Source organism: Alnus glutinosa, chromosome 4 (genome assembly GCF_958979055.1).
Source record: "Alnus glutinosa chromosome 4, dhAlnGlut1.1, whole genome shotgun sequence".
Classification (NCBI taxonomy): Eukaryota; Viridiplantae; Streptophyta; class Magnoliopsida; order Fagales; family Betulaceae; genus Alnus; species Alnus glutinosa.
Genome location: NC_084889.1, coordinates 2,455,252 through 2,597,149, shown reverse-complemented (window position 1 = coordinate 2,597,149; position 141,898 = coordinate 2,455,252). Strand labels below are relative to the sequence as shown.

Sequence of the window (141,898 nt, the reverse complement as noted above, 5' to 3'; positions counted from 1 at the left end):
TCTTTAATGACAATGAGCACAAGATGCAATTCAGGGAAAAGGATCGAAGCATCTGAACATTCCCACATGAGATTGAGGGGAATGGGCCAGGGAGAGCAAAAATGAAAGCAAAAAATAGATAGTAAAAGTACAAATGAAAAAAGTTAATTTGGAAAGGAGGTGGCATCTAGACGGTAGATTCTTTCCAAAATCTGGCTGGGAGTCCATACATGGGCACTGGGAATGGGGAATACTGAATCCCACTTTGGGATTCCACCAGTTCCCACCTGCAAAATAACCAACAAAAATGCCCTTGTCAGATAATTCTATATATGTGTTAACCACTCACCAAGATCCTCTCAAGTTGACCAAATTAAAGATCTTTTATCACTTTCTTAGTATACCCTACATACAATTGCGTGTTTGAATTGCATTGTAATTCAGGCAGCTTATTGAAAAGAATGTATAAACCACCTATTTCGAATAACCTGACATAAAGTATGAGGCTCACTTGTTTGGATGCCTGAATTGCAATAGAAAGGAGATACAAAGTTTAGCCACCTACTTTAAGCAGTTTAGAATGTGTGACTCACCAGTTTGGGGTAGGTGGGCCTTGCAGCCCCCTTTATGTGAGTCGTCCGAATTGTATGCAATTTAGACACTCAAATTGTATGAAATCCGGATCCAACGCAACATGACTTGTACATTAGACTTATGGATTAGATTAAAAAATTTATAGGATAATTAAGTGCATGTTGGAGGGGATCATCATATAATTAAGCCTATCTGATTATTATTTTAATTTATGTATTTTTCCTTTGTAAAAATATATACCTGAATTTGGTGACCAAATGGTGGATCATAATCAGCATCTCCAGTTTCGCGAGCTCATTTCCTGGGCAGGCATGCACTCCGCTGCCAAAAGGCATAAATGTATTGGGTTTCGGGGCAACCTAGAAAAACAATGAACAAAAAACATGAAGAAGTGACTGATCCCTCTTGAAACTCAAGCAGCTTTAGCCTTATGCCGGGCGTTATTCAATTCCTACCTCAAATCTTGAAGGATCAAATCTTTGAGGATCAGAGAAGAACTCTGGGTTTTGGTGAATGTTCCTGAACAAAGGCATCACTTTCCAACCTTTTGGAATTAGGTACCCTGTGACATTCTGGTGTCAGTCATTTACTTATTGTCATTAGTCTTTATATATAGTATGTTATTATCACATTAGTCTTTATAGTACAATATTGACCACCCCATCTGAATTGCATTTCTTTTGGCTAAAAGGCCCGGCCCCCATTCTTTTATTTTTTTGTTGAGTTTTAGCTTCTTCTCTTACCTTTATATTCCACATCAGCCACTGCTTCTCTGAAGGTGAAAGATATAATGCTTGCCATTCTCAAGCTTTCTAGTACTACCTGAGTAAGACCATAGTTACCTCTGTTAGTCACTCATTTCGAACTTTATCTTCGTCATTCACTTCTTATTTCACTTTGATATTTTATACTTAAACTTTTAGGATAAAGAATAATTTGGCTTGCGAATGGCACTGCATATATATATATATATATATATATATATATATATATATATATGTATATATATATATATATATACCTTGTAACTTATTGGCATGTTTCTTGTCTGACTCCAGCTCAATGGCTGATTACCTTCATCATTTGATTTACGAACAGCCTTCTGTTCAGCCTGAAAAGAGAGCATTTTCATAAATCAATAGAAAAAGATGAAAAAAGAAGAAGACAAGAAGTGGCCGGGATGACAGAGACGTGTCCTAGACCCCCTCCCTCCCTCCCCCGGCCCGGATGGTAAAGATGCTTACTGATCATACCTTTACAACCTCTAGAAGTTTCGGGTTATCATGGAGGTACTTGACAATCCATGTCATGACACTAGCTGTAGTGTCTTGAGCTGCAAACAGCACTCCAATAATGTTGTCCGCGATTTGATCTTCGCTTAAGGTCTCTCCTCTTTCGTCTTTGGAGTTCAATAGACAACCCAAAAGATCCTTATCATCTAATTTCTTCTCCTTCCTCTCACAAATAATAACACTCAGAATCTTAGTGAGCCTTTTTCTTGCCTGCAGAGTACCCAACAAAACAGAGAAAGAGAGAAGACAGTCAATTGGAATGTCACTTTTGCCAATACTACTACGTACATACTCTCGCAGATCAAACGGACGAGGATTTTCTGTTATATATGAGGCTGCGAGTCCACCTACGTACCAGACAACCTAAAATACGTGACCCATAGAAATTCGAAAAGCCTAATAACATAGGATCAGAAATTCAGAATCTTTACCAAATATGTCATATAATTATTGAATCAGAGTGGACCAGCGGAGTTTTACTTTTCTGCTTACCAGTAGGGCCTTTTTGTAGGGAGTTCCTGGAATGTTCGTAGGAAAGGAATTGTAGCCATTGTCTACTAAACAGTAATTCTTCTTTAGCTCCTCGCTATAGCGGGCGTCCAAATGGCCAAAAATTGCAAGTATACCAACCTCGAAAGAAAACTGCAAAAAGTTTTGAAATATCATATCATAATATAAATTAAATTATTAAATTCATTATTTTCTTATAAGCTTAAATATATAAGTCCTAAGTTCAATTAAATATTCCATCGTATTTTAAAGTTACCAGACTTACCCTTTTCAGTTCATGGAAAGTGTTGACGAAATGGCCGCCACCCCATGAGTCCAAGGTAGAGGCTGCAATGGCGTCGATATCCTTCACCAAGTTCCGGAGTGTGTCAAGGGACAAGGATCCTTGGACCAGCTTTCTTAGACGAGTATGGTAGTCCCCTTGGTGAAAAAACAGCGCTGACGGGCCAATCAGCCGCTCTTTGCTCTTCGGGTAGGTGGGTTTGAACAACTGAGCCTCTGTCACCAACACAAACCGAGACGCCTCAGGGCTAGCCAGCATGACACAAGGGCACCCAAGAATATGGGTCTTGAAAATTTCTCCATACCTGGAGGTCAAACACCATCTCCACCACGTTCAAACTCGTGTTTAAAAGTAATTAAATAACGAAAAGAAAGAAAGAAAGAAAAAAAGAAAAAGAAAAAGAAAAAAAAGCGACCTTTTCTGTTTGGCTGCAAAGAAAACACTTGGGTCTTGGGTGTAGAGTTGGAGAGTCTCTCCTACGTATGGCCAACCCATTGAACCTGGTGGAAGCGTAGCTCTTCTCTGGGGTTCTCTTCTGCCCCTTGATAGAAAAATATATGTGAGTAGAGTAAGGAAAAAGATAAAAACACAGACAAACACTCCACCCATCTCTCCCTCTATCTGAGTCAGATGAGTTAGCTCGTCTCGCTAACTGCAGAATATGATGATCTGGTAAGCTTTGAGTCACTCACAGAGGGAGAATGAGGACGTTTATATAGAAGGGAGAGACCGACAGGGACAAATATTCCACGATTTTAGTCCCACGTATGTATGGCGAAATTGGATAGGGAGATAGCTGCCCGTACAAATACGGGCAGCTATGACACCTGCGCTCCACCTGCTTCTGCTACTAGAACTGTAGAACACCTGTCCGACCATGTGGTTTACTGTCTGACCATATTTTATAGAGGAATGCTAGGCATCCACATACTTATTTTTAGAATTTAGTTTTAAATTGATGTATCATAATCCCATGAAATCTATCATTTTGAGAAGTGTGCCACAATCCTATTGGATTGTGACACATCAGTTTGGAACCAAATTCTGAAAAAAAGTGTTGGGATATCTAGCATTTATCTATTTTATAAGCTATTGTAAGAAACACGTGCTTTTATAATAACATTAATAAAAGGCTAAAGTATTTTTGTACAATATAATTGTATAATATTTATACAATACAAGATACATAGTGGAATTTATGTGAAGAAGACCCATCATATGGATCCTATCCGATGTATCTTATGTTGTGCAATTATATTGTGCACCAATCATAATTCTAAAAAAAAATAAAACACATATATTTTAAAAATACTTGTTATTTTATCAAATTGATTTATAAAAATTGATTACAAACTGAATATAAAAAGTACATATTTTTTTTTAATAGTTTTTCAACATTTATTAGGATGATAATTCAGAGGAACGCTAGATATCTAATTTTTTTTTTTTTTTAAAATTTAGTTTCAATTTGATGTGTCATAATTTTATGAGATTTATTATTTTGAGAAATGTATTACAATTTCATATGATTGTGACACATAATGTTATAATCAAATTCTTAAAAAAAAAATAAATAAAAAATGTTAAAATGTTAAGCATTTTTCACCCATTAATTTAATGTACAATCCAACTCATGTCTTTTCAAGATTAATCTATTTTTATTTCCTCACAGATTTGTTTAAGATTCTCCATTAATGATCAGTATCACACGTGTCCAATATTGGACACACAAATACCTTCATTTATTTTCTTTCTGTTTTGTCAAATTCACTAGTCCAGTCCAGAATGACAGATTGACTTTCCTATTATGTCGCACAAATTCCTTTGGGGATGCCAAAATTAAGCACAGAATTAACTTTGTGTATGTGGACTATACATCGGACCTCTAGATTTTCAGGATAATTCTATGAAAAATTTCTTAAACTTAATCATTATTTCAGATTAATGATAAGCCGGAAAATTATTGTCAACTACTAATGGGATATGCAAGAACGTTTTAAATTAATTCATTCTAGGTAATCATGATCAATATATCGCAACTCTCACCAGAAAAAAGAGAAATATATAGGCATGACTACTCAAGTAATTAGTTAGCTAGGGTTTATTCTATCTTGCCAAGTGGCATTTATGTCACATCTAAATATAGAAGCATATATAGCATCTAAGGTAAATAATTTTAGCAAATAATTAGAGTTTACTACAATATATAAATGTATATATAAATTATATGTCCTAGTGCCCGACATATTTATACATTAGTCACATGTTATACACTGTTAAATGCAACAAAATAAAATATTATTTATAAAATAAATGTATCTGCATTTGTCACGTCTTGACTTATTTGTTGAATTTAGGTGCATGCATGCTTAATACGGGGTTTATGTCCTTATTGAGAATCTCTTGGAAGTGAAATAAACTATGTGTTGTTGATTTTATGGGAGATGGCGACAGTGTACGTGGATTGTTATAGGAACTAGAAATTGTTTGTACTAGCTAGTTGAATTATGAAAATCAAATAAGGGAGGAAATTTCGGCCTCAAAAAGATTGGACATTCTAGGAGTGAAAATGATATGTTAATCAACCTTGATATGTATTGTTGTAATTGGGACAGGTAACCAAAAAGACAACACCCGCGGGACCTCCTTAATTAATTACGAAGAAATTAACAACTAGCTACCAATTTCTATTGACTTGGACAGTATTGTCATAACTAGGCAGAAGACAGGAGGCTTGTAATAATCGAAACACTGTTAAAAAAATAGATATTACATCATAAGATTGCTTCTAGATTTAGTCATTGTGGATAACGATGATTAGAAGAATGGAAAAAGCCTATTGCACAATAAGGTTATACAACACATAAGTCTCACTCCATATATCAAGTACTGTTGTGCATGTGTATACTTACGTTGGACAAAAAGGAAGGCACAAAAGATAAGCTTTTAGGGCTAAAAAATTGTAGAAGCAATTTTTTTTCTCTCTGTTTTTGGGATGAATATTCATTGAAAAGCAAATATCTCCATTAGTTGTAGGAGAAAATCCTTTGATTTCTCAATCATACACGAAACATTAATACAAAAGAAAATAGTCTATGTTCCTCCTCAAGGAGTCTAGCTAATCTCGATAGCGTGAAATTAGACATATCTTTTGAAGAGTCCAATTCGTATAGGACTAGCATTCAATTGAGTTCACAGTTATCTTATCTCATATTTTGTAGGAAAAAAGCTTATCCCGACAAATCTGGAATAGAGTCCTTCTGTGATGTTTTAGGGAGTTATGGATGGAGCTTATCCCATAAATCTCGCATGTAATATCAGGATAAGAATCCAGTATACTCTATCTATATCACCTTATGGCAGTCCTGAGAAATCCATTTCCGGGACCAACTGGATATGGACATTTCCTAAGAAATCCATTACTACCACATGTAATTGATGATTTTATAAAGTCTATCAAAGCAATTAACTAAATGCGAAAATTAAATGCATGATAAGAAAATAACATCAATTGAGAAATGTCATTTAATGCAGAAAGTTTGGTAAAAAAATAGTTCTAAATTGTTTGACAATCATTAAAGATTCACATTTATAATTAACCTTTCTTGTGCAATTAATTGCACTTTTTTTCTTTTTATTTATTGATGTACTTTTTGAAAAAAGAGTTTCATGTTGAACTCTACTGAATGCCTGTCCCTTTTTTTTTTTTTCTTTTTTTTTTTTTCTTCTTTTATATATATATATATATTCAAAAAAAAAAAAAAAAAAAAAAAAAAAATCTTTTTATATGGCTTATGTACACCATTACGCCACGTGTGCTAGTATTGCGTACGTGGTCGGTCCTTATGACTAAGGCAATACTTGTGGGCTTGAATTGGCAACGTAATTAATCGAGGTGCACTTAGTGTAACAAAATTTATTAACGAGCCACAAAGTTGCTTAGTTTGGCACACTCGAATCCATACACATGCACTCATCTTATAAACAACAATTTTCTCTTCTCTTTACTTCTTTTGAAAACTCTTATCTAGGCATTGTGTAGGAGGGGGTTATTTTTTTCTTTTTTTCTTTTTTTTTTTTATAAATTTCTCTCTTCCAACTTGTCTTAAAAAATGGTTCTCAACTCGAGAACTTTCTAAAAATATAAACTTACTGAAAACATTGTCTAATTAGAATGGAACTTTTGGGACTTATAACTTTGTCTTATCTTAAAACCTTCCTTGCTTAAATAATTCCATAAAAGGAAACTTACCTTAAGAGATCGAATAGTTCCCAAATCGAGAAATTTTTTAAAATAGAAACTTACTTCACATAATTAATTAGATTTGCTACTCTGTATCCTAGTTAGAATGAACACAAAGAGTCTTTTTCGGACCTTCCACTTTTTAGAAGTCTTGCTCTTTTCTTTTTTTTAATCCGAAAAATAATAATGTTTTCCAAAAACTATCATTAGTACAAACTCTAATTTATATTAGCTACCTATTTTCACAAAAGATCTCTTATAAATGTGTCTTATTTTGCATAAAACTTAAAAAAATATATATAAAATAAAAATTGAATTCAAGTTTTTAAAATATTATTTCTCATTAAGGAATATCGTTTCCCTCGTATGGACCTTGCAGATCTAATAGTAATTTTAAAAAATGAGAGGATGAGAAAAGACATGATGATGATGATGTACGGGCGTATATCACATCTCATGTTCAAAATAGTCTAATTGGCCATGGACTCTTTCTAACTAGTGTACTACTATTAAGGCCTACAACACTCTAAACAAGTCAAATTCACAGTATGCTACTAAAATGATTTGGGCTTAATTACTAAAACAACTTTTAAGCCTAAAAACTAAATTATATATATGGATCAAAGTGTACGTGTTCTAATCATGTTCTTAACAAAGATTTCCCAAAACCTATAATTTTCCTCAAACGGTTTAATTATTATATATATGTAAACTATATATGCAATTTTTACACTAAATGTTAAGAATTATTATAATTAAAAATATATATGAAATTTTTCATGTTTGGTATGATTTTGTACGTGTGCAAATAGAACTCCAAAATTTCTAATATATTTGCAAAATAATGATGTGGGTTGCACGCGTTGCCGCCCCCTTAGCTCTTTAACGGCAGATTTGTGCTTAATAATTACCTAGTACTCTATAAAAGGTGCCCCATTTTGGCTTTATAGAGATTTTTAGATCCGATCGATGTCGATCTACTATACATCCACCACCAGCCACATTTAAATCTGACAGGCATCGCAATGTTGCTCCGATCCTTAATTTCCGACGGCTCTGTAGGTCCAGTCATTTACATTAATGCATGTTGTCCTCCTTGCTGTGACTCTCCCGTCTTCTTCGAGTTCTAATTAATGAGAATCTATATTGTATTATTGTGGCAGTTCATCTATTGCTCTATCTCACAAACCGCCACTTTTGACGGCCCTTTAATATTGAACCGGGCTACTCGATCATGTGCCAATATCAAATTAATTTTTTAGCTTTATTTGTACATTAATTATAATATTTGCATGTAGAGGTACCCCCACCCCTCGATCTTCTTGCAACTTCTTTCTCTGTTTTAATGTAATCTCACTTAAATTAACTAATTAAAAATTATTATTATTATTATTATTTTTTTAAAAAAACATATATGTTTTGAAATCTTGGTGCTGGGGTACGTCAATGTAGACTGTAGAGGTACCCCACCTCTCTTCTTGCATCTTCTTTTTCTGTTTTGGTGTAATTAATCTCACTTAAATAAATAATTTTCTTAAAATAAATAAATAAATAATGTTGAGGAATCTTGGTGTCGGGGGACGCTCGGGGGTAGGGGCGGCCAGTGGCGTCCAGCTCAGTCGTGGGGGTTCTTAAGATCTTGACCATTTGGGATGGAATTAGCCCTTGATTCTTGAAGGCCCCATATATATATGTCGATACGTACGGAAGAACAAGGGCACACTCAGAACTTTCCCGAGCCTGGGGACCCCACCTCAGTGGCAGACTGTCACCATTAAGGCTAGCTGGATTTTAAACTTGTCAAGATCCTGGTGGTCCACGTAAGAGGCAGACTTGATACTTGTCGTGATCCTGGTTGGCCATTTCGAGAGTCTTCCGATACGAGAAGGCCCGCGAATTCCCTTCCTAATTCACCAATCACAATGCACCCTCTTATTACAACCAAGTGAATGGAAGATGTAACTCGAATCTTTGGTGTGTATATATATATATATGTACGTAGTAGGCTTAGTTTTACTATATCCCGCTAATTTCTTTCTGCTTCTCCGGCCTTAATTAATTGGTTTCTTCTATATATATATATTCTTTTTCTACCTTAATTTATCTTTTATTTTAGTTACAAGATGAAGAAAATAATTAAAAATCTTTGCTGTCATTGAGAATCTGAGATGGTAAGGAAAGATGAGAAGGAAGAAAATATTAGATCGTGAATTCCGTGGCCATGCATGAGGATATATAGGAGGCAAAATAATGTCAATCAAAGAAATTAGAGAAAAAATTTCTTGATGTTTCTTTAATCATATTAACATTACAATTCTATCGAATGTTGATGAGTGTCTTAAAACGATTAAATTAACTATTTTTTATCTGTTTAAATTTTTAGAATAGTTAATTAGTGATTTAATTAACATGGTTCCAAGTTTAAATTTTGCAATATTTGTCATTCAACTTTCAGTTCAATTAAATATTTTTAATGTTTAGTCTCAATTATTAAACTTTTAGAATAAGCATTAACGTACAAAGTGCACCATGCATGCATTGACGAAGAGTAATTCTCCATAGAAAAGAAATTCGACCAGGCTCACACACTATATGTATTTCAACGTTTTGGGGATATATCGTAACCTGGCCTGTTCTGTATATATGTTGTAAACCCTTACCCAATCATGTGGTGTTATTTATCCACAGGATGATCGAGAAAACAATATCACAATTCAGTCCCATAATTAATTAAGAAATTGATCAATATATATATATATATATAGAGAGAGAGAGAGAGAGAGACGCGCGAACGGAAGTCTGTGTCAAAAATATATGTGACAACGAGAATATATCTCATACGGAATTTAATTGCTGGTCATCGTCTGCATCATTCTCCACTTTCCTCATGGCTCTCCTCACATAGTCACATGCTACCATTCCAGAAAAGCTTGCTTGCTGCGAGGCTTTAGCGTACTTCAACGTCCAAAATCATGCATGGGAGGAATGAAAAGTAAGTACTGCGAGTTTGCGAACGTGTTACGTGTCGAGTATTCAACGTTCCTCGTACAAAGTTCGACACATCCCTGGTATCACTTGCTTCGGAGGTGTCAATCAATCACAGGAAGATATCTTTTGAAGATATTCGGATTATCAATTATTTGGGGGCAGGTGTCCGCCTCCTACATGCTCATGTGTACTATCATTTTATAATCTTCTAATCGATCTTTTATATATATAATGCCTTCGGTAATGCTAAAATTACTACAAATACATTGTAAATGTATAACTCCAAGATATATTGTAGAGAACCCACATGTATAAGTTTTACTTCATTGTGTCTTAGAGTTGTACACTTGTAGTATATTTGTAGTGCATGTATCACTTCCATGTAGCCTTTAACTATTACATTATTAATTAAGTGATAGTATGTTATGTTATTGTTAATTAGTTTACATTTTTAAAAAAAATAATAATTAATTAAGTAAAAAATTATCATGACATGCACTGGATCGATCATATGAATTCGAATCTTATCTTACATTTAAATTTTATTAAAATTAAAAATTTGACGTGCATTATATATATATATATCATATTCAAGAGAGATCTTAGTAAATAAATCCACACATGCATGAGAAGGATTATTAAAATATTAATTAAGTAGTTAAATTTATCTTATTTAAAGCATTTCCAGTAATAATAGTCAAAGTAGCTATTGAAAAAGTATAACTCTCTATTTTAGCTATTATTTTTTCTATAATCTCTCCAACAGATTCTCTATCCTACCCTTTACTTGCATTTAAATAATATTTTATGTGGAAAGAAGTGTGAAAGAAATAGAGAGAGAGAGAGAGAGAGAAAGTAGGAAAGAGAGGGAGAAAATAATAAAAAAAAATGTTTATAGTGTAAATAGTGAATAGGCACAAGAGCTTATTTAGAGCATCTCCACAGGCTAGTCAAATGCCTCAAAATAGTCAAGTTTGACTATTATGAGCGATTTTTTGCCTCCACCAGAATAGGCCGAATAGATTATTTTCCTTCTAGTATGAATAGTGAATAAGCAATTTTTTTATTATTATCTTTATCCCTTTCCTTCTCCCCCTCTCTCTCTCTTTCCCTCTCTTTCTTTCACATTGTTAGAGTGTGTATAGAAGAGAGTAGTACTTTTTCAATAGCTATTTTGGCTATTATTGCTAGAGATGCTTTTACTATTCATACTAAAAGGAGAAAAAAAAATAATAATAATCTATTTTGCCTATTCTACTGGAGAAGAAAAAATGGCTCATAATAGTCAAATTTGACTATTATGAACCGTTTTCCTATTTTGTTGGAGATGCTCTTAATCAGATTAAATTTGTTGATGGGATAAATAAGAGTTTTTTAATATTTCTAAATGATTGATTAATTATAGATAAATGCTATTTACTATTCTCTCATCCTCCCTAACTTTTTTTTTTTAAAAAAAATATGTGCTATACATCATTCTTCTATATATCCTTCTTCCATCCTCCCACTCTTCAAAATCACAATTGGATTTGTGGGGGCCTAATGTGGGATACACATGATCTCCACATATCTAATGGCGATTTAGAAAAAATGAAAAAATGAATCATTTTTCTTTTTAAAATTAATCATTGATTGGATCTGTAAAATTAACTCACACCGGCCTTCACTTATGTAGGTCCTAAAATTTTATGGTTGATATTCAAAATATGAGGATGAAGAAGGATGCATGGGAGATTGATAAATAAATAGGATTTATGTTAATTTATTGATTATATATGTCCACTTCTAATTAAGTATATGCTTGTGAGCAGCGCGGACACCACAATATATGGTTTTTGTTTATTTGGTTTCTAGTATTTGAACCTTCTTTTTCTTCCTAAAGAATCATTATAATATAAAATTGCACTTTCAATGCATATATTTGATCACTAAAGAGTCCGCTTTCTAATGCTTAATTATGAGTGGAGAGCAACTGTTGGTTTCCTAAATATATAATGCTCTCCCCATTTACCAGAGCTTTAGTGCTGTTATCATGCACATCACGAATTATGGCTTCTGCCTTGGATTTATGATAAGGACAAGGTTTTCTTTCAAATTTTGTTAAAATATCTTATTCTTCTTTTTTTTTTTTTTACAAAAAAAAAAAAAAAAAAAAAAAAAAAAAAAAAAAATTCAATCTACTAAACTTATATATGTCAAAAATACATGCGATTCTCACATTAAATTTCTTAAAATTAGGGCTAAAAAAGCTGGCAATTAACGCTTACTTCTAACCGCCTTTAAAAGCATTTTTGAAAAGGCATTTAGCGGTTATAATCGCAAAATGACAAGGCATCAATCATGAATTTACTTGGGCATAGTCATTAAGGCTCAAATCTGGTATTAAAAAAATAAAAAAAAAGCAATTAGTGTTGGTGGTTATTATTTTTAATAACCGCCCTAGATGATTGTGATTAATTAGTGGTTTAAGCCAATAACTACTAACTACTAACCGCAACAACCTTTTCATCCATACTTAAAATGCATGCATATAATTGATCTACATGCCTAGCTAGTAGCTAATAATTAACCCAAACCTCTTCAATCTTGAATTTGATTTCATACAGCATGGTTATCTTCAAGAAAGACTAGATACAATGAAAGAAATACACCACCCATTCCCATTTTTCAGAAGATCAGACTTTGATATGTCGGAGTAGGCCACAGGCTAGCTAGGACGTAAGCCTAGAAGACATATGCAAGATGGGTCGATATTATTTCTGAAATTCATTGCAGGAATTATGCATGGTCTATATATATACACTAGCAAATTATTAAATTGTCACTTATTTTAAAAGTTTAAGCAGATAGAAATATGTAAATTTAATCATTTAATCAACACTTTAACACAAAGTTGATCGAAGCTATAAATTTGCAATATATATCATTTCACGCAAGAGAGAAGGAAACAGAGATGATCGAGTAATGCTAGAGGTATTAAATTTTTTACTTAAGAGATGAATACTAAGATAATGATGTAGAGCTTATTTATCAATACTAATAACATTTATTTTTATTAATTGTATTCATCATCTCTAATGAATAAACTTAGCACCAATATCTGGATCCATCTGACTGGTCAATATATTCATGGCACCAATGATCACTTCCTGGCATGTGACATAAACCAGAAGAGAGAGAGAGAGGTGGCAGTAGCAGTAGCAGCTATGGTGGTGTCATACTGTCATTGGAAGCCCTAGCTAGGACCATGCACGCCCACTGCCCATAGTACGCGCGCTTTTTACCGCGCAACTCGCATGGCGCGTAGTTTACGACGACATATATGCAGTCTGCGCGCGGGAAGATAATTATAAGAATGCCCTCTTGAATGTTCTCTTCTTTTTCGGCTTTTATTATAATATAATTGTCGCACAGTCTTTGATAAGGATGACTTAAATAGAATATAATTGAACATACTCGCGATGAAATGAAAATTAAATAGAAAAGTCTATAAAAAATAAAAAAAAAAAAAAAAATTAAATAGAAAAGTGGTAGGAAAAGAGAAAACATAAATAAAGATTAAAAAATGGTTCGATATTATATATATATATATATATATATATATACGTTCATTACAAGAGAAGAGTACTTTAAAACGACTGTAATTTGTTTTTATTTTACTTAATATTTATAGAGCTTAATTACAAATTAATTGAATTTATTCAAATATAATCTAATCCCTATTCAAACCTTTTATTTAGGTAATCTAATCCTCTATGATAAAATATCTATTAATATCATATAATCCAACAATAATCATATTATAAGAGCATATAATTAAAGAGATGAACAAGATTATATTCCTAGTCGCATGAGCTTTTTCTTTTTTGGTGTTTTTTTATTGGTCTAATTAATTAAGCACAAATTTGTCAGCTAAAAGTAAAGCAAATTTGGGTGAGGCTATTTCTTAGTGTCACAATTAGGGTTTCTTAAAATCTCAAAAAGACTAGAAGACGTTATAATTAGGGTTCTTAAAATCATTTATATAGCCTAAATTCCGTGTCTGAATAATCCACTCGATCACTACCAATATATATATATATATATATATAAAGACAAAAAAGAATAATCCACTCACTTTCCTTATCTAAAATATCACGCCTTGCCTAACATATAAAAGGCAAAAATATTGAAAAATCATTCTCCTCCCAACCTCTCCAAAGTAGATTCTTAGTTGTGTCCCTACCTTTATTTATTGCCATGAAGAGGCAAAATATCTTTCAAGAAGAATCTTGCTTGCCTTTTTTAGAAAAAGAAAGATAATGTAGAAAATGTTCAAAAGTTATATATTTTGTTATTGAAAATTAGTCAAATTTCAAGTTCGTCATTTAAAAATTTCACCAAATTGGTCTTTGTTTTTTCAAAAATATATTTTTCATTTTATTTTTCTTCTCATCGATCCGTCTATTGGAATACTGACAGGGACAAAACTAGGGGAGGCCGGTAGGGGCCATGGTCCCCCCACCCCTCCCCCCTCAATTTTTCCAAAAAAAAAAGTAAAAAAAGTAAAAAAATTTATAAGGTAAAAAAAAAATTAGCCTACTCGCTCCTACTAACAAACTTTTTTGGCCTCTGCCCATAAGAGCTTCAGACTTCGTCCCAGTTAACTGATGGCATGCACATACTTATGTGAGTAGTTTTTTGATTATATGACACGGTTTCAAAACTGGGCCTAATCAGCTACGTACTAATTAACTGAGGGTAAACATGCATTAGACAATTGCCAAATATATGAGTTAATTTTCTTAATATATACCTGAAAGACTATCAAATGTGGCTCATTAATCCTCTCACATTTGATCCGGAAGTTGATTATCCTTTTCTAGTTTGAAAATTAAACAATTTCGTACATAAAAAAAAAAAAGAGAGAAAGAAAGAAAAATGATCACCTCAAGCAACTCCTTCATTACTCCATTCCTATAGGTGATCGGAATACGAGAAAAAAGAAACAAAATTTGGTTTTTTAAAATATCTTGAAGAGTATTATCTTTACTCGATCTTCACGCCAGTTGAGGAAACTAACATTCTCAAATTCAAGTGGGCCCACAACAGAGCCTTGGGCCCAGTCGGCCTAACAACGCCTGCTCGGTCGTTAAGGTCTCGAATATCGAATATTCTTAAAAGCGTCTCATGAACATCCTCGATCACTAGAATTGGGGATGAGCACGGCCGAACGGTCTCATAAAACCATTGTCTTGGGAACACTAGAAGAACACACCGTATGCCCATATTTAGTTGGTCCCGATAACGACTTTTTCGTGATCACTACGAAACGATATGGATGAAACATACTTCAATGTTTATCTTGAAATTACGGTCAGGATCCATGGAATAAGGTTTGATTTCATGAATTATTAGCAAGTTGCAGAAGGACTCCATCTCGTGTTTTCCGGGATAAGCTCTTATCCCACAAAATATGGGATAAGATACATGATTCCTATATGAAATCAGCTGATAGGAAGTCCTACCCAAACTGGACTTTTAGAAAGATAAGTCCGATCCCATATGATCTAGGAATCAGACTCTTAATAGAATTGTATTAGAACACTCCAATTATCTTAGAATTGTGTGCTTATAAATAGGTTTCGACTCCATGTACGAATTTACTTTGATCTCTCTGAATTTACTCTACTCTCAATACTCTTTGAAATTGTCTATTAGAATCTGATTTAGGCATTAGAAGCTGTTTAATAGGTTTTCATATCAACTACTTAAAACAATTCACGTAATACATGTAAAATTAGTTTGATAAATGGATATAAAGAGTAGCGTTACTATAAACTAATTTGGCACAAAATTTTCAATACATTTGAAATTCGGGTGATTTTGAAGGACTAAGCATATAATTTAACTTTTAGAAAATTAAATTAATAAAAAAATTCACTTTGAAAAGTAGACATGTATCTTGAGACATCCCCAAAAGGAAAATATTATCTTTAAATTGAAACAAAAGAAGTTTCAATGTAATTTTAGTTTGTTGCTTAGGTAGCTGCTTTAAGCTAGGATTTGTTCCTAGTTTAGTGGTTAGGGATTCTGTATCTCTAGTCACTATCTCAGGCCTATGGCCGTGTTCTATAGTTTCTGGACTGGATGTCTGCCTTCGGGCTGTTGTAGTTGCCTTCGGGCTTGGTTTTATATTTTAATTGAAAGTTTCAGTTTTGTTAAAAAAAAAAAAAAAAAAAAAAAAAAAAAGAAGTTTCAATGTAATAAATAAAAAGGACGACTCAATCTCATATGTTTGCTCAGGATAAAAGCCCGCCCCCTAAATGTTTGGGAAAAAAAAAATTATGTAATTTTTTAATCTTTTTTTTTTTTTTTGTCCTAACAATAATGTCTTTACAAAATTACAAATTCCTATAAATTAAATCAAAACATTCATTTCCTTGTAATTGCTCAAAAAAAAAAAAAAAAAAAAAAATTTAAGACAGCTTAACCTAGCCTCAGCCCAAGAAGTTACCCTCAAATTTGGACTGATATTGAACTAAAAAAATTCAACCCAAAACCAAAATTAGACACTATAAATGATAAAAATATAGTATATAAAAAAATAAAAAAATAAAATTATTTATTATTATACTTTATTATTTTAATTTCACCCCTACTAAAATAGATTTCTAGCTCCGTCATTGTCCAGGATATTGAGACAATGGACAAAACTCAAAACGTTATAGAAGTCAAAATTTTAAATTGTAATTTCGTTATAACAAAAAATATCATTCACTAATATATCCAAATAAGGAAATCTAACTAATTAATTTGAAGGATAATTACGATAAACTCTCCTTAACAGTTAACATAAGCTGTTCCTGTGACACCTTATCTAAGCATGCATGCATGTTGTTCACATACACGTACGGATCTTTTATCCGAAATTTCATGTCTAAATTTATTGTACATTTGATCCGACAACTTAGATTATAGAGTGTGTATAATAAAGAGAAATGTTAGAGCTCTTTTTATTGTTTTTTTTATTGTCATTTTGAATGATATGGATTTAATAAAATAAATAAATAAATATATATATATATATATATATATATATATATATATATATATATATCTCAAAAGCTAGGTAACCTACGGAATGCAACTTTTTAAGCAAAAAAAAATTAAATTCACGTCATTTAAAATAATACCAAAAGGACGCTGGAAAGAGTTTAAACATTTTTTTATAATAAATATTGGAGAAGATGTAAATTCTTATTTGACAAGCAAGTGGAATACATACACACACATGCACCTCGTGAAAAATATATTTTTTGGCACTCTTTTTCCATAACATGGCTAATATGTCAACAAATTGGAAACACTAAAGACATTCTACATTCTAGACGGAAGATCCAAGTAGTTTCGGTTCCCATTCCGGTTGCTCATTTTGAGCCGAGTTACCGGCTGGACGGAACGGTGTGTCGAGAGCATTTGTATTGACCCTTGGAAAAGGGCTAGTCACATATATATTATTATTTTAAAAAGACTAATTAAGTTACAATAGAACTTCTTAATTAGAATAACTTATAAAACTCAATCTTATCTAGTAAGTAATCAATATGAGACTTAACACTCATGATCACGTTTATTGTTAACTATATATATTTTTTGAGTCTAAAACTTATCACATGATTGGCTGATTGAAAAAAAAAAAAAACTATCAAAATTAGACTTGAATTCATAATTTGACCTCTTGATCGATGAAAAATTCTGATTAAACCCTTGCGAATTACCAAATATTTTAGACATGATTTGGTCCATGCAAGTTCGAGTGAACAATTAATCTCTGGAGGGCCATACTATTGACGGATCTACAATACAAATTTCCATGAATGACTATCAGCCCAACTCATTCAAGAGAATTGGGAGACTACAGAGGGCCTAACTTCCGACAGACTCTCGGGAGGCTGCCCACCAAATTGCTAGGAGGCTGACGACCCAAGTACAGCTAGGGCCTAAAGGGCTCGGCGGCTTGCAGCCTAAACGGCTCAGCAAGGACCCTAACACATCCTCACTTAGGAAATGAATCGATCTTTACGTTAGTTAAAGACTACTGGCCGGCAAGAATTTCCGAAACCCTAGATCAGAGGCAAAGGACAAAGGCCTATAAAAGGAAAACTAGGGCATTCATTCAAGTATGCCTAATTGACCCAACAGTCAAAACTCTCTCTTGCCTCACAAAAACAGACTTGAGCGTAGGAGTAGTTGATTCCTCCAAAAAAAAAAAAAAAAAAAAAATTCCCCTTGCAGATCCTCCTTCTAGCTAGTTGCGTACGGTCACAGTACTAGATACTAACAATCTATATATATATATATATATATATATATATATATATATATATATATATATCTTCCAACCCGTCAGCAGGCCAGGGGGTATGGTTACGTAGCCCATGGAGGCCGTACCACGGTAAAGTTGCGGAACTTGAGTTTAGTAGCTAAACAAACAAGTGCATACGAGGTACGTACAAAAAAGCGAAACCAAATCAAATTAAAAGTAGAATCGAATAATTAATATTCACGCTTTCCTTTTTGACGTTTTTGCTAATGCCTAATGCATGCATATCATGATGCTTACTTTTATGTTCCCATCCAATATGCTTATCGCCTTAACTTGATCTTATCCAATCTCCTCATCTTCATATATTCTTTAACAACACATATACATATGTGTGTGTGTGAAAAGCTTCCACAGCTTCGTAGCAGCATGCCAGCATTGCAACTTGGTTTACTTTCTCTCAGCCGCAGCTTTTTAAAAGCAGAGCAAAAATATACTAATGGAATCTTCAAGTGACCATGAACATGATGATGATATAATATATTTAATTACCATGCATACATGATACAACACATGTTTTACTTACTCCTCGATCCTTGAATACACGCACATCGATCGATCAAGAAAGATGTTTGACCATGAAAAGGCAGGAGGTGAAAAGTTGGGGGAAAAGAGCAGATAAGAAAATAAAGATTACTTTTTTTGTTTGCTCGGAGCACCTTAAAGGCTTAAACTCGACCAATCAACAAAAAGATAAAGATGTGCTATAGCTGTTTCACATTACCAGCCAAGAAATTGTGGCTGTGAGCGCAGAAAGAGTGTAATATATCCATATCAATCAACGCCATTCAGCCAATGAGAGGTGATCTTCAAAGGAACCGATGCAAATGATCATTCTGCTATTTCACCGTTCCAGCTGGAGGATCTCCGAAAGTGTATGAATTATTGGTTTGTGTTGAAGTATTTTGGAATCTAATTTAACAAAGAGACAAAAGCCAAGACAGTGACAGATTAATTGCACCCACAGTTTTATTCCGATCAATGCATGGGTGGATAGATTACATAGGGGGCGGTCAAAATGCACTCATAATTACTGTTGATACACCGACTATACACGTTAAAAAAAAAATCTGCACAAAAGGACAAAGAAAGTTAGAGAGACTAGCTCGAAAACTAGCCAAGATCACTTTCAATGCTTAAGTCAGTAATTAGGGAAGAGAGGCAAATTAAGGGCCGAATGAACTTACTTCCTTTCTATTTATAGGCCACAAGGCTTTACAAAGTCTGATTCATCTTCCCGCTCACTCGTTTTAAACGCGGGCGGTTTCTCTCACGGGTATCGGAGGAGGTTATAATACAACATGGTCCATAGCAGCTAAATCGAGCAAAGAGGATCTCAAATGGTTGTTTCAAGTGGATGTGTGTAGCCCGTCGTGACATAGAGGTAGCCCAACACTTTCAGCCTTGCGTGCGCTCGCTTCTCAAACTTGGCTAGTTATGTGTCAGATCCCATCAGCCTTTTGTGACCTTATGGGCTTTGGGCCAACAGATGGTAACGGATGGTATGAGCTTCGTTGCTGCCCAAGCCCAAAAGAGTCATTACTGACTGGGCCCAAAGGGCCAATTGCTCCACAATTCTTGTGAGTGACTTAGGGTGCGTTTGGAATTGCGATTTCGTAGAGAAAAAGTGCGATTTTAAACCAAATCGCAGAAAGTAAACCGTTTGAAAACTGCGTTTTTACAAAATTGCGATTTGAAAACGCAGAAAAGTGCTTATTCAAATCGCAGGCAATAAGGTACTTTTTTGAAAACGCAGTATTTTAAAAGGCTAAACTGCGATTTTGCCAGACGCTTAATTGCGTTTTTAAAAATCAATTTTTTAAATCGCACTTTTTGAAATCGCAAACCCAAACGGACCCTCAATAGTGTGTTTGGTTTGAATAAAATGTAGAATAATATTCTACCTTTTTTTAAAAAAAATAAATTATATTTTATTCAAATTTTTTTAAATTTTATCTTACAAAGTTAAAATTTGTAATTCGTGCAGTAATATTCTAATTCAAAAAAATTTAACACCCAAATTAATGGACCATTAATCATTAAGTGAGATTATGAGAATTCTGGTAAAGGCAGTGTGATCCCTTGTCATCCTTTGTTGACTAGGCTGTCCGGGTTCTTCTTTTGTCGAGTGGGTTAAGGTTTTCCCTCAAACTTCTATATCAATTCTCCACTACGCAAAAGGCTAAGGTGAGGCCACGTGTGTCTAGTACTCCTCAGGTGGGGGCATCTAGGCACGTTGGAGAATTCTCGACATTTGTTGGGACATTTTTTCACCATCTCCTCAGAATCTTTTTGCATGGTGGGCTAGTAATAGCTTGTCAGGAATGTTTTTGCGAGCTACAAATTCGAGCTCCTGATCGAGTGTTCCCACATACACCTTTATGGATCTCTATCTCTAGGCTCATTTCACAGGTAAATGATCCGAATGGTTTATCACAACTCTCTTCATCTATAAGAGGTAAATAGATATTTCTCTTTCCTCTAGCTTTGATTTGAATGAATATTTAAATGGTATAAATAAAAGAAAATGAAAGTTATTGTATAGTATATTTGAATAGAGAATAAAAAAAATAGCTTTAGTTCTCTAAATTTAAAAAAAATTTAAACAATAATGCATTCCCATTTCGTCCCACCTATTATTATTCCTCATAATGATACCAAACCCCTAGACCTGGTTTTTCACCCTTTTCCCTGCTTTATTGGTTGTTTTATTTTCCCAAAAACAAGAAGAAAAAAAAAGAAAAAAGAAAAAAAAAGTGAAGATGTCACTTTATTTAATAAAACTAATATTCTTGATTCGCATAACTAATTAACAGTCACTTTATTTTATTTGTATTTGGTTTAGCGTTAAAAGTTAATATGTGATGATGAGCTACAATTATTTGGAGTCTTTCACTGTGCATAGAGTAACTGATGATGATGTGGCAAGTATCATGTGGACCGTTGCGTCAATTTGTAAAGGACATGTAGTAGAAGTTGTAGTACTCCTAACGATACTCTTTCAATTTCCATATCTAAACTGTCAACAGAGGCGAAATGGGACTAAAAATTAATCTGCTGTGATGTGTGATATTGTATCAAACACATCCCGGGGCTGCCATATCTTAAGAGACAGCACTGTAAAATTGGGCTCTAATCTAAGGCATGTGTAAAAATGACATAATGAAATACAAAAAAGAATATATAAGTAATTAAATGATATTTAACTTGAGATGCTGCTTGAGTTGAATTGTAATCAACAAAGATCAATGAGCCCACCGGGCAGCAGGCAAAACAAAATATCACCCAGTTGCTGGTGGAACAGTAAACTTAAATCTCTAAATGTGATCTAACTGCAGTCCTCGGATGTTTCATTTGGCACTACACCCGGTTAAATGCAAACTGAACTCTTATTATGCCTTTTGACCAAATGAATTTTCAAGAATTGGGACCCCCGGTCCATATATCAAACGGCAGCGCTCGCTGAATGAACCTACCAGGCGAGAGACCACTTCCTTGAAGAACATGGACGCAACCTAACAAACAGAAAGGCCGTCAGAATTAGAATAATTCTAGATGGTCTTCATCACAATATAGAAGTCCTGTTCAAAAGTCTTTCCAATATATATATACTAGATAAAGTGGAGAATTGCATTTAAAACATTAAACAACTGGTGTATACTGATAAACCCACAAAGAAATGAAGAAATGAAAAACTCTTGATTGAATTGAAATTGAGAAAAAAACTCATAGGACGAGGTGCAGAACCACAGTGCAAAGAGAACTGATTTTCTTCCACCCACACAGACCAACTCTCATTATTTTTAAAGACAATCATCACACCCCACGACTTAGTTTCCTAGCCACAAAATTTTCCACAAACCAACAAGCTCACCACGTCACTCACACTTACATGCAAGACAACCACCATCCTACTCACTCAAAAACACCCATTAAACCCACTCTAGCCATTACAAGTTTTCACACCCCACGGCACTATACCACCCATGTGGCACAATACATACACGACACTCTTCCACACTCCAAAAATAACCGCCTACATCCCTTTTTTTCCCCAGAACAAACAAATCCTCGCCCTAGTGCTCTATTCTCCCATGTTTTTCCAGAGTGCAAAGAAGAGCACTCCCCCTTTCCTATTTTTCCAGGCCAAACATTAACCTAAAAAATTAAAAGGGAAAGCTTTTTAGATGACTATAGCACCCACAATGCAACAAGTCATACAAAGATTATGGCCAAATAAGCCAAAAAAAAAAAAAAAAAAAGAAAAAAAAAAAAAAAAAAGAAAGAAAGACCGAGAAGTAGCTGTAATTAAAGTTCATAGTTAATAGAGGAAACTAATTGGTACAAGCAACTGGAACTTAAGTAACAGACTTAGACAGAACCAAGCATTGGAACAGCCAAACCCAGGTTTCAATGTCAGGATCATGTTTGACATGTCTAAAACTTTTTCTAAGTTTTGGAGGAGGGGGAAGTTATGTCCAGATAAAGAGTATAGGGTCTGGAATGGGGGGAAAAGGAAGGAAAATTGTAGAACCTCAAGGTTGTTGCACAAATAGAGGTCATAAGATGAGAGCGATGGCAACTGAAGATAGTTATGGGGTTTCTCAGTAATCTCCCTTGCCAACTTGATATTAGGTCTCATATTCCTCAAACCATAGAATTTTTTAGACAAACACCCCCTAAATCTCAATTAAACCCATGAACATGCAAAGACAAAAAACAAAAAGACAAAATTCTCAAAGAACCAAACATCCAAACCTTGGGCCAAGTTGGGGGTGGAGACAGTCCAACCACACGTGGTAAGTTCATCTTCAAGAATTATTAAAGCTCTAATCACAGTTGTTGCTGTTGCTGTTCCTTAGTATGGCTGAGACAGTCCACCAGATGACAGTCTGCCGAACACCATTTTGGATGAATCCATGGCCAGAAGAGGCATTGAGAATGAAATGTGAGATTGTCACTGGGAATTCTAAAGGGAGTTATGGCTTAGGCTGCGTACAGGTGGTGACACTCTGGTTGTCAGGTTGTGGGTTGTGACAGGTGAGTGATTGGAGGTATGGGTATTTGATGGTCAGATCAGCAGATTGAGTGGGTGTGGGGATCTTTGGACTACAACCACCCCACACCCAAAAGAAAAGAAAAAAAAGGAAGGTAGTTAGCTACAACTATCATCTCAATGTTATTTCCTCCTTGAAGATGTCAATTTCCAAAGGGTACATAAAAAAAAAAACGACAACTAAAGTCCTCAATAAACATGATATTAATGTTGACAAAGCTAGGAAGATGATATATTCCAGAATGGACTAGAGGAAAATCACCTGTCGGTAAAGTGGTGACTGGAACTTAAAATCCACCAGAAAATGAAGGCTGCAAGTTCCTGGAACTGGTCCCGGATTGAACTCCCATATGTTTATCAGGTGGTCAAACAGGGTACTATCCTTTGCAGTAGTCTGAAAAAACATAAAATAAATAAAAAGTTCATCAACAGGCCCACTGGAAAAAACACCATATGAAATTAAAAATCAGTTTCACAACCAAGGATGTAAAGAAACTAAATCTTGTTAAGCATCCAATTAAACAAATGCAAATATAAAGAACTAACCAACGTATTTTTAACACTCCAATACACCACCTAAAGGCTCACAGACATGGCAGCCAACAACTACTCCTTTTATAACTGATACAAAGAGTAAACAAAAGCTCTAATAAGTATTGACGTAGTCAGCAGGTCATAACAACTAGTAGTGTAAACCCAAAGCACAGAACGCATAAGATGCTGATGCTCGACACATATTTGCACGCTGAGTCGCTGCTTGAATTAATTTGTGTCAACTAGAAATTTGGTGTTTTTTTATTTCAGCTCACGACTCCAAAAGCCAACAAGTCATTACTTAACCGAAACAAATAGAGCTCTTAAAGTAGAGCTCTTCAAGTAGAGATCTTCTAGCATTTTCTAATTTGTAATTAGTATGATTCTCAACATAACACCAAGATTTCATCCAAATCTGCCTCAAGTCAGCCTAAGATAATTGCTATACTCATTTTGAGCCATTTTGTCTACCCTCAATCATGCCCATCACATTATTCAACAGTATAAAAGTGTCATATAAGTCGCAAAGATATTCTTTCTCACAAACTCTCAGATCATAAAAAAACTATACTACTAATTGTTATACAATATATTTTCCATCAAAAGGGAAGGGAAAAGACAATTTTTATAACCACCACAAAAACAGAAAGGAAGTCGGCTACCTTTAGAGACTTTGGCCTGTTCAATTCTACATGGGAAGTGTAACTTTCAACAAGAAATTTGAAACCAATCTCCAGCTCAGCGTCAAAAGATCCATCTGGATAGTGTTTAAGTATCTCAGACCGCTGACACCATGGGACAAAACCATGATACAAGTCAACAGCTGCAACTACATCAAACAACTGCTCTGGCGAATACCTAAATGAAAATATTTCAATCAGCTGAAGTCTCCATCACTAGAAATCAGAAGGGTCCAAATAACAATGTAATGCAACCATGAGACATCATATTCAATGAATATGTTCCTCCATGACCAAGGATGAAATTCGGCTAATAAGCCAACCAAAATCTAACGTTCATTATGTGACACTGAAACTTGCAAATGAAATGCGCTTGTGTGACTAAGGATCAAGGGTTAATATGTCATGAGTGACTATGCATCTCGTTGGGGAGATTAATTAATACCTTGGGAAACCTTCCCGACGTTCCCGTAAGGCCTTAACATAATAGGTTTGATCACCACTTAACCTAAAAGCTTAAGCCTATGAAATTTGGGTCCAATTATATTTTATTAATCGCTTACGCTCTTTGATTATTATCCAATGTGAAACTTAAAATCTCACACCCGCACATGTATTCTCCAACACATCTCAACTAACAAAAAAATTAGTAACATACTAAACTAAGTATGGCAGCTATGATTAACCAAGAAACTACGAGTTTGTTTGGCAACGCTTTTTGCCCAAGCATTTTTGCTTTCCACCCAAAAAGCAAAAACATTAACAAACAACTCAAAACACTCACAAAATACTCAAAACTGCTTTCACTTTTATATCAAATCAAAAACATTTTAAAAAAAAAAAAACCCTTCCAAAAAGTTTTGCCAAAACTACTTTCAACTTTATGCCAAATCAAAACACTTTTTCAAAAAAAGAAAAAGAAAAAAGCACTCTAAAAAAATTTGCCAATCGAACTTGTATCTTTTACTAGCAACTATTCCCCCCACCCCAACCCGAAAATATTTGAAAGCAATAAGACACACAGCATAGAATATCCAATCACGATCCTCTCCATTTCAAGTAGAGGAACATTTTATGATTCATATTAGGTAGAATGGTGTACATGTTGCAATAAAACAAAATAACTGGCAATCATGCACACAGGTAGATGGACCAACTCGTCCATTCAAAATGTGATGCTAGAAAGAGGCTTTAAATCCTTAAAATTGCATCACATTGGCACACAACCGATTGTTAAATCCTTCAAACAAAATTGCATCACATTGGCACAAAACCGACAAAACAGAAAGGCATTCAACGAAATTACCCCAACACAAGCTTCTCCTCGTAAACCTTGGACAGAACTCCGCCCTCGTCACCATCTCCGCAACCGAGAAACCGCCTCGTTTGAACAGTGTGAGCATTATCAAACAACCTCCGCGACCAAAGATTAAGATGCTTGTCCGAATATTGAGCCGACGGGGCAATTCCGCTAAAGCAACGAATTTGATCAAGTCTCTGCACCTCCCTAGTGTTCTTCACGGACCCAATCAAACGTACGATGCCGTTTTTACGGGTTGTTACGGACCGGACCGCCTTCGAGGTGCTCGAAATGAATGACGGCATCGAAAATTTTGAAAATTAGGAACCCTATCTTGAACTGAATCAACCCAAGATCTTGGGAAGCCCCGAAGAAACCTACAAAAAAAAAAAAAAAAGATCAGAATAGTAATTAATAATATAAAGCAGTGAAGAAACACAAACAACCTACCTGAAATTGCGTATCCAAGGCTCTGACAGTGAAGCGAAATCGGAGGATATTCGTGTTGCCCTTCTTAAACACGACTTTACTGCCTAGTATTTTTTTCAAAACTGCCTATTCCAGAGTGTGTGAATCCATTCGAACCAAAATACCTTTGGGTCTCCTCCGTCTCCGTGGAATATTAATCATTTCAAGTAAAGAAAGTAATTAGATGTGATGTAAAAGAGAAGAGGAGAGGAGAGGTGGGATATATATACAGGGGATGGGAGAGGTGACCGGCTGAGTAGGTGAGGATTGGGAGAGTGAGGCAAAGACGTTAGGGATTTCTGCACCGCTTATACTAGCCAAGCGGTCGTGAAAGTCACAACATCAATGATATTTCCTATTTTGTCATGACTAATGAAGAGTTGGTCGTGGCACGTGGCAGGATCATATCAATTTTGCCTCCAACACTTGACAATCCATTTTAGAGTATTATTAGTATTATTGATAAAAGATTTTACACTAAAAAAGGAGCAAAAAAGAAAGCAGTTTTTGTCATAAGAGAAATGCTAGATTTCATAATTTGAATTTAAATTGATTTGAAATTTGAAATGTGTCTCGACTTTATTAGATTTGTTCTAAACTGCCAGCTGTTTTGAAGTAGCCCCACGAACTACCAACGCTTGGACTTTCGTCCTTCAAACTACCAACAAAATTAATAAACACTAAGAACTCGTTTGGCAAATCGATTTTTATTTTTGTGTTTGAAAATTGTTTTCGAGAATAGAAATAAAAAACCATGTTCTGTTGTTTTTTCGTTGAAAAAGTGTTTGGCAAACTACTTTTAAAAACAGTTTTTAAAATAGAAAACAATATCCAAAGCGTTTGGACAATTGTTTTCAAAACAGTTTTCACTTAATAAAAAAATAGAAAATTGTTTGACGTTTCTATATATTTTTTGTTTTTTTCATTTATTAGGTGATTTTCAAACAGAATTTTGTCAAATTTATGTCATTAGACTTATAGTGTGTCCCATTTTTTTGAATAAACTTGTCCAATAAAATTAAATTGATCAACTATGACCCATTGTTCAACATGCATCTAATAATAACATTAAAAATTCCTTGTACAGTCATGATAGATACAAGATTGTAGAAGAATTGGAGCCGAAATCCCCAATCAAATATACTTCTCAAACCAGGTTTGATACGAAGACTCATTTGTCTTTCAATAATAGCAATAATCCATTTATCTAAATACTACAAAAGTTGAGGGAATAAAGATTACAAATAATACAAAATATTAATCCTTCCATAGCCTCAATACTTGGTACTAATAATGTCAAGTAGTGTCGTTTACATTACATTAGCTGCACATGATAGCTAATAACTAGTTAAATATAACCGATTTCAAAAGTTATACACATCTAATCATTTCCGAAGGTCATTTGCATTGCACTATTGAGAACGCAGATAACATTGTAACTCTATCAGGTCGTGGTCCCTGTTGCAGCACCTCACCAAAGACAGAAAGAGCTTCTCTCACCAGCCCCAGGCGCACATAATTTGACATCACATTTCTCTTATTTATGGTGTGTAGATTTCTCTCATACAATCATTACAAAATGGAGGAGGCTTTTCCCCTTATTTACCCAATGAGTTCTACTGTCACTACCCAAGAGACCCAAGCCAGCCACGGAGAAAACCTCAAGAATTGTATTTTTTTTTAGATGAATCAAATCTCTTATGACCAAACAATGAGACAACATACACTTCCCAACAAAAAATTGGAAAAACAGAGCTACTCACAATAGCTACAAACTACAGCAAAGCCAGCAACGTGCTGAACAAGTTGATGTAACCCACCAAGCAATAGAAACTACAACAAAGCTTCAACAACAAAGCATCACAAAAAATCTGTAACCCCTGAGCCAACTAAACAGAAAGCAAGGGATGTAAACTCCATTTCTGAACCAGAAGGAAACTATTCACTATCTTCATGGCCGAGCACCTAGAATTGTTTGATCCAACTGATTGACAAAAAATGATGCAAAAATGAAACATCAGCCAATGCTAAAATCAATTCTCAGGAGCTTCCTCCGGACAACCCCTCCCAGCATAACCACAAATCAAACTATTCCACGACACAACATTTCTTTCAAGCATTCCATCAAACATCTTCCAATAAAAATGAACCAAAGAATTCCCGATAAATACATCTCCCTCTAAACCCATCTTAACAACTACTCCATGAGCTTGAATTCCCTCACAAAACCCTACAACCTTCGTGCATGTGCTCAGCAAAAACGGAAACGTGAATTCACCAGGCACAATGCTCGCAACCACCATCTCAATATAAAGCAAGATAGCATCACCACCTGTCCAGCAGAAGAGTAACCTCCAATCAAAGAATTGAACATGAACAACAACCCAGTAGTTCTCTCATCTCCATTGTAGCCTTCAAAATAATTGTCAAAGAGAAGAGGGATTAACAGGAACAAAGGCTTTGCTTTGGACCTTTGGTAAAAACAATCAAATAGCATCTGAGATTACATACCCATTCCTTCACAAACCATACAGAATACATAAATGCATTCATTGACTCAAAACAAGCCATGTAGAAATTTACCGTATGGCTTGTTCAATTTCATCAAAATTAACTCAAATTAGCCCATAACAGATGCAATATCACATTGACCCAAAACATCCAAAAGCCACAGAATTACCAAAAGTGCGATAAAAAACTTACAAAGAAGTTATCCAAACAAATGCACAGGAATCGAATCAAACAAGCAAACCCATAGAAATAAAAAAAAAAAAAACCCACAGAACCTACGAACAAGTGCACTAATTGGAGCCGCCGCAACAGAGGAGTTGATCATTCACACAAAGTTTTCTTCGATCCTCTGGAACACGAGCTGCTAATCAATGGGTTCCTTAAAAATAGAACCAAAACTTGCAATCGATTCCCGGCTCATAGGGTAGATGAAGGCAAATAGGAGGAGAGTGATGGCACTGAGATGCACTTGGGGAATGATTTTTGTCTGAGATTATAGGTGGGGAATGAATGCGAGCAAGCCGAGCAGGATAAAGAAGGCAAAGAAAAATGGATTTGTGGAGATTAGAACCATGGATCACGGGTATCGTGCGACACTGTGCACTTAAGTTGGAAATAGGTTCCGCGCGTGTTCTGAGCGTATTTGGTTAGAAAACACAAACCTGTTTTTAGAAACAACTCTAAATTGTTTTCATATTTCATGTTTTATGCGTTTTTGTTTTCTTACGTTTTTGTTTTTAAAACCGGTTGCCAAACGCATGCAGACAATTTTCAGACACGGTTTTCTGTTTTGGAAACAGCTTACCAAACAGGCTCCAATTTTGCAGGTAACCCTACGAGCTACCCACATGCATGGGTTCCACCATTGTGTCTTGAATTGTGTAAGAATTGTGCAACAAACACATCCCAAAAATCTAACTCGGTAACTTATCATTAGAAGCCGACCCAATTGGATGAGAACTGGTTCGTATGCTGGTTGGATTTCCAAATTTTGGGCTTTTGAACAGCCCTACTGAGACAACCTTGGGCCAGATGCATCATGCTCATGCCTATGAAAGCTCTCCAATAGAACCCTGTGTAGTATTGAAGCTAAAATCACACTTGCCCTATTTTGGTAGCCAACACATTGGACTTGGACGGACCATCTTATCCTCGAAGCCCAACCAATAGAATGAGAAATCCTAGGCATTTTCGCTCGAAAAATGTTACATGTACTTAAACTTTTATAAATAGAGCCTTACTAAGATGATTTTGTGCTTATTCATTGGTACTCGTAGCATTTCTTTTTATTAATTGTTTTAATTATCTTCGATGAATAAGCTCCACATAAATTAGTAAGGCTCCCTTTGTAAAAAATTGAAGTACTTGTAACATTTTTCTTCTCGCTTGTAATTGAAGTATCTCTTTTATTTGAGAACCGCACTACCATCTGAATATATTACATTGCAATGTTCTCTTTTTTTTTTTCTTTTTTTTTTTTTTTTTTTTTTTTTTTTTTTTTTTTTTTTTACAATGACTGATCCAATGGTAGATTGACAATACCACATGTCGCTATTGTTATTAGTTTTGATGTTACGCCTATATGTCACAATTTTTGTTAAAAATAAAGATAAATTTTACTTAACCAATTGAATTGTTGGCAGTTTTGCAATTACCCTCATAAATTTAAAAAACTCTCATTTGAGTGTATCCATTATCCAATTTTTTCAATTTCACTCATTTGTTATAATTTTTCGTTAAATCCTGTCAAAATTTTCAAAATACTTGTTTTTTCTTTTAAATAATAATAAAAAAAAGTGGCAAAGATTCAAGCTTGAGTATTTTTGTAAATTCTGTTAAATCCTGACCAATACTTAAATCCTTGCAATTATTTTCAAGAAAAAAATAATTAGTATTTTGAAAATTTTTACACCCCTCTGTTAAGATTTTTAGTTAAATCCTAACGAATTAGTGAAATAAAAAAAAAAAGATAAATAAACTAAATTAAGAGTTTTTTTAAATTTATTAAATAATTATAAATGTGAAGAAAGTCCAAGAAGTTAAGTGATTTTTCCCTTAAAAAAAAAAAAAAAAAACAATTTGGTAACAAAGCTGCAAAACGTATTTTAAAAAGTAATTTGATTAATTTTAAATTAAGAATGCTAGGGGTAGTCATGAAGTTAGTCTCGTGGCACTGCTCCCTGATGTCGCAATTCCATATCAGCAAACAATATATATATATATATATATATATATATATAGCTACTTCTTTCTTTATTTTTTATTTCTTTTTCCGTTCATTGACGTGACAATGCGACATGACATCGTCACGTCAAGGAGTATAATTTATAAATGTGTGAGTAACTTAATTTGGGAGAAGCCTTATTCCCTAACATTTCTGTTTTCAATTTGATAACGGAAAAGAAATACAACATGATTTTTGTTAATTTGATGCATCCAAAGTTTTGAACACATGAATTATTTAGCCATGTTAGCCTTTACAATTTTATTTTATTTTATTTTATTTTTTAAGAAAATTGTACGGATGCAAATCCGAATTAGGTTGATGTTTGGTTTAAGGACCCGTTTAGGAAGATGTCCCAATCTTTTAGGCTACCCGTTTACAAAAGGTAGAGGAGACGTGATTAGTTTGACTTTCAAATACCAACCAATGTGGGCAAAACCACGTGATTTTTTATCTAAAGAAAAAGAAATTCCCCACGTGACTAATATAATATTCTTCCTTTACGTTTTGAACTTGTTGAGAATCTTTTCATTGGCCATTTGTCTTTAAAGTAGGATGAAAGTTCGGATCGGCTCCGTTTGTTAAAATTTGTTTTTTTTTTTGTTTTTTGTTTTTTTTCTCAAAACAAAAACAATACAAACTTGTAGGCATTCACAAATTATAGCATCCCCCGTCGCGTGGACATGAGAATGTGTATATATTTATATGTATATTTGCTCCCATCTTGAATAATCATCTTGACACAATGCGTTTTAAAGCCGTGATGATTATGAATTTATTAGAACTCGACAGTTAAGCATGTTTTTGCGAAAGTAGTATCAGGATGGGTGACATCCTAAAAATTCTGGTTCGGAAGAGTTAAATGCGAACAATATTGTGTCATTGGGAGTGGGTTGTTACAAATGATATTAGAATCACTGCCTAGCCTGAGATTGGGAGCATGTACAAGCTCATAAAGGTCGTTAGCGAGCATTCATTGGGACGCCAAGAATAGAGAAATCTCATGAGAGTCGCCAGTAGGGACGCTGAGTCCCAATAAGTGATGATTAATGTGACGTCTTACATCGTCTGAATATAAGAATGAGTAACCTCTTAAGAAATATGATTAAAAAAACCAAAAATAGATAATATTGTATCGTTAAAAGTAGGCCGTTACACAAGCTAAAGTTTTTATCACTCATCAATAATAAGCAGGCCGGGTTATCGTATTTAATCAGGTTCTGTGCAATGAAGTCCCCACCAGCCATACGTGATAAGCTACCCATTACAGTGCATGTAAATAGAACAATTTTATTACATGGGATTCCGGTTCACTTGACTTCACAGTTGCTGATTTGAATAGGCAACTCGACTTGTATTGATGATATATATGATTGGGAAGGTTTATCTGAAAATCTCTCGATGCTAAATCAACACATACAAATATTTTTCCATAGATTCAACAGAAATTCATTACAGAACATCCGAAAGAAACATGGAAAACATCTCTCAGCAGATCATCAGTACTCCCATTTCCAGCACGGCCAAAGTCGTAGAATAGTTGCAGAATGGCAATAGTACTATCGATGACATGGAGGGGAAAAAAAAATACAAAAATAAAAGATATATACAACATTATCCATATCTGTATGTAGCAGCAGTAATAACCACTTACAACAAATTAATGGCAGGGAATCCTCAATGCCTCTCTCTCTCTCTCTCTCTCTCTCTCTCATACACACACAGAGAATATAAAACCTTCTGATTAGGTGGTAGTCACACTTGTTAGTCTTGTTATCTGTCTGCCAGTCACCGGTGAAGTACTCCTTTATCTAGCCGCAGAAATGCAGTTCTTGGTAACATCTGCTGCTGCTGCGGAAGATTCATTGTGTGGAACAACCTTGAAGAGCATGAGAGAGATGGACAACATCATTGAGATATCAATGCCCACGTAATGTTTTCATGATCCTGAAAATGATGCAATCGATAATATGCATTACCTGATCATTGCTAGAAGCATCGGTTATAAAAGAATTCGTCCTTTTCGCATTGCAAATTTGGCTTTCCTTTTCTCCTTCAACTTCTTCATCAACAAAGTTTTGATCCGAAACCTCTGCAAAAGCTATAGTAGTTTGAATAATTTTTGCATAGAAATCTATCTTGTATGAAAAACATTCCCTTTATCTTTCCCTCCAATTGTTAGCAGTCGATCAGGTTGTGGCATTCATTAGCGCATGAAACAATGGGTGTGAATTTAAATACCATCCACGCACGCCAACACAATTATCAAGCAAACAGCAAGCTAAGAGATTCTCTATAATTATTTGTATGAATTTGAGAAAATTCAGACATGTGATTATAAGAGACCACTTACAAGATCCATTGACCGAATAAGTGGTTATCCAATCTAATTTTTATTTGGTCAGATGAATCCCATAAGTGATCTCTTACAATTACTTACCCGAATTCTCTCGAATTCAGAGAAATAATTGTAAAGAATCATCGTCCAAGCATATAGCACCACCTGTGTCGCTGCCAACCAAATTGTGATGGCACAGATGAGAGTCACTCGCATGAATCTGCTTCGAATAACAAGCAGCCTTATTCCCAATCAAATCCAATGCTTGACTTGTGGATGCACCATTTTTTCGGAGATCTGCTGATGCTACAACGTGGGGTACGCATCTAGTTCGATAGTGTTGGATCCAAGGATTTTCCAGAAAAACATCAGACCCATCTGCTTTCTTTAGCTGAAGATTAGCAGCTCTTTCAAAATTAATCCTCTGCCAGTTGCCATTTCGATGAACCTTAAACTGGGAAAAAAAAAAAAGAAAAAGAAAGATTGAAAAAAGCAGTGCAGTAAATAAAAGTAATAATATCACATACTTATTAAGCACCCACACACACACAATTAATATGGAAGAATTCACGTAAAAGAGCCTTAAATCACGGGTTATATCAAAAGTTTAAATTAATGAGACATGATAAATTTGATAATTTAATTAATATTCTATCAAAGAGAAGAGACAAAGTGGAACCTGGCCAGAAGGGGTAAGGGTGCTGAAATGCTTTTTCCTGGAATACGTTGGATCTGACGAGCGGCAAAAACCTAGCAGATCCATGGATTCATATAACTGGTTTACAAATGATGCTTCCATGGAGTTGAGGTACAAGCTGTGCTTCTCATCTGTCCATTCTGTAGAAAGAGATTCCGTCACCAGATTGCCCTGATATATACAGTAACACTATGATCAAAGATCCTTGAAAAAAAGCTAATTAACCCAAGTGTTTTTTTCTCTAAAGATATTTTGGGAAGTTATTAAGAAAAAACATAGCTTAATATAATGGCAAAAAAAAAAAAAAACAAACAAAAACAAAAACAAAACGAAACTCAGCAACTATCTCATATGATTTCAGACCTACATGCCTATATATATATATATCTTTCTACGAACCCCAAATTAAATTAATCATGAGCAATAAAATAAACCCTGAAGATATATTTAAAAATCTGCTTACTTTGAAAGCTAAGAACACAGACTCTAAATCCAGTTATAAGAAGAAATACTAAGAAACAAGAAAAATACCAAGCTCGCAGGGTCCTTGGTGTCGCATGAGACGGTCGCGGTTGCTGTAGAAGAAGTTGGACGACTCCTCCGAGTCGCTCTTGCTCTGGAATCCTCCATGTTCACCGTAGAATTGGTAGAAATAATTCAGATTTCGGAGAGAGAGAGAGAGAGAGAGAGAATTGGAAGATAAAAAGATGGATGGGAAGATGGAAGGAATTTGGAGGCAGTGTTACAGTTGTCGCTCGCTTTTACACGTGTAATGGGCCATGAAGTTGCCACGTCAGTGCTGATTAGCTCTGGAGAGGAAGATATTTTTTGTTTAGGAGACATCGAAAATATCTCCTTGTCTCTTAGTGGTGCTGTGGGGTCCACAAACTGGTGGCGATGCGCTTTTAACTGCTTTTACTGTTCCTATCTCTTTTCCTTTGTCTTTTCGGCCTGAATAGTCGGATTTTTTTTATTATATCTTTTTACCGATTTTGGGCAGTAAATGGAGAGACGTCTCGCATCACGTGGGGACTCTGCCTAAATGCCTAAATGGGCGTTACACAAAAGATTTTTACCTTTGCGGCTTCTAAAATGTTTATTTGTTTGAAGAATTGAAGGCTGAACTCTGAAGGAATGTTTTTTTTTTTTTTAACCTTTGAAATTGTACAGCAGTAAAAATACAACCGTGGTTAACACTTTAGTTGAAGAGACAAATTGAACGTTGAAAAATATCTGGGCAGAATAAAGCTAAATGAATGTTGAAATGGGGCCCACTTAATTAATTAATGATAATTACTGAACTGCTGCTTTAATTTCATAAGTCAGACCAACTGATTATCTATATAATATTTGTGGCAAACGTGTTTCCACGAACAGCCTGTGGATGATTTACAACACCGCACCAGTTGACTAAACATTTTTTACTTTCTCATTGCGTCCAAAATACACTGAAAAATCAACTACTTTGTCAATAGACTGAGTACATGCATTGAATACATGCCAGCTCTGTTTAGATTTGTCATTTTTTAAAACGTGGGTCTTTAAAATAACGATTTCAAAATATTTGATTTTTAAAAATATAAGTAAGCGTATGATAAAATTATAATTTAATTTTTTAAATTGTAGTTTAACCTTTTAAAAAAATATACCCGTTTACCTGCAATTTGAAAATACATTTTTAACATTTTTAAATTATAATTTTTAAAAAAACACACTCCCAAACGATACATTATCTGAGATTTAGTTTAAAATTGCACTTTTGATATGCAAAATTGCAGTGTTAAACACACTCTGAGTTAGACAAAATTCTTCAAACGTAATTTGGAATAAAACTTTGTTCTTTCACATATTCCTTTTTTTTTTCTTCTTTATCTTAAAATGAAAATTCCAACTAATTGATAAATCAACCCTCTAATGAATATTTTGGGAGTTTCTATCCCTAATTCTATGAAAGTGACAAAAGATAACATAGTAACGTTATACATCACACTTTTATCTCATTTTGTTGATGCGTCATTGCCTTGGTTTTTTATTTTTTATTTTTTTACAAGGGATAATCTAAAGAATATATGACTGGCATTGCCACATCAACAAAGTGGGATACAAATGTTGCGTATAGCATTTATCAAGATGACAATATAAAAATTGTGTTTTCTTTCTGTAAAGAGAAATGTGTTTCCAATTATTAATTACATGCAAGCCCTTAATAAGAGTGCTCTTGAATCTTGATATTAATGTGACTGTCCAAATCATTCATAAAACAAAAAATAATACAAAAGTACAAAGATATATCCCCTTCAAGAGACAAAATTGAATGAGCTGATCTGATGTTTACATTGGATGTACAGAGAATTATAATTTAGGTTTTGGGCCTTTTGGCTATCAAGCAGGACATTTTGAACTGATGTTGGCTTTATGGTGGCACTTATACTGTTATACATTACAAAATATAAGGAGGGAGAAACAAAGAATTGTGCCCGAGACAAGACCTTATTCATGTTTTCACATGGCAATAATTCTCGACAAAACCAGACTCGTGTAATAGCTTCTGGTTTTGGTGTAATAGCTTCTTTGTTTTTGAAGTAAATTATACCTAATCTGGTTGAAGGAGAACGGAAAGACGTTTAAACTCAACTTTCCTGCTTCTGCTCCCCCTCTGATATCACAGTTTCTTGCAAGTCAATCCGACCTGTGTCGACAGCTTCTTGTTAAAAAACAACAAAACCAGAAACAGTGAAAATAAACATTATTTGGATAATCAGCAGTACTCGTAAATGATATTCTAGGATGTGAGTTTTTGTTCTGCTCAATTATTATCAAAAGCAAAAGGGCAATCAGAATCTGATGGATAATCTGCAATTACCACTCGTGGAATATAAGAAACGAAAAAAAAGAAAAAGTCCTTTGCTCTGAAAAACTACAGGATTTGTCACAAACAGAATTGTAGAGTAGGGTTTACCTTGACACCAAAAGGAGCTTAATATCAAAAATAAAAACTAATCATACCTAATAAGGAAATTAGTGATGGAGCCTTTGAAGATCCATTTGATCTCATATCCGTACCTGGAATCCACACCAAAATTGTTGAGTCTGGCTCCATTATTTAGAAGTAGTAAGGACAGTAAAGAAAATTAATGCTCATGCAATACACGCTGGGATACAGTAAGATTAACAGGATTTTTGGTAAACAAAGACTAGCTCATTTTTAAAATTTTTGAGCTTCTTAACAAAGAAAATTATCCACATTTATAACTCGTTTTATCAATCAGAAGACAGGATATAAAGAAATATTGGCAATACAGTAAAGCCAAAAGGTAGGGGTGTAAACGAGCTGAGCTACTCGTGAGCTTACTCGAGATCGGCTCGAATAAACTCGACTCGTGCTCGAATCGATTATTAAATGAGCTACTCGTGAACACGAAAATCAAACTCGATTATTAAACGATGCAAACTCGTATAAACTCGACTCGACTCGACTAAAGCTCGTGAACCCGCTCGTATAAGGATCGACTCGTATATATATATATAACTAGTTTTATAATATAGTATATTAATAAATAATATACTATACGTAAGCATAAATTAAGTAATAAATAACAATAGTTATTAGTTAGTATATATTAATTGGTTATAGGTATATAAAATAATAAAAGTGAATAATATCAATAATTAATTATTAGTCATATGATATAATGACAATTTGTATACTTAATCATATTATTCATGTTATATAATAAGATTATATGGCTATATGATCATATAATAATATAACATTGTGCCATATGACATGTAAATATAAAATATGCAATCACTTTATTATATGTTATGAGTTTATCATTAAATACTTAATAATCATTACATCACGTGATCTAAGATTTAAGATCATACGAGTTGTTAAATCATTAAATATGCTATCATATGATAATACTTAGATCGTATGATCATATAATATTAGTATTATTAGTAGGTAGTTATAAATTATGATTTATGACTCATAAATTCATAATGATCAATTTGACCATATTTAATTACTTATTATAGATTCATAGATAATTGTAATTCAGATTCTAGATTCATTGGCAATTGCCTTATTGTTTGCTTTTATTGCAAAATTCTAATACGTGCAAGTGCACATTATTTTGAAAATTTGTGGTTTAATTTTTAATTTTTAATTTTTTTTGCTAAAGTCAATAATTTAAATTATGATACGAGCCGAGTACTCGAGCTCGGGATCGACCAAAATGGCCGAGCTCGAGCTCGAGCTCGGACAATAGTTTTTCTTACGCGAGCCGAGCTCGCACAAGATTTTTCAGCTCGTGTCGAGCTCGAGCTCGAGCTCGAGCTTTACTGTTTGTTAAACGAGCCGAGCCCGAACAGGCAATACCCGCTCAGGATCGGCTCGTTTACACCCCTACCAAAAGGGCTTCTAACCAAACAAAATGCATGTCCAACGCCACAAACTAAATTTAATATTCATGAAACCTGCTTCTTTCTTTCTTTTCTTTTTTTTCTGTTTTTTTTTTTTTTTTTTTTTTGGGGGGGGGGGGGGGGGGGGGGGGGGGGGGTGAGTAAAGCCTGCACATTGTTCAAGGAAAATCATCATGTGATACATGAACCCAAACAGGGGCATACTTTGATGAAATATTATTTATAGGAGGAAAATATTTGTTAAATTCAGTTGTTAAAAGCTAATGAACTACCACATTCATGATGGGACATCCGATGCAACATGACTGCAGATATAAATGATAGGTGTCATTCTACATCATCAAAATGCACATGCAACAGGCTATGACTAGCAATTTATAATCGCCTTTCCTGGATGGAAGATCCTTTTGAAACTAGATCTCCAATTAGACCTGTGATTTTCTCAAGATAAAAATGAGTGGTGTGAGGAAGACTGACGAGCATCCAGCATAAGTGGATAAAAATTACAGCTGCTATAACTCTTACAGTTAATCCAAATACAACATTCATTTACAATTTTGTCATGACCCACAAATATCAGTACTTATCCTCATATAACAATTCCCAGTGAGTAAGAAAATTGGTAAACTCAAATTATATTTCCAGCCATTAAAGAACACAATGTGCATATAAGTAAAATTTATTTTGATCTTCATGCATAAGAACAAAATTTGGATCACTTTCTTGCAAGCTCTTCCAGAAATTCAGCTAATAAGACAAAATTATAAGTTCATTTGTGTAGGTTTTTGGCTTTAAAGGAGTTTGGATTCCTTAGAGTGAAGGATAAGATTTTGGTGCACATTGGCATTTAACGTCGAAACATTGGAAACTTCCATTATTAACTATTCTCATATTATGCTTTTTTCATACTATTTTAGGATGGCTACTCAAGTCCTATCCTTCAGACCTATCACCAAAGCCAAGCATAATTACCATGTCTCCCTCCACCTCATCTAGGTTAAATAAAGTCATCCTTTATTTCTATAGACCCCTAAAACTGCATGCCTTCCTCACCCAGTTCAATGTCCTCACAAAACCGGAGTTTGGATTCCTTAGAGTGAAGGATAAAGATTTTGGTGCACATTGGCATTTAACGTCGAAACATTGGAAACTTCCATAATTAACTATCCTCATAATATGCTTTTTTCATACTATTTTAGGATGGCTACTCAAGTCCTACCCTTCAGACCTATCACCAAAGCCAAGCATAATTACCATGTCTCACTCCACCTCATCTAGGTTAAATAAAGTCATCCTTTATTTCTATAGACCCCTAAAACTGCATGCCTTCCTCACCCAGTTCAATGTCCTCACAAAACCAAATTCAATTGACTCTGAAATTTAGTTCCTTTCATATTAACAGTAAAAAATGCCTCCTTTAAGTATGTTCACATTAAGTTGGATCAGCATTCTTCACTCATAGAGTCAAAAGTTGAGATAATACACCAAATTGATCTGAAATTAAAAAGGAAAGAAAAAAAGAATCTTATATAAGGGAATCTAACAAATGGCAATTGCAGCAGACCTGAACTTTCAAGTGATTTAAGGACATCCGACTTCTTGAAAGTAAATCCTATGAAATTGGTATCTTTTGATGTCAGCATCTGCAACATCAAACAAGCAAAATCTAATTTAGGAATTATTCTGCCAAATCTATCACAGAGCAATAGTACAAAAGCTAATATCCTGCAAGGAATGTGGTCAGTCACTCTACATAATTTAAGAAGTATGAAGAAAGTGACTATTAAGGACAATAAGAGTAAATTAATGGGGCTTACAAGTCGTATATCACATAACCCATTGAAATAAGGAATTAGTATCTAATACCATTTCACAAATACTGAACTTATAATTATTGAATTATTATGATTAAACCTCAATTTTCAGCACAATGTCCCCCCACCCCCAAATTCCAACCCTCATAGAGGAGGAATATACTTTTAAATTATTGCTATTCTTAAAGCTCTTTCAAGTTCACTAATCTCCGAACCTCCAGTTATAAAAAGCAGGCATAATTAAATAGGTCGCTGAAATGAGAACCTGGATGACAACTAGTTTTTTTCTTTTGAGAGAGGGGGGGGGGGGGGGGGGGGGCGGGCGAGAAAGAAAAATGACAACAACATGCACCTATGTTCAACTCCAATGCTTAGCAGCTCATTTAAGAATAAAACATTAAAACAAAACATTTTATCAAAAAATGATAGAAATGACTAAGCAGAGAGGTTTTATTTACATAGTTTTTTGAGCAAGCTTTAATCAGACATTTCCAATAAAATGGAGAAAGTAAAAAGTCATTACCTTCCGCCAGGGTCCCACTGTTGGTATTGTGCATGGTGGACCTTCTACCTATTTAAAAACAGGAAAAAATGCAAAGGCTTGTTAGAAATCTGTTTTCTTTCTTTTTCCAAGAAAGAAAAAGAGAGATGTAAAGGATTAATTCTCAATTGAACAAGTCAAACCCTCTATAGTATGGTTTAAAATCTTGCATATCATTTCAAAGAATAAAATGAAAAGGCTAAATGAAGAGAGAGAGCAACTTCTACCTCTACAAAATTTCAATCACTGGGAGAGTAACTAATTTTCAAAGAATTTCAATATTTAATCATATTTTGAAGGAAACCACCCATTTAAAAATCCGTCTCCAGCAGATAGCAAAAAACATTATTTATTACTTTTTTAAGTATTATTTATTTCTTTATAGTATAAAATAGTTTGTTGTAATCTTTGGAAGGGTGTAAAAGAAAAATGTCTGAGATGGCCAGGCGATATTCTACGGAAACCAATGCCACTCCATTCATAATGGAATTAAAACAAGAACAAGGTGAAGACCATAAAGGGCACAGGTTAGAAATATTTTGCCAACTTAACAAACATTTTACTTTGAATAGTGCACTTATGTACAGGGTCCATTTTCCGGACCCAGAAGTGGGAACCAAGGCTTGAGCTTCAGACCAGAAGCATATAAAGCATTTTTTTTTTCTAATATTCTTTTCCCCTCTGCTGATTTTCCCTTTCACTCTCTCACTGACTTCAAGCCCTTCTCTCCCTTTCTCTCGCTCATTAACCGTCTTTTTTTCTTTCTCGTATTCTTTCTATCATTAAATAATTATAAAAAATAATTAAGATGGTGCAAAAAAGAGGTAAATGTTTTAACACGTGGCATTATAGTCCATAACACGTGATGTTAATGGCTGTTTCCAATACATGAATGGAAGAACCTGATTCAAAAAAATAGGAATCATAAGGTGTGAATAGAAAAATTAAAAACCCCACAGTCTCGATAGAACACCATTAAACCACAAGACTATAAGTATCAAAGCATCTACTCAGCATACTCACTTCAGGAAACTTCTCAAAATTCTGAGTGTCTAAGTCTCCATTCACAGTAGGTTTATATGCAGCTTCCATTTCATACAGCATGTCCCACTGAATGCATTTGAACCATGGATGTGCCTGAGAAAACGCTAACTTTTATGAGAACAGTAATTCACTCAAACATGAAAGTGTAAATGTGATGATAGAATTTTGGAATAGTCCCACGAATATGTGGTGAAAAGCATTTTAAGAAGCTAAGAATGACTGGTGTGGTGAACAAATATTACAACTGGACCATTTAAAAAATTGAATTTGCTTTGTGGTTCATGTACAATAGCAAACTCTTCTGTAACCCATCTGCACCATAAAATTTAAAAAAGAAAAAGAAAAATACTTTCCTAAAATTTAATCTGATACTTGTTAAGAATTTGCTTTTATCTTGGATAGGTGTTACCTTTATTTCTTCCACTCCTCGGGTACCCAACCTTGTTTCAACATCACATAATAAATGACATATCAGATCCTTAGCATCCTTTGATATTTTTGGTTCCTCAGGGAATTTCAAGCATGTTTTCCAATTGATTATCTGATATCAGATAAAAGTGTTGTCTATTCAGAAAATATAAAGGATACTTATGAAAGATAAGGGTTACAAAGTAGTATACCTTGCGGCATGTGATCCTTGGATCATCAGAACAGAAGGGAGGATAGCCAATAAGCATCTCATACATGATTGCCCCCAGCGACCACCAATCACACTCAATTCCATAACCCTTCTTGAGCAAAACTTCAGGTGCCATATAATCAAGAGTTCCAACAGTTGAATAGGCCTGTAGAACATAGATGAAATTGATAATATGAAGCATGTAGAAATATTGATCAAGAAGTAGGACATACAAAAAAAGAGCCAACAATCTTTTCTTAACAGAAAGTCACTGCTATGCTTGACATTGCACATGAGCTATAAGACTGGAATTCGCCATGAAATTAGAAAGAGAGAGAGAGAGAGAGAAAAAGAGTTTAGATAAATACCAATGCACGGCGATTACGTTTCCATTGTTGCAATTTTTCCTTTGGCATCAACCAAGGTGCTTTATCGTAAGCAGAATGTCCTTCAGTTTCAGGAGTGGATTCCTGGGTCGTAAAATCATCATCTTCCAATAATATTGATGAATACTTATCATCTAGAGGCTTGCACAAGCCAAAATCTGAAAGCTTCAAATGGCCATTTCTATCCAGTATCAGGTTATCTGGTTTTATGTCCCTACAAGCAGTACACTGCCAGAGTAAGCATACACTTCTATGTCGAACTTGAAAATAACTGGATACTTGTACTTTTGTAAGAAAGTATATTTAAAACTTCATCTTGATCTCTGACTCAAATCGACAGAAGTTGAGAAAGAGTAAAAAGGCCTTCACTGAAATACAAGTATTTTTTTTTTCTGTCCAACTCAAGTGTTCAGCCAAGGGAAAAGCAAGAAACCTGAGACAGGTATTAAAAATTTTATAGAACGAGAATGTCATCACTTATTGTTGGGTGACATGACAATGACAATGTGAAAAGATCACATTACAATAGCCAATAAGAGGGTAATACTTTATGAATCTTATGAATATCTCACCTGTTCTGTCAGTTAAGAATCTGGAAAAATCAAAGGTTTCATTTTCTCCGCAGAAAGGATTTCAAATAGATCATGAAGGAAAGAATACAACAGCAAGTATGGCATACTCAAAAATTAAAGTCAGCAAGAGGAAGATGTTGGCCGGCAGTTCGTTATAACAATAAACATTTCATAAAGGTTAAACTATCATCTAGAAATTTTTCTGAGTATAATGTTTTGATAGATAAAATAAAATTAAAAAAAAAATTAATTAATTTCTAACTGTAAGGAGTCGAGTGCAAATTGCTGAGCCAGGCTCAGGCCAGATTTGGTCTCATTGTAGCACTACTTATGACAAACTTGGCAGCCTGCTGAGACTATCCTTGACCAATATTCAGTCTCCAATGTGTTCTCAGGCCAAGCCAGGGTCTGTTAATCTGTAACATATCTTTTTCTATGTCCTTCACAAGCCAGTATACTGAGCCCTATCCTGCTCTCAGACTGGGCAGGCTAGGATTATCAGAGAAGCAGGGCCTACGATTTCCACTCATATCGAAACATTTACATGCACAAGTCTAATAACTTTGATGTCTAACTAATAGTTAGTATCAAAAGAGCATGCAGTGATAAAATATCATACCTATGAATATATTTGTGTTGATGAATTGAGTAAATAGCTAGAACGCTCTCTGCTATGTAAAAACGTGCAACATCTTCGGAAAGAATATCTTCTCTCATCAGTAATGTCATAATGTCCCCACCAGGTAGATACTCCATGATAAGGTACAAGAAATCAGAATCTTGGAAAGAATAAAAGAGTTTTACAATGCACCGACTATCAACCTCTGCAAGCAAGTTCCTCTCAGATCGAACATGCTCAACCTAAATTATGGAAAGAAATAGAATAATTAATATATAACCTGATGCACAGAGTACACGAGAATTACTCAATTCCAGACATACATCACACTAAAGCATCAGATAGCATATTATAACTAATCTCATCAAATTTCTCCTTTAGTAGGGCCTTATCTTTGTATACATCCTATGTACCAAGGTTGTGTCCTTTTGCGCTTTTCATTGAAATGAATTATTTATCAAAAAAAAAACTAATCTCATCAAATTTCTCAATGTAAACTTTGGTTTTTATTTTCAAATATTTCTGCGGTTTTATAGGAATTTTAGTTTTTGAGAGTCCAGTTAACATTTCATTCTTAATTTCCTTTATATTTTCTTTTGAATTTAATTGCAACAATTTTAACCACTCCCCCTTAACCTAGTACCACATGCACCACCACTCAAGGTAACTTCTCACTGACTGTTAAGGGATGCAGACTAATACACATAAAGATCAACAAAATGATTATGACATTTAATGCTAAGAACAGACATTTTCAAACTTCTTTAGAATACAGCTCCAAACAATTATGATCAGTTTTTTTTTTTTTTTTAAATAAGTAAATTTAGTCTTGTTGAAAGTGTAAGGCACCCCTAAGTACACTGTAAGTATATAAAAGGAAACACCTAACTAAGAATAGAAAAACGAACAAGGAAATCAGTAGAGCTAATCAACGGTGGAGACAAAAAAACCACCATCCAAAGATCACTGTATGAAAAAATGAAGTTAAAATATCCTCCGTGGAACTCTCCAAATCCTCGAAACACCTAAGATTTCTTTCCTTCCAAACACACCAAAAAATGCAGATTGACACCATCTTCCAAATCGCAGCACTCCTTGGCCTTCCAAACTTTCACCAACAGGCAAATAAGTTGATAACTCTTCTAGGCATAACCCAACACATACCAAAATGAGTAAAAATGTTATTCCATAGAGCGGAAGTCACGTCACAGTGAGGATATTTTAAATCATTAAACTACAAAATACACCAACTCAAACCAATATTCAAAACATTAACAAGAATGCAATAGTGCCTAAGGAGACAAAGAAGAATGCCTCAACAAAAGCATCCATGTATATATACTATGAGTTAGATAAACTGTTAACAAAGATACCACTTCACCTGTCCACGGCTAAGCATCTCTGATTTCTTCAATTTCTTCATGGCAAAAATATCTCCTGTATCTTTAGCACGACATAGCCTAACCTGCATTTATTGGATAAGTACTGGGTGAGTGTGGTGCTACCTAAAATTTATTCCTATATATGCAGTCCAAGGAACTTACACAATTAAATGGAGCATTTAATAAAGTCTGCAAAATAAAAGGAAAATCTGAGAAATTCCCAAATATTGTCATCTTATAAAGTTTTCATGTACCTCACCAAAGGCACCTTTACCGATTATGGCTAATTGCTCAAAGTCATCAATTCCGACTTTACGTCTTTGCAGCCTCATATATTCAGTTTCTCTTCGCTCCAAATTCCTCATCATCTCCTCCTGCTCCTCAATTGGTACCTGAGCTTCTTGTGCTCTCCTTTGAAGTGTTCTACGTCTAAAACAGAGTAATATGAACTAAATTACCATATATTTAAACATAAACAATAGTCTGCATGTCCTAATTAAATATCCATATAGAGAAAGAGATAGAGAGGTTTCCACAGCAACCCTCAATAATCACTAAGCATACATGTAATAAATTCTTTAAGAAACGAAAAGGAACTTGATTCTCACAGGCACAATTGAACTTTTTATATACAAATGATACAAACTGGCTTTGGTCTCCCGGTAAAAAGCAGGGAAAGGAAGGTAAAAGGTTAAACCAGAAATAATGTCATAACCTTCTTTTCTCTTTTAATAAATCCCAGTTCTCAAATACCAATTCATGGCTTTAATAAAAATTTACAAGACAAAGACATAAGCAATCATATCCTAATCTAGTGCCATAAAAGTACATGTCCAACATAAATATGCCAAAGCTGTGCGGCAAACCCATATACGGAAAAAGTAAAAGAAGTACTTCAAATGCATATCTTAACAAGTGTAGCCATATAGAATCGTACAGAACCAGCCCCACAAGCACTAAACACCAATTTCGAATCACAATTATATCAAATCAAACAACAAGAATACGACCAATAACCCCCAAATTTCTCAACCCGAACAAAAATCATGTATTAAATAAACAGTAGACGAAAATAAAAATCAACGAATCTGAACCTGTCTTTGCGATCTTGCAGTCCCTGGAGATAATTCTTGTAATGATTCTCTATGAACTGTTTGGCCGCAGCGGCCTTCTGCCTCGTCACCGGAGACGAAACGGAGACATCCGGACCCGAATCGAGGCCAGCCCGATCCGGCCTCAAGTTCACAGCCCCCAACCTTACCGTCCCATCGCCACCTTCCATTTTCCCTCCAACACAATCTACTGAGAGAACCCTTCGTGCGAGCAATTTGAAGTGAGCCTAAAGTCACAGACTCGCATATTTCCTCAGATAGATCTCAAAGTGTTTGTGAAAATGACTGAGAGAGACACACAAAGAAATACAACCAAATGAACTGTCATACATACACATATATATATTTTTATATTATACACAAACGCAACTCGCAACTCGCAACTCGCAAGCTGTCTTATCTACGATCTTTTGTTGTTAGCTTTTTTGGGAATGAGTGTGCGGAACGCCATTATTTTCCTCTACATGAACTGGAATCTTGGAAGCACTTTGTTGCTGACTTCCAAAGTGTCGGTGCGTACAATCGAGGCGTGAAACTCTCGTAAGGGATTATGGGGTTCGTGGTTGGATGGTGTTGATCACGCGTTGAAGTGGAGACTGGGGTTTACGCATTTTTCCGATTTTAAAACAGTGGATCTAGCACTCGTACTGTCGTACTGGTCTGCGTTATGTTTGATGATACCGCCGTGAGAGTCACGAACCACGACGACTGTTCATCTAACTCGTCGGTAATCCCAAAAAAATAAACTTGTCGGTTTCTTTTTTAATATATATTTTTTTAGAGCATATATAATTCTTTTTATTTTCAATCATTGTTAATATATTAATCTTTATCACTCCTAAAAAATAATACATTACGAGATAAATAAATGTTTTTTTTTTCTATTCAAATAAGGAAAAAGGGTTACAGGAAATTAAACCGTGAAAAAAAAAAAAAAAAACCACAACGGGAAAAGCAGCAAAATACAAACATAAACAGTAAATAGTGCGTAAAAATAGTAAGATTCGTTTAAATTAGGGTTTGCAGTTTCAGAACATACGATTAATAGATCTCAATTTTAAAACGTGTGATTTAAAAATGCAGTTAAATATTCAGTAAAATCACAATTTGGCCTTTAAAAATCATAATTTAACTTTAAAAATCGTGAGTTTTTTAAAACACACCTCTTTATTTACGATTTGTAAATTCAGATTTTTCAATATTTTCTAACCGTATTTTTAAAAAATAAAAAATACACTTCCAAATAATACAGTTATTTTTTTAAAATACCAACTTGACAAAATATTAGAGAAATTTTAATATCAGTATTTTCAACTAATTGTTACTCATAGTCAATCGGAAAACTTTATACACTATATTTTCAACAGGGGGGGTAAAGTTAAGTGGAGAATTAAATTTAATTAAGCTAATCTTCTTCTGCTCACCGGCACCGACAAGACCTCCACCGCGCTTTCCATTGTGTCATATCCTGTCCCAACACATTATAATAAAAAACAAATCAAAATATCTTAACAATTATAAGAAGTAAAATTAGGGCAAGAAAAAGTGTAAGGTCAATGATTAGGCAAGGACTAGACTAGATGAGATTAGAACCTAAGAGGACGGAGTTTAAAACACTTAAAAAAAAAAAAAAAAATCAAATAATTAAGGTGCTGTGTTCAAACAAGATAATTCATTCAAAATAAATACATGACCGTATGAATACTGTTTAAAATGTCCTAACGTACCACATAAAAAATCACGATATACTAACTTGCTCATTTTCAGTTCATTTGAACTGGAGATGATTCTTGACCAACACATATCCTTACAACACGAACGTTCCTTCATGCTACCGGGATGAATTAGAAGCCAATATTGGAATATAAAAGGAAACAAATAGATTCAGATTTGACGATACAAAATGAAATCAAAAACATTTATGGTTTTCCTTCTTTGCTAAGAAAAAATCCAAATGATAAATGTATTTAACCCAATCTTCCACTTGTATACCGATGTTATTTGGGTTTGAGGCAATGCATCCATGCCATATTTGGTGCCATGTGCTTCAAATTCGTGGAATTCTAGCATCTATAAAATGCATGGATGGCAAACTTTGTTCTCAGCTGGGACTTGTTCAAGTATGAAATACTGAGTATTTTGGCTACGCTTTTTGCATGTAACTCATATGGCTTTGGATTGTCTTTGAAGGTGATTAAATTGTTGAAGAAATGGAGGTCCTGAATAGGACGAGTCATGGCTCCAACACCTCAACCATTTTATTGCCACCATCCCATGGGAATTTTAGCTCCGTAGGTAACTCTTGGATCAACGGATGTCATGCCTCCATTCAAGGCGTTACAGTTGCTGAAATTGAGGCGAAATCTGAAATTCAGACACCTTCGGCCGATTGCCGTGATCGAGACTCTAACATTGACCCCAAGAGGCACAAGAGGTTTTATTTATTAGTTTATCCATCTTTCTATATACTATAATTGTCATAATAACGGTTCTCTAATTTAGTTAATTAATTTCAAATTTTAGGGCAATGTATGTTAGATATAATGATTATTTATCTAAAATTCAATAATAATTTTAAAAGTTATATCATATTTAGAGGGATAAAAGTGAATATGAGTCTTGCATATTATAAGTTTTATTTTGTGACAATACATGTGATCAAATCAAAATTCATAAAATACTCAAAATTTATATAAAAGAATATGAATATTCTATGAATAGCCGACCACCCATATAAAGAATAAGTTTATTTTATTTTTTAAGGACAAAAAATTAGTAGATTTTGTGAATTCTATGTAGGAGAGGAATAACTATTCAGAAAAGAAATTGTGTACAACCAAATAAATGAATGACTATTCAATTTATAATAATATTTTTTTCTTTTTTGAGCCAATAAGAATATTAATTCCATCAAATGTGCCGTATTAGTAAATGATCATTTATGGTATGCAATCTTTTTCAAGACATCTTTTTTAAAAAAATAAATAAGTTTTCAAGACACTTTCTTGATTTGACAAAAAAATGGAATAACAGCTTGATCTTAATTCTTAACACCCTATTCTTCACCATTTTTTTTTTTTTTTAAAAAAAAAGGAAAACAAAAAAAAAAAAAATTGCCCTGTCTTTGGTGCTAATTTACTAACTGAAAATTTGATGGCAACTTTATGTTTGCATTTTTTTGTAAAACGATTTATCAACTTCTCCAGCATTGTATGTAAGAAAATTATTTTTTTTAAAAAAAAAATAGCAATTTAATTGTATGGATTTTTCTTTATTTTTGGTCCATAGGATTTTGGCAAGCAGACAATATTCACAGAAATATCGACTCAAACAGCTCCAGTATATTATGCAACTAGAAACAGAAGTGAAAGCTCTGCAGGTAATTTACATATCTCTACCGATAAGAATGGATGAATTTTAATTAATATGTTAATACTCTTCTTCAAGGTATGGATGGATTTAGGGGGCCGGTATAGGCCATGCCCCCTCAGTTTCAAAAAAGAAAAAAAAAAAAAAATTTATCCTACTAGCTCCTACCAACAAAATTTTTTAGTCCTTGTCCATTAAACCTTCTTGCTCCGTCCCTATTTTAAGGTGAAATATTTAAATGAAATTGATATGTATGCAGGACGAAGTAGCGATCAACTCCCTTAGGATTGAATATAGTTCTCGCCAAAATTTGCTTATGAGGGCAGAAAACAATTCAATAAACCAAAAGCTTACGGCCTTTTCCAGTGAAATTATGTTCAAAGAAGGTATAATTCTCTCACTCTCCATTCCCTCTCATGAACATAAAATGTGTAAATAACAGAGGAAAATGGTGCAGCCCAATATGAGGAAATGAAGAGAGAAAGAGACTTGCTGAAGCAGTTGTTTGATGCTCAAACCAAGCCCTGGGAATCATGATCAGTTGGCGAATATGGGGCTCCAGTTGGTGAACCAGAACTTGAACCAACCAACTTGGTGGTGGTGGGAATCATGATCAGTTGGCGAATATGCGAATGCGGATATCAAAAACCATTACCCGCATATGTAGATAATGGGGTTTTTTTTTTTTTTTTTTTTTTTTTTTTTTTTTTTTTGTGTTTCTCATTTACCAATTATAAATAGACGATACAATAAGCTAAATAATGTATGAGATATAAATTTTATGACAAAATGATTAACAAGTGTGATTTGAATAATAGTATTCAACCATAGATAACACACATTTGTATTTATTAGAAGCAAGAATTATAGTTTCAAAACCTAAAACGCATATTGCCTCATACACGGATAACATATAATAATCATAATAGTCCCGTAAATGCAGATAATAATCACATAATATCGATGCGAATACCTAAAAAAATGATAACCACATCTGTATTGTCATGCGAGTCTTGTCGGATTTAGATAAATTGATAAGGCCATGGTGGTATCTTCGTCTTCTAACAATTGTGACACAACTGTAATATTCTTCTTTGGACATTGCAAAGTCTAATTGAGTTTGAACGTGGCTTATTTGAGGAAGGAATTCACACTACTTTTTGGAGTACATTCTAATTCAAATCATAATTACTGCCCATGAGCCACTTAATTTGAACTTGTCTGTCTAAAACTGAATACTTAGAATACAATGCCTGGACTAAATAAAAAAAAATCATAATTATCTTATGATTTCCTGCCACACAAGATAGTTGTATTTTTAGTTGTGTGAAAAGTTAGCAGCAGAGTAATTTCAGTCTGATTGTAAAAATGGAAAAATCAATAATGACAATAAAAGTTATTTTTGTAGATCGAGGACGGCATGATACCAAGCATCAATGTATATGTAGTCATATGCTCCGTTTGGTAAACATTTATTACTCAGACATAACAAAACAACACTCCAAAGCCTTGGAAACTCAGTTCAAACAAGAACCAAACACAAAATCACAAATGCTTCCTCGTAACAGAGGAAACAACAATCAATACAAAGAGCGAACAAATACAGTTCTAAACACCAAAGAGAGTATACAAAGCAAATTCTAAAGACAAGACTACTTTGAAACAAACTTAAAAATCAATCTAACTTTCACTTCCCATATGATCTTGGAAGGAGTAACTCCTTTTGAATAGTAATAAAATGTGATTGAAAGAGTTTTTTTATTATGGCGACTCTAGGGACATTTTTTCAATAAAAGAAGAATTTCTTTATTTTTATTTTGAATAGTAATAAAATGTGCTCGTCCTAACATGGCTTCAAAAGTCGCCGTATTAAAGTTCTTCTAACCCCTCCAAGAAGAAGAAAAAAAAAAAAAACCGAAAGCCCTAACAAATTGTCACAAAAAGAGTCGATTTTCTCCTCAAAGCGGGAAAAAAGCCCTATAAAGGCCGTGGGAAAAGAGAATTCTTACAGGGAAGAAAGAAATGGCGCCATTGTTGCACAGCTCTCAGCCTTGGGTCGAAAAATAGTACTCTCTCTCTCTCTCTCTCTCTCTCTCTCTCTCTCTCTATTGCATCTCATGGTTTCGTTATGCTGGTGGATTTTATTATTATTGTTATCGTGATTTATATTTGGAGTATACATTTTTGACAATTATTCTCAGTCGGCCAAGGCAAGTGAAAGATGTGGCACAACAGGACGAGGTGGTCCGGGTCCTCACCAACACCCTCGAGACCACCAATGTAACAGCTATTTACATTTTCACTACAGATCGTTCAATTTCAAAAAACCCCAAGTTGTTGTTAACATCGTTTTTCAATCTCCTCAATATTTTTTTTGGATGAATAATATCCTCAATATTGTTAATGCTTTTGTTGCTTTGTAGTGCCCGCACATGCTCTTCTACGGCCCGCCCGGCACCGGCAAGACCACCACCGCGCTTGCCATTGCCCACCAGCTGTTCGGGTCAGCCACTGCACCAATTGCCTATACATTTTTTGAATTATTAATTTTGATTCCAGTAAATGTCATTATGTTACTTTGAAAATTTTTACAATGTTGAAAATGTATTGTTTTTGGATGGTGGGAATCAGTTCACAAAATAAGAAAAATAAACCCGAAGAGAGTAAAAAGTGTTTGAGCTATGAAAGTGAATTGATTATATGGGATTTGCCAAAGTCCAAAGGTATGGAAAAGGGTATTCTTCTATTTACCTAAATGGTTTTGGAAGCAAAAACTAATATTTTCCAATTCAAGACATTGATACTACTTCTAAGTTAATATTTTAAATTGAGCTGTTGGACTAAAAAATCCCACCGAACTTACCAAAATATCTTTGCCATCCAATTCAATATGATAGATATGTACCTTCTGAAGAGTGGATAAATGAAATATTTGCTGAGAATATTTGGAGGACAGTGAGTCTCTTTGGGGGCTTAATTGTTCCCACCTGCTTTGTAAGCACCACTTTTGCTCAAAAGCACAGCATGTATCTGTTTGTTTCTATGGGAAACATTCTGTACGAGAACCTTTGTTTTTTTATCTCTTGTTATTTATGCGTATCGAAAGCTAACTAAGAGATACTAAAATCTTTTCACAGAGCTTTATGGAAAAAAGAAAAAGAAAATCCATTGAAACACATGAAGCTTCCTTGGAAAAATTTGTTCTTTGGAAAATATTTTTAGGAACTAAATAATTGCGTAATAGTCAGAATGGGACAAAACATTGCGTGCCATTTTGAAAAACACATCATCAGATCTAGACCTTCTATAGTTTGAAACTTGGCACAATTAGTCAGTTACCCTGTTTTCTGCTCTTCATCCAACTTTGACATCCCAATTTAAGTTATTAAACCCTCAGTGTATATCAAATACTTTTAGATTATTGATGCGATAAGATATATAAAACCGGTCTTGCTGTCTGAAACTCTGATATATTAGTTCTTTCTTAAAGCATGCTTGCAGACATCCTAAGACTATCATCTTAGATAGTGGAGTTGATAGCCAAAACTTGTCGTCTTCTCTATGTAATAAAACCACTATGTTTTGCAGGCCTGAGCTCTACAAGTCTAGGGTACTGGAGCTGAATGCAAGTGATGACCGTGGTATCAACGTTGTTCGGACAAAGATCAAAGATTTTGCTGCTGTGGCCGTAGGTTCTGGTCATCGTCAAGGGTGTGTACTCATATCTTGTAACAATTGTTATTCCCATTTAAGTCTATATTTTCTTCTATGCCTTTTTAATTTTTAATTTTTTAATTTATTATTATTTTTTTTTTATGTACAATAATACTTCAGGGGTTATCCATGCCCACCATACAAGATCATAATTCTAGATGAGGCAGATTCAATGACTGAAGATGCTCAGGCATGTTTGTTACCCATTTTTTTCTTTCTTAGTTTTGTTCAGTGAAAAGTATTATGACTACCATACTGCTTATATTCTACTGTACAGAATGCCCTGAGGCGTACTATGGAAACTTACTCCAAAGTTACGAGATTCTTTTTTATCTGTAATTACATAAGCAGGTAAGCCTCACTGACTGTTTGCTTGTTTGAAGTACACTTCTTGTTTGTGTTTTTTGCTGTTACTTTTTTCTTTTTCAAAGTGAAGTACAAGTGTACAACTTTGTGCATTCCTTGTTGATGTCCTTCTGTTCAGATGGATTTAGTGTGAATCTTGATAGTACCCTGACTAACGAATCAATTTCAAAGTATAGGTTATTATATAATTATCCACTTGAAAATTACATGAATGAGCTCTTGAAGATGTGTAAAACCAGAGTTCTCTGATGTGTAATGACTTCTGCATCACAGAATTTCCTAATCCAACTTTTAGTTTTGATAGAGGTTTCAGTTCATGTATGTTACTTCATCAAGGTTTAGGAGTGATTTAAGAAAACTCATTGTCATTAGTAACATATTTCATTGATTCCAATTTATTTAGTTGTTGCATGTAAAACCAAAGATTGAAGTAATATCATAATTGACAAGAAAAACCTCATCTTCACTTGCTCTTGTTTTAGATTAACGATGATTAGATTAACTGAGAGCAAAAGATAGGGATCAAGTTGATGACTTGCATTTGATGAAAAAGATAAACCCACAAGTTGTTTTTGCTCTTATGTTCTTCTTCTTCTTCTTCATCACATATCTGGATGATTGAAGGGTGAGCCTTGGACTTTATGATATGCATATTTGTATTTTCTGTAGGATCATAGAACCACTTGCTTCAAGGTGTGCAAAGTTCAGGTTCAAGCCACTTTCTGAAGATATCATGAGCAGTCGTATATTGCATATTAGCAAAGAAGAAGGCCTCAATCTAGATGCTGAGGTGTAAACATTATGGCTTAGAGTTTGCCGTTTGAAATAGTTTTCAGGGTAGATTTTCTTCATTGCATTGGTGTTAGGTTTTCTAACTTCATTAATATGATGCATAATTGTAGGCTCTTTCTGCCTTAAGTTCTATTTCACAGGGTGATCTTCGTCGGGCTATTACTTACTTACAGGTGAGAGGTGGTTTGTACTTTTTCCTATTATATGTGTTCAAATATATGAATATTATGGTTTTTTTCTCTGTTATAATGCAGAATTGTATTCTTTTTGAAATTTTGATGGATAATCACTAGAAAGAACCAAATTCCTCACTTTTCTACAATCTCTACATCCTAAATGGTCTTCCATTGATATATGGTCATGGTTAAAATCGGATGGAGGATTCAGAGTGTAGGTCTTCCTGTCAAAATACTGGTGTTTGTTTAGAATTTCTATAACCTAAATTCTAAAGTGGCTAGCATTTTATGTGGGAATACTCAATTCCCTGCATTTGGTCTAATTTACCAATCCAGATGCACTTGTAGGGGGTGATAACAATTGTCTAGAGGCTAATATCTGTTGGTTATCACTGTTGTTTGGATTGAAGCCGTGTTTCAGTTGTTTATTCCACGTGACACTTCTAGTTTTAATCCATCTTCATCTGTGTTTTTCCTGTTCTGCTACTTGTTCCATGGACTCTGAGTTGAAGCTTTAGTATGTAACATATGATTTTAAGTTTTAAATCTGTGTCTTTGCATGTTCCAGTCAGCTGCGCGATTATTTGGATCATCCATTTCTTCCAAGGACCTGATTAGTGTGTCTGGGGTAAGTTATGATAAAGTTTCAAAAGGCTTTGTTTGTCTTAACACACATAGAAACACATACATAGATATGCATGCAGGCATGCAATAGAGTAGATTTAATTATGGCTGCTTTACGTTTTTATGGGGTTTTTTTTTTCTTGAAAAAAAAAAATATCTAAATCCCTTTCTAGCCTTGTGGTTAGATATTAAAAAGCTGTCTCAAGGTCAAAGAGCATTGTGCTCTTGAATGCAAGTTTTTGAAGTTGCAATGAATAAATAGGATGGCCCAGAAAAAAAATAAAAAAAAAAATGAATAAACAAGCTGTTTAAGATGGAATGCAAAATGTTTGGTGTTTCATCCTTGAATTTTCACACTTGTGTGCGTCCTGTGATTCCAACATTTTGCAGCCAGTTTTATGATTTTTTGATGATCAAATAAATCAATGCAAGTTGTTGCATCATTGGAACATTTTATTTTGTTTGTTTTGCTGTAACTTAACAGCAACTGAAGAAAATCCTAAGCACTGTTCCGTACAAACGGTACAATGATTTTCTACTTCAGTTTTTGAAATCCTACCATGTGCTGACTCCTAAAATCTCAATTTGTTAGGTCATCCCACAAGAGGTTACCGAGAAACTTCTTATAGCATGCAAAAGCGGTAACTTTGATTTGGCAAACAAGGAAGTCAATAATATAGTTGCTGAGGGATATCCAGTCTCTCAGATGCTTTCTCAGGTCTCAAAATGCTACTTTTATTGGTGGCTCTATACTATTATCAGTTTCTAGATAAAGATACTAGTGACAGAATTTTTTTTTCCAGGTACTTGAGGTGATTGTTGAGGCAGATGACATATCAGATGAACAGAAGGCAAGAATTTGCAAGAAATTGGCCGAAGCAGATAAGGTTACTCATTTTAATTTCTAAGTTTGCCAAGAGTTTAAAATTGTTGAATTTGGTATCATTTTGTTCAAAATGAAATGAGGTTTTGCCTTAATGTTGGTGGCTTTCTAGTCAAGAAGTCATATATATTATATACAATTTAGCTGTTGTCTTTTTGTATATTTGAGATTGCCTGAAGGCAAAGCATATTTCAAAAACATAAGATAATGTTCAGAAGTTTGAGATCATTGTAGAATCTATTCTTTCTCTCTGGAGTGGCCTAGGGTTTACTTACTTTGTTATTTGCCCTTTACCAAAAAGAAAAAAGACCCCAGTACTGTCAATTGTCATTTTAAAATCTAGTCCTAATAACTTTCTATAATTGGAAATTGCTGCTGATATTTTATTACATTTTTTTGGGAAGTTCTTAGGTTGGTAGGGTGGACAAACCATGATTTGACTTAAGGTTATAAAAATGTTATTGTCTATTTTTTCTCAGGAACTTATAAAATTATCCAGTTATCCATTGTTTTGATATTGTTCTGTTTGCTCCCGTTGCTCATAAGAAATTACGGCAAAAGATTCTATTGTGCGAAATTCTTACTGTTCTATTTTTTGGATGAATAATTCTGACTGTTTTCAGTTGTGGATCTGCAGTGTCTTGTTGATGGTGCGGATGAACACCTGCAGCTGCTTGATGTAGCAAGCAATACGATGCGAGCTCTTTGTAACATGCCGCAAGAATTCCCTTATGAGAGCTAGATAGTTTGGAAACCCTCATCTGGATACAGTTTGTTGTCAGATAAAGTAGAGACAAGTAGTTTGACTCTGGAGAGATGTTCAATCTATAAAAGCAGATCCATTTTTTTTTTCAGCCAAATGCTGATGGGAAATTTGCATTCACCCTGAGGAATTGCTAATCATCCTCTCTTGAACTCTTGCAGCTCTCTTGTTGGGAACATCCTCAGAATATGTAATTCATGATGCAGGGGCCTGAGTTACTAGGGTGAGGCCGGGACTTTTTGGCTTCAAGAAGTCCCATTTCTGAGCTAGAGTTTGGAGCAAATTTTGCATGATCATCAGGTAAGAATTTACCCAGTTCTGAATAAGAAGCCAGTCTCGCAAAAAGAACCAATCTTAAATTTAATTTCCCCTAGTTAATCCATGAAATTCGCTTGTTGGATGGTTCTAGCCAATCTCCCAAAAGGAAACAATCTTATGGTAATTTGTTCTGCCCCTATTTAAATCCATATAAAGGGCATTGTGCTTGCTTCTAAGTAATGATAATAACCATTAACCACAAGAATTTGGCTTCCATGTCTCTCCCACCGTTTTCTTGTGAGAAGGACGCGATTTGGTCTTTCTGTAGACTACATTACTGTTGCAATTGATTGGGTTAATCTTTTAAGATTCTTGGAAATCTTAAAAGATTATCCCGTTTGGTTGCGTCTAAGTAAAGGAAATCCAGATGTCTGTGGGTATCTTGATTTTTCCTAAAATTCCTTTTGCTGAGAATGTGAATGTGAATTCCCTTATAGAGAGATAGGTTTCCACACCACATTCCCCTCACCCTGGAAAAGTTTTTTTCCCCTCTTAACCGATAAAAATGCCCATAATTAAATAGCATGAATCCATAATACATTTTTTTAGGAGGACAAAACTCGACATCAATTAACACCCAAATTAACCTACACTCCGTGTTCCATGTTTTTATATATATAATCATTATTGATTTTGACTCGTTATTATTATTATTATTATTATTATTTTTTTTTTTTGGAGAAACTACAATTATCCCCTCAATCACCACTCAATTTCTAACTGTGTTGGATGGGGCCACCCTATTTGTTCTCAGTAACATGTCTTTATTTTTTTTTATGACCAAGCGTAATCACACCTACAATGGAAACCCTCTCAAGGGCAGTGTCATGTAGTGAACAGCAGGTAATTAATTATTTATAACACAATTCACCATGTATGTCGATAATGTCTTCTTTTAAGCATACATAATTGATAACTGGGCGTTGATTCTTGAGGGCATGGAGACTCAATAGTCAATACACACGAAAATAAAGAGCATTCTCCGCCACGCTGAAACTTATTACATTTACAAGTGAATGGTGGATAAAAATGATAAGAGTTACCATTTCTGTTGCAACCATGATAGTGACAAAATGATATGTTTTTAGTCAATCACATATTCAAGTCTTTCACGTCAACATTATGTGCCAACAACGTGGATTCAAATATTGATCCTAAGATTGCGGACTCAATTATAGTTTGATTTGATAAGGGAAAGAAAGAAAGGCCACAAGTCATCTACTTTAGGAGCCGAAATTAATTCAGATACTAATAGTCTAATTGTTTCAAAATTAATTTATAATTCAAATATCACGAAAAATTTCTGGTTTCAAATTTTTTCATAAATATAAGATAGCGGGTTTGATCTCTTTCACAATAATAATGTTATACATCACTCATTCTCTCCATTTCCTAAAAGTTTCCTAAAAGTTTATGTGACGTGGTTTTTCATAGAATTTAGTACATGAAAATCAATTTTTTTTAGAAGATCACGTCACATAGACTTTGAGGGATAGTGACGGTTAGTAGAGTTAGTCTCTTCACAAGAAGTTTGACCATCCTCTTCTCTTCCCTCATTTTGCTATAGTCAAGATAAATAGTGGAAATGATCCGGTATAATATGTACCGTGTAGTTTTTCTTTCAATATTTTGCTAAAAAAAATAAAAATAATAGAAGAAAGTTACATCTCAAACATAACTTTGAGGGTTTATTAAAATCTATTTCTTATCTTTCGCCTTAGAGGTGATACCATAAATCCATCTATTGAGCTTTTTCGCCATAGCCATAACCAATGTTTAAATCCGCAATGGCCCATATAGTTGAAAAAAAGCAAGAAAACACTGTACAGAAAGAACAAAATGTTAATCGGTGTCCCACTGATAAGGGATATTATAATTTTTACCATAAATTTCTTACAAATTGATGTGTCAGTTTACGTGACACTTATCAAGCCGTTATTTTATTGTTACATAATAGTTTACATGACACTTATTACACATATAAAGTGATCGATACTTACCCCCATCAATCACATTAACTCCCATCAATCACTAGAATGTGGTTGTCACATTTGTTATGTGGCACTAAGCGTGAAATTCATTTGTATAAAATGTGAAATGCTACCTGAATTGCAATAAAAATAGTAATAAAGCATTTTTCTATTGATAATATGAGAGGAAAATATTTATATATATATATATATAAAAAAAAAAAAAATGAATAAGAAACATTAATAGAATAAAATAAAAAGAAAAAAAAAGTAAGATGGAAGGCGCCACCACTTTGTCGGCGTTAGAAATACATTTCAAAGTTGCGCATTCAGCTGCTACATTTCAACGGCATGAATGGACCCATCGACGTCAGTCTTGGCCCACCAACCCCAGTTCCTGCCACTAATCTCGCCGTGACCAGCTTTCATTTTCCTCATCCTCACCGGTCACCACACCTCTATATATACACGTGAATATAGATGAGAAAGACAGAGAGTGTATGTGCGATTGCTTAGTGTTGCTGTAGACTGTAGTGAAAAAAATGGCAGTAGATGACTCTTTCAAGAAACCAGGAGCAGTACCATTCAAGTGGGAGATTAAACCTGGTGTTCCAAAGCTCCAACAACACCCCCACCACCAGAAACAACAACAACAACAACCACCCTGCAACTATCATCGTACTGTATTACCAACGCCGCCACAAAAGCTTCGGCCCCCGCCGTCCGGGTCTTACTTCGTGCCTCCATTGGAGCCCCGGAAACGCTCTTTCCGGGCGTCTCCCAGGACCCGGTCAGAGCGCTGGCGGTTCGACCGACCCACCACCCTGGTTGGACCCGAGGTCGTCTCGCCCGGGTGCTTCTTCTCGTCTTTCCTGGGGAGAAAACCCGAAAAGAGGAGGCTCCGGAAGATCGGTCCCGCGTCCGAACCCGACTACACATCGGACCTGGAGACTCTGTCCCGGTGGTCCGTTTCGAGCCGTAAGTCGCTCTCGCCGTTCCAGGACTCGCCGTCGTCGTCCTTCTCGTCGTCGTACCAGTCGTCGCCCCGACCCGTGAGCGATGCCGACTGGGCCGGGTTCGGACTCTTTTGAATGTTGCTGTTGAAGCCCCGTAGTGTGTGGCTTTGTTTTATTTCACATAGAAAAATCGCTAAAGCTCATTTAGTATTTATGCTTTTGAAGGGTTCCTTTGTAAATTCAAAAAGTGGAGATTCAAGGCCAAGGGTAAGGGTATGATTTTCTTGAGAGAAACACTTTTCAATAGTCTTTTTTGACTTTTGAGATGTATACAAGAGAATTATAAATGCTTTTTTTTTTTTTTTTTTAGTACTAAGCTCGAGGAATGTTGGTGATCATCTTTGTATTATATATATATATATATATATTTTACAAAGTTTATTTGACTTTTCAAATCACTATTAGATTAGTGATGAATTATAATTGAATTTTGATTTAATAATAATTTTAAAAGTCACATCAATTGTCGTGAATGCTTTAATAGTAGATACTTTATTAAGTCATAAGAGATCTAGTTGAATTTAAGCAAGAATCCTTGTTTGATCCGGATAATTGCTCATAAAGCAAGAATCTAAAGAAGGAAATAAGAGAACTGTCATCCCACTAGGTTTAGGACTTCCCCTATGAACAGTACTGTATTTTCTTCTCTTCTATTATACCATGTATCACTCTATATAAGGAGAAAGTTATTAATAAAAAATTATGAAAAAAATTATTATATAACTCTTGTACTTGATTGGGAGGTTAGGGTTCCTTGAATATTCTATTTATCATTCATCATAAGAAATTCATAAAATTAAATATGCAGCTTTGCCTGTCTCTAAACCTATAATATGTCCCAAACACCGGCCCATAACACACCTCTAAGGATTTCATCTTCAATTTCTTACTTTTGTCATTTCTAATATACAAATAGTTTGTATAGAAGATGCTTGAAAAATTAAACTTATTATGAGGGATGAATATTGATGCTTTCCAAGTATAACCAAATATATGGTTTGGTTATTGGAAAATTCACTTGTGAGTAATATGATTGGTTGTTGGTCAAGTCTTATATCCAGTTATATTAGTAAAAGTGAGTATTAAAGTTTCCTAATAGAAAATGATCATCTCCATATTGGATTTTATAAATCTAATTGTATATATATTGTCATACGATGTGGCACTATACACACCGTTAAATACAATAAAATAAAATTTGAGCAGTAAAATAATTGTTCTCCGTTTCTTTTGACTAAGTGGTTGAGTTTCCCATTAAGTAATATTAATTACGATAATATTAAAGCATATTTCTCTCAAATATGTAGAATGTACTCCACAAATGAATGCGTGCAAATGATTTTTGGATAAATTTTCCTCTTAAAAAAAAAATAAAATTTAAGCTCAACCCAAAATTTATGGCTTCTTTTTTATTTTTCTTTTTATCTTTTTAATCAAATACAAAGGGAAAAGGGGAGGGGGAAATACATAAAATAAAAAAGACAAAATTTATGGCGGGGCTTAAAGCCTGAAACCAGCCGTATCGTTGTTTTCCAAAAGATGATCACGTCAAGGCCTCTATACCGCGATCACACTTCCCTTGTGAATCAAGTAGTAGCTGCTATAGTCCAAAACCGACCCTTTGATGCCCGTCTCGCTGCCTCAGCCACCGCCAATCCAAGCAACGCTCAACCATGGACCGCGGAATCGGTTTCCGAAGTGTTAAGGTCCATACCAAGGTTCTTCTTCCAATCCCCTCGCTCCGTTGGCCGCCAAAGCGGCTTCCGACACCGCTCACCTTTGAAACAACGAAACCTCAAAGAGGAATCCAATAAGCTCCGACGCAATGTTCTTGTTCTTGGCCCTGCTGCTCACAGAGACCCCCAGAAGGTGCAGTTGGGATTGGACAAAGCAATGGAGTTCTACTACTGGGTTGAGGGCCATTTTGGGTTTTGCCACAGTGAGATGACTTGCAAAGAGATGGCCTGTGTGTTGGCCAAAGGGAATAGATTGAGAGCTCTTTGGGATTTTTTGAAAGAGATGTCTAGGAGAGACGGTGGTGGGCTTGTTACCACTGCGACCGTTACCTGTTTGATAAAAGTTCTAGGGGAGGAGGGGTTGGTCAATGAGGCATTGGCTGCATTTTATAGGATGAATAAGTTTCATTGTAAGCCGGATGTGTACGCGTATAATACTATAATTTATGCTCTTTGTAGAGTAGGGAATTTCAAGAAGGCGAGGTCTTTGCTAGAGCAGATGGAATTGCCAGGTTTTAGATGCCCGCCGGATACGTATACGTACACAATACTCATTGGTTCATATTGTAAGTACAGCTTGCAAACTGGGTGTAGGAAGGCGATTAGGAGGAGGATGTGGGAGGCAAACCATTTGTTTCGGATAATGCTATTTAAGGGCTTTGTTCCTGATGTTGTGACTTATAATTCTTTGATTAATGGCTGTTGCAAAACCAACCGGATCGAGAGGGCTTTGGAGTTGTTTCAAGATATGAACAAAAGGGGTTGTTTGCCCAACCAGGTTACCTATGGTTCTTTTATTAGATACTATAGTGCAGTCAATGAGATTGATAAGGCTGTTGAGATGTTGAGGAAGATGCAAGAAATGAATCATGGAATACCCACTTCAAGTTTGTATACCCCAATTATACATGCTCTGTGTGAAGCAGGAAGGTTTCGGGAGGCCCGGGATTTTCTTGTTGAGTTGGTTGATGGAGGATCAGTACCAAGAGAGCATACGTACAAACTAGTCTGTGATGCATTGAACTCTGGGGGAGAGTCTAACTTGCTTGATGAGGAACTGCATAAGAGAATAAAGGATGGTATAGTGAAGAGGTATAGGCAAGTAATGAAGGTAAAACCGATTATGATCCGTAACGGATATTTTAGCGCTGTTGAAGTTTGATATAGAGGAGAAACTGGTCATGGTCAACTATATAAAGATTTATGATATAACCAGAAGAATTGTGGGGGCCACTTTGGCATTCTGCTGGTGAGAATTACTCGACTGTTAGTACGTCAGTTTTTTCTAATCTTTGCTTGGTCTAGATTGTAAATTACTTGCTGTGCAATTTTAATGTACGTATTTCAATTTTGAGCATGCATGCTGTTTTTAGTTTTCACTGATGCTCCCAGTTCCGTGATCCTGAATTTGTGATTGCCTTAAATGATGGTGATTCTGTACATTCCATAATGCTGTCAAATAAATAAATTCTCATTAGTTGAGAAATGAAGATGAAAGATAATTTGCGTAGTTATGCCCAATGTCAGATGGATTACCGTCTTCATTCTAAAGCGGTGGCACCTGGTTTATCTGATGCTGGTGTATGGGATGACGATAATCTGCGTTGATAGTTATTAAATCCATAATAGTTGTAAGAGATCAAAACAATCTCTGCAGTATAGGGGAATGCAAGATTTTAAGTATGCAAGATATATACAAAAACATATCAAGCTGTCATTTAAACTAAAACAAAAATGCCCTTGAGCATGTACATCACAGACCAGAAACTTTCATATAAAATACCACTCTTTTTATCCCCTGCTCAAGCTTTCGACTTTGACCTTGATTAGGGAGCTTTGAATGCCTTAAGCAATTTTCCTAATAAGCTCTTCTAATATACTTCAAAAAGTATCTCTGTTTCTATCTGGCACAACAACATTTACAATGTTAATTATCATGCCTTTAATTCCCTTTGATGAAGTTCGTTGAGCTACCAGGTTCAACTTATTGGAACATGAAGTTTAGATTTATTTGCAAGTTGTAGAGAATAAGCTGATTTCTTTTGTTTTCTTGTTCTTATATGGCCTTTTATGTCATATTTATGTTATATCGTGTCCTAGTGAGTTCTGCCTAAGGGAGACAAGGTAGCCTGTAGTGCAATCCCGAAGAATGCTGCCAAAGAGTGCTTGCAATGAACTTTTGGCTCTAGAGCATGGTGATTTTCTTTCATTGGTAAGTGCTTAAATGCCCTTACCTGTTTCTGCTGCTCTTCGGATTTTGGCATGTTGGATAATTTTTTGTAATGTGTCAACTCCAAAGCATTATGAGTATTTCTTTCAGTCTATCTGCAGCTGAGATACATTTGTAAACTAGCCAATCTTTCCACGGTTATTTATGGCGCAGACTCCATTCTTCATGTTGCTTAGTTCTGTTTATAGTCTCTCATTCATTAGATAATTGAGTCTTGAACTTTATTTGAAGTATGTTTTGGCAGATTATACCGGACAAAGGTTGAGTTTATATGAGCATCATGCCTTATTTGGATATGTTTTTCAACTGTCAGGGCGACGACCATCCATTTGAACGAAGTAGATGACCAGAACTTTTGAAATGGTGCCGACACCTAAAGAGTTTCAATTTTGTGAGCATTAATGCACATTTGAATCCTATGACTGGTTATGTGCATTTATTGTTGATTCGAGACAGATATGGACATCCTTGAAATGTGGATTGATTCCCAGCAAGCTTTAGTGGGAAACTACTCAAGTATGTTTTTATACAATCATTCTCTTTGGCTTTTTTCTTGTTTTAAATCCTATGACTAGTTATGTGCATTTGTTGGCTTTTTTCACTCTCTTTGTAGAGAACAAAAAATTGAGAAATAAGATGACAACATCAATCATGGAAGTTGTAGCCGTTCGCTTGAGCTTGAAATAGTTTTGGGTAGGCATAAATTCTTGAAGCTTGAAATAGTTTTCTTGTTTGCCTATTCTTTTCTCATTTTACGGTCCAGTTACCATCGATAAGGCAAAATCTCTCGAAATAAGGGATGGTTTTGACTATTTATCAGATTGTTATTGTCATTGGTATTATATAGTTAATTGATTACTCAAAATTTTGGTATTAAAAATAACTTGAAAATTCCGAATAATATTTTGAGAGATGGAAGTGGCTTGCAGTGTAAGGTAAGTGAGGAGTTATGTAATATATATATATATATATATATATATATATATATATATATAGAGAGAGAGAGAGAGAGAGAGAGAGAGAGAGAGAGAGAGAGATCTTAACTACACAACAATGCTAATGTGTTTAACATTTTTATTATTATATTTTTTTTATAATATATAATATATTATATATGGGATGTGTTAGTTGCATAACCAAAAGTGCACAACTTTTACACAACATAGACATATAGGTAAGAATCATTTACACAAGTGTGCACAACAAGACACGTAAGTGAGACCCATGCATATTGGACCTACATGCATGGGTCTCACCCATTTGTCTTGTTATGCACATTTTTGTTGTGCATGTATTACTTCTCTATGGAGACTTGTGTTTGTGCTACGAGCCTACGAGATTGCCAAAGTAATGGACTTCTCTTTTTGTCCTTTGGAAGGCCCATTTAGAATTGAATAAAATGTGGTATTCGGTAAAAGATGAAATTTCTTTCATACCAGAGTAATTTTTTTTGATGCAGTCTATTAAATTGACATGTGTTCAAAATGTATGTGTTAATTAAAAATATATGTTACGATTACATGTATTTTGACCAATTTAATAGACTAAATTGAAAGAAATTATTCTCACTCAGTTGAGAGGAAAACTTTATTCTTCTTTTTATTTTTTTAAAAAAAATAAAAAAGAAATTTGTCTAGTATAAATTGTAAACGGAATAATTCTTCGTTTGCAGTATACAGATACAGAATAATTCTCTGACTCGTACGGCCATGCATAACTAGAGGAAGGCAAGAGTTTATTTTCTAATTAAATGAAAAAATTGGACAAAGTTGTTAACATAGACAGACCTTTATAAGGGGTTGGATATGCCTTGGGTCTAATTTTAATTGGACCTTGATCCGTTATTCCATTAGAATTGGAACACGTATTTCACATGTCATGTTATGAGACACGTTCTAATTTTAATGGGTCCAGTTCCAACTGTTAAAAGTGGACCTAGTAAAATTTTATGTCAAGTACCCAAAATGTAGCAAAGATTAATGGGCTCGGCTCAATGCCCAATGGCTTAAAAGGCAAGTTTGGCCCAAACCTAAAACCTGAGCTCACAAAGATGTAGGCACACAAGAGCTCCTCCCTTGGCTTATGTCCCAAACAGAAATAAATTGAAGGGTAAATGTCTAATAAATTTATGGTTGGAGCTCCATTTGAATTCGATCCTTTACTTTTTGAAAGTAAATATTCGGTGCTTAACTTTCTCGCGAATTTTTCGGTGATTATTTGACTTATTTATTTTCCTTTTTCGTGATTCTTTGGCCGGCGAGTCATTGATAATTTAATAGGGCGAATCCTAATTCCTTATTCAATTTAGGGTAAATGTCTAATAAATCTCTGAGTCGGATGACCATTTGAATTCGATCTCTCACTTTTTGAAAGTAAGTATTCAGTACTTAACTTTTTCGTGAATTTGAAACAGGTCCTTCCGTCATTTTTTCATCCATTTTTTTAACCACCGTTAGTGCCACGTCAACACTTTTGTCACGTCAGCATAAAATAATATTATTTTATTTAATTATTAATTTAAAAACTATATATTTTTTAAAAAAAAAGAAAAAGAAAAGATAAAAAAAATAAAAAAAAATAATAAAAAAAAAAGGTCAGGAAAGTGGGGGCAGCCACCCTTTTGGGGCGCCCGCTGTCCCGTGGACTGTGGGTAGCTGCACAGCTGTAACAAAATAAACCCACGCAATCCTCAGATGTGCAATGCCTCATTGTCACGTCATTCTCCAACTTAACTGCCCTAGCCCTAATAGTAGATAAATGATATCTACATAACAAATTTTCACAATTTTATAAAATACATTTTATATGAGTAGGATGAGGGCACGAGGGTCATCAACCAATCAAGTATTTACAGCGTCGTTATTGGTTTTTGGAAAATTCATGTCCTATCGAAAGGCTTCTGTTATGTGTGAAGCTCAAGTCTAAAGCGCTTTTTGACGAATGCGTTTTCTATTTACCTTATACTTTTTGTTGATGAGTAATCTATTAATTCTCTTACACTTTGCCATTCTATTTCTGGGTCTGACTATGATTCTCATTTTCATTTGCACTTTTCTTAGGAAGAAAGCACCATTGAAGAACATTAAATTTTTTTGAAAGTGTCTCGCAGGTGTTTGTATGGGTTTCTAGAATATTCAAATGGATAGTGTTGATGCAAAAATTTGGATGTGAGACGTGTCAACTCCTGGTTGGTCTTCGGACCCCGAATAGGTGGAAGTGGAAAACCTTGAAGCAACCTCTTCTACGTCCTGCAAGACAAAAGGACCGGTGGGTTTCCAGTCGAGCCCCCTCCGACGATCAAGTTAGTGTGAGTTCAACGAGGAGGAGAGAATGAGAGAATTTTTCTAGATCAGAGAATTAAAGAGTTTTCCTGTATTGTATTTTTCTGTGTTGATCACCTTTTGCTGTTTCCTTTTTCTCCTCTTTCTTTATCCGTACTGCTATTTATTATCCTGAGATGCTTATCTTTTCTCAATTAATTCTCTTCGGCGGTCTCAGATGGTCATCTCAGGCCACAGTTCGTACTTTTGCTGTGTTGATCACCTTTTGCTGTTTCCTTTTTCTCCTCTTTCTTTATCCGTACTGCTATTTATTATCCTGAGATGCTTATCTTTTCTCAATTAATTCTCTTCGGCGGTCTCAGATGGTCATCTCAGGCCACAGTTCGTACTTTCCCATATGGCGGCGGTTGTCTTTGATTAGCAGGATCAAAGTCTTTAATGAGGTGATTCCCTCATTAAAGTCCTCATTTAATGCTCCGTTCCTCCTCTTCCTCTGTCCGGATTTACCCTGTTGTAGCCTTTGAACTTTGCGCTCTTCCGAGGTCAATGAAAATGTTTTTTATTTTTTTTTTGGGAAATTTCCCTAACAGATAGTAATCTTAATCCAATGCTTAAGAAAGAAAAAGAAATTCATAATTCTAAGATCCAAGTTTTTTTTTTTTTTTTGGTAATAATTTCAAGATACAAGTCATTGCCATTTTTCTACTTGGGGTCGGTCATTTCCAAATACAAACTAATGACCGTCTACGAATACTTATAATGTTAACTATTAAAATATTGACCGTTACATGACAATCATTTCTATCGAATATAATTGTCACGTTAATTTATATACAAAACAATTATAGGAAAAAAAGTAATAACTGAAACATTTTCTCTTTTTTAAACCATAGGGGGTCTACATTTTTTTTTTAAAGGACAAAATACTTCTAACCAAATCCATTTTGCTAGAGACAGTGTTTTTATTTAAATTGGGTTGGAAAAGTTCATCCATCTCGGTCTATAAAATTGTCATGTGTCACTTAGCACGTGATAAATGCATGTTTTTTATAATGCCTGTTATGATATTATTTAGAGATAAAAAACAATAAAAAGAATATTAAGTTATTATGAGAATCGTTTTAATAATAAAATATGTTTTCAGGCTTCAATAAATGTCGTGATAAAGCCCGTATAAAAGATTAGTAATAAAATGTAACCAGACTAATTTATATATGCTTTGATAATGGTTAAGCAAAAATAGGAAATTAGTTAAGATTTAAAAGTCAGAAATAAGAATAGTGTTAAGATGTATTTGTAGTGAATTATGTTAATTCACTATTGTCTGTATTAAATTATATTGCAGTGATTATATCTGTGAACATTTCCTGAAGCTAGAAGAACTACTGTGAGTATTTCTTACTCACTGAGAATGATACGTGTGGTTTAGTCTTTAATGACTAGTAATTGCTGTTTTATTTAATTGTATGCATATGGTTTGACATTTGATATGTTTAACATGCTCTGGTTGGAATTATGTATATGATGTTGTTTACATGATCATATTATGAGTTATGAATTAGCTAATAAAAAGACTGGAGGTTTAGGTATCAAGGCGTCAGTGAATTGAGGAGACCAACGGATGAACTAAGGTTTACGTACCAAGGCGTCAAGCAATTGACTAGACCAACGGGTAAACTGAAAGTTTAGGTACCAAGGCATCAATACACTAATAAGACCGGCGGATAAACCAAAGGTTGAAGGAATAATGATAATAAGTTGGTGGGCACAAGATCCACAATGGGAGCATAAGTCCCCGTGGTAGACTAGCGAGCACAAGGCTCACAGTCGAGGCACAAGGCCCTAAGAATCAATAAGCTTTACAGTTTAAGGAGCACAAGGCTCATAGATAACCCCTTAGTTAAGCACAAGGCTTTAGTAAGAATGAATGAAATTATATGATTTAAGTAAATAAAGAGCTAAAGTAGATAAATGAATGTGATTAAATGTATATGGATATAACTGTCACCATTTGATTGCATAGTATATGGTTAAATAAATCAGTGTATCACTGTGGTTGAGGACTGTTGACTCACTCGACCACAGTATGAGATTGTGGTGTTAACCACAATCACATGCGAGTTTTTGCAGGAATGAAGGGAGCAGATGTTAGTTTATGTATAAGGACGAGACCTTTAGTTTGTATTAAAGTAATATATGGTTGTGTATTATTAGTGCAGCATGTGGCACATATGTTATCATCTTTAAATGTAATTATTGTATTAGAACGGAATGTTATTATTTTATATTGAAGTTATTTAGTCAGCTCTGATATGTCATTGTAAAGAAAAAAAAATATTCTGCTGCCAATATTTAACTTTGATGAAGTCGTAATGTCACATGGAAATCTAAAAATTTTCACTTACGTTTTTTTGTAAAAACGGAGCGTTACAACAGCCACCTCCCAGTGGCCGGGGGTGGCTGCAGGGCATGGGGTGGCCATCGGGCCACCCCTAGATTTGGATCTAGGGTTGTAGATTCGGATCTAGGGTTGGCCCGAAGGCCACCCGGGGGTGGTCGTGCGGCCGTCCCATGGACCAAGGGTAACTGCGCAGCCACCCCCGGCCACTGGGGAGTGGTTGCTCGGCTACCCCCAGTCCTTGGGGGCGGCCGCACAGCCCCAAGCAATGGCAGCCACCCCCACTTACCAGACCTTTTTTTTTTTAAAAAAAAAAAATAATATTTTAAGTTTTTAAATTAATAATTAAATAAAATAATATTATTTTATGTTGACGTAGTGAAAATGATGACGTGGCACTAACAGTGGTTAGAAAAATGGATGGAAAAATGATGGAAAGACCTATTTCAAATTTGCGAAAAAGTTAAGCACCAAATACTTACTTTCACACTACAAAAAAATATCATTTCTGGACGGTTTCAAACTGTACATAAATAGTAAAAAACCGTCTGGTAAATCCAGACGGTTTTTTGTGGACGGTTTTAAACTGTCCAGGATTTTTTGTCCAGAATCCGAATTCTGAACGGTTTTGCCCAAAACTGTCCAGATTCAATAATAATAATAATTGTTTTTTTTTTTTTTTTTTTTTTTTTTTTTTTTTTTTTTTAAATTCTGGATGATCATCAATATATATTTTTTTTATTTGTCCCGTGGTCATAGCTTCTGGATTCATCTTTCGGTCCTTAATTTTTAAGCCTCAGTTTTTTTGTCCTGCGGTATGCTTTGGGAAGCCCGTATTTCACATTGTCGCCGGCATCATAATATCCCCCAACAAGGTCCGGCCACCTGCACCAGGAAAAAAAATCTAAATTGATGATCATCGGGAAAAAATAAACCTAATAAATAAAGGAAAAAAAATAGTGTTTGAGCAACATATATGCATTGAGCAACAGAAGAAAAAAAAAAATACAGTACAGATCAATCGTCGGTGAGACAAGAAAAACCAAAAAAATGCAAAACAGATCTAGAGAGAGCAACCTCAGGTGAAAAACCAAAAAAATGCAACCGGAGCTAGAGCAACCTCTGGTCGTCGGTGGTCCTCGGTTGAAGTTGGTGGCCGATCCTCAACCTTCGTCGGAGCTGTGTGAGAGAGAGAGTACTGTGAGGGAGAGAGAGCAAAACAGATCTAGAGAGAGCTAGAGATAGAGAGAGAAAGTCAGACCACATACCTTCAAATGGTGGTAATGGCTTTATACGGCGGCCAGCGATACCTTGGTGGCTGAACTGAGAGAGCGAGAGAGAGAGAGAGAGAGAGAAAACAGCCATGGATGCAGAAAGAACGCAGAGGGAGAGAGAGAGAGAGAGAGAAACTTTTTTTCAAATTTCACATTTAATGCGAATGAAGTACTCTAAATTCACATTTAATGCGAAATGAAATGAAGTTAATTTCAGACGGTTCGATAAAAACCGTCCATAAAATTTCAGTCGGTTTTAATTAAACCGTCTGGAAATAACATTTACAGATGGTTTTGAAAAAAAACCGTCTAGAAATGAAAAATTCCAGACGGTTTAGTTCAAACCGTCTGGAATTCTATGAACTGTTTAATAAAACCGTCAATAATAAATTTTTTACAGACGGTTTCAAAAAAACCTTCCATAAATACACTTTTTTTGTAGTGAAAAATTGAGAGATTGAATTCAAATGGCGCTCCGACTCAGGGATTTATTAGACATTCACCCTAAATTGAATAAGGGATTAGGATTCGCCCTATTAAATTATTAATAACTCGCCGGCCAAGGAATCACGAAAAAGGAAAATAAATAAGTCAAATAATCACCGAAAAAGAAGGTAACCATCAACATATATCGAGAAGGTCATTGCATATAAAAGAGGCATGAGTTGATCTCGACATTGGAAACTCGACGTTCTCGGTCACTATATCAACACCATAGACAAAATTAATGCTCAAAGACATGATGTATTAAACTTTTTAAGTAAAGTCTTTTTAAATCCAAAAATCAGTAAGATTTCATAGATGTAGACTATGGAAATCAATACGTTAATTAACATATATTGTAGCAAATAATGCTTTCCTTTCCTCAACTTGTGGTGATAAGTGATGTCTCTAACCCGCGCTTCAATTAACACTCAACTGCCCATAAATTTTATTATAATTATACTTAGCTATCCTTATCCTGAAATATGACGGTGGCAATTTTCATTCATAAACTATATATATATATATATATATATAAATGATAAATTTTGTCGCATGCATAATTCAACTCCCAAAATTGGACCCATTTAGTCACGTTCAGGACGCATGGCGGCTACGTCGAACCACGTGGATTCCACAGGCCCCCCGCCGAGTCACCATTAGAATTTCGTCCAACTCAAATCAGAACCACACAATCAATCGTCAACGGTGTGGAATGTCCCTGACATGGAGGGTTTTTGCAGGTCAATGACTATTTATTCCGAACCTTTTGTTTATAATGCTAACCATTTTCCAAATAAATGGGAATTAATTAAGTATTTGATAAAATAAGGATGTTATGAAACCTTGAAAGCGACTGTGATAATTGATTATATATGTTGAACGTTAAGCTGCATGGGTCACACCATTGGCTCCATCTACACGGCTGTCCGTGGATGAAATAATTTAATCTGAATTATGAAATAATTTCTCACTACTTCACTTGAAAATAAAAGGTTTATGAGATATAATAGTTTATTGGCTCGTCAACTAAGATACGTAGGCCGGAATTAGTCTCCAACTTCATATAAAATGTCAAGTGCCTCATTAAGATATAGTTTGGTGTATATATATATATATATAAAATGAAATAAAATAATAATAAAAAAAGTTGATTTTTATGTAAAAATTAGGAGTAATTCTAGAAGTCTCTCATTTGTCACTCTTGTATCTTTTAAAAAATGAAATGACTTAATTTTTTAAAATCACCATTTGATCAAAATTTAGTTGTGATCAATCACAAACCCAATTAATGATAATTTTAAATGTTATATTATTTTTGGAGGAATACAAGAGAGACTTTTAGCATTAATACTCGTTGAATAAATAATAGATTTTCTTATGTAATCGTTCCTATTTTTAGATGAAGCGTGCAGTAATTAAATTGATGTTGTCACTCCAACACACAAAGTTTAGTAAACCTTTTTTGGAATTTTCAAAATATCAAAGACGATTAGAATATTGCGATTAAAATAATAAGTTTCTACTTATGTCAATACTGTATGGTCCAGTGGTCACTTACTGTGATTAAAACCTAATTATCTCCCAACCACCCATTTGGAATTTACTTCGATTGAGAGATTACCCTTATGTCACTTTTTACCCTTATTATTAAATTTTTCAAGATAAGGAGAAACAAAGGCATGCATATCCAATCAACTATATATATATTATGTTATTAACAGGACAAATGCTAGAAATTACATTTTTATTTCACAATTATTTCATAATGTGTGGCAGTCCAAATAAACTCTTATTTACTTTTATTTTTTATTTTTTAAAAAAACGAAGACTAATTCAAGGATTAAATGAGAGCATCATGATATCTTGTGAGATAAAAATGTGTCACATTAACAATATTACTCTATTAACAATAGCTATCCAATTTTTTTTTTCTTTAATTTTTTAGACAATAGAGGCCTTTGCTTGGAGCTTACAATTATATATTTTGGAAGAGCAATACTAGAAACTGCACTTTTATCTCACGCACCTTGCTGATATGACAACGTCAATCAACCGTTGATTTTTTTTTTTTAAAATAATGATTGATGCAAGGATTGATCTTGTCTCTTTTTTTTCGTTTTTTTTTTCTTTTTTATTTTTCTGAATTTTGTTTATCTTATGCAGGGTTTTTCTAACCTTTACGTTAGGATTTAATATAAAATTCTAATGTAAAGTGGACATTGCAACCTAAATGGTAGATTTGAGGGGACATTGCAAAAATTGAAAGATTGAGGGGAAACATTGCAAATAGTATGGTAGTTAGAAATAGATAAGTAAATGTAGTTTCTCCTAATTTTTTTTTTTTTTTAATAGGTCATTGTTCATGGATCTCAATCGAGTGCAATAAGCTGCCAAACGACTTATGTGAGAAGGCATCTGGGTTCCACCTACTCGGATAAAGATCAAAGCTCGAGCAAATGTTTAAATTGTCTGAATACCTATTCGAGCAGGTGAAACCCAAGTGCCCTCTTATTGCACCCTATCCCATACAATCTTCACTATCATATCATATGTGCATCATTACGAGATCGAGACTGGTTCATTACTGCTATACTATTTCAATAAATTTCTATGTAAGAGAAGAAGAAATATTTGCTAAGTTAGAGCAAGCCATTTTAGGCACAATGATGTAAAGGAAATATGTATAAAACAGAGTCGTAACTCGGAAATAATATTGGATCGAAAGGTTAAACTCAGAAGAGAACAAGTTTATTTCAAGTAGTGGACGTTGAGTCAGTAACAAGTATTTCATCAACTGCATTCTTCTTCTTGTCCCGACTCATCCTTTTAGATACCAACCAACCACTATTTCTATTTTCTTTTCTAATCTAATTCCAAATACAAGTAATAGCATGTACTCCATAATTTACCCATTAATTGCTTTTAATAAATTGCAGACTGTCTCAAAAGCTTAAGCCAATAAAAAACGTGTAAATTTAATTATTTAATTACGAGTAATACTAAATACAGCCAATCTATCAAGATTCCATCCAGATGGGCAATAGAGTGATGCTGTATGCAGTGGTCCCTCCGTCCACATAGAGTAATGCATGTTATATGTAGCCCAGCCAGATCGATTGACTGCATACAACATTAATTAGTACGTACTCTTTAATTAATATTTTTAACATTCATCTTCATGTGTGAGTTTAAATTAGGCCTAATACATAAATATTTAATTGAAATGGAAGGTGAACGGCAAAGACTCATGATCTTTGCTCTGATATCATATTAAATCACCACATACTTATCCCAAAAGCTTAAATTAATAAGAAATGATTAACTTAATCATTTAATTAATATTTTAACAGTTTTAAAAACTTAAATCGATTGAAAAAGATGAATTTATTAATTTGATAATTAATATTCTTTAAAAAGAAAAGAAAAAAAAAGTTCACATGCGAAACCAAGCTCCTACATACTTTGGTACCATGGCATATAGTCACTTGTCCCAAAAATTTAAATGAATTAAAAATATCAAATTTATTCATTTAATAATCTGTCATTACTAGATTAACCTCTCCAAAATTAAAGAGGCATATTTAATTAACTCGTATGGATGAAGAGTTGGCGAAGACGATGTCTCAAAAACCAAACATTTTATTAACACAAAAGAAAAAAAAAGCTAGTCAGTTTTCAAAAACATCGTATTATCCCATTTATCTAAATCATTTCTCCATTCTATCAAAATAACTTTTTATTAATTTGGGTGAGAGAGAGAGAGAGAGAGAGAGAGAGAGAGAGAGAGAGAGAGAGAGAGGGGGGAGACCGAGAGAGGAGCAAAGAAATAAATAAAAAAATATATATAAAGAGTAAAAGAGAAAGCAATTAAAAACTTATCCATAGAGATACCACGCTTATTTCTCTATATATATTTGGGCACGCAAGGTAGGATGAATGTAGATAAAATGCAAAATACATTTAGTTTAGAAAATCGAATTGAAAGGTTTTTTTTTTTTTTTTAGATTTTTGATTAATTTACATGGCAATCTTATTTACATAATTAATTTGTGATGTAAGAGCTTTATACTCATGATCTTTGATCAATAATATACTCAGATATTTAGGAGGTGCCCGTATCTCCGCCACTACTCCTTTGGACCACATTGGCAAGCCATCCAGTACGGTACTACTCTTATCCCATTGCATTGGTTGTCAAATTTGAAGTCATGCACCTTTCTTAATTTGATATATAATACGTACAAAAATAGTTTAGAAGATTGTTTGTTTCGTTAATTAAATGTTGGTCATTTATAAACTTTCAAGAGATAAGAGGGTATAGACATTGTTTGTTTCGAAGTTTTAGGCAGGGGTCTTCTGGGTCATCCGATGGAGGCTATAAAGAACTTAATCCCCGAAGGATATCTGGGAAATGCAGGGGCGTCTTCTCCCGAGAAGATTGCTCAAGGCATTCTTATCTCCCATTATCAAGTAAGTTTCTGGAGCTAGGCCTTTTCATTCTGTTTGCATCTTGCTTCTGACTTTACTCTCTACGTAGCTCCTTGCGAAGATGACCGCCCTCTGGCAGAAGTACGAGAATCGTCCTGCGCCCCCGCCTACTCCTGCCCCCGAAGTGCAAGCTCGTATCTCGGGTTTAGAGAACGAAGTCGCGACGCTGAAGTCTCTTCTTCATTCCAAGGACGAGGAACTCGCCTCTCGGGACTCGATCATATCCGAGATGCGTTCTGCCAATGCTCGTTTGAGGAACGAAGTACTGGAGGCCAATGATCGGTACACGCGTTCTGTTGCAAGTCTTTCTTCCGAGCTGGATCGCGCAGATCAATTGTCTATCCGTTTGTCGGCCGTGCCGAACGAATGCTCCGAGGCGTGCAAAAATGCTTTGAGTGCCGAAGCCGAAAAGGACAAGCTCAAAGATGAAGTTGAAAGACTTGCGGCCGAGAGAGATAAAGCTGTTAAGGCGCAGGATCACTCGGAGAGTCTCTTAATTCGGCTCAGGGCTAGATATGACGCCGATCGGGCAAAGCTCAAGCGTTATTTGAAGCAGTTGAGTTATGCACCACATCTTCGGGATCAGAGTTGGGCTCGGGGTTGCCATTGGGGTTTCAAAAAATTTCGAACCTTGGTGACAAATCCCCAATATAAATTTGACCCCAAGACGGTTGGACCGATGCTTGTGGGTTTTCCTGAAGAAGCCATCCAGGAGATGGAGGAGTTCGGTAAGGACTTCATGCCTGATGTTCCGAATTGGGGTCTTGACGCACCAGATCCCCGAGAAGATCCTCTTGACGATCCTGCCCGCTAGAAGCTGTGCCTTGTCCTGAACTCTTCCTCTTTTTTTTTTTCTTTTTTTTAACCTGTACAAAACTTTGAATATGAAATCTTTTGAATGAAACTTTTACCTTTTAATTCTTTCTTTTCTGATCATGGCATTTGAAGAAGCCTTTTACTTAGGCATTTTTCCTTTATGTAGTCTTTTCGTATCCTCTGAGGAATAGAATATATTTTTCTGTTCTCGGTGTTGGACTAGCCGAGAGATTTTTCCTGCTCTCGGTGTTAGACAAACCGAGAGATTTTTCCTGCTCTCGGTGTTGAATGACCGAGAGACTTTTCCTGCTCTCGGTGTTGACAAACCGAGAGACTTTTCCTGCTCTCGGTGTTGACAAACCGAGAGACTTTTCCTGCTCTCGGTGTTGACAAACCGAGAGACTTTTCCTGCTCTCGGCGTTGACAAACCGAGAGACTTTTCCTGCTCTCGGTGTTGTCAAACCGAGAGACTTTTCCTGCTCTCGGTGTTAGACAAACCGAGAGACTTTTCCTGCTCTCGGTGTTAGACAAACCGAGAGACTTTTCCTGCTCTCGGTGTTGACAAACCGAGAGACTTTTCCTGCTCTCGGTGTTGACAAACCGAGAGACTTTTCCTGCTCTCGGTGTTGTCAAACCGAGAGACTTTTCCTGCTCTCGGTGTTGACGATCCGAGAGACTTTTCCTGCTCTCGGTGTTGACAAACCGAGAGACTTTTCCTGCTCTCGGTGTTGAATGACCGAGAGACTTTTCCTGCTCTCGGTGTTGACAAACTGAGAGACTTTTCCTGCTCTCGGTGTTGAATGACCGAGAGACTTTTCCTGCTCTCGGTGTTGACAAACCGAGAGACTTTTCCTGCTCTCGGTGTTAGACAAACCGAGAGACTTTTCCTGCTCTCGGTGTTGTCAAACCGAGAGACTTTTCCTGCTCTCGGTGTTAGACAAACCGAGAGACTTTTCCTGCTCTCGGTGTTGACAAACCGAGAGACTTTTCCTGCTCTCGGTGTTGACGATCCGAGAGACTTTTCCTGCTCTCGGTGTTGACAAACCGAGAGACTTTTCCTGCTCTCGGTGTTGAATGACCGAGAGACTTTTCCTGCTCTCGGTGTTGACAAACCGAGAGACTTTTCCTGCTCTCGGTGTTGAATGACCGAGAGACTTTTCCTGCTCTCGGTGTTGACAAACCGAGAGACTTTTCCTGCTCTCGGTGTTGACAAACCGAGAGACTTTTCCTAAGTATGAATCGAATTGATTCTTGGATTTCTGCGATTGTCAATAAATACTGGAAGTAGACATTCTTTATTGAATATGAAATTGTTTGTAAAAAAGCTGAAAAAGAAAACAATAAATTACATAAAATATTTTTTCAGGTGCTCGGCATTCCATGATCTCGGAAGTATCTTCCCTGTTTCGGTCATCAAGCGATAAGCTCCCTTCTGATGGCATCCTATTACCTTGTAGGGACCTTCCCATACGGGTCCCATTTTGCCTTCCGTTGGATCTTTCGTCATTAAGCTTACCTTCCTGACTACCCAATCACCGAGCTGAAACTTTCTGGGCACCACCTGCTTGTTAAAGTACCGAGCCGTTCGATTCTGATACGCCGCCCATGTGACATGAGCGTCGTCTCTTTTCTCCTGCAACAGATCCAGGTGTATTTTAGCACTTTCGTCGTTGAGTCCTGGATTGTAGTGAGCCACACGAAAGCTTGGAGATCCCACTTCCACAGGTATTACCGCCTCGGTTCCATACGTAAGTGAGAATGGTGTCTCGCCCGTTGGAGTTCTTCTGGTGGTTCGGTACGACCACAACACCTCTGGAACGCATTCAACCCATGCTCCTTTCTTCTTATCAAGCTTTTTCTTCAGGATCTTTACCAGGGTCTTGTTCGTCGCCTCTACCTGACTGTTCGCCTTTGGGTATTGTACCGAAGCATAATGGTTTCGGATACGGAGCTCTGAACACCACCTCCGAAATGGTTCACAGTCAAACTGCTTCCCATTATCTGTGACGAAAGCATGAGGAATCCCAAACCGGCATACCACCGACTTCCAGAGGAAAGTTATGGCGTTCGCTGTAGTTATAGCTGCTAATGCTTCTGCTTCGGCCCATTTAGTAAAGTAATCTACAGCTACAATCAAGAACTTTCGCCCACCTTTTCCTACCGGCATTGGACCAACTATATCCACTCCCCATTTCACAAATGGCCACGGAGAAGTGAGGGGGGTGAGCTTCTCGGGGCTAGCTTTCATGATTCTTGCGAATCTCTGGCATTTGTCATAGTTCTTGACAAGAAGAGCTGAATCTTTCTTGATCGTAGGCCAATAGTAACCCGCTCGGATGGTTTTTTGTGCCAGCATCCTTCCTCCTGAGTGGTCTCCGCACACACCTTCATGAATTTCCCTGAGAACATAATTTGACTCGGCCTTGGAGAGGCATTTGAGAAGGGGTTCAGAATATCCTCTTTTGTACAGTATCTCCCCGAGAAGGCAAAACCGTGCTGCTTGTATCTTCACCCTCCGAGCCGCAACTTTATCTTCAGGCAGCAACCCATGTCTGAGGAACTGGATAATGTCCCTTGCCCACTCTGGCTCCTCTGGTGCTGAGTCTACTTCCATAACCTTGGTTCTCGGGGCTATCGAAGGTTCGGTCAGAACAATAATTTGCCTTCTTGATGCTTCAATCTCTTCCTCTGTTCCCGACGCGATTTTTGAGAATTCATCGGCTCGGATGTTTTCCTCCCGAGGTATTTTTGTGATGACGAACCTTTCGAAATAGGATTGGAATCGCCGTACCTCTTCCAAATACCTAGCCATTCTATCTTCTTGTGCTTCGAACTGCCCTTGGACTTGGCCTACGACCACCTGAGAGTCACTCCGAATTTCGACATTAGTTGCCCCCATCTCTCGGGATAATGCTAAACCTGCTATCACCGCTTCGTACTCAGCTTCATTGTTCGTCGTAACGAAATCCAGTTTTACAGCAAAACCGAACTCTTGCCCTTCGGGATTCCTGAGGAGAACCCCTACTCCGCTTCTGCTCTGTGTAGAAGAGCCATCTACGAACACAACCCAGGTTGACTCCTTGGGAAGTTCTTCTGCTTCAGGAATGTTGCAGAATTCTGCCAGGAAATCTGCTAGAACCTGTCCTTTGATAGCCGTCCGAGGATGAAACTCGATATCAAATTGTCCGAGTTCCACCGCCCAGTTGACTAATCTTCCCGAGAGGTCTGGTTTTTGCAACACCTTCTTCATCGGATACTCGGTTAAAACTCTGATAGCGTGAGCCTGAAAGTATGGCCTCAATCTTCTGGCTGAAATGATCAAGGTGAACGCCAACTTCTCGATCCGAGGATACCTCCCCTCCGCGCCATGCAGTGCTTTACTTGTAAAGTAAACCGGTCTCTGAACCCCTGAATCTTCTCGGACCAGCACTGAGCTTACTGCTGAGGGAGAGACTGCCAAATAGAGATAAAGAATCTCCCCTTCGGTTGGGCGACTCAACAGTGGTGGGTTGGCTAGATATTCTTTCAACTTTTTGAAAGCTTCCTCACACTCCTCACTCCATATAAATGCTTTTCGTAAAATTTTAAAGAAGGGAAGGCACTTATCTGTCGACCGTGATATGAAACGGTTCAAGGCCACAATCCTTCCTGTCAGCCGTTGGAGTTGTTTTGTTGTTCTCGGGGCTTCCATCTCGAGGACAGCTCTGACCTTCTCTGGATTAGCTTCAATGCCCCTTTGTGACACCATAAACCCCAGAAACTTGCCTGAAGAAACTCCGAAGGCACACTTCACGGGGTTGAGCTTCATGTTGTATTTTCTTAGAGTCCGAAAAGTTTCTCGGAGGTCTTCTATGTGTCTGTTTGCCCGAATACTTTTAACCAGCAGGTCATCTACGTATGCCTCAACGTTTCGGCCAATTTGACTTTGAAACATCCGGTTCACAAGTCGTTGATATGTGGCTCCAGCATTCTTCAGTCCGAAGGGCATCATCTTATAACAGTAAAGTCCTCGGTCTGTGATGAAAGCAGTTTTATCCTGGTCTGTTTCTTCCATGCAGATCTGATTGTACCCCGAGAAGGCATCCATGAAGCTTAAGAGCTCATGTCCGGCTGTCGAATCCACCAATAAATCTATCCGAGGTAGGGGAAAGCTATCCTTCGGACATGCTTTATTCAGGTCGGTGAAATCTACACACATCCTCCACTTCCCGTTTGACTTCTTCACCAGTACTACATTGGCCAGCCATTCGGGATAATCCACTTCTCAGATGAATCCAGCTTTCAGCAACTTCTCTACTTCTTCAGCAACAGCCATGTTTCGTTCGGCAGCAAAAGCTCTTCTTCTCTGCTTCACAGGGCGATAATTGGGATCCACATTCAGCTTATGGACAATAACCGAGGGATCAATCCCCGGCATATCTTCATGGCTCCAGGCAAATACATCTTTGTTGCGCCTCAAGAACGCCACCAGATCTTTCTTCATGGGTTGAGGGAGTTGTGAGCCTATATAAACTTTCTTTCCCGAGTCGCCTATCTCGAACTCCTCCAAGGCTTCCACAGGCTCCCCCAACGGTGATTGCTATTTTCCATCCTCCTTAGTTTTTTCTCCCCGACCGTGCTGCCTCGGGGTATCTTTCAAGGACAGATTGTAGCATCTCCTAGCCTCCTTCTGGTCTCCTTTTACCTCTCCAACTCTTTCTTCTGTTGGAAACTTCATGCTGAGATGTGGTGTTGAAGTCACCGCTTTGAAGTCGTTAAGAGCCGTACGTCCTATAATGGCATTGTAGGCCGAGACCTTATCAACTATTAAGAACTTCACCATAATGACTTTCTGCCTTGGATAAGTCCCGGCTGTCACAGGTAAATCGATAGAACCGAGAGGCAACACCTTCTCTCCAGCAAAACCCTGTAGCTGGCACGAGACTGGAACCAGCTTTTCTGATGGAACACCCATATGATCGAAAGCTGATTTAAAAAGAATATCAGCCGAGCTCCCTGTGTCAATGAGGATCCGCCGGGTCTGATAATTTGCTATGGTCAAGGTGACCACAAGGGCGTCTGTGTGCGGAAGCGAGACTCCAGCATAATCATCATCAGAAAACCCTATAACCAAAGGGTCATATTTCCGAGACTTTGGGGGCTTCTGGACCGAGTAAACTTCGAAATCATCCAGCTGCCTGGCATACGCTTTCCGAGCCGAGTTGGACTCACCTCCTCCTCCGAATCCTCCCGAGATGGTGTGAATGATAGGGAGATTGCCTTGCTGCGCCCCCCGAGGCCTGCTTCTACTTCTCCCTCTTCTTTCATCCCTCCGAGGCCGAGGTGCTGGCTCTCGGCTTCTTTCTCTTCTTTCATCTTGTCTCGGTTGATAGTTTCTTCTATTATCCCGATCCTCTTCCCTCCTAGGCCTCGGATAGTGATCTCGCTCCTGTTGATTCCTCTCATTGACGAGGAATCGGACTAGCTTCCCATTCTCAATGAATTTCTCGATCAACTGCCTCAACGAGACACACTGCTCGGTCAGATGACCGCGTGAATCGTGGAAGGCACAGTACTTGTGAGCCAAGTGCGGAGTGGGATTTCCTTGAATGGGTCTCGGTCTCTGGTAATTCGGATCTTTCTTGAGTTCCATGAGCACCTCGGTGATGGAGGTGTTCAACGGTGTCCACTTGTAATCTCTAAAATTTTTCTTTGCCTTCTTATACTCTGCGGTACCAGCATCCTGTATGGGCTCAGGATTCTTCTTTTTCTTAGGCTTCTCGGTGGACGGCTGTTGTTGTTGCTGGGAATTATTGAGGAGGGCTCGGAGCGTTTCTTCCTGGTTGATGTACCTGTCGATCTTCACCATAAAGGTTTGAAGATTTTTCGGCGGTTTCAACGCCAATTCTGCCATCAGAGGTCCATCTTTTTTCAAGCCTTGAAAAATCGCACAGTAAATGAAGTCGTCTGGTGCACTCTTTGTGTCCAGCTTCTCCTGGTTGAACCTCCACAGATAGTCTTTTAGAGACTCATTCGGTCCCTGCTGTACAGAGAGCAAGTATCCTCGGGGTTTTCTTCTAGCTCTCCCAGATACGAACTGGGCCAGGAACTTTCTTCCAAGGGTGTCGAAGCAATCAATCGACCTTGGTGTGAGACTCCTGAGCCAGTCTCGGGCCTTTCCTGACAAGGTGAGAGGAAAAGCTCGGCATGCCACAGCATCTGGTGTCTTGTGCAGGGAGACATGGGACCGGAAATTGTCCAAGTGCTCCACTGGATCTTCACTGCCTGAGAAGACAGGAATGTCAAGTACCTTGAATCTTCCAGGTAAGTCGCAGTTGGACACTTCTTCGGTGAATATGGACTCCTTGTGCTGGAAGAGGTTGTCAACAAGGGACTCCTTCCCATCACGCTTTTGGTCAATCGTCTTTGACAGCACATCATATTTTGCGCCTAGATCCTGGACCATCTTCTGCAACCTCCTCTCTGCCTCCGTGGGTGGAACCGGATTGATGGGCTCTCCATGGTTTTTGTTCCGCCCGTCTCTCTTTTCATGATTCTCGTTCCGCCCGTCTCTCTCTTCATGATTCTCGTTCCGCCCGTCTCTCTCTTCATGATTCTCGTTCCGCCCGTCTTTCTCTTCATGATTCTCGTTCCGCCCGTCTCTCTCTCCTGACCCTTCAGGGTTTCCCCCAAGGTTTGTCCCATCGGCTGCATCATGATTGAACGGCGGCGGAGTTCGTGCGGCTAGGAGCACAGCATTCTGAGCCAGCAAATCCTCCACATTCTTTTGCGCCTGGGCCAACTGCTGACTCAGTTGGGTTATCCAGGCCTCTGGTCCTGCAGATTTTGCTTCTCCACGAGCATCGTCTCGGCTGGTAGGCGGTACTTCATTTTGGATCGACTTGGAACGTCTCGTCGTCACCATCGCGGATTTGTTTTTCGTAAGAACAATTGATCGTTCCCACAGACGGCGCCAAACTGTTGGTACAGTTTCCGGTATGGTGACGTGTCGCCTAAAGATTCGCTGCTGATTTCTACCGAATACCTCAATCCTGCAAAAAGAACAAACAACTCGTCGGGGGTGCCGACCACGCCCACTCCGATGCCTAAGTTAGTCTAAATCAGTTTTCTGCAGAGTAATCTGAATCTTAATCTCAAGAGCTTAGAGAATTCGTATTTTTATACCTGGTGTGACGGTCTTTATTTATAGGCTGGACCTTCTTGACACCTAGTTGGATTAGGAGTTTGAGTCCTAGCCTGGTTGAACTTTAACTATATCTTCAGGGAATTCGAGTAGGAGTGCGAAGTCCGTAGTTGATCGCGTTTGTACTTCTTTACACTTGATTCCATGTCAATAACCATTTTATCCCATAAATTATGGATCTGTAGTTTATCCCTGATCTTCTGGGATTCTATCCTTATCGCACTCTCAGACGAGTGTGGCGCATGGCACCTTTTAGAAGACTGTAGCATATTTCAGCCAACCTCCGAGGCAATGATATCCGAGATGTGTTCGCTCCGACCTGGAGATCTCGGGATATATCCGTACCACAACGGGGTTGTGTAAGTCCGAGATGTTTATACTCCGAGATGTTGACACATCCAATAGATATCACCCCGAGGAGATATCACACCGACTCGATATCATACCGAGGCGTTATTACTCCGAGACACAAATATCCGAGATATGCTCGCTCCATTCAGACTAGGAGATCTCGGGATGTTCCACATACCGTAACCTGGAGTTTTAAGACCGAGATGTCGTTATGCCTCCGAGATGTATTTGCACCGAGACGTCGTTATACCTCCGAGATATATTTATACCTAGGCAATCTTTTCTTTGCTGGCCGAAATAAATGTCCGAGGCATAGATCCGAGATGTTTCTGAATCCACGTGTCTCTAGGGTTAATTTTATCCCTAACAGACATAAATATATGAATTAAGTTTGTATGATAATCTGAGATATAGGAGGATTTTGATTTGTTGAAATTCTCCAGAAACAGATTTACCAAGATTGACTCGAGGTAAAGTGAGAGGTCACAAAGTGGTCCAACGACCTAACTAATTAATTAGACGTACGGCATATAAATTCCAACCCAAATACAAATAATTGTACCCTCAAATCAATAACCCTTAAACTATCTCTAGCTAACATACGGCATATAAATTCCAACGTACCCAAACACAAATAATTGTACCCTCAAATCAATAACCCTTAAACTATCTCTAACAGACTCTTTATATGCTTCATAATAACTGCATTTAGTTATTATAAACTAATTTACTTTTTCAGCAGATATTTTAAAATATAGTATTTTCATCCATTTTGATACAGTGTAACACCTTTTAATCTTTTTTTAATATTAGTTTCTATCTTCTCTCCTCTCTCTCTCTCTCTCTCTCTCTCTCTCACAATAAAAAATACATTGAAAAATAATATTTAAAGAAAATAGAGAGAGATAAATAACCTGTTAGAGTTTGTATTAAAAAAACTACTAGTTAAAGTTAATAGAAAAATTTATATTTTAAGTAGCTAAAATAACCATGCTCTACAGTACTATCGCCTATTTATAATCCTTCTTCCAAACTTTAAATTTTAGCAACCGACCTCTTAATTTGAAGTCCCTTTCGTAAGAAATAAGATAAATGCCATTTAATTTGTATGCTCATGTTCTTTTTTCATTTTTTTTTAAAAAAAATAAAAATAAAAATGAATCATTGGATCCGTAGATCTTTAGCTTACATCATCACGAAGAAACAAATGTTAAATTGGTGGAAAGATGCTTCACTTTGTGTGGCCCAAAGGGTGACTCTTGACTCCGATTTCTTGAAATTACATTAAAAAAAGAAGAGAAAAAATGCCATAATTATCGAGGAAGCCTAATTAGAGCACTAGTAGCAGATGCCCTATAAATAGTTCTATTCCCTAAAATAGGAAAAATTTGAAAAAAAATGTACAAAATACGAGCCACAACAGCTTCCTCATTTTAGATGAAGATCCTTGGGAAGCATTGTAGCTTCTCAACAGATTATTTTAATAAAAAAAAAACGTTTCTCTCTCCTCTCTCCTCTACGCATTGTCATTCTTCAACTTCAAAAAACAGCTCTCTCTCTCTCTCTCCTATCTCATTCAGTCGTCCTCATTCCTCAACCTCAAAGAAGATGTAGACAAGAGAGAGAAAGAAGATGGAGAGAGAGAGAGAGAGAGATAGAGAAGAGTTAATGGAAGAAAGAAAAAATGGGTAATTACCTTTTCCCCCCATGAACTACCAAAAAATGCGCGATGCCTCCATGAACTACTAACTCGGCCAAAATAGAGCATTCAACTACCAAAGACAACCCTTTTTCCCCCTTCCGTCAGTCAAAGGGGTTAAAACAAACGGTCAACGGGTCACGTGACAGCCACACGCCATTTTACCCTCATTTTTTTTCCTCTTTCCCCCCATGAATTACTACTATCTTCCTCTTTCCCCCCCATGAACTACCACGATCTTCCAACATGCCCCCATGTAAAATGGCACATGACTTATTGACTGTTTCTTTTAACCTCTCTAACTGACGGAAGGGGGAAAAATGGTTGTCTTTGGTAGTTGAATGCTCTATTTTGGTTGAGTTGGTAATTCATAGGGGCATCGCGCATTTTTTGGTAGTTCATGGGGGGAAAAGGTAATTATCCCAAGAAAAAAAATAGATAGAAAAAATAGGAAGAAGATGGAGATGAGAGAGAGAGAGGGAGAGAAAGACGAAAAAAAAAAAAAAAAAGAAAGAAAGAAAGAAGAGAGACAGACGAGAGGGAGAAGAAGACGAAAAAAAAAATAAAGAAAAAAAGAAGAGAGACAGCAAGAGGGAGAAGAAGACTGAAAAAAAAATATGAGAGAGAACAGGAAGAGAGAGAAAAAAAAAAGTCTCAGAGAGAAAAAGAAAGAAGAAGAAGAAGAAGAGGAGAAAAGTCTGCAATGAAATTAAAAAAAAAAAAAAGTAAAAGATGAAAGAAATATTATTTTAATATATAGGGAAAGATAAAGGGAAGTCATTGTGGGGTGTTTTTGTATAGGGAAAAAAAAAAGTGGTTTGGTTCCCTAAATTTTTTCTAAAATTGGAAAAATGGTTGGGAATCTGCTGCTAGTGTTCTTAGGGTGCATGCATGTTTTGATTCAGACATCAAATAATTAAGGATATGCGTAGAAAAATAAAAGAAATAATTAAGGATATTCTAGCTTCCTGCTGGTGTGTTAATCACTATATTAGGATTAACATTTGTACTCAAGGTGATTGGCCATGCAAATGACCTTGGGGAGGATTGAGGGATCGATAACTGAATATTATTATTGCAGCTACGAAATATATATGTTACTGGTAGTGCTTAATGAAATTGTGTGCCCAAATCAAATTTCAAATTAATTAGATAGAATTTTCCTCCAAATTAGGGTGGATGAAATTCTTTCAATTCAGTCTATTTAACTAATTATTAAGTCTCGCATTTAGATCTCCAGCAATTTACTGCCCAGATTGCTAAAAAGGCTTTAATGAGACAGGCTATCTGAGACCTATTCAGACAAATGAGCCTCATAGAGGCCCTCTCACATTTGACAAAATTGTTGAGATCTGTATCCATAGTTCTCACAGCATGTTTTAACCGAGCATGCATTTTAGATACATATTACTTTAATTAATAAACTGAGTCATATATCAGGAGGAAAACTTAATTTGTTCTTTGAATTTTGAAGTTTAGATAAGGTCATGCAAATTCTTTTCATGCTTTCAGCTAAAATTTTGTGACTACTCTTAACTAGCTACTTGAGTACTTGGTAATTGGTATACCTGCTCCCCGCAGTGCGCACCCTTAAAATCGGCCAATCAAATTGTACAAACACTAGTAATTACGGATCTAGAACAGAAAAAAAGATTTGCTAAAGTCATGGAACTTTAGGATACATTGGATGCTTTAATGCTTACTATATATATATATATATATATATATATAGATTATAAAAGAAAAAGAAAAAGGAGGATGGTGGTTGGGATGATGCGCGCTATATAATATATATATTCATCGATCTACTGAACCCTCCCCCGGCCAGATTTATGCTTCATGAACTATAAAGAGAGAGGCATGAAGCATGACTACTACAGACTACGTACATGCACTGACATAATTAATGGGCAGTCAATTAATTTGTTGTTATATGTGCTTACAACTTCTTTAATGCTTTCAACTATATATATATATATAATAGAATGCTAGGTTGCCTGAAACTATCATCTCTGTATAAAGCTCCAAATGAATGGCTACAACTGGTAAATTGCCCAACAACCCCTCATTCTTTTTTTCTTGGCTAAAGGACGGATCAAATTCATTGCCACAACATAATTAAACATCAAAGAGAATTAAATGAGCATTATATGCCTAAAATCCTAGCAGCTAGCTGCTAATTAATTAAAGGCATCCCCAAGCTAATTACAAGAGGGTGCAGAAATTAATGTAATGATAATTAATTAATACATGTTTTTACTCATTGACATGACAAAGTTAAGGTCAAACTTAGGAGACCCTTATTTTTCGTGGGTTTTCTTTGCAGCCTCACATTTTTACTCGTTTAATTAATTGATATTATTTTAACACTTGATGCCCTTACGTGTGCCAAACATTTTACTCAAGACATTACTAGCTACTTTAATTGATACCATGTTAAAAAGCACTACTACGTCTTGATCTTCACACCATTTATCATACTGGCTAATGTAATGTATTTTAAGTATTGAGATACACGTGTGTTAAATGTAGATACACGTGTTAAATATGTAAATAACAGAACACATGATCTGTTTTTCTTAGCTGGTTAATTAACTTAGCTAGTTAGTTTACCTTAGCTAGTTAGTGATAGCTGGCTTTCTTTGCAAGTTTGTTCTGTTACTGCAGAATGTATATATACAGTTTGTAAAACACTTTATATTTTTTAATGCAATTGAACAAAGTTTCAATCCCAAATATTCTCTGCTCTCTTTTCTTATATGGTATCAGAGCAAACATAAACCCTAACTTTCTCTTCCATTTTCCAAATCTCTGATTTCATCCATCTGTCTCATCTTTTCATAATCTGATTTCATATTGATTCATGGAATCTAATTATGTCAATTCAACTCTTTTTACAATGGATTCCAATCCACTGTATCTTCATCATGGCGACAGCCCTGGCTCAATTTTAGTCACTCAATTGCTCACCGGCGACAATTACTATACTTGGAGCTGATCAATGTTCATGGCTTTGACTGCCAAGAACAAGCTTCAATTCATCAATGGAACTTTGCCGAAACTTCATTCTTCTGATCCAGACCTCTTTGTATGGACTCGTTGCAACAACATGGTGTTGTCGTGGATCATCAATTCTGTTTCCAAAGAAATTGCAGTAAGTGTTATTTCTGTTGATTCAGCAGAAACGATGTGGAATGATCTTCGTGATAAATTTTCTCAGCAAAATGGACCTTGAATCTTCCAAATTCAGAAGCAATTTCTACCATGTCTCAAGAAGATCAATCGGTAAGCAGTTATTTCACTGCTCTCAAAGGGTTATGGGATGAGTTGCTCATTTATCGCCCTTTACCTGTTTGTCTTTGCGGAAAATGCTCATGTGGTGTGTTGAAGACACTCACTGAATATCATCACCAGGAGTATGTTCTTCAATTCCTTATAGGATTGCATGAGTCATTTTCTCATGTCAAATGACAAATCTTGTTAATGGATCATCTTCCACCCATTAACAAGGTTTTCTCTTCATTTGTTCAACATGAACGACAAAAGGATATATCTGGTTCTCTTAGCATGATGCATAACAATACATATGCTTTGTCGACTAAAGGTCCATCCTCTTCTTCACCTTCATTTGCTAGACCTGTTGCTGCAAATTTTTCTAATCCTCGATATGGTAAACCTAATGCCTTTCGCAAGGATCGTCCTATCTGCACTCACTGTGGTGTTTATGGTCATTTCATGGAGAAGTGCTATCGGTTGCACGATTTCCCTCCTGGCTTCAAGTTTTCCAAGGGAAAACTGACTGCAGAACAACATTCTGCCAATCAAGCTTTAGAGATGAATATGAATATGGATTCCCCCTCTGCTGCCTTGCCTATCATCCAAGAGCAAATTCAATATTTGTTTGCTATGATGAAGTCCAATAATTCTGAAGTGATTTCCTCAGTGAATCAGGTTGGAGCTCCTCAAAATTGCCTTGTTGCCAACATGTCAGGTACCTCTTTCAATCCATTTGCTTCTTTGAATGATAGATACCACCATTCTGTTTTTTTCTTCCATTTCATCTTTTCAAGTTGCTTCTAAACTTGTCAATCAACTATGGATTATAGACACGGGTGCCACTGATCATATGGTATGCTCCATTTCTTTTTTTACTACCATTACATCCACCATATCCAAGCTTGTCAAATTGCCTAATGGTTAGTTTGCTTCTGTTACACATATAGACACTGTTAGAATTTCTGCATCTTTAATTCTAACTGATGTCCTATGTGTTCTTACTTTTTCATTCAATCTCATCTCAACAAGCAAACTCACGAAAATTTTCTCTTGTAGTCTTATATTTCTTGTTGATTTTTGTTTCATCCAGAATCTGTTGACATGGAAAATGATTGGAGTGGGTAGAGAATGTGGCGGGCTGTTTCACTTGCTTGATCAACCAGAATTGCCTTATCCAGTATACAAATCCGCATTGCATTCTTCTATCTCCTCTGTTCCTTCATCTCATAGTTTTTCTGTTAAGCATGTTTCTTCGGATGTATGACATTTCCATTTAGGACATTTGTCTTATTATAGAATAAAGCTACTTAGTCAATATGACTCTAGCATTACTGTTGATCCAAATAAATGCTGTACAATTTGTCCTTTGGCTAAGCAACATCGCTTACCATTCCCTGTAAGTGATTCCATATCAAATAAAATTTTCGATTTAGTCCATTGTGATATTTGTGGCCCCTTTTCCAATGATTCTCTTAATGGTGTTAAATATTTTCTCACCATTGTTGATGATTATTCTAGATTCACATGGGTGCATCTAAAGGTTGCTAAGTCTCAAACCCGAAATTTACTTGTTTTTTTCATCAATCTTGTTGAAACCCAATTTGCTACTAAAGTCAAAACTTTGCTAAGTGATAATGGTCTTGAATTTCAAATGCCTATTTTTTATCAGTCTAAAGGCATTGTTCATCAACTCAGTTGTGTTGAGACTCCTCAACAAAATTCTGTTGTGGAAAGAAAACACCAACACCTCCTCAATGTTGCTCGTGCTTTAAGATTTCAAGCTAATCTTCCCTTATATTTTTGGGGTGAATGTGTTCTCTCGGCTACTCACATTATCAACCGCATTCTTACTCCTACTTTGTCCAGTAAAACACCTTTTGAATGTCTTTTTTCAATTCCTCTCACTTTTTCACATCTTCGTGTCTTTGGTTGCTTATGGCTTCTACCCTTGCTAGGAATCGTTCCAAATTTGATTCCCGAGCTCGACCTTGTCTTTTTATTGGATATCCATATAATATCAAATGTTACAAGCTGTTTGACCTTTCTACTCATACTGTTTTTGTTTCCCGCGATATTGTTTTAAATGAAAATGTATTTCCATATCATCCTCATTTCCAATCTTCTCAATTTCAATTTCCTAATATTGTTCTTCCTATTCCTATTCCTAATTCTAATGTTCTCTTTCCTTCCATTCCTGATCCTACTCCTTTAGATACCATTTCTTTTGACCTTTCCATTCCTTCTTCTGCATCTACTTCTCCTTTTCCTGATGTTTCTCCGATTATTCCTACATCTGTTCCTTTCATTCGAAAATCACTACGGGTTAAGAATAAGCCTAGTTACTTGCAGGATTTCCATTGTCAAATGACCTCATCTTCTCTATCACCTCCAGCTCATTCTCCACGGAATCCAGGTATTCCTTTTGCTCTTTCTTCTGTCATTTCTTATGACAAATTGTCCCCTTCCTACAAAGACTACGGTCTTTCGGTTTCTACTTCAATTGAACCACAATTTTATCACCAAGCTGTTCAACATTCTTGCTGGCGCGAGGCCATGCAAGCTAAAATCAAGGCTCTTGAGGAAAATCAGACTTGGACTCCTATGCCTTTACCTTCTAATAAGGTTCCTATTGGTTGCAAGTGGGTGTATAAGATCAAGCATAATTCTAATGGTTCGATTGAACGGTATAAGGCAAGGCTTGTAGCAAAAGGGTTCACTCAATGAGGGTTTGGACTGAGACATTCTCTCCGGTGGCCAAGTTGACCATTGTCCGGTGCTTGCTTGCTTTGGCAGCCATCAATAATTGGGATCTTCATCAACTCGATGTTAATAATGCTTTCTTGCATGGTGATCTCGATGGAGAAGTTTTCATGAAGCCTCCTCCTGGTTTTATCTCTAAAGAAGATACTCGGGTTTGTAGATTAAACAAATCCTTATATGGTTTGAAACAAGCGTCTTAGCAATGGTTCTCTAAATTTTCTTCCATTTTACCGCTTCATGGTTTTACTCAGTCTAAATCTGATTACAGCTTGTTTACTAAGTCCAAATGTTCTTCCTTTATGGCACTTCTTGTTTATGTGGATGATATAGTCCTTGCCAGCAATGATAAGCAAGTTATCAAGGAACTCACTGCTTTCTTACACACTCATTTCAAACTCAAAGATTTAGGCTCTTTGAAGTTTTTTCTTGGTCTGGAGATTGCTCGATCCTCTATTGGCATCTCTCTATGTCAACAAAAATTTGCCTTGGACATCCTCACTGATACTGGTCACTTGGCTGCTAAGCCTTCTGCTTTTCCCATGGAGTCCAATGCCAAATTTTCTGCTTTGGATGGGGTGTTGCTTGAAGATCCTCAGTCCTATCGCAGGTTGATTGGTCGGCTGCTATATCTCACTATCACAAGACCTGACTTAACCTATGCTGTTCATACTTTAAGTCAGTTCATGCAAGCTCCTCGCAAGCCTCATTTAGATGCTGCTCATCGCATTCTACGTTATATCAAGGCAGCTCCGGGTCAGGGATTGTTTTTCCCTACTTCTTCTTCTTGTCACTTGAAGGCGTTTTGTGACTCTGACTGGGTTGGTTGCCCTGACACCCGCAAATCCCTGACTGGCTTTTGTGTTTTTCTGGGAGACTCCTTGATCTCTTGGAAATCAAAGAAACAAACCACAGTTTCTAGATCTTCTGCTGAGGCCGAATATCGCTCTATGGCTGCTGTTTGTTGTGAACTTACTTGGCTGCTTCATCTTCTCCAGGATTTTTAGATTTCTCACTCTCAAGTAGCTCTTCTGTTTTGTGATAGCAAAGCAGCTTTACACATTGCTGCTAATCCGGTCTACCACGAGCGAACTAAACACATAGAGATCGATTGTCATGTTGTGCGAGAAAAAATCTAACGTGGTCTAGTTCGGACTTTGCATGTTTCTTCCTCTAATCAGTTGGTTGATTTATTTACTAAGCCTCTTGGTTCTGAAGTTTTTCGGTCTCTGCTGTCCAAGATGAACATTCTCAATATCCATTGTTCATCTTGGGAGGGGGTATTGAGATACACGTGTTAAATATGTAAATAACAGAACACATGATCTGTTTTTCTTAGCTGGTTAATTAACTTAGGTAGATAGTTTACCTTAGCTAGTAGTGATAGTTAGTTAGCTTTCTCAGCAAGTTTGTTCTGTTACTGCAGAATGTATATATACAGTTTGTAAAACACTTTATATTTTTTAATGCAATTGAACAAAGTTTCAATCCCAAATATTCTCTGCTCTCTTTTCTGATATTAAGCTGATTTTCTTTAGTTTTACGTCAACCGATGTGAAATAAGTGTAAAGAATAGCATTACTCCATGTTAAATTATCACTAATTCTAAAAATTTAAGCTGATAAAAAAATGAAATTTAATCATTTATTAATTAATATTCTAACCGGCGTAAACCTTTTCTTTCTAATGCTTCATTTGTTTCGACGTAAAATGGTTTCCGTCGTAAAATATTTTCGACGAAATCATTTTAAAAAAAAAAATAATTTTTTCGAAAATAATTTTCGGTGTTTGATTCGCACGAAAAAATTACAAAAGGAGAAAATGCAATTGTCGCCGGAATCCGGCAACGTCCGGTAGCCGTTGGCGGATTCCGGCGAGCATGTTTGGCCGGATCCGGCCAAAATTGCCAAATTTCGGCCGGACTCCTTCGGATCAGGTCAGATTCGGCCGGATCAGTGGCCGGATCCATCTAGATCCGGCCGGATTAATGGTAGGATCCGACCAGATTCTGACCATGGCCGACTTCCGGCCAGATTCGGCCGGATCTGACCGGATATTACCATTGATCCGGCCATTTTTTAGAAATCATTTTACGCTGAAACAAAAGGAGCATAAGTAAAAAAAAAAAAAAAAAAAAAAACCCAAACAGTAGGACCGTTTAATTACAAAGGGGAAACAGGGAAGAAATCGGAGGCAGGGGATCATCGGTGGAAATGCTTCCAATGTACATAGGAGCTAGCTAGAGGTGGCCACTTCTAAAGGCAAGCCCATTTTTACCAAGTAACTGTGGAACGGCACGGACAAAAACGTGTCAGCTTATAAAAAAGAGCATAGTGTATCTGGTTATATTTGTTGAAGAAACACACAAACCCTGTCATACTTATTTTACTTTTAAGTTAAAAAAGAAAAAAGAAAAAAAAAAAAAAAAGGAGGTTGAGGGTTGGAGTTGTTTGAATAAAAAAGTAGAAAAGCTGAAAATATAAAACAGGGAGGGGAAACATCATAATTAGAATATTTAATTAGTGTTTTGTTTATTTGTTAGTAATTAGAATATGAATGTCTTCTTGAGTGAAGGAAGTGACATATCCTTTTGGCGACGAGGACAAGGCCGTTTTGTGGTTTAGGGATGGACTATTAAGCTGTCGTGAAGCCAAACACATGGTGATGCTTCAGGCCATTTGCATGCACTATAAATACACAAGCTCCGTCTGACAGTTTCATTGAACAAGCTAGCTGTTAAAAGCACGTTGCAATCTAGCTAGAGATCTAGTAGAGAGAGAGAGAGAGAGAGAGAATATGGGAAGCCATCAAGCGAGTGATGAAGTTAATATTCCATCATCATGGGGTACAGGGAGCAACCGCATAGCTGCCGTTGAGGAGGAGGGAAACACCCGACCCTCCATCACTGCAGGCAACAACGCCGACAAACAGCTTGATCATGATCAGGACCCTGATCACCAGGTCTCTTTCCTCCTCCTTTTTTTTGATGAATAAGTGATCAATTTTATTACCAACTAACAACAAACAGAACAAAACAACGTTCCACAAACACACAAAGACAACACCACAAGAGCAGAACAGAACTCTGTGGCTACAAACAAAACAAATAACACACTGGTATCAAACCAGTATAGACAAATCAATATTCTAGCTTAGGCAAATATTGATATTCTCTTCAATATTCTTCTTGAAGTTACCTTTACCAGAAATTCTAGTCCTTACTTCCCAAAAAATACTTCTAATAATCTGCTTCTCTGTTTTTGGTCTTCCATTATGCTTAATCTCATTTCTAGCTCTCCATATATTGTAAACACTGGAGCTCAAAACCAGCCTACAAAGAACACTGCTCAGCTTCTTCGAAATCCACTTCCTACTACCTTCTTCTACCACATTCTGCCAGTCAAGAAAGGGATTCGAAATGTTACATCTTTTCATACAAAACTTCTAAATCCAAGAGCTAAAGCTGCAACTGAAAAAAAGATGGTCTCTACTTTCACTATCATGTCTGCAAAAATAGCATTGAGTATCACCTTTGTATCCCCAAGTCAGAAGGCGATCACCCGTTGTGAGTCTATTACGAACAGCCAACCAAAGCAAGAAGGCCTGTTTCGGAATAGCATGATTGAACCAAATAAGGGACCACCAATCCACTAGCTGTCTTTTCAATCTCAAATGGTTCCAAGTATCAGAGCTAACAAAAGTCCCCTTCCGAGCTATAGTCCAGATTGGTTTATCCACAACTCCCAACCGGACTTCTGGAAGTCGACTCTGAATGATAACCAGCTCATCGGACCTAGCTGGCTTCCAACACCATTCACCATTTCTAATTACTGAATCCAACTTGGCATCAATTCGGCTTTGAGAATCATAAATAGGCCTAAAACCAAAATTATCAAATAAAGGGCCTAGTGGATGCCAATTGTCTAGCCATAGATGAATGCTCTTCCCATTCCCAACTTCAACTTTGAGGAGATCCCGAGCCAAACCACGCAGGTTCAAAATCATTCTCCAACACCAAGATGCATTTTGGAGAAGTTTCACATTCAATAAACTCCTCCCTTTCAACAAATATTGCTGAACCCAAGCCACTCAAATGGTCTCTTTCCTTCTTCACCATGCATTAATTCTTTTAGTTCTATGCTTCTTCACCAGGCCTTTCTTTTAATTTTAGCTACGCGCGACATGATTCCTGTATATATATATATATGTCTAATTCTATTGATTTTTTTTTCTCTTGAAGTATATGATCAACATGCATGTATTTTCTTGATGATCTTATGATGTTCCAGAAACCTGGATGGAGAAAGTTTCTTTCCTATGTGGGCCCTGGATTTCTTGTCTCTTTAGCTTATCTTGACCCGGGAAATTGTGAGTCTCTCTCTCTCTCTCTCTCTCTCTCTCTCTCTCTCTCTCTCTCTCTCTCTTTGTGTGCATGTGCACTTATTCGGTAAACTAATTAATATCATTTTATGGAACCATGTCACAGTGGAAACTGATCTGCAAGCTGGAGCAAATCACAGATTTGAGGTAAATAAAACAGCAAAAGAGAAGGATGAAATACACGAGATAATGGAAGAAATTAAAGGAGAACAAGAAATTAAGCCTTTAGTAGTTATTTAAAAACATGATTTTTTTAATGGTGATGATGATATTTGGTATTTTCAGCTACTATGGGTGATACTCGTTGGGTTGATCTTTGCACTCATAATCCAATCGCTGGCTGCAAATCTTGGTGTAAGCACAGGTAAGCTGCAAATTTATAAACAAATTCTAGCTGATCGATCTCCCGCGATGATGATTTTTTTTTTCTACAATTAAGTATCTAAATTAGATAATTAATTTTTCTTTTATCTCTCCCAGGGAAACACCTCTCAGAATTATGTAAGGCTGAGTACCCAAAATATGTGAAGTATTCCCTGTGGTTGCTAGCTGAGCTTGCTGTCATTGCCGCCGATATACCAGAAGGTGGTCTAAGTTTTAAACCATATATCTCATTGTTCAATCATTTGTCTCTCCATCTTGTGCTGCTCCAGCCTCCATGTCACTAACAAACCTTTTGAATGTTCATTTATTGTGACAGTGATTGGGACAGCCTTTGCACTAAACATACTTTTCCACATCCCAGTTTGGGCTGGAGTTCTATTCACAGGCCTAAGCACTCTTTTACTTCTTGGCCTGCAGAGATTCGGGGTACGTACGTAATTAATCTCCTATTAATTAAGCAATTAAAATTTCCAATAGCAAACATAATTTTTTAATATCTAAGTTTTTGGTCCATTAATTATTTAAGAACATGGGAATTAATTATATTTTGTGCTCTACTATATAATATACGTACGGTACGTTGTGTGACACAGCTATGTTTTGTCACGTACTTTTCAAGTAAACTGATCAATTTTTATCACCTCAACTATCTTCGTCCGTATGTTGTGTGTCGACATATATAGTGATGTTTGTAATATAATTTTTAAATAAACGGATACGTATGATTATTGTATAATTATCTTCGTCCGTGCGTTTTGTGTCGACATATATATATATAGTGATGTTTGTAATATAATTTTTAAGGGAAATGCTTGCGTTACAACCCTCATCCAACTCCCACATAACCCCCACTCACATGTGTGTGAGACCCACGTGCATGGAACCCACACACATGTGAGTGGGAGTTGGGTGTGGGTTGTGAGTGTATCATCTCCCAATTTTTAAATAAATACATATCATTATCATATAGTTATCTTTTCGGGGTGCGACTTTGTGGCTTTTCTTTTGTTAGCATTATCACTGTGCAAAGTAAGAAATATATCACACTATTATTTTACAACTATTTTTTTTTTCCTGATGTAGCATGGTTTTGTAGTTTTTGAATCAATTATTGTTAAAAAAAATAAAAACCTTTAACTATTAGATCCGGTCACTTGTGAAATAGTTGTGTGATAGTGGCGTGGTTTCTAACATTTCTATCAGCTTAGTAATTCTAGAAACTACACGTGTATCTGATTTTTATCTTACCTTGCTGACGTGTATTGCTAATTATCCTTTAATTGCTAAAAAAAAAAATCAAATTTAATTGTTAATTGAGACCGCTATGTCAGCCAAATAAAATAATAATAAAATAAAAGTGTAAATTTTAGTATTATTTATAAAGTAATATAATATTAAAGTAATTTAATCTTATCCCTTAAAAATACTATAGATAAGCGATGACTTAACGGTGAACGGTCGTCATTCTCTAACCTCTTTCCAGTTGAGACCAATCTGCAAGAGTTGTGAGCAGAAATTGAATGTGGAATCGATCAATACACATGTCTAACCACTACCACACGTGGACTCTTCTTGGGTTCTTGTCTGTATATGCATCATGCATGCATGCCAGTCTTGTATAATATATATATATATATATCACATACGGGAAGGATTTTGTCTTCAAATTTTTTTTTTTTAAGAAAAAAACTCTTAAAGCTAATTAGGAAATCACGTTGCCACATGGATAAGGTGGTCAAAAATTATGTCTTTGAGTGACAAAAAAATCATATATCTGTTTTCATACCGACTAACCCTAAATTTTGTCTTTTGTAACTTTAAAGGCAATATTACAATTTTTACTATTAAATTATTTATAAATTAATAATACAGTATATAATAACTAAAAATATGACTTATTCATTTTTCTTAATTATTTTATTAATTATGAAATATCACGTATATTTGTAAATAATTTTATTATAAAAATTGTAGTAATTCAAATATGTTCTTTTTATTCTTCTAATCTCATAATAAGCTTTCTTTCTTTTTTATATGGGAAAAGTTTAGTGCATAATGAGTTGTGCACAATCATTCACATAGGTAGACCTATCTAAGTGGATAGATCCACCCATATAAGTAGGTTGCATACAAATTGTACACATCTTATAGTGCAAGAATGAACCCCTTTATATATATATATGTATATATATTCACACACACACGTACATATGCCCACGGAATGCTTCAGTACTTTCTAGTACCTTTTTTTTTTTTTTTTTTTTTTTTTTTTTGGGTGAACGTACGACGTCTATAGTTTTCATTTCATTACATGGATAGCAATCAAGCAATCAATACAATCAAGCAATCAATACAGTTGACTCTTAATTTAATATCTCTGTAGCTCCTAATTAATATATTTTAAAAGAGACAACTTCATCTCTTACCCTATATTTCGTAATTAATTAATAGTATTCGAATATAGTGTTTATTATACAAGACTGGCATGCATATCATTAATTATTTAGATACATGATGGATCAATACAGTGTTTATTCGAATATCCCTTTATTTCTAAGATCTATAGGATATTATCACACACACACACATATAATTGACATTCTCAATTATCCTCTTTGACTTAATTTGAGTGATATCATTAAACCTTCTTTTTATTTTTCTCCTTTTCCTTACCCCCACTTACTTCAAAGTTAGGTGAAGTCCTTAATTAATTTTAACAATAATCATATATATATATATATATATATATATATATATATATATATATATATATATATGAAGTTCAATTATTGTGCTTAAATTAATTCTTCATTTGAAAAATATGTATGTAGACTTAATTTTTTGTTGAAGATCAAAAAGAAAAAGTGTTAAATTGTAGTGAAGGCGGCCGTTATATTGAAATTTATTTAATTAATACTTAATTTTCATAATTATGGATTTTCATATCAATTTTTATTTATATATTGTTTTGTAACATATATATTTTTTGTTTGTGAAATTAAAATTGTGACAAGCCAGGTTAGGAAGCTGGAGTTGCTGATAGCAGTGCTGGTGTTCATAATGGCTGGCTGTTTCTTTGGAGAAATGAGTTACGTAAAGCCCCCGGCAGGTGATGTGCTGAAGGGAATGTTTATACCCAAGCTCAAAGGCCAAGGAGCCACCGGCGATGCCATCGCCCTCTTGGGTGCCCTTGTCATGCCGTACGTACCATCCATCTCTCCCACTTTTTATATATACATTAATTTTCAGCAATTTTATTGTTTAGATTCCTAGTAATTTTTATAGCAAATGTAAGAATAAAGTTTTTACGGGGCTTAATTACTTGCCCGAGTAAGTCTCGAGCAGACTGCCCCGACTTGTTAGACTGGTGGGTCTCATAGGGTTTCTCATATTTACTATTCAAATTGCTAACAATCCGATTAAATAGCTAATTGCTGGAGATACAGATCCGATAAAACTATATATCCATATATATTACATAGTCATCTCGATCTGCATAACTATTTTCCTTTTCATGATTTGTGTGTATAATTATATTATTCATATCACTTCATTTCTTTCTGATCAAAATAGGCACAATCTCTTCCTCCACTCGGCTCTTGTGCTATCCAGAAAAATACCCAGTTCTGTCAATGGCGTCAATGTAAGCCACCGCTTAATTTGAAGCATACTTTCATTCAGATATTCTCATAGACTTCAAACATATTTTGGTTTATATATATATATATATAGAGGAACGATGTATATGTTATTTGTTTCTCCACAGTTAAAATCGTTTATTATGTTGGAAAATGCTTCCAATACTGCAATTTTTATTATAAATTTAGTTTGATAGAGGCTAACGTGGTAAATGCAACATAGACTACGTACCACATCGATAAGTTTATAAAGAACTTACAATAAAAGCTAGCTGTAACACCACTGACGATACTTATGTTATATATACCTCACTTTAGTGTGAATCTTGAAGTTGAAAAACTGGATGCTACAATTAATAAGGAATTAAAAAGATTAACATGATAATGCTAGAATAAATTTCATATCCTACTTTATCAGCTTAGTTTAGAATCATGACCAAATTATTAAATTCATCGTTATGCTTAGACTTTTGGAACCAATAATAATTTATATATAAACTAATTGTTAATGGATGTGTTTGACTTGGTTAAATCATTAAATTTAGTTATTTAAATTAATATAATTTTAACATTGACACTTACTTGTAGGTTTAAACTTTCCCTCAATAAGTGAGACCCAACATGCGAAACATTTAATTGAAATGAGAAGTGAACAACGGAGACAAGTTTCAAACTCAAGATCTTTACTTTGATACTATGTTAAATCATTACTTATTCCAAAAAATTAATCTTATAAAAAATAATTAACTTAATTATTTAAATTAATATTTTAACAAATTCATCCCATAATACTACAGGATGCATGTCGATATTTCTTGCTAGAGAGTGGATTCGCCTTGTTTGTGGCATTTCTGATCAATGTTGCAGTTGTTTCTGTATCGGGCACTGTTTGCTCTGCCAATAACATCTCAGATGAGGCTGCAAATCGATGCAGTGATCTTACCCTTAACTCAGCTCCCTTCCTTCTCCAGGTTCAAATTGATATTTATATATGAAGTTGTTTAAATCCAATTAATTGATTAAGCATAACAGAAATTCTTTTTATTGTCTTATGTATATGTAGAATGTGTTGGGTAAGTCAAGCTCAACCGTTTATGCTATTGCATTACTAGCATCAGGGCAGAGCTCTACCATCACAGGCACTTATGCAGGGCAATTCATCATGCAGGTCTTAAAAAAAATAATAAACATTTATACGTATCTTAATAAATTGGGATTGATAAAGTTTCTCTTTAAATTGGGTTAGAAAAAAATTCCCACATATGTCAATTTAACATTATGGATAGAAGGAATTTTTTTCCCTGAAACCCAGTTTAAAGGAAAACTTTGTCCTGGTTAAGTTGAGTTTTAATTAATTTAAGGATATGGTTTGGTTTTTAGGGTTTCTTGGACCTTAAGATGAAAAAGTGGACTAGGAACCTGGTGAGCAGGTTAATTGCCATTACACCTAGTCTTATTGTTTCAATTATTGGAGGATCTTCAGGAGCAGGCCGACTCATAATCATTGCATCGGTTTGTAACTTGGAAACTAGATCTTTTTAATGTTAATACCTAGTATGTTGCAATCAAACATATTATAAAAACTTAATGGTTTTTTCCAGATGATACTTTCATTTGAACTCCCATTTGCTCTAATTCCTCTCCTCAAATTCAGTAGCAGTGCCACCAAGATGGGACCTCACATTAATTCAACATATGTGAGTTGGTTTTCTTCCTTTTTCTTTCTCTTTTATAAAATTATTGGTTAGCCCAAAAGCTTAAGGTGATAGAAAATAGTTGTTTTAATCATTTACACGTATGCGTATTATTCTTACATCTTCATTTTCTATTTTCATGCCATATGTATTGAGGTGAACCAGTCTATAGGACTTGGCTTTTAAATCAGCTCAAAAGCTAAATGGTTGAAATGTAACACCCCATTTTATACTTTTATCAGTTTATGCAAGGTCATTTGCATTTTGACATCATAATTAAGTTTCATAAATCAATGAATCCTAGCCATTTAAACCAAAAGCATGATTTAAAGATGTACAAAGTTTTCTTCCAACCCAATCTATTAAACTAACATGTGTTTATTTTTAATAGAGCATGGCATAGGTTGTGATCTAAACATATATATGATCAGTGACGGAACTAGTCGGGGGCTGGTGGGGGCCATGGCCCCCCTCCATTTCCCCTCTAGCAAAAAAAAAGAAAAAAAGAAAAGGGAAAGTAAAAAATGCATATTTTTAGCTTTTAATTAAATTTATTAAAAAGGCACATTTTAAGTCTTGTTTTTCAACTTTGACCACTTGAGAAAATTTTACTATAGTTTGGCTCCCCCTAAAATCAACTTTCTAGTTCCATTCTTACAATTTTTTATACGAACCGCAAATCTGACATGCAACGTACATTTTAGGCTAGCAATTTTTGACACGACTTGCGAATCAACACAAAATTAATGGATTAGAGTTGAGAGGTCATACCCGTTTAATTAAATGAGTCACTTTAGAATTGACATATATAATCTTATACATATGCCTCAACATGATCCAAATCCAACAGGCGAACACAAATTGCTTAACTAAAACTAAGCATCTAATAAATATGTATGCAGATTATTGTGGTCTCGTGGATCCTTGGGCTGGGAATCATTGGCATCAACATCTACTACCTGAGCACAGGCTTCGTGGGTTGGCTAATTGATAGCAGTGTACCCACGGTCGGAAAGGTGTTCATTGGGATGATAGTGTTTCCCCTAATGGCCGCCTACATCCTCGCCGTCATCTATTTGACATTCCGAAAAGACACTGTCGTGACATTCGTTGAGCCCCCAAAGAACAACCCAGCAGCTCAAAACACAATGGAAAACGGCCGTCTAAGCAGTTCTAACAGGCAGGTTGATTTGGGGCACATCCCTTACAGAGAGGATTTGGCCGATATCCAATTCCCGGAGTAGAGGGCCGGCCGACGGGGTTTCAAGCTCAAAGGCATCACCGCCAACCAAGAAAGTGTTATCATTTCTTCCTATGTAACTTTCGCGTGTAACTCCTACAGCAATGTACTCAGTTGTAAGCTTATGTTGTTGAACTCTTTAGTTAATCTAAATATTAGTTAATAATGTTTAATAACCAAATCATATCTAATAAAGAATTTAGTCTCATGATAAAGAATTTATGACTTTATTTATTTTTCTACTCAAGGCGGGAATGGGGAAAAAGGGAAAATTAAAAAAAAAAAAAAAAAAAAAAAAAAAAAAAAAAAAAAAACAAAGGCGACGGAGCAATCCTTAGAACAGTTGGGAATATGTCAAGAAAATAATGTTTATTTACTTGATGATTAATAATTCCAAGAGAGGAAAAATGAAAAACTTCAATCATATTGGTTGTGGGGATAGAAAATATTTCATGCTATAGTTTTTAACTTGATTCCCTTACAAACTGATGTAGCAGTTCACATAATACGGAAGTCACAATCAAATTTAATTATTTAGTAGGTAACATAGTAAGTGTCAAGTGAATTATCACATTAATTTATAAGAGACTTGTACTAAAAATTGTAATATCCCCTACATCACTATATGAACATTATTAGTATCAATCTCGAAAGCTATTCTGTCAAAGGATTATATATTTGGCAAAATTGATTAGATGAGTGCACTTTTTTTACACTATATTTGACTTTTTATTGTTTACTAAAGAAGAAAGAAAAAACATATTTGAGTTTATTTTACTTCCAATCATACCTTATGAAAAGTATAGGAAAAAATTCACTTATCATTCTTGATCTTTCATCACTTTTGCAATCATACTTTTAACTTTAGAAAGTGCAATTTTGACCATTTTTTTCAAATTCAACATTAAATCAAATGGTAGAAAAAAAAAATGACCCACTGACCCACAGATGGGTCACATTCGTGACCCGCTGTGGGTTAGGTTTGTGATCCACTATAGGTCACATTTGACCCACAGCGGGTCAGACTTGATTTTAAAAAAGTAATAATTAATTAATTGCTAATTGTTAAATCAAGGTATTTTTGTAATTTTATAAACATTTTAAAGGTATAAGAGACAATTTATTCGTCAACAGTTTGATTTAACGTTGAATTTGGACGGAATGATTGACATTACAAAAAATTGAAAAATAATAACCCTAAATTGACACTTTTTACACAAAAGTGTCAAAAAAAAAATCAAAGGTGGTAATTGAAGTTTTCCCAAAATTATATCCCAAATTACCAATAGAGTTTATACTTTGCAGGAGGTTCTGCCTTTTAACATAAATTTTTGTTCACGATACCAAGATTGCCACACCCTTTTTAATTACACATAATTGACTGCATAGGGAAGGAAAATTAAACATCGAATGTATGGAAGAAATCGCTGAGAATTTGAAGCCTCTCCCATTTAAGAATCTAATCCACACTGTAGAGGAGGCAGAACAACTTCAAAGAATATATTGGAAAGAATTCAAGGACGAGCAAAACAGAAGTTGAATCTATACTGAACACTAATTTCATCGTACAATTTGGGAACTAATTTCTATTTGTTAACTGTGTAAAATTACAAGCCCTACAACTGCCCCTTGTAACTTCTGTGTAGATCAAAACTAGAACAATGTGAGGCAGATAAAAATTTCATGGCTAATTTATATAATCCTTTTCCTTTTGAATGCAGAAATGAATCACCAAAAGGAAATGAATCATAAAATTCAGAACTTGAATCAAGCTCTCTTGTTCAACCTAAACCAGAGTTAGTACCAGATACGGGTCGCAGCATCGGATGATTCAGAGTAGGCTGCGCATTACCAGAGGCATTGAACATGACATTTGAAGCAGCTGAGGACTGCTGTATTGCTGCCATGGGCAGCCTTGGCCCCAACCCAAACATTTGCTGCCGTTGCATAAACGGCATGTGGGGATGGACTGTTTGATTGTTGCCATATCCTGGAATGCTTGGTTGTGAAGGCGGAGCTGAGACAATTTGTTGCCTATTGCTGGCGTTATTGTTCACCATAGAAGGACCAGCACCTGGTACGCCCATGGGTGAAGTGACGCCAGCAGGTCCACATCGAGCTGATATCAAGCGGGCCCGTTCAGCAGCAATCCTCTGCCTTGTCTTCTCCACTTGTTCACATTCTTTCATCAAAAACGTTTCCACTTCAGCAAACTGCTTCAGCTTCAGCTCCAATCTCTTCAACTGTGAAATAAATTTTGTACCAGAAAAATGGAGAAGGGAAATTTAAATTATGAAGATAATTTATCCAGTTCAATTCGAGTCAATGGTTAAAGACATACACAACCAATAGTAACTAGAAGCTATAATGGGAAACTATAAAAGGCAGTGAAGAGTCACCACACAATTAAAAGGGAGATTTTATTAGTGGCAATGGCAGTTCTGATTCTCAGAAAAAAAATAAAAAAATAAAAAAAAATAAAAATTCCAGAGCATGGTTGTTCCACGCCATACAATTAATGAAACTCATTAATCTCATAAGGCACACCAAAACAGCAGTTTCGCCAACAGGCTCATATAAAGAAAAAAGCTTCAAGAAGGTGATGGTAAATTACAGAAGAAACTTGTATAAACCCATTACATCAACAAGATTTTCTGTTCAAAAAAAACGAGTTAATACCGATGGCAATGCTTAATGCCAACAAATAATAGTCTCATTTCCATTTAAACAAGTTGAGGAGATAGATAATATTATGTGGATAGAAACATGTTGGACTTATTTGGCGTCCTACAGAAGACGCAATTCACATAGGTAGTCAAAATGGCCAATAAATACAACTCAACATAACCTTAATCCCACTACTTGGGCTCAACCAAATCCTCCACAAAACATCCGAGTAATGAATTGAGGATCTAAATGGGTGCCACCAGACCAATAAATTTTTATTTATATATTTATTTTTTTTAAAAAGGCCCCTCATCTGTTTTGAGTCCAAGATTCTTTTGGACCTATAAAAAACTAGGTAAATTTACAAACATTGAATGAGACATGAAATAAGGAAATTTCCCAAAGAAGAGGAAAGAAAGCCCTCAGATATTAATGTTCTACACAAACATGTATAGAATTCCAACATACACCTTTCAAGTCAAGACACATGACTGAAGTTTTGAAACAACAGCAAGCAGCTAATACAAGTCAAATACATTAAAAGTCCCTTCCCCTTTGAGCCTGGTTTCAAATTTTCTTAAGAGGTTCAACTCCACCGACTAACAACAAACAATTAACAGCTAACCATTAAACACTGCCAGTATCATCTGTTAAACAGGAAAATATAAGGAATGGAAACGAAGAGAACACAGAGAAAGAGGGGAGAGGCAAAAGTTAAAAATTTATAATATATACCAATGGCTATACCTGATGGTTTACTATATTTGCAGATAGCCTTTGAATTTCCCGTTCTTCATGATCTGCAAACAATTTTGCTTTTGTTGCTGCAGCAGCAAGGCCAGCTTTAGCAGCAGCTTTAACTTTCTCTGCAGATAATGGAACCTGTGCCTCATTCTGATTCCATGAACCATGTAGTCCAGAGTTCTCCTCTGAAGCTTATCCCACATGAATAAGTTTAGTACTTAAGTTAATAAAATGAGGAAAAAAAATAACAAAAAAGAGAAGGAAGTATCGGAAACAGGGAAAGTAACCTATGCTTACCTTTTTGCTGGATTGAATTTGCAATTACTCCATGACGACCACTTTCTCTGCTATGTATACTCTCTGAATTCATCCTAGGTGTAAAAGAAACTTTTTATTCTGTGTACATACATAAGCTAAAATTGATTCATAAGAACAGTTTCAATGAGACAGCCTTAAGAAGTTTTCTACTAAATCAAAACATGAAAACCTTAACTTCATAAACTTCTCACTAGTAGAATAGAAGCCATAATATGCACGTGAAATAGCAGTACAAGGAAACTCCCATTTTCAAGCATGATATTAAGAATTTAGAAATGCTACTCAATAGTTCCTAAAACTAGGACAAAAAAATAAAAGACTGCAAACGTTTTTACCCTCTAATAATCACATCAGTGAAAAATCCCAAGAAAAGAAACATAATTTGATACAATGGAAGTAGCACAAGTAAAATGCCATGCCATGTTGTAGAATATGAGGAAATACACTCACCTATTACCATGCCCAGAACCTTCCAGCTGTAAATTTCTTCCAGAAGCAGATAAGCCATTGCCCTCGGACAATGCTGCCAAGGACGCATGTGCACATGCCGCAGCAACTCTTGGTCCAATAGTAGAGGCCAAAAAAGCAACCTAGAAAATTTTTCCACTCGTTAGCTGTAACAACCCAAGGACTCATAGGTATGAAAAGCGTCCATCTTCATCAAGAAATTCTGACATTATCTCTCTAGTTAGAGCCTCTGTCTTCTGTAAATGCATGACCAACCATGAATAAAATTCTGAGAAACAAAAGAGCTTATATTCTGGATATCTTTTAAAGCAACCAACCACCGACTTAACTATATCCATTCTCATTTTGAACTGTTTCCCTTTGTTTCACTTGTGCTTCTCATGTTGTAGGAAGATCTCCTCTCCCTCTTTTTACATCACCTTCCTCAATTGCATTGAGAACTGTAACCGTTAATGCAATTGATGCAATGTAAAAAATCCAGGGATATGGAGAGAAAAAACTTATCAAGTAGGAGAACTTTATCAAGGCTCCATGGACAAGACTCCCTTGGAAGAGTATCTGTCAAAATAAGGTCCTCTTGAGAGCACCATTTCTTGCTTGACAGCCACCCTGGGAGATCCTCACCATGGATAACCTCAGGAAACATGTTATTGTGGTTGATTGATATTATATGTGTAAGAAGAATAAGGAGTCTGTGGATCATATTTTGCATCATTGTGAAATCACAAGTGCCTTGTGAAGTGCTATTTTCAGCCGGGTTGGGTTAGCTTGGATTATGCCCAAGATCGCATGCTGGAGAGGGTTCAGAGGCAGTCCTCAGAGCCCAAATGTGTGGAAGATGGTGTCGTCCAACCTTTTGTGATGTCTTTGGAAGGAAAGAAATTATAGAAATTTTGAAAATAGTGAGAGGACGGCAGAGGAACTTAAGTCTTTCTTTTTCAAAATTTGTTATCATTGGACAGCTGCTCTAGATTGTAATATACTTAGTTTTCTGATTTTCTTCACTTGTTTTCTCTTTCTAATTAGGTGTTTTCTCTTGTATACTCATTGTGTACTTGAGTTGCACCTTTGCGCTTTTAATGATATTTTGTTTACTTATAGGAAAATGAAAATTGAGTAAATTAGGTTCAGGAAGAGATGAACAAAATTGATCATTGCCTGCAATAATCCATATATGACTAGGGTGCTCCTAATAATATGGGTGCTCCTTGTGGGTTTCGTGTTTTAGGGTGATCCTTGTGGGTTTCGGGTTTTAGGGTTGCTCCTTATGGGTTTGTTTGGGTTTTTTCCTTTTGTGGGCAGGCTTTGATGGTTCCTGTATATACTCCCAGTGTACTTAAAGGCGCCTTACACTTTTTAATAAAATCTTCTTACTTATCAAAAAATAAAAAAATAAAAAAAATCCATATATGACTATCTATGCAAAAGGGTTTCCAATATGGGGGTTTCTTTTTCTTTTTCCTTTTCCCTTTTTTCTTTTGTGGGTGTCTATGTCAATGCGTTTATATTGCATGATCTTCTGTTGAAACTCAAGGTACTATAAGTATTTCTCCATCAGTGTTATCAAATAATTTAAATTCACAGTGTGAACATTGACAAGTGCTTCCATATTTATTAAGTTTACTAAAATTCTTGCCACTGTTTATGTAGAACATCTTCATTTTTCCCACTTTCTGCTAGGTACTGTTTATGCAGGGTGTCTTTGTGTAAAAAATGGTTTTTGAATTATTTTCATATAAACAAGCATGACATCAATTTTCACGTGGAAAAGGGTCTCTTCTGCCCCAAAAAAGGGAATTACTTCAGAACAAGAATTTCTGACAAAAACCTCTCGAACCTTGAAAAAATTTCATACTGATGTAGGCAAGCGCATGCAAGAAAGCTCCAAAATTCAATTCCCATGGTATTGTGGGAAAACATAGGATTAATAGTCACTTACCAGGGCCATAACTGGATTCCCGGAATTCGCAAAAGGGAGCCTGCTTTCAGAATTGGCATCTTGATGGCAGGATCCTAAAAGAATAGAAAACACAGACATAAAATGTTACAGATAAATCATCATTACTTGAAGGGTGGATGCTTTAAGTAAATAAAACCACCTGCTGAATCCCCATTATAATTTGAATTTGATCTTCCACAATCATCTCCATTTAACGAGTTAGATGACATGCCTGGAACTTCAATATTTTCCAGTAGGCCATTCTCCATAGGTAGACGAAGAAAGTGAAGAATGCATTGTGCTTTTGACTTGGTACTAACATGCTCTGCAATTTCATTCCAATTCTCGTTGTAAATCTCCATTGCCTCAAGTAGAAGTAATGTTTCCTGATCGGTCCAGTTTTCCCCATCTGGGTCACCATAATCATTTGTTGCATCCACGCTTATAAAATCTATGCTTGAATGACCAGTAACAAACCTCCCCTCTTGGAAGCAATTAGAGCACAGTTGCGTATCAATCTGTCACATGAGATGCTAATCAGCCATTAAATTTGAATCACAACACCTAAGCCCCAGTTGGTTTAAAGTTTTTACTTCAGAAAGTCATTTTTGAGTCTTTCCTTGTTGCATGTTTGATCACTAAGTAGTAGTGTAGGTATATTTTTGTGGTTTGGTAGAGGATTGGAGGTGTTTGCATTATCGTTGAGAAGATTGGTGCTTATGGATTGTAGTTTTCCCATAAACTATCATTCGTTGGATTGAGGAATGTATTACAACTCCTAAGTTCTCCATCTCTCTGAATGGGAACTCTAGCCTCCCACTGAACCTGGTCCCTCTGATTACTTTCCATAGCTTTGACATGATTTTTCATTGTATTTTACTTTATATGCATTTGTTATATTTATGTTTCATTTCTGTATTTTCATGTTTATGGACTTCCTTTATGCAATTTGTGTAACTTCTATGAACATCATTTATGTATTTCAGTTATGTTGTGGATTTCAGTTATGTATCATGAATACAATTGTTTATAGTTGTGTTATGGCTAATGGTTATGCAATTTTCATTTTATAGAGTCTGTTATGTTTGATGGTTTATAATGCTAATGATGGGAGATATTTCATTTTATATAGTCTGTTATGTTTGATGGTTTATAATGCTAATGATGGGAGATATTTTTCTTATCTGACATGGTTAGCAACAACAGAGACGCCATTGTGTAGTTGTGGAGATGGACACATTGTGCTATGCATGGCTACAACAAACCATAATAATGGGAGATGGTTTAATTGATACCCTTTACGCTTTGTATATAGTAGTTAATTAATGAATCCAATTCCATCGTGAAGTTTTTATTTAGTGAGTGATAATTCGTACATATTGCAAGCTCTTTTATGCACACAATAATCACAAGCATAGCTTCATGTGGGTTACCAGACATCCAGGGCTGGGAGCCAATTTTCCTATTAGAGCCCTCAAATGCATCCTAATAATGCTCTAATGACACGTGTTGGAGGCACGCCCAGGACAAGGGTGGATGGTGTGCTGTTGTCATAGGGTGTTTACTACATTGCCTATATGTTCATATTTTCTATGATGTTTATACTCATCATTGAATTTCTGAAGTAAACATTGGTAGATATGGAGCCCGTGCTAATATTTGAACTGAATTTTACTTTTTGAAGTAAGGAACATGGACTTCATTATGAGTTGCTTATTATTTGGATGTGAAAATGGTAACATGAATATATGAGTAGTTATCTCCTATTTCATTTCAATTATAATTATGTCAAACTCTGGGTTATGGAAAGGAAAAAAAAAAAATACTTTTTTTAGTGTTCTAACCAAAACATCAATCTGAGAATTACTTTCAGGAACTTTTTAGCATAATTACTTTTCAGATTCCTACTTAAAAAAATATACTTTTTGGGAATCACTTCTCTACTTGGAGTAGAAAAACAAAATGGAGACTAAAATAGTACACAACACACTTCATATCACATTCTAATTTAGAGTCATATGATTGGATATTACATTTTGTAATTTAGAGTCATATGATTAGAAACACGACAATGACGAAATGATAAAGATAAATGAATAAAAAGGTACTGATAGGAAATGATAGAGAATGCAATCTACCTCCTTCTGTGACTGATAGTAAACCGTGGGAAGAGCCCGAGAACAACAATTGCAGTGATTTTCAGATAGACGCTCTCGGATTCTGTTGTCCAAATCAGAGGCATGAGCATCGTGTGATGACAATGATGAATAAACATCAGCCACTTTGAGCCTACATTTGGGCTTCTCAAATTTGATTAAACTATCAATGGACTTTAGAGCAGCTGATGGCACTTGGATATCACCATTTAGATCCTCCCTTACGTAGGACCCACCATTCCGAGGCTCACAACTTGGTGCTGCAGCACAGTAATTGATGATTCCCCAGTGATCAAGAAACCGAACAATCCGAGCTAAATCTTCATTATCAACGCCAACTACCAATCCTTGGCAATCAGAGACCATGAGCCTCTTTTCTGGATTCTCCATGTATTTGGCAACAATGTAGTTCCTACATTCCATGTATTTCTCTGGCGTGTGGTCTGGTGATTTCCCAGAGAAGAAATGTGGCACCACTTGCCTCTCCAGTCGATGCACAGTGGCTGGTGAAAACCAATCTTCACACAGGAGAATCCCAACAAGTACAAATTAAATTTACTAAATAGGCAAATATTTTTGATAAGTACTAAATAGGCAAATATTTACATACATACGCACATGTATTTGGGTCTGCATATCTATCTATACACACTCGTATGCATATATATGACCCGACATGTTGTATGCACGAGCACAGGTTTAATCAAATTTGCTTGTAAACTGATCCAAACCCTATCGGTTTAGAAGCAATACAACCTTAACCACAGTTCGCTTCTAATCCCTATTGGTTCTGGAGAAAACACTCCATAACGTTTCATAAGCAGCTCGGCAGATAGTCCAAATGTTTGTTAATATGTAAACACATTAAGAACCGAGCTCACACTCACTTTGCAAACAAAGCACAAAGCAAATTCAAATAAAAAAAAAAGAAAAAAAGAGACAGCCCCCCGCCCCCCGGCAATTCAAAGTCACTCACTTCCTCGCTCATCCTCAAACTCTCAACAAGTACAATTTCACTATCTGGAGCTAATAGATTATGTGTGTATGTGAACGTATAGGTGTAGGCATGTCTACCTGAATGCATTGGGACCACGAGAACCCTGCTCCCGAACCGCTTGACGACGCCGCGACCTTCCATGATCTGGGGCGGCGTGATCACAAAGGACGATCCGGAAACGGCGCCATCCGTCCGATCCTGATCGAACACCGGAGCATCCGCGGGCACGGCGGAAAGCGCCTGGAGCTGCCCGTACGACACGTTCTCCAAGGCCAGCAAAGCAGCGTGGAGCTGCTGAGCCCTCTTGCCGCTCTCTCCGCTCTGATTGGCCCGCTCTGCGGCCACGATGGCCATGACCGAGGAGTGGGGCCGATTCACTGTGTGCTTGACCACGAGAGGGAAGTCACAGACGCGGGCCCCACCGTCGGAGAGGACCTCGCTCTCATGGAGCGAAACGGCGCCGGATTGCGGCTCGTCGGGATCATCCTGTAGTTCTACGCCGTCGTCGTCGTGGGCGGGAGGGGGCTCTTCCTCATCTTCGTCGTCGTCCTCGTGCTTCGGTGCTCTCCGGCTGATTTGGGGCTCTCTCTTTCGCTTCTTCCATCGCGTGCGGGTCTCTGAGAAAGAAAAAAAACGAAATTCCAGAGTCAAATTCAAAACACACATATATACAATTATTCAAGAGAGAGAAAGGATTTAGGTTTGGGTGCGTACCCGAGGGGAAGGAAGGGGAAGCTGGCATTGTTCGAAGGAAAATCGGATTTGTGGGGTCTTTGATTGGTGCACTGGCACGAAAGCAAACCAAATGAGGGAGGAGAGAGAGAATGGGAAGAGGGAGAGAGGGGTTTCTCTCCTCGCTCTGCCTATGGGCTTTCAGTGCTGCTTTTGTGCTTGTTTGGCTCTGGTGAGCAAAAATGTTGATTGTGGATTTTCTTTTTGAATTAAAAAAAAAAAAAAAAAAAAAAACAAAACAAATCGAGATGTGGCGCGTCTGACTGTGCCTGGCGCGTGGAAGTTGAAAGTCAGGAAAATGTTCGGTTGCTGTAATAAATCGACCCGATAGTTGCCAACTTGCCATTGTCGCGATAATTATAATTTTTTTTTTTTTTTACATGATTATAATTATTTTATGAATAGCGTTGTAAATTTACATGATATTGTTACGTTAATCATAATTAAATTTATAATTATTTAATAATTAATATGATACTAGCTATGTGGACTGTTATGTCACTTTATTTTATAATTATTTAATAATTATCAAGATAATTTACATTGAGAGAAAGTTTTATTTTAAATTAGGTAGGGAAAATTTCATAAAGTCCAATATATTAATTTGACATGTGTCTTAAATGCATACGTGCATTTTTAATATCAGGGCACACAATTCTCACATTCTTTTTTAAACAAGCTATAAGTATTAGGGGTGATAATTTGTATTCTTGTGTCGTGTCCGGATAGTGTTGAGATATTAATCAAAAATTGAATCATTTAATTAAACTGGTTATATACTCCAACCCTAACTTTAATTTATTGTTGGGTTTGTGTCAGATTCGTAAATCGTCTAAAAAAATTATTGACTATAAATATCATATATTGGGTTTGAGTTGTGTCAACACATGAGTATAAGATTATATAGATCAATCATAACCTAACCCATTTCATTGAATGGGTTTGATCAATCAATCTTAATCCACTAATTTTGTATTGAGTTCATATTAAATTTTGTTGGTCTGTAAAAAATTATGAGACATACTAAGTAAGAATACACGTGATTTAAAATCAAAATATATTTCCAAATTGGGCCGAAGAACATATAGGCCCAGCTGTGGTACACGATGATCCAAGAGAGCACAATATCAACGATCCTCCCAATTGAGGCATTCCTCTTCCCTTCTTTCACACCCCGGAGGGAGCTGCGGAGCCGAGAGAAACCTCCAATTCGTGGCCACCATTTGTATGCACTCATTGAGAACCAGCTCCCTTCCAATCATGAAGCGGGCCAGACCCACCCCACCACCAACGCCACCGCTCTCCACCACCAAAACCAGCAGACCCATCTCCAAAAAACCCAAACCCACGACCCCACCCAAGTGGGTTTCCCTCGGCCTCACCAAATCGGAGCTCTCCCTGCCCCTCACTTTCCCTACTGGCCAAACCTTCCGGTGGAAACAGACGGGCCCTCTTCAGTACACGGGCGTTATCCACTCCCACCTTGTCTCTCTCAAGCACCTCCAGAACGGCGACGTATCCTACTGCCTCCACCACACCGCCACCTCCGAGGCCAAGGCCAAGCTTGCCCTGCTCGATTTTCTCAACGCGGGTATTTCTCTCAGCGACGTCTGGGAGATCTTCTCGGCCTCGGACCCGCGGTTCGCCGAGCTGGCGACCCACTTGGGCGGGGCCCGGGTGCTCAGGCAGGACCCGCTCGAGTGTTTGGTTCAGTTTCTGTGTTCGTCTAATAACAACATTGGGAGGATCACCAAAATGGTGGACTTTGTTTCGTCCCTTGGGGATTTTTTGGGGACTGTGGAGGGCTTTGAGTTCCACCAGTTCCCGAGTTTGGAGCGGCTGGCGATGGTCTCAGAGGACGAGCTTAGAGAGGCCGGTTTCGGTTACAGGTTGACTGTTGTTGGTATTGTCGTTTCCTGTTCATTTACACACGTGCTGCGCCTGCCTGTATAAGCTGAATTCACGTTCCTTAGCTTTTCTTGATCTGCTAACATCTTTTTGCATGGTCATACATTGTGTGTCTGTTGACCGTCTCTCTTACTATTAACGGTTTTCTGGTCAAAATTCCTATACGTTAATGTTGTGGAACTCACAATTATAGAAGCTGATCATAGCATGGTTGGAAATTTAATATTATAATCAAAATAGTTTCTTAAATCCCAATTAACTCCTTAAAATAGTTTGTAATATCACAGCACTTTGATTGTAGGAAACTGGTCTACACATTTATGCACATTTCTGAATTTGTTTCTTAAGTCATGATCTGATATATTGTGTTTTGGCCGTGTATGTAGTGTTTGCTTTTCTGGTAAGTGCAATCTTGACAATTTATTTCACTCATGATGTCAATGTACAGGGCTAAATACATCATTGGTACTGTAACTGCTTTGCAATCAAAACCTGGTGGAGGTGCGGAATGGCTTGCTTCTCTTCGGAATTCGGATCTTCAAGAGGTTATTGATGCTCTCTCTACTCTACCTGGAGTTGGTCCTAAGGTGGCAGCGTGCATAGCTCTCTTCTCTCTTGATCAACACCACGCCATTCCTGTTGATACGCATGTCTGGCAGGTATGTTTCTGGATGTTTTCATGTCACCCCATCCGGTGAATGTGGCTATGTTGTGTTATCACCAAGATAGTGATTTTGATGAGATATAAAATCAGCACCTTTTTTTTGGAAACAAGGTTCTCGCTACCTAAAAATTGTGATGGTCCAGCTTTCTGAAAAGAAAAGAAATTGATAAACATAGAAAAGAAAACTCACTTTGTCATGTGATTTGCGGGTTTAGAAATTTCCAATCATGGAATGCTGCACCTCTGATCTTGTGACTGTTTAGTTTCTCAATTTCTCTTGTGAAAGGAAAATAAGAAGTAATTGAAAGTTGTGACACCAAAAGACCCAAACAAAAAAAGAAAACTAAAATAAAAAAGAAAGCTGGGTGCGACACATTATCTCTGCTTGCATTAGTTTTAGTTTAAATGACTAACTGCATCTTTACAAGTTATCTCTCATGATTTCCAGTTCATGAAGTGCTGATCTGCTGATATTTTGCTTATTTTGTGCAAGATTGCTACAAGATACCTATTACCGGAACTTGCAGGTGCCCGTCTGACACCTAAGCTATGCAGCCGTGTGGCAGAGGCATTTGTGAGCAAATATGGCAAATATGCTGGCTGGGCTCAAACTCTGCTCTTCATTGCTGAATTACCTTCACAGAAGGCCCTCCTACCATCACATTTTTGGAGCATCAAAGAAAAGAAATCCGCAAAGAGTAAGAATGGCAAAATGTGCAGTGGTAATTGAAGCTATAGCAGATCATTTTCAAAGCTTCCTTAATGGACATAACTCTAAATGCTTCCACACCCCCTTTCCTTTTACCAAGAGCATGACCTAGTAGAAGCTATGGATCTCAAGATCAAAATTGAAGAGCATTGTGGGGAATAACATTTTTCCCAGCTGTTTAATCTTATTTATTTTTTTTGAGAAATATACTTATCAAAAAAAAAATAACATTTTTCCTGGTAAAGATATCTGGACATTGAACCACGGTGCAATTAAGAATGGCAAAATGTGTAGTGGTAATTGAAGCTGTAACAGATCATTTTCAAAGCTTCCTTAATGGACATAACTCTAAATGCTTCCACGCCCCCTTTCCTTTTTCCAAGAGCATGATCTATTAGAAGCTATGGATCTCAAGATCAAAATTGAAGAGAATTGTGGGAAATAACATTTTTCCTGGTAAAGATATCTGGACATTGAACCATGGTGCAATTTTGCACAGTTGGATGGAGGATGATGTCAAAACTGCATGTCTTTTTCAGGTTACTTCTGTAAACAGTGGCATCTTGCTTTTTATGTATGAATTTTTATTTTTATTTCCTTCAGGATGCCCTTTCTGTAAATCATTCACATTAAGAAATCTCCTTCTGTATTTGGTCATTTGTTCTTATTTATGGTGTAATAGCCCATTGTTTTCTCTTGATCAGAGTAAGAGGGATACATGAACGTCAGCTCAAATAGGTGAAAGAAGAGTAGATTATAAACATCGTTACAGTTTAGAAACAGGGTTTTGTGCGCGTGCACTAGTTAATTTGTCCATTATATCCCAGAAGGGGTATGATTATGGATCAAAACAAGTTTGTCCAACTTTTACACTCCCCGCCCCCCCCCCCCCCCCCCCCCCCCCCCCCAATCCATCTCGATCTTTGTGCATTAAATAATGGAATGTGATATGGTGGTTAATGGCAGGTTTTATGAGCACATGACTTTAACCTCAGTCTCAGTGTATTGCGGCATGATTTCTAATTCCCATCAGTTACTACTTCGAGCTGACTCTTGTAAGTTGGGTGTTTAGCCATTTTTTATCCGTCGTATGCACAATAGATGGTGTATTTTATCATTATTATAATTCTCTGGAGATTATTCCTTGTTCCTGTTTCTAATTGAGCAGTTTTTGACTTTTATACATCATGTTTGTTTTTTAATTGATATGTTTTAATGTATATGCCCATTCCCTTTATCTTCCCTGGCTCATACCTTTGTTACCATCGCGGTATCACCCTTGGGTTTCGTGTAAAGACAAATGGATCATTAACTCACAGGTGATACAAGTTGAAACTTTAAATTGCAAATGTGTTTTTTTCTGCTTCACTGGGTCTGTAGAACTAACTGCTGATGCATATTTATCAATCAAGCTCCTAAGGTGTAATTGGGTAACATCCGTATGTGTTGTAAATAGAAGTCAAGTTATATCTGGTAGTGTCCACAAAGAGAGCTTTCCACTCATTGGTAAGCCAACTAGTAATTAAAATTTACTCAATTTTCTTCTTTCCGATCATCAATAAAAAATTATAATTCAATAGTGATGATGTCTTTAGTTACTTATTTATAGATCTATGGGTAAAAATAGGAATTGATAGTTTGAATCTCCTCCATGTAAAAGATGGTACTAAATTATCCAGGGTCAGGAGCATTGTGCATCAACCAATAGAGCTTTAGGAATGCCTGGGCACCAATCGCCACCAAAAGTATGACTTGATACAATGAGGGAGCATCTATTCTTTCCTAGACATGCCTGAAAAAATATATTAAAATTGATAAGAAAAGTACAAGTCAATATGAACAGAAGTACTCTACATTGATTTCATGAACTTCAATGTAGTCACTTATCTTTGAACTTTCCATATATGACGCATAAAATAATGATGTGACCAGAGGTAGCATCTAAATTGCAGTGTTTGGGGGGAAATATTTTTCTCCAAATATGACACATAAAGTAATGGTTTTTTAAGTAATCCTATATCATCTGTTTATCCTGCTTTTTTTTTTGAACGAATCTGTTTATCCTGCTTGTGCTAATGTATGGTGAGTTTTACCAATTGATAAGAAAAGAAAAGAAGAAAAAAAAAAATACACTACTAAAGCACTCTGTACTTTCAAGCTGTTATCAATTATTGCCTTTTCTGGTTTAAAAAATTATAGTTTATTTTTAAATTAAAAATAAAATATCATCTTGGAATACTTGTACAGTTGTAGCCTAGAACATATTCTAATCAGTCTGGAATTGATGGTCTTTCTGTCTGTAAAAATACAGAGGAGAAAAGAAATGTTTAGGTTTAAACCTTATTTGCAGTTGTCTCCCCTCTTCTTAGCAATGGAGTATACTTTTCCATTAATTACCAAGCTTGGAGGAACATAGAAGAAATCTATATTGATAGAAACTTTGCATGGGATTGGGAAGATATTGAAGAAAAAGGAAAAATCGAATAGAGGAATTGTGCCCTGTTACAGAAAAGGAAGCTCACCTTTTCTACAATGTCTCTGGAATTAGATGAATGACAGCTTCCAATATCATAACTCTCACAATCCCCAGAAGGTGTTCCAAAGCTTGCAAATAAGATCTTGGATATGATATGTTTTGGAGGACAGTCGAGCTGAAGTTTAGGCCTTCTGTCAGGTTTCTTTTGATAGATTTTTCCACTTCCATCTTGTCTCCTCCATGAAGTAACTGAGGGCAAATGGGAACCAGACACAAGGCCACATACTTTTGTTATTGAAATTGTGTCCAGGAAAATCCCCAAGGGGTACCCTCTTTCTTCTTCTAGTAGAACTAATAGGTTGCCTTTAGGCTTGAGGAAGGATCGAGGTACATGGTACCTAAAAGTGAACAAGTTCAACCATGTTACAACGTAATTGTCCTGTATAGAGAACTTCTTGAGAAGAATAGGAGTTTGGATTGCCTCAGTGAAAAAATTACTTGAGATCCTCGTGCGTAAAAATAAATGGCGAAGATGGCCTCCTGTGAAAAAATAACTGGATTTTTCCCCCAATCATTTGCAGGAGATCTCATTGATTTTCTTACTGGAGGCAAGCCAAACTCGAAGAATAGTGAGAGTTTTATGTAAAATACAATGGCACATGATATTGTCGAATTCTGTGGAAAAAAATTCGAAATTTTAGTTAGAAAAATACATGTGTTTTCCGTTGTTAAGTTCATGCAATAGATGAAGTTGTTGCCTGGAGAGAGCATAGTATGTGTATTGACACAACAAAAACAAATAATTGTGTAGGGTACCATGTTTGTGAAGGATTTCCTTTTGAGGTGCGGTATGATACCCAATATCGACCAATGCTCTGGCCATTGACCCAAGCTTCTCCTTTTCCCATGGAACCGAGGTTCAGTGCAACGGGGTTGTTTCCAGCAGGTTCATCAAACGTAGTCTTCCAATCAAAACAACAATAGAAAATATTATATTAATCGTATCTATGAGATATAACAATTACTAGAATTGAATATGTTGTTGATTTTCCGTGGGATTCAATTCATTAGATTTTCTCTTGCATGTTGTTGCTTATTATTATTATGAATAATAATTTATTAGAAGAGGCAAAACCCTAATGGTGTCGAAAATCTAGAAAGTTAACAAAATCTAGAAGATTTAAAGAATGAAATCTTGTTGCATATTATGCATGAAATAAACTGAACCAAGAATTATCAGGGGAAAAAAAAGGTAGCAGTGTTACTACCTTATACCATGTGGGTCTTTGATGAGTAGAGATTCCAAACCTTCTCCATTGTATTTGTCTTGATCCAAGATCTGTATATATTTGCAGTTTCTCTCCTGACAATCCAACCTGTGGAAAAGGTATCCATTGGAATTAATCTAAGAGAGAGTTTATTAAATTAATATCTGTTCTTAGAACACGTGATTTTTACATATATTTTTAAGAATGCACGTAAGAATCACATGCTCTGTTAATCCTATTAAAAGTAAGAGAGTTGAATTATAAGATATGTCCGTTTAATGATGCGGAAATCGTTGTATTTTCCCTTCAATTCATCTTAACTTGAGTTTATAACGTTCTATGTAATGAAAGCATTTTATAGCTAGAAGGAAATCACCTGATATCCCCATGGGTGGTTAGATAAATCTTTGCCTTGGACTCTTACTCGGCGCAAGCCTGCAACTCTATGCTCGAGAAATGCTCCTGAATCCTTCACATGGAAACAAATTTGATTGACGATTTCATGAAAGACAAAAGGATTTGTGTTTATTTTGTACTAGAGAAAGCAACAAGAGCATGCCTAGAAGCAACTCCTTGGATGAAAAGGGTGTTTGATTATGTTAGTTTTATATTGTTATTTGAATTCAATTACTATTTTACTCGTCCGTGTTACTGTATTGTTGATCACTCAATTAAACTGAAATTTGTCCTTGGTGACATGCTCTAAAGACAGATGTTAGTTTAATAGAGACGATTAGAGGAATTTTCTCCAACCTAATTTGAAGAAAAACTTTTGTCCAGTCATTAGACAAGGTTAGAACTCCAAGGATAACTGAATTAGGTTTTTCTTTAATTCAATCTATTAAATTGGCATTTGTCTTTAAAGACCTGCTCTAAAAACAGATGTCAGTTTAATAGACAAGACTATGTCGAGTCATTAGGACTCAAATGTGGTGGCCATTAGGTGATTGTATGGTTTTCGTTTCTTTAATTGATGATGCATAAAAACTGATGGAGAGAATGAGAGATATGAGATTGAAAATTACCGGCAATCCAACCATTACACTGAGTAAGGAGATGAAATTTGTCCCATTTCTTAACCTCACACTATTCTTCAGGGTGAAAGTTTTTTTCTGGCGACTTCCATGAGCAGATCCTAAAGAATAACCAAGTAAAGCCAAAATTTCAAGCTCTGAAATTGGGGTATATAAAAGAAAGCAAACACTTATAAAAAATAATATTCCTTTTGTTTTTTTTAAAAAAAAAAACAAAAAACAAAAATTAACAAACAACCTAAAACACTCAAATTTCTGTTTAAATGCCATCTAAATTTCATTAAGGAAATGTAACACTTGCCTGCGTGACCTCCATTTAAAAAGGCATGCAGAACATGTCCACAGGAAGCAACATTGAGTATGGATTGAGCACTTGGGCTATCATGTTGAAACCTGCACTTACACAATAAATAGCAAGCAATTTAGTAGTATAAGGTTTAGAGTCCGCTTGGCCCTCCGATTTTGCAGGCTAAAAGTGTAATTTTAAATAAAATCGCAGAAAATATATCATATTGAAGTGCATTTTTAAAAAATTGTTGTTTGAAAATGTATAAATATTTGTGTTTTCAAATCATAGGTAAATGATTTTTTTTTTTTTTTTTTTTTTAAATGCATATTTTTAAAGGCTAAACTGCAATTTTAAAAGCTAAATCAAGTTGCGATTTTACTTAATGCTTAATTGCGTTTTTGAAAATCGCATTTTCAAATCAAACATTTTGAAACCACAAATTCAAAAGGACCCTCATATTTAGCCACAATTTAAGTCTACTTAATTCTAGATTAGCTCTACCTGAAAGTGTACCAAAGATAATCAGATGAATCTTTTGTTGTATTCATTTGCTCAAACAATTTTTTTGCTCTTAATGAAGTCTCGTGAAAGTCGGGAATAACTTCTTTGTACTCTTCCCATTGTTCAATTGAGTCAAACTTTTGGCTCGAGATCACTGATCTTGTATTATGTTGTGTGCTTACCTGTTGCAGGAGCAAGTTAAACATATGAAACTACTTTTTAATACTTTGAAGTTTATTGTTCTTGCATGTGAATAAGCATTTATAGCAAGAGACGGAATCAGGATTTCTAATCGGATCGGAGTTCTTGGAACTCGAATGCAGTGAAATCAAACAAATGGAAAGGTTAATATGAAAATATACTGGATTAAAGATATTGATAAGAAAGAGTGAAATTTATGAGAAAGTAATTTTTTTTTCTATTTAAAAAAAAAAAAAAAAAAAAAAAAAAAAAAAAAAAAACACCTAATTTGTGTACATTTGAGTCTTACCTTTGCAGTGTTGAAGATTACGGTCTTGCAATCTGGTAGGATACTGATTGAATTTCGAGGCAATTCATATGAAAAATTCTGAAAGACAACTTTCACATCACTCGTCTCATTGTTTACCAAAAAGGCAGCACATTCTCCTGCGTCACTTTTGAAGACATAAGCCTGCATTGATAAGAAAAAAAATTAAAAGAAAATTTAGTTAACATATGTTTTACTTGAAACAGATGAACAATAGGAAAGAATGGAACCCTACAATCTCACGTCCTTGCAATGAGGCAGCCTGAACATCTGCTCGGACACTTCGGGCAAGGGATTGTAAGGGATCCCGATCTGGAAAGAATAACCAGCTAGAAGTTCCTATTTTATAATATTCTTACTTGTTGCAGTTCACCCAAAGGAAATGCAGTGTGTGCTCCTGAAAGTAAAGGGCTTGAGCTTAACTCTATAGCAGCATGCAGCTCCTTAAGATGACCCCATTTTGGTTGTCTAATTAAACCTGAACCCATTAACTAAAAAGTCAATTATTAATTCTAATATAATTAAGTAATTATGTATAAAACAAGAAATGGAGAAACATACCATACTCATCAAGAGGAGCTTGATCATAATAACTTGGGATTATATACGCAGAGCCTGTTCTTCCAAAATTGGTGCCTCCATGATACTATATATGATGAAACCATGTTGTTAGGAAATAATTTGTTGGATTTAATCTGCATCCAAATTTATTGGACAACGATTTCCTCCAACGCAGTCTATAAAAATGCCACACGTTCCTTCATACATGCTTTTTTAATATATATTTTTTTCAAGTTTGTCAATACCATTAAAAAAGCATGTGATTTTAACATGTTAAAAAACACGTGAAATTTTTATAGACTGGATTAGAAAAAGTTACTGAAGCCCAATTTAGAGGAAAATAATGTCAAAATTTATTTCACTAAACTTTGAATAATGAAGTGTGAAAAGAGGAAATTATGGTACCATGTAATAATTAACGTAGCTTCCTTTCTTTGCGATGAACAATGCAACGTGAAATGCAATGTGTGCAGCTGACCTCATGTATGTTTCTTCACCGTATGTTTGATAGCTTGAAACATAATCCAAGGCATTTCTTGGGGATTAGGATTTTTTCCGTTAACTAATTTGTTTCCAGTACAATTTTCCCAGAAAGTTAAGAGACATATATGCTTTCATTTATTATATGGTATTAATTGAATATAAATGAAATAGAAAATGATGAGAACATACAAACTTGTCCAGTTCTCCGTCCACAATGCTGGCTTATTTGGCGAGTTGGGTCCAGCAAATGTTTCTCCACATCTCATCCCATTGCATGAATTTATCTGCCAATCACACGACTTGATTCTTCAGTACGTGCATGTGTGTGGGTATATATATATATACATACACAAATAATTTTCTCCAAACGGTGTCGATGAATTTTTTTTAATTAGCATGTGAAAAGCATATGTTTTTTTAAGAGGCACGTGACAATTTTATAGATTTGGTAAGAAGAATTCATCGATCAAGTCCAAATTTTCAGAAATTTCTGTCCGTGTATTGGAGCTTTGTTTAGACCTTAGGTGCTGACTTTAATTATAAATATTGGAGCTTTGTTTAGGAACTTAATCATTAACAAATGGACAAATTTATGAAATTAAAAGAGAAAATTAAGTGGTACATGATACTTTAATGGGTCAGGAAGAAAGAACCCAGATGGTGTTTAATTAATTTTCCAATTCTTTTCTTCTTAAAATAAAATTGTAGTTTTAGAAGTAATTATATTCCTCCAAGTTTATCCCTATATATACTCATCAAACCGGATTCCGATCAGGTGCAATGACTTGTCTGTATTGCATGAAATAGAAATACGTAATTTATGTAAAAGGACATTCGGGTTCCCATTTTATCAGCAAAAGCTTAGGCACCTACCTGACCAAATAAGACCCGATCGAGTACCCTCTCACATGGGCCTCATTGCACCCGATTCCCCATCCCATGAAACCTATATAAAGAGGAAAAAGATACTAACCACTGGGTCAGGGGCATCATCTTGCTTACACATTGCCCAGGGGACACCAGTTTGAAGCCCCACAGCCATGTTTGCAGCCCAACGAACGTAAGGCGGCCCTTTCTCATGAAAAGCTGCTTCTACCAACATGTACTCGTTCTCAATCTGGACATTTTTTAAATAAAGAAAATGACATTAATTTAATAAATATATATGGCAAATTTCTCTGATCAAGTCCTACGAACTTCATTACCTGTGATAGTATAATTGGCCCTCCTTGTGAAGCATACAGTCCTTCCGATTTCATCATGCCTACAATGTTCTTTGCAAACCTCTTCATGTGAAACTGCCATTGCCAACACGAGAACAGTGAGTGTTACCATTGTTTCACGATCATATATATATATACCAATTTGCTTGTGAAATTGGGAAAAGAAAAGCTGATACCTTGAAGGGTTCGTTATCAGATCGGAAGATAATGCCGGGAATGTCATGTAACCAAAACGGTAGGCCCCTGCACCACCACAACGATCGATAAATGGCCTTATCCAATCAAAGCCAGAGCATTCCCATTATCTAGTTGCCCAATTCAGCAATTTTTATTTTTATTTTTTTTATCTCAATTTTAGCTAAAAAAAAAAAAATTACAATTATTTATTTATTTTAGTTACCGATTTTTTTTTTTTAATCTGTTTTCATTATTCCATTTAAATATCATTTCTCAATGATTTCGTTATTCTATTTAAGATAAAATAAAAAATAAAAAAAAAATGAGAGGAAATAGAATGATATATATAATTTCATTTGGTGGGTAAACAGCTAACCAAAGTTTTTTGCTAAATAGCTAGCTGAATGTAGATAATGTTTCACTCAAATTTTTATTGGAAAAAAGTCCATATACCTTTCTCAAACTACCACCCAATTGACAATGTCCTTCAAACTACCAAAAAAATTTCATTGTCCCCCCAATCACCCTATGCCAGCAAAAAGGCAAAAATGACTTTATAATTTTTTCAATAAAACAAAAATACTCCTATAAATTGGAAAAAAGAAGAAAAAAAATTATTATTTTTTTTTAAAAAAAAACGAAAATTTCAACTTTTTTTTTAAAAAAATTTTAATTAAAAAAAACGAAAAAAAAAGTAATTTTTCTTTTAATTTTTAAATTTGGCCACCCTCGATTTTTATGTATTTATTTTTTAGTTTTAGTTTTATTTTTGAATTTTTAATATTTTATTTTATTTTATTAAGGGTATTTTTGTCACTGGGAAACATTGACAATTTTTGTAGTTGGGGGGAGATTGTCAATTGGGTGTAGTTGCTTGAGGGTACGTGGACTTTACTTTCTTCTTTTTTTTCATTTTCGTTTGAAGTTTTTCTTTTTTCTTTTTCTTTTTTTGTCTATTTGATCAGAAAAATATACACAAATGTTTAAATAGAGTAATAGTTCGTATGTAGAGAGTGGGTTTACCCATGGGAAAATGCTAAAATCAAGGCCCTTACCCATAAGACCATTCAGCCTCGATAAACGGTCCCATTCTAAGGCACACATATAGGCCTTGTGCTTGGATTTCCTTAATGAACCTTACTAAATCACGTCTTCCACTAAAATCAAACTGCAAAACATTCATCACCACAACCATTAGCAAATTATAATCAGAGAGAGAGAGAGAGAGAGAGAGAGAGAGAGGCTTTAGCTAGGGTACTCATGCTCATGCCTGTCCTTGCTGGGGCTCATGAAGGTTCCAAAACACATAGGTTTGTATCACATCTATTCCCCCTTCTTTGGCTTTCCCAATCAAAGATGGCCACATCTGCAAGATAATTTTTCCCACGCACCAAAAAACAAGAAAAAACATAATTAAATTAAGAGAAAGCAATATTTGATATTAATTTGTGGCAACTTCCTATCCCTAAGACTTGTTCTTGGAGCTGGAAAAAGCTTCTACAGCTTAGGGATGTTGCCAAGACTTTCATCCGGTTTCAAGTTGGTGATGGGAGCAAAATTTTCCTTTGGTATGATCATTGGCACCCTGTTGGATACTTGGGTGATCAATTTGGCTTTAGGGTGATTTATGATTCGGGTTTCCATACTAATGCTAAGCTCTCCTCCATTATTCTTAATGGAGACTGGTTTTGGCAGGAGGTTAGATCAGAGGTTATTGTGGCTAGTATTTTGTTGGAGGTTAGGTCTCGAATCTTGGCCAAAGGAAGGTTTAAAAATCTGTCCAACCACATTCCTCTTGTACATAGGTGAATTTACATATGCTGCTGCCTTCAAGTGGGGCTGGAACCGGTTAGTTGCTGTCAGTTGAGGCTAGGCTGCTGACTCTAGTGATACGGATTTGATCTGGTGTTGAGTAGAGGGATACTAGTCGAAGTCCCTTCGTGTTGTTTTTTTTTTTTTCGCCAACAGTCTTTAGCTGGAATGCTTGTATTGCAGGGATGGTTGCGCTAATCCCTTATGGCCCGGCCATCAAAAGCTGATATTCCAAAGTGCAAGTACTGTGGTGGTCCTCTGTGTTTTGAGTTTCAGATCTTACCTCAGCTGCTGTATTACTTCAGTGTGAAGAACGATGTTGACTTAGAAAAGATTTTTGTGCTTGAAATGAGGCATGATTGTCTTAGAAGCAGGTTGTGTATCTTAAGCCTTGGTGCTACGGTTTATTACTTGTGGAAGCATAGAAATGATATTCTACATAGGAATGTCTTGAGTTCGAAGGAGATGATTATAGCTAAGATAAAGGGGGAGGTTCGGGCTTGTATAATGGCTAAAGGCCCTTATAAAAGTCTTCCATGAATGTGCAGCTTGAGGCTTTGTGGAATCTACACAAGATCTTCTTTTAGTCTGATAGTTGGTGTTTGTTTGTGTTTTTGGTTCATTGGGTTGTAAGGTGATTTACAGAGATTGTCTTTGTTTTTTGTTTGTTTGCAGGGCTTTTGAGTTTTATTCTCTTGCCCTTTGTAATTCTGATGTGTAACTTTTGGTTGTTTGGGCTATAAAAGTTTTTCATTCATCAAAAAAAAAAAAAAAAAAAATTGATATTAATTTGGTCTTTCTTCTTTTCTTAATCATAAGGCAACAAAGAACCTCAGCTTGTGACAATAATTTAAATTCTAAATGGGACTAGAAAACAAAATAATTGGTAACGCTATCCTCAAATGCATGCATTTCTGTCTACTCTTTCCAAATATCATGAAATAAACTCGTGTACGTACTCATGAAGCTTGTGATTTCAACTTTCCTCCACAAAGAATGTCTTACCTAACCATGACAATAAGAATTGGATGAATTTTCATTTCTCTATTCTCTTTCCAAATATCATGAAATAAAACTTAATTAATTTGCATTTTCATATTAAATCTTCCTTCCCATATATTCTTTTGTTAGAAATAATAACATAGAGGGAAATTAACGCAGAAAGACCATATATGTATAATATATACCTCCGGAGTGCTACGAGGATAGTGGATTGAGCCGGAGAAGAGAATCTTGTGATGGCCATTGATGATTAAAGATCTTCCATCGTATGTTATGTTGCCTCCATGAACTGAGCCTAAAGACTTCAACAGCAACACGAACCAACAAAATAGCCACAACATCTCTGATCCGTTGCACTACTTCATCAACTCTCTTTCTCGGTCAGAGGCCACAGTTTGAACCACTTGCAGCTCTTTAAATATAAAAATTCTTAGACATGTATAGAAGAGGTTAGAGAGAGATCAGAGAGAGAGAGAAGAGACGACGTACAGGGGTGAAGTTTAGTTGCGTAGGGATGTCGACGGTATTATATACTTTTAGTAACTGATTGCAACGTTAAAATTATACATTACGTACGTTAATTGTCTTTGGATACCTCGGCTTAACGTTTTTCAACCGGTTATAAGGCTACTTTCCATCCCATTTTATACTAGCTAACGTGCGGTATTTTAAGGTTTTTTTTTAAAAAAAAAACTTAAAATATGTTACGTTAATAGGTATGAAATAAATATAGAGAGTAACATTACTCTTTAATTTATACCGGCCTACTCTCACAAACCAAACTAGGATTTTTCAGGAGGAGTATCAAAATATTAATAAGGGGCCACACCTAATTTTGATAGGATCCAAACTTAATTTTTAGGAAAAAAAAAAGAATTATAAATAGATAATTAAGTATTCAAAATCAGGCCGATGACCCCTCCCCACACATGTATATATGGTTCGTTATCAATGAAACACACATGCATATATGGTTCGTTATCAATGAAATACACATGCATGTATGGTTCGTTATCAATGAAACTTATCTCTTCATCATATAACAATTCATCTTATCATCGATGACATTCTTCTCCTTTTCTCTGTATGTTTTAATTATATTTTTGTAACTTTATCATTTGTATATATTTGCAATACTTAATTTTCATATATTTGAAATCTATCATGCTATAAAATATTAAAACAGACTAATTAAATTAATAAATAATTAAGTGATTATAATATATATAGAGAGCGATTATAATTATCTTTATGGATGAACTTAAATTGATCGGTGAGATAATAATGATTTATCGTATAAAATCAGTAGGCACACGTGGTTTAAAGACTTTATTTTTGCCCACCTCGGTTTCAATTCATATCATAGATGGCAACTCACTTATGGTTAAAAATGGACATATGATACTTCCGTCCATATATTGACGAAAATTCACATCAAACCAATAAAAAACTAACACGTGTGTACGTAACGCCCTGATCTCACAACGGTTACATAAAGCATATATTTCTTTTTACACATCTCTTACATATCTCATTTTCAAATACATGATTGGATTATGGGACCCACATTGAGTCCTACAAATTCAATGGTGGATTTGAAACTTGGTTGTATGGAGATGTGTACGTACGTAAGAAATGTATATCATTTCTCAAGAAAAAAAATTCATCAATTATTCTGATGCAGTTTTCCAGTAGGTGATGTGTCACTCTACGATTCATCTAATTTCTCATTTCCTTAGGATTTGCAAAGTAAGAACTGCGTCGGGGGATGCCGACAATCCCACTCCAATGCGTAAGTCAGTAAACAATTTGAGAGAATATTCATAGTGATTTTTGAAGAGACAACGTGTAATTTAATACTTGATAAACTTTTGTATTTATAGAGGCTTTAATGTCGTTTAGACTGTTCTGGGAATCCTGGATTTCTAGGGATTTGCAGTTAAGGCGATGTGACCTCGGGTAAACAGATCCTTCGGGATCCGTAGTCACATGACTCGGGTGTACGAATCTTTCGGGATTCGTTACCTCTTTGAAGTGACTCCAGTTGCATGTCTTGGAGCTAAATATTTGTGATTTGTATCTCTTGAATCTCGAGCGGTTTCGAGATATCCGCGATCTTGGATGGTGCATTGTATCCGGGTTGGTTGGCCCGGTCGGGGGGCCAACTTGGCCCAAATAATTCGGCTGGGCCTGCTAACCGAGGAGACCGATATTCTCCCTAACAGATTACATTAATCCTTGGTTAATTTAACAAAGAGAAACGATATAAATACATCTCCTACACATCTCATTTTCAAATCCACTATTAAATTATGGGACCTACATCAATTACAAATTCAATGGTAGATTTAAAACTTAGTTATATAGAGATATATAGGAAATGTGTAAGGGATATAAGAGCGGCAAGTTTTCACTGTACATGTCAAATCATGTTGAGGATGCTGATCGGCGACCAACGGTGAAGGTCCTAACAGACCAAGGCTGGCTCGATAATTTTGGGGCCTAAAGATACTTTGTTCGTAGATAGACTCATGAAATTCTCTGTGTGCTACTGCATTCAATTTAATATTGATTGAAGAGATAATTAACAAACAACCTAAAACACTCAAAATTCTCTTTAAATGCCATCTAAATTTCATTAAGGAAATGTAACACTTGCCTGCATGACCTCCATTTAAAAAGGCATACAGAACATGTCCACAGGAAGTAACATTGAGTATGGATTGAGCACTTGGGCTATCATGTTGAAACCTGCATTTACACAATAAATAGCAAGCAATTTAGTAGGATAAGGTTTAGAGTCCGTTTAGCCCTCCAATTTTGCAGGTTAAAAGTGCAATTTTAAATGAAATCACAAAAAATGTATCATATTGAAGTGTGTTTTTAAAAAATTGTTGTTTGAAAACATATAAATATTTGTGTTTTCAAATCACAGATAAATGATGTTTTATTTTTTTTATTTTTTTATTTTTTAACTGCATGTTTTTAAAGACTAAACTGTGATTTTAAAAGCCAAGTTAAGTCACGATTTCACTTAACGCTTAACTGTGTTTTTGGAAATCGCATTTTCAAATTAAACGTTTTGAAACTGCAAATTCAAAAGGACCCTCATATTTAGCCACAATTTAAGTCTACTTAATTCTAGCGACTTCAAATTAGCTCTACCTGAAAGTGTATCAAAGATAATCAGATGTATCTTTTGTTGTATTCATTTGCTCTAACAATTTTTTTTCTCTTAATGGAGTCTCGTGAAAGTCGGGAATAACTTCTTTGTACTCTTCCCATTGTTCAATTGAGTCAAACTTTTGGCTCGAGATCACTGATCTTGTATTATGTTGTGTGCTTACCTGTTGCAGGAGCAAGTTAAACATATGAAACTACTTTTTAATACTTTGAAGTTTATTGTTCTTGCATTGAATAAGCATTTATAGCAAGAGACGGAATCGGGATTTCTAATCGGATCGGAGAAGAGGTGGTTCGTCCGTGTTTATAGCATACTGCAATTCTATATTTATTGCTTCTGTAGTTTCTTGGAACTCGAATGCAGTGAAATCAAACAAATGGAAAGGTTAATATGAAAATATACTGGATTAAAGATATTGATAAGAAAGAGTGAAATTTATGAGAAAGTAATTTTTTTTTTTCTATTTAAAAAAAAAAAAAAAAAAAAACACCTAATTTGTGTGCATTTGAGTCTTACCTTTGTAGTGTTGAAGACTACGGTCTTGCAATCTGGTAGGATACTGATTGAATTTTGAGGCAATTCATATGAAAAATTCTGAAAGACAACTTTGACATCGCTCATCTCATTGTTTACCAAAAAGGCAGCACATTCTCCTGAGTCACTTTTGAAGACATAAGCCTGCATTGTTAAGAAAAACAAATTAAAAGAAAATTTAGTTAACATATGTTTTACTTAAAACAGATGAACAATAGGAAAGAATGGATTGTAAGAAATTACAGAAGTGTCCCTTATGTCATATTTAATTTGATGTAACGTTTACGGCTTTTAATTACTGTAACGGTAATTATAATAAATGTATTCAATATGATTTAAACGGTTTTTTTTATATTCCACATTATGGTTCATGAAAATAACGGTTTTTATATTAATTATTCTGATTTAATTCCTTGATGGGAGGAATAAAATCAACTAACCATTAAAGATGAGGGTCCCTGGCCCATCTATATAAAGAGCCCTGTGTATCCATCTATTGGCACCTGTAAGCATAGGTTAGAAGATCTTCAGTCTAAATTTTATTTTGCAGAATTTATGTTCATCGCTAAAGCTTCTTCATATGTTTGAGCAAAAATGGTTAGAGGTATTTATATTTAATTCCGCTGCTTATTTTATTTAATATTATGCTTACATGTGGTATCAGAGCCTGCCTCTATGCCAATTTGCTCAACATTCAGTTTTGATTAAATTTCCGTTGGTTTAATCGAATAGATTTTCTGTAAATAGTTTATATCTGTTTATTGTTCCGGTTTATGTAGTGTTTTCACATTTGTGCCTTTATGATTTGTAATAACTGCAAATCATAAGTTTTTGAAACTGTAAAAGTTTTACCGTGAAAATCAGGAGTTCTTTCACAAAATCACGGATCTACTGAGAGACCCATGAACGAACACTACTGGCCGATCCTGGATTAAGTTTTGGTTAATTCTTCTTTGGTTGAATCGAGGAAATTTTCCGTAAATAAAGTTTTGACCCAAAACTTGTAACACTGCAAATACACCGTGAAACAACAATGAAGAATTAGCTTTAGATATAAGTGTAAGTGTACAGGTTTCATGCTTTACTGCTAAAGCATTTAAAAAAAAAAAAAAAAAACTTACAGTTATTTCAAAAGCTATTTCATGAAACCAAAAAAAACTTGCAGTGTTTTGCCGCGAAACCCATCTAGTCACCAGCATGATCGGCATGTGGGAAAATCAGCCGTGAAACCCATCTTCAACGCCGGCCATTCGTTGGCGAAAACCCACATAAAGCTAAGCGGGTTTCCGCCGCATAAAGTAGGCCGACGCCATTTCCGTTTGAAGAGAGGGCGCTTCAACCGGTTTCTTCCCGACGTCGGTACTGGCAGCCCTTACGGGCTGCCTGGATCTCGGACAAATGGCGACGTGGGTCGCTGTGTCTGCTGAACAATGGCCCTCCATGGCCGTTGCATGAGGTGGCAGAGTGGAAGGGAAGGGCGGCTGGCGCAAGAGGTAAAAGAAAAGGAAAACAGAAGGAAGGAGTGTAACGGCGCAGGGGTTAAATTTTCGGGTTAATGGGTTTTGGGAATCCGGGTAGGGTTTTAACCCATCTAGTGAATACGGGTTGGGCTGGTATTTTTAATGAGGACCGGGTTGACCATTGGATATGGTCTGACCTGAATGGGTCAGCCCAAATTGTAGTTTAAAAAAAAAAAAAAAAAAAAAACTTGGATCATTGGGTCATAAGTTTACTATCAAAAACCCAAGTGGCCCATCCGAATTTTACTATCCAATGGCCCAATTTCTAGCAGCCCATCCAGAATTAAAAATAAAAGAAAATTGCTTATGTGGTGTGGGGTTTAGAACTTGGACTCTTTAAAGGGTGTAAGACTACTAAGACCATTGGGTCATAAGATTTATTTTATTTTTATATTACAATTTTATTTGTCTTATATTTTCATTATTCAGTATTAAAATTATTGTTTTTTTAATACTTGAACTTAGGAATATAATTAATTTTTTAATTATATTGTTTAAATATAATTTGTTTGATACTTATACCTAAGAATAATTAACAATACCATACATGCTAGCGTGTTTACAGTAATGTCCAAAAATGCAATGTCTAGAAAAGTTCTGGCTAAGGAAAGTCTTGGGATTTAAGTGTGTCCATTGTGACCCCCCTCACTTTCCTGGGAACTCACCTGGTTGCACATTGAAAAATTACTGTTTACCCCATTTAGGTATTGGTTTGTGCACATTTGTTATATTATCCATGGGGATAAAATTAAAGTTGGACCCGAATAACTTATAGGAAGTTTATTCATAAAGTTTGATTGCCCATATAGTGCTCATTTAAGAAATATTTTATATGTAATACATGGAAGGGACGACTTATTATATAAAGTTTTACCGCCATGATTCATGTGTTGTATTCCTTATATGAGTGGGAGGATTTCATAAATGGTTGGAATAAATAAAGTGATAATCATATTGAAGAACCGGACATCATAAGGAATTATATGTGTCATAAGGGCCAAGTGGGAGAATGTAAAAAATTACATATGTGTCCCTCAAACACATTTAATTCGTTGTAACAGTTGAGATTTAAATAATTATCATAACGGTAATTATTTAATTCATTGTAACGGTTAAAATTTAAATAATTATCATAACGGTAATTATTTAATATAAGGATTGAATATGATTTATTCCACATTAAGTTATATAAAATCAAAACGGTTTTTTTTTTTTTTTTTTTTTTATTAATTTTCTGATTTATTCTTCTTGATGGGAGGAGAATAATCAGCCATCTAATTAATAATGAGGGTCCCTAGCTTACCTATATAAAGAGCCATGTGTATCCATCTATTGGCACACTTATAGGCACAGGCCAGAATAACTCTATAAATTTTTGTCTTTTCAGAATACTTAGTGTTGCAGAAAATTTCTTCGTTATTCATCAAGCTTGAACAAAATATGGCTGGAGGTATTTATAATTCTGCTGCTTATTATTTTATAGCATTTTATTTAATATATTATGCTTACATGTGAAAATTACTGTTTATCCCATTTAGGTATTGGTTTGTTATATTCTTGGGACTTTTGTGAGCATCTATACAGTTAATAGATGTTAATGAAGTAGTAATTATTATAATATTTTTGGGAGAGCCACAGCATCCCAATTTTAGAATAATAATTACATCAAGGTTATACACATGAACTTCATATAGAAAAATTAACATCGATTATATAATTAATTCATAAATTTAATCGCTAATCCCCACAGGGAAGTTTTTATTTTTATGACTTAATTAGAATAAGATAATAAATTTAATGTTAAAAAATAAAATTTCTCTTAGGCCCATAGGTACGGATAATTTTATTTATTAATGTTTAAATTTATTAGTCTTATTAATAAAGGCTAGGGTAAATTTCATGCGTGATGCAACCTTTGCCCACAGGTAGGTTGAAATTTACTATTTACTATTAAATTAGCATTGGTTAATTTAAAATAAAGTTTCATAGCATTAAATTTTTTTCCTTGATTATTGCAGCTATTTCTACTACTACTATTCTAGAAAGTACAGTTCCAATGCTTAATGGGAACAATTTTTCTGAGTGGAAAGAAAATTTACTTTTCTATTTGGGGTGCTTAGAGATTTGGCGCTCCGTGAGGACGAACCACCTGCCCTCATGAATACTAGTACGCCATTAGAAGTTACGAAGCATGAGAGGTGGGAGCGATCTAATCGCCTAAGTCTCATGTTTATGAAGTCTCACGTAACTAAGGGCATTAAAAGTTCTATCCCTGAATGCAAAAAGCCAACAGAGTTCATGCGGGCCGTTGAGGAACAATTTGTAAGTTACGATAAGGCATTGGCAAGCACCCTAATGAAGAAACTCTCAAGCAAAACCTTTGACAGATCCAGAAGTTGGCGAGAGCACATTATGGAAATGAGGGACATGGCAGCTCAATTGAAGTCCCTAGAGGTTGATATTTCCGATTCTTTCTTAGTTCATTTCATCTTGAACTCACTCTCCAACTGAGTACACTCCTTTTAAGATATCCTATAACACACATAAGGATAAATGGTCAGTGAATGAACTTCTGACCATGTGTGTTCAAGAGGAGGAAAGACTAAAGCAGGAGAAACCACAGAGTGTTCACTTTGTGACTACTCATGATAAGGGAAAGAGTAAAACAGACAAAAGTGTCCCACATCTTAAGAAAGATAACAAGTTGTCAAACAAGAAAATTGACAATAAGGATACTTGTTTCTTCTGCAAGAAATGGGGGCATATGAAGAAGGATTGCCAAAAGTACAAAAGATGGCTTGAAAAGAAAGGTAATATCATATCTCTAGTATGTCATGAATCTTTTTTTGTTGAGGCTCCTTGTAATACATGGTGGATTGATTCTGGTTCTACAATCCATATTGTTAATACAATGCAGGGTTTTCTCAACACAAGGAAACCGGCAAGCAATGAGCAACGAGTCTATTCCGGAAATAAGTTGTTTTCTCATGTGGAAGCGGTTGGGACCTTTAGATTGATTTTGAAAAATTGTTATGTTTTAGATTTGGAAAATGTATTTTTTATTCCATGCTTCTCTAGAAACTTAATTTTGGTTTCTAAACTGGATGTTATTGGTTTTAGTTTTTGGTTTATAAACTCTACCTTTAGTATTTGTAAAGGTGAAAATTTTATTGGTGGTGGAACCAAAATTAATGGTTTATTCAAAATTGATCTAGATCCCGACTTTGAAAACAATCATTTATCATTGCATTCTAGTGTTGGCATAAAGAGGAGCCTTGTGAATGAAAACTCCGCTTTGTTATGGCACAGGAGATTGGGATATATCTCCATAGAGAGAATCAAAAGATTAGTAAATGATGAAGTCTTAAAAACTCTTGATTTTACTGATTTTGGTACTTGTGTGGATTGCATAAAGGGAAAGCAAACCAACAAGACCACTAAAGGTGCCAGAAGGAGTTCTGAGATTCTTGAAATCATACATACTAATATCTGTGGACCTTTTCCTACTCCCTGCCTAAATGGTCAAAGATATTTTATATCTTTTATTGATGACCATATACGGTATATGTATCTCTACTTTCTAAATGATAAGGCCGAAGCATTCAATGCTTTCAAGACCTATAAGGTAGAAGTAGAGAAACAAAAGGAAAAGAAAATCAAGATCGTAAGATCTGATAGAGGTGGAGAGTACTATGGAAGGTACACAGAAAAGGGACAAATGATAGGTCTATTTGCGCAATTTCTTGAAGAAGAAGACATTGTTGCTCAATACACAATGCCTGGCACACCAAAACAAAATGGTGTTGCAGAAAGAAGAAATCGCACACTTATAGACATGGTAAGGAGCATGCTCAGTAATTCTGAGTTACCTTTATTTCTATGGAGTGAAGCTTTAAAAACTGCTGTGTATGTATTAAACCGGGTACCATCCAAGGCTGTCCCTAAGACACCTTTTGAATTATGGAATGGATGGAAACCAAGTTTAAATCACTTACACATATGGGGTTGTCCTGCTGAAGTGAGGATTTACAATCCAAATATAAAGAAGTTAGACCCAAGGACAACCAGCGGTCATTTTATCGACTATGCAATCAACTCCAAAGAATTTAGGTTCTATTGTCCTTCTAATAATACTAGAATTGTTAAGTCTATGAATGCAAAATTCTTAGAGGATCTTGAACATAGTGGGAGTGCTTATCCTCAAAGGATTGAATTAGATGAAGCACAAGAGTTGACTGATGCTCCTTTATCTAAAGGACGTTTGATTATGTTTAAGGAAATCCAAACAGATTGCCTTGAACCACAATCAATTTCAGAACAGTCAACTCATGAGGAGGAAGTAATTAGACCAGCAATCTCTAGTGATTATATTGTATACCTCCAAGAGTCCAATTTTGATGTTGGGCCTAAGGATGATCCAAATTCATTTTCACAAGCCATGAGTGGAGAACACTCCACATTATGGTTAAATGCCATGAAGGAAGAAATGGAATCCATGGCTAAAAATCAAGTCTGGGATCTTGTTGACTTACCAGAGAAAGCTGTAGCCATAGGCTGCAAATGGGTTTACAAAACCAAAAGGGATGCTTTTGGTAATGTTGAACGATATAAAGCTAGACTTGTAGCCAAGGGTTTCACACAAAAGGAAGGTATTGATTATCATGAAACCTTCTCTCCAGTATCCAAGAAGGATTCATTTAGGATAATCATGGCATTAGTAGCTCATTTTGATTTAGAGCTACATCAAATGGATGTGAAAACAGCTTTTCTGAATGGGGATCTTGAAGAAGAGGTTTACATGAAACAACCTGAAGGTTTTGATGATAACACTCAGAAAGCTTGCAAACTAAATAAATCTATTTATGGACTAAAACAAGCCTCCCGTCAATGGTATATTAAATTTCACAAAGTTATTACCTCATTTGGTTTTATTGAGAACTTTGTTGATCAATGTATATACCTTAAGGTCAGTGGGAGTAAAGTCATATTTTTAGTCCTATATGTAGATGATATTTTACTTGCAAGTAATGATTTAGGTTTGCTGCATGAAACCAAACAGTTTCTTTCTCAAAATTTTGAAATGAAGTGATAAGTTTTGAATTATTCGATTCAAGATCCCTTAATTTGCATTTGTTAGACCTAGTTCTTGTTGTATATATAACGTATTGTTATAGTTTTTGTGTTTTGTCTTATTTTCAGGTCTTAATTGAAATCTAGTTCAAAACACCTGAATTAGACCTGAAAATACATCAAGGGCAATTTGGTCATTTCCAGAGTTCAAAGTTGCTCCTGCCAAGTGAAGAATCGGCCAAGGCAAATCGATCGATCGACTTTATAATCGATCGATCGAATCATCAGTCGAAGAAGAATGCGATCGATCGATCGAATTTGGATATTTTCGGAACAATCTGGAACAATGTTGACATATCACTTTTCCTTGATATTTTAAATATCTTAGATATTTTCTAGATATTTCTAGATATTTGTTAGATATTTTCTAAATATTTTTTAGATATTCCTTAGATATTTTCAGATATTTCCAAAATATCTTAGATATTTCTAAAATATCTTAGATATTTCCAAATATCTCTTATCCTATCCTATCTTATCTTATCTTATCTTATCCTATCTTATCCTATCCTATCCTATCTTATCTTATCTTATCTTTTATCTTATCTCTTCTTTAGATTTTATTTTGTAAATCTCCTCCTCTATATATATGAGGCATGGGTGAGAGTAATAGGCATGCATCTTCTTGGGACTTCCATTTTCTCAGGTGTATCTTTTTAGTTAATTTTAATGCTTTTCATTTCTTTTATGTAATCCGAATTCCATACTTTCAATATATTGTTTTTAGTTTATTTTGATCGTGTTCTTTATTATTTTTATGCTTAAATTAGTTTACTTCATGTCTAGCTAAATTAGTTCTTAGGGTTTGATCAAAATCCTCTCCAAAAACCATGAAGTGTTCTTGATGTTCTTGAGATTTTCTTAATATGTTTGATGATTGTGTAAGGCTAGAGGATTGCAAAACCCATGCTAAAAGGTTTTGTTTTCAATATTTCAATCCATTTATTCATGAAAAAGAGTTATGCTTGTCTATGAGTTTTCTTGGATTCATGAGTAAAATCAACATTTTTGAAAGAGAATGATGTCTTGTGCAATGATGCTTTTTGACATAATGTGTGTTTTCTCATTAGAGTCACCTTATAGGGTATACTAGGGAATACCGGTCGTTTCACACCTTTGGTAGTTTAAACCGTTTTTCAATTATAGTGTAATTTTTACGTGATGGGTTCGGTGTAAAACTAGATACCTTATCATTGTGGCCTAACTAGGGTTTTCATATATTGTGTATGCTTATTAGGATGTGTTGTAGAGTAGTAAGCTAGGGAGCATTAATCACTCCACACCATTCGTAGTGTAAACGTTTTTCAATTATAGACTAATCTTTACGTGGAGTTGATTAATGTAAAACTAGGTGCTTTATAACTACGTCTTAACAAAAGTGTTTTCATGTCGAGGTCGTTGTAATGGTTGACGCCCATTACGTGCTCATATCATGTATGTTAGGAAGATCCATATAGACTTTAAGCATTTCATTGGTTGAGGATTGGACAAGATCAATATCCTAAGTTTTCTCTTAGTTTGTTTTCATTTTCCGCTTTCATTCCTTCACTTTATTGTTGTAGCTTCAATTCTACAACCTTTACTTTTATTTTTATCTTTAAGTTAAGTTAGATACGCTCTTTAATATTCCGTTACCCAAAACAACCAATAATCTCTGTGGTTCGATCACCCTTACTATAGTACAATCGATACGTACTATTGCTAGTGGTAAACTTATAAATTTAAAATCCATGTAGCCGATTAGCGCGCTACCATGAAGGATTTGGGTGAAGCCTCTTATGTCATTGGCATAGAAATTCACAAAGACAGAAAACAGAAAAATATTAAAACTGTCTCAAAAGGCCTACATTGAAAAAGTTTTGGAAAGATTCAAGAACTGTTCGGCTTCTGTAGCACCTATCATTAAAGGAGACAAATTCAGTAATGATCAATGTTCCCGAAATGCATTGGAACAGGAGCAGATGAAGAACATTCCATATGCATCTGCAATTGGCAGTCTATTGTATGTACAAGTTTGCACTAGACCTGACATTGCAATGGCAGTTGGAATGTTGGGTCGATATCAAAGCAACCCAGGAATGGAACATTGGAAAGCTGCAAAGAAAGTCATGCGGTATTTGCAAGGTACAAAGGACTACAATTTGACATTCAGACACACTGACCATTTGGAGGTGGTTGGGTATTCAGATTCAGATTTTGCTGGATGTGTAGATAGTAGAAAATCTACTTCAGGGTATATCTTTCTCTTGGCTGGAGGGGCTATATCCTGGAGAAGTAACAAGCAAACTATAGTTACTACATCTACAATGGAAGCAAAATTTATTGCGTGCTATGAAGCCACTACACAGGCGCTATGGTTAAGAAATTTTGTTGGTGGTCTCAAAATTGTCGATTCTATAGCGAGACCAATCAAGATCTTCTGCGATAATCGTGCTGCCATATTCTTTTCTAAGAATAATAAAAGTGGAAGCAGAAGTAAGCATATCGACATCAAGTATCTTCGTGTGAGAGAGAACATCAAAAGGAATGAAGTGCTCATTGAGCATATCAGTACTAAATTGATCATTGAGCTTTACCGGAATGAAGTGCTCGTTGAGCATATCCCATGTGAGGCATATGGGACTCATTGATTCATTTTGTACCTAGTTCTTTCTAATTTGTCTATAGACATCAAGTTATTTTTTTAATAAAGTTTGTGCACATTTGTTATATTATCCATGGGGATAAAATTAAAGTTGGACCCGAATAACTTATAGGAAGTTTATTCATAAAGTTTGATTGCCCATATAGTGCTCATTTAAGGAATATTTTATATGTAATACATGGAAGGGACGACTTATTATATAAAGTTTTACCGCCATGATTCATGTGTTGTATTCCTTATGTGAGTGGGAGGATTTCATAAATGGTTGGAATAAATAAAGTGATAATCATATTGAAGAACCGGATATCATTAGGAATTATATCTGTCATAAGGGCCAAATGGGAGAATGTAAGAAATTACATATGTGTC

At 35.7% G+C, this 141,898-nt stretch overlaps 13 protein-coding genes across 21 annotated transcripts in view; 7 read left to right on the top strand and 6 right to left on the bottom strand.

The window, feature by feature from the left end:
• Positions 1-3,387, bottom strand: part of LOC133866698 (abscisic acid 8'-hydroxylase CYP707A1-like) — a 3,400-nt gene extending 13 nt beyond the window's left edge. Inside the window, exons 1-9 of one of the 2 annotated variants that reach the window (XM_062303315.1) lie at positions 3,074-3,383; positions 2,641-2,962; positions 2,358-2,507; positions 1,827-2,075; positions 1,595-1,684; positions 1,317-1,395; positions 1,029-1,135; positions 814-932; positions 1-266 (exon numbers count right to left, since the gene is read on the bottom strand). The exon at positions 1-266 is cut by the window's left edge and continues 13 nt beyond it. In XM_062303315.1, the coding sequence (XP_062159299.1) occupies positions 167-266; positions 814-932; positions 1,029-1,135; positions 1,317-1,395; positions 1,595-1,684; positions 1,827-2,075; positions 2,358-2,507; positions 2,641-2,962; positions 3,074-3,267 (1,410 nt within the window). In that variant the 5' untranslated portion in view covers positions 3,268-3,383 and the 3' untranslated portion in view covers positions 1-166. Of the gene's footprint in view, positions 267-813; positions 933-1,028; positions 1,146-1,316; positions 1,396-1,594; positions 1,685-1,826; positions 2,076-2,357; positions 2,508-2,640; positions 2,963-3,073 lie in introns of those variants that run through there. The other variant, XM_062303316.1, reaches the window with a different exon arrangement.
• An 18,027-nt stretch (positions 3,388-21,414) lies between these two features.
• On the bottom strand, positions 21,415-26,495 carry LOC133865343 (uncharacterized). Its single transcript, XM_062301735.1, has 5 exons — positions 26,275-26,495; positions 25,831-26,201; positions 24,507-24,702; positions 23,573-23,704; positions 21,415-21,769 (listed from the first exon to the last, which is right to left on the bottom strand). Exons 2-5 carry the CDS (start codon positions 26,127-26,129, stop codon positions 21,647-21,649), a joined length of 750 nt encoding a protein of 249 aa, XP_062157719.1. The 5' UTR covers positions 26,130-26,201; positions 26,275-26,495; the 3' UTR covers positions 21,415-21,646.
• A 5,934-nt stretch (positions 26,496-32,429) lies between these two features.
• LOC133866817 (cold-regulated protein 27) lies at positions 32,430-34,800 on the bottom strand. Of its 2 annotated transcripts, none has more exons than XM_062303466.1 (5): positions 34,594-34,800; positions 34,045-34,233; positions 33,531-33,819; positions 33,007-33,128; positions 32,430-32,906 (listed from the first exon to the last, which is right to left on the bottom strand). In XM_062303466.1, exons 1-5 carry the CDS (start codon positions 34,690-34,692, stop codon positions 32,835-32,837), a joined length of 771 nt encoding a protein of 256 aa, XP_062159450.1. In that variant the 5' UTR covers positions 34,693-34,800; the 3' UTR covers positions 32,430-32,834. The 2 variants fall into 2 exon arrangements, with proteins under 2 accessions (XP_062159450.1, XP_062159451.1); XM_062303467.1 differs by having other exon boundaries at positions 33,007-33,119; positions 34,594-34,799.
• Positions 34,801-36,287: 1,487 nt separating this feature from the next.
• LOC133865837 (uncharacterized) lies at positions 36,288-47,275 on the bottom strand. The gene is made up of 12 exons (XM_062302330.1): positions 46,562-47,275; positions 45,722-45,896; positions 45,467-45,550; positions 44,086-44,327; positions 42,877-43,108; positions 42,510-42,674; positions 42,299-42,430; positions 41,869-41,982; positions 40,828-40,875; positions 40,055-40,133; positions 37,069-37,125; positions 36,288-36,751 (listed from the first exon to the last, which is right to left on the bottom strand). The coding sequence occupies exons 1-12, from the start codon at positions 46,747-46,749 to the stop codon at positions 36,693-36,695; spliced, it is 1,575 nt and encodes a 524-aa protein (XP_062158314.1). The 5' UTR covers positions 46,750-47,275; the 3' UTR covers positions 36,288-36,692.
• Positions 47,276-48,789: 1,514 nt separating this feature from the next.
• LOC133865628 (basic leucine zipper 34-like) lies at positions 48,790-50,485 on the top strand. The gene is made up of 4 exons (XM_062302045.1): positions 48,790-49,013; positions 49,868-49,958; positions 50,208-50,334; positions 50,391-50,485. The coding sequence occupies exons 1-4, from the start codon at positions 48,790-48,792 to the stop codon at positions 50,483-50,485; spliced, it is 537 nt and encodes a 178-aa protein (XP_062158029.1).
• Positions 50,486-51,859: 1,374 nt separating this feature from the next.
• LOC133867400 (replication factor C subunit 2) lies at positions 51,860-57,357 on the top strand. The gene is made up of 12 exons (XM_062304150.1): positions 51,860-52,014; positions 52,150-52,228; positions 52,372-52,451; positions 53,537-53,659; positions 53,783-53,852; positions 53,940-54,013; positions 54,698-54,818; positions 54,931-54,993; positions 55,565-55,624; positions 56,213-56,338; positions 56,424-56,507; positions 57,141-57,357. Exons 1-12 carry the CDS (start codon positions 51,971-51,973, stop codon positions 57,243-57,245), a joined length of 1,029 nt encoding a protein of 342 aa, XP_062160134.1. The 5' UTR covers positions 51,860-51,970; the 3' UTR covers positions 57,246-57,357.
• Positions 57,358-60,030: 2,673 nt separating this feature from the next.
• Positions 60,031-60,857, top strand: LOC133866956 (uncharacterized). Its single transcript, XM_062303620.1, has one exon. It carries the CDS (start codon positions 60,097-60,099, stop codon positions 60,643-60,645), a length of 549 nt encoding a protein of 182 aa, XP_062159604.1. The 5' UTR covers positions 60,031-60,096; the 3' UTR covers positions 60,646-60,857.
• Positions 60,858-62,062: 1,205 nt separating this feature from the next.
• LOC133867398 (pentatricopeptide repeat-containing protein At1g77405) lies at positions 62,063-65,513 on the top strand. 5 transcript variants are annotated; one of them, XM_062304148.1, is made up of 3 exons: positions 62,063-63,555; positions 64,435-64,518; positions 64,850-65,513. In XM_062304148.1, the coding sequence occupies exon 1, from the start codon at positions 62,110-62,112 to the stop codon at positions 63,466-63,468; it is 1,359 nt and encodes a 452-aa protein (XP_062160132.1). In that variant the 5' UTR covers positions 62,063-62,109; the 3' UTR covers positions 63,469-63,555; positions 64,435-64,518; positions 64,850-65,513. The 5 variants fall into 5 exon arrangements, with proteins under 5 accessions (XP_062160132.1, XP_062160131.1, XP_062160129.1 ...); XM_062304147.1 differs by having other exon boundaries at positions 64,407-64,501; XM_062304145.1 differs by having other exon boundaries at positions 64,407-64,518.
• A 26,995-nt stretch (positions 65,514-92,508) lies between these two features.
• LOC133865627 (uncharacterized mitochondrial protein AtMg00810-like) lies at positions 92,509-93,552 on the top strand. Its single transcript, XM_062302044.1, has 2 exons — positions 92,509-92,700; positions 92,800-93,552. Exons 1-2 carry the CDS (start codon positions 92,509-92,511, stop codon positions 93,550-93,552), a joined length of 945 nt encoding a protein of 314 aa, XP_062158028.1.
• A 1,695-nt stretch (positions 93,553-95,247) lies between these two features.
• LOC133865958 (metal transporter Nramp7.2-like) lies at positions 95,248-104,062 on the top strand. The gene is made up of 13 exons (XM_062302494.1): positions 95,248-95,506; positions 96,835-96,913; positions 97,032-97,072; positions 97,211-97,289; positions 97,406-97,510; positions 97,626-97,735; positions 100,328-100,509; positions 100,883-100,952; positions 101,745-101,918; positions 102,011-102,115; positions 102,328-102,459; positions 102,549-102,644; positions 103,544-104,062. The coding sequence occupies exons 1-13, from the start codon at positions 95,342-95,344 to the stop codon at positions 103,883-103,885; spliced, it is 1,680 nt and encodes a 559-aa protein (XP_062158478.1). The 5' UTR covers positions 95,248-95,341; the 3' UTR covers positions 103,886-104,062.
• Positions 104,063-105,404: 1,342 nt separating this feature from the next.
• On the bottom strand, positions 105,405-114,071 carry LOC133865866 (SWI/SNF complex subunit SWI3C). 3 transcript variants are annotated; one of them, XM_062302371.1, is made up of 9 exons: positions 113,885-114,071; positions 113,248-113,787; positions 112,156-112,691; positions 110,178-110,535; positions 110,018-110,091; positions 108,061-108,200; positions 107,590-107,663; positions 107,296-107,483; positions 105,405-106,124 (listed from the first exon to the last, which is right to left on the bottom strand). In XM_062302371.1, the coding sequence occupies exons 1-9, from the start codon at positions 113,910-113,912 to the stop codon at positions 105,663-105,665; spliced, it is 2,400 nt and encodes a 799-aa protein (XP_062158355.1). In that variant the 5' UTR covers positions 113,913-114,071; the 3' UTR covers positions 105,405-105,662. The 3 variants fall into 3 exon arrangements, with proteins under 3 accessions (XP_062158355.1, XP_062158356.1, XP_062158357.1); XM_062302372.1 differs by having other exon boundaries at positions 107,296-107,477; XM_062302373.1 differs by having other exon boundaries at positions 110,250-110,535.
• A 966-nt stretch (positions 114,072-115,037) lies between these two features.
• LOC133867200 (N-glycosylase/DNA lyase OGG1) lies at positions 115,038-117,880 on the top strand. The gene is made up of 3 exons (XM_062303911.1): positions 115,038-115,791; positions 116,259-116,469; positions 116,968-117,880. The coding sequence occupies exons 1-3, from the start codon at positions 115,130-115,132 to the stop codon at positions 117,202-117,204; spliced, it is 1,110 nt and encodes a 369-aa protein (XP_062159895.1). The 5' UTR covers positions 115,038-115,129; the 3' UTR covers positions 117,205-117,880.
• Positions 117,881-118,730: 850 nt separating this feature from the next.
• LOC133865862 (beta-galactosidase 16-like) lies at positions 118,731-129,001 on the bottom strand. The gene is made up of 19 exons (XM_062302365.1): positions 128,703-129,001; positions 126,974-127,069; positions 126,759-126,871; positions 125,703-125,769; positions 125,509-125,601; positions 125,277-125,420; positions 124,493-124,587; positions 124,226-124,331; positions 123,821-123,905; positions 123,619-123,737; positions 123,242-123,403; positions 122,752-122,933; positions 122,263-122,354; positions 121,953-122,062; positions 121,304-121,396; positions 120,928-121,035; positions 120,476-120,621; positions 119,706-120,057; positions 118,731-118,975 (listed from the first exon to the last, which is right to left on the bottom strand). The coding sequence occupies exons 1-19, from the start codon at positions 128,856-128,858 to the stop codon at positions 118,865-118,867; spliced, it is 2,430 nt and encodes an 809-aa protein (XP_062158349.1). The 5' UTR covers positions 128,859-129,001; the 3' UTR covers positions 118,731-118,864.
• Positions 129,002-141,898: the final 12,897 nt, after the last annotated feature.

Coding starts and splice junctions, on each gene's coding strand:
- LOC133865343 (XM_062301735.1), bottom strand. CDS start 26,129: ATGCCGTCATTCATTTCGAGCACCTCGAAGGCGGTCCGGTCCGTAACA. Junction 24,703..25,830: donor GAGGAGAAGCTTGTGTTGGG/GTAATTTCGTTG, acceptor ATTTTCATTTAG/GTATTCGCCAGAGCAGTTGT. Junction 23,705..24,506: donor ACAGGCCAAAGTCTCTAAAG/GTAGCCGACTTC, acceptor ATGTTTTTTCAG/ACTACTGCAAAGGATAGTAC.
- LOC133866817 (XM_062303466.1), bottom strand. CDS start 34,692: ATGGAGGATTCCAGAGCAAGAGCGACTCGGAGGAGTCGTCCAACTTCT. Junction 33,820..34,044: donor CCCTTACCCCTTCTGGCCAG/GTTCCACTTTGT, acceptor TTTTTTTCCCAG/TTTAAGGTTCATCGAAATGG. Junction 32,907..33,006: donor ATGCTTCTAGCAATGATCAG/GTAATGCATATT, acceptor ATGCTCTTCAAG/GTTGTTCCACACAATGAATC.
- LOC133865837 (XM_062302330.1), bottom strand. CDS start 46,749: ATGGAAGGTGGCGATGGGACGGTAAGGTTGGGGGCTGTGAACTTGAGG. Junction 42,431..42,509: donor CAAGGATCACATGCCGCAAG/GTATACTACTTT, acceptor ATCTGATATCAG/ATAATCAATTGGAAAACATG. Junction 40,134..40,827: donor CAGTGGGACCCTGGCGGAAG/GTAATGACTTTT, acceptor TTGATGTTGCAG/ATGCTGACATCAAAAGATAC.
- LOC133865628 (XM_062302045.1), top strand. CDS start 48,790: ATGGAGGTCCTGAATAGGACGAGTCATGGCTCCAACACCTCAACCATT. Junction 49,014..49,867: donor GACCCCAAGAGGCACAAGAG/GTTTTATTTATT, acceptor TTTGGTCCATAG/GATTTTGGCAAGCAGACAAT. Junction 50,335..50,390: donor TGAAATTATGTTCAAAGAAG/GTATAATTCTCT, acceptor TGTAAATAACAG/AGGAAAATGGTGCAGCCCAA.
- LOC133867400 (XM_062304150.1), top strand. CDS start 51,971: ATGGCGCCATTGTTGCACAGCTCTCAGCCTTGGGTCGAAAAATA. Junction 54,014..54,697: donor ATCTGTAATTACATAAGCAG/GTAAGCCTCACT, acceptor TATTTTCTGTAG/GATCATAGAACCACTTGCTT. Junction 56,508..57,140: donor AATTGGCCGAAGCAGATAAG/GTTACTCATTTT, acceptor GTGGATCTGCAG/TGTCTTGTTGATGGTGCGGA.
- LOC133866956 (XM_062303620.1), top strand. CDS start 60,097: ATGGCAGTAGATGACTCTTTCAAGAAACCAGGAGCAGTACCATTCAAG.
- LOC133867398 (XM_062304149.1), top strand. CDS start 62,110: ATGATCACGTCAAGGCCTCTATACCGCGATCACACTTCCCTTGTGAAT.
- LOC133865627 (XM_062302044.1), top strand. CDS start 92,509: ATGAGGGTTTGGACTGAGACATTCTCTCCGGTGGCCAAGTTGACCATT. Junction 92,701..92,799: donor TCTCTAAAGAAGATACTCGG/GTTTGTAGATTA, acceptor GGTTTTACTCAG/TCTAAATCTGATTACAGCTT.
- LOC133865958 (XM_062302494.1), top strand. CDS start 95,342: ATGGGAAGCCATCAAGCGAGTGATGAAGTTAATATTCCATCATCATGG. Junction 97,511..97,625: donor TGCCGCCGATATACCAGAAG/GTGGTCTAAGTT, acceptor TTATTGTGACAG/TGATTGGGACAGCCTTTGCA. Junction 100,953..101,744: donor GTTCTGTCAATGGCGTCAAT/GTAAGCCACCGC, acceptor ATAATACTACAG/GATGCATGTCGATATTTCTT.
- LOC133865866 (XM_062302371.1), bottom strand. CDS start 113,912: ATGCCAGCTTCCCCTTCCTTCCCCTCGG. Junction 110,536..112,155: donor ACTATCAGTCACAGAAGGAG/GTAGATTGCATT, acceptor CTCATGTGACAG/ATTGATACGCAACTGTGCTC. Junction 107,484..107,589: donor AAATTCAATCCAGCAAAAAG/GTAAGCATAGGT, acceptor ATGTGGGATAAG/CTTCAGAGGAGAACTCTGGA.
- LOC133867200 (XM_062303911.1), top strand. CDS start 115,130: ATGCACTCATTGAGAACCAGCTCCCTTCCAATCATGAAGCGGGCCAGA. Junction 115,792..116,258: donor GAGGCCGGTTTCGGTTACAG/GTTGACTGTTGT, acceptor GTCAATGTACAG/GGCTAAATACATCATTGGTA. Junction 116,470..116,967: donor TTGATACGCATGTCTGGCAG/GTATGTTTCTGG, acceptor ATTTTGTGCAAG/ATTGCTACAAGATACCTATT.
- LOC133865862 (XM_062302365.1), bottom strand. CDS start 128,858: ATGTTGTGGCTATTTTGTTGGTTCGTGTTGCTGTTGAAGTCTTTAGGC. Junction 126,872..126,973: donor ATGAGCCCCAGCAAGGACAG/GCATGAGCATGA, acceptor AATGTTTTGCAG/TTTGATTTTAGTGGAAGACG. Junction 123,404..123,618: donor CTTTGGGTGAACTGCAACAA/GTAAGAATATTA, acceptor TTATCAATGCAG/GCTTATGTCTTCAAAAGTGA.